Source organism: Salvia hispanica, chromosome 2, assembly GCF_029641045.1.
Source record: "Salvia hispanica isolate PSC_SH4W2 chromosome 2, Shi_PSC_v1, whole genome shotgun sequence".
Lineage (NCBI taxonomy): Eukaryota > Viridiplantae > Streptophyta > Magnoliopsida > Lamiales > Lamiaceae > Salvia > Salvia hispanica.
The window spans coordinates 30,680,973-30,798,859 of NC_142693.1; the positions used below are offsets into that span (position 1 = coordinate 30,680,973).

Here is a 117,887-nt window from a genome sequence, read left to right on the forward strand (position 1 = left end):
CAACTGTTCATGCATGGAATAGTAGAGCTGTGGATTTACATGCTTTATTTATGGGTGTCACTCTCCGTCTCTCGTATGTACAGTAGTTTATGTGTTTTATTTGTAGCTAGCCGATATTATAAAATACGTCGACGAAATTATATTCGCTTCTAGCCGTCGCAATGATGTAGTAGAATAAGTCTATTCTCTTACTTTATTCTATCTTTATCTCTCTTACTTTATTTTTCACTTCAAGTATTAAACATCTAGTATTTCTTAATCTCTGTGCCCAAAAGAAACATCTATATTAACACGAAATGGAATGAGTAAATAAAAACTGGCCCCGGAACATGTATCCAACCAAAATATAAGAATGCATATTTATAGCTTAATTTCTCATAATAAAATAAATATGAATTTATAATAAAAAAGTTTTTCTCATAATTACCTAAAAAATTAGTTACCATTTCTTTTTTTAATGGGAAAATTCAAAAAGAAAAACGTTTTATTTTGAATAAGACAGAAGGTCTCTCTTGTCCATTAGGTAGACTTTGAGTTGGAAGTCAAGCTAAGAGAAACAAATAGTATGCAATAAAAGATAGGGAATTTCCAGCAAAACTGGTCCACACAACTGTACACATTTCTGATTAGTAATTATTTTGGAACGTAATTTCCAATTTCCCATGAAAGTTTAGGCCAACTGTTCATGCATGGAATAGTAGAGTTGTGGATTTACATGCTTTATTTATGGGTGTCACTCTCTGTCTCTCGTATGTACAGTAGTTTATGTGTTTTATTTGTAGCTAGCCGATATTATAAAATACGTCGACGAAATTATATTCGCTTCTAGCCGTCGCAATGATGTAGTAGAATAAGTCTATTCTCTTACTTTATTCTATCTTTATCTCTCTTACTTTATTTTTCACTTCACGTATTAAACATCTAGTATTTCTTAATCTCTGTGCCCAAAAGAAATATCTATATTAACACGAAATGGAATGAGTAAATAAAAACTGGCCCCGGATCATGTATCCAACCAAAATATAAGAATGCATATTTATAGCTTAATTTCTCATAGTAAAATAAATATGAATTTATAATAAAAAAGTTTTTCTCATAATTACCTAAAAAATTAGTTACCATTTCTTTTTTTAATGGGAAAATTTCAAAAAGAAAAACGTTTTATTTTGAACGAGACAGAAGGTCTCTCCTGTCCATTAGGTAGACTTTGAGTTGGAAGTCAAGCTAAGAGAAACAAATAGAATGCAATAAAAGATAGGGAATTTCCAGCAAAACTGGTCCACACAACTGTACACATTTTTGATTAGTAATTGTTTTGGAACGTAATTTCCAATTTCCCATGAAAGCTTAGGCCAACTGTTCATGCATGGAATAGTAGAGTTGTGGATTTACATGCTTTATTTATGGGTGTCACTCTCTGTCTCTCGTATGTACAGTAGTTTATGTGTTTTATTTGTAGCTAGCCGATATTATAAAATACGTCGACGAAATTATATTCGCTTCTAGCCGTCGCAATGATGTAGTAGAATAAGTCTATTCTCTTACTTTATTCTATCTTTATCTCTCTTACTTTATTTTTCACTTCACGTATTAAACATCTAGTATTTCTTAATCTCTGTGTCCAAAAGAAACATCTATATTAACACGAAATGGAATGAGTAAATAAAAACTGGCCCCAGAACATGTATCCAACCAAAATATAAGAATGCATATTTATAGCTTAATTTCTCATAATAAAATAAATATGAATTTATAATAAAAAAGTTTTTCTCATAATTACCTAAAAAATTAGTTACCATTTCTTTTTTTAATGGGAAAATTCAAAAAGAAAAACGTTTTATTTTGAATGAGACAGAAGGTCTCTCCTGTCCATTAGGTAGACTTTGAGTTGGAAGTCAAGCTAAGAGAAACAAATAGTATGCAATAGAAGATAGGGAATTTCCAGCAAAACTGGTCCACACAACTGTACACATTTCTGATTAGTAATTGTTTTGGAACGTAATTTCCAATTTCCCATGAAAGCTTAGGCCAACTGTTCATGCATGGAATAGTAGAGTTGTGGATTTACATGCTTTATTTATGGGTGTCACTCTCTGTCTCTCGTATGTACAGTAGTTTATGTGTTTTATTTGTAGCTAGCCGATATTATAAAATACGTCGACGAAATTATATTTGCTTCTAGCCGTCGCAATGATGTAGTAGAATAAGTCTATTCTCTTACTTTATTCTATCTTTATCTCTTTTACTTTATTTTTCACTTCACGTATTAAACATCTAGTATTTCTTAATCTCTGTGTCCAAAAGAAACATCTATATTAACACGAAATGGAATGAGTAACTAAAAACTGGCCCCGGATCATGTATCCAACCAAAATATAAGAATGCATATTTATAGCTTAATTTCTCATAATAAAATAAATATGAATTTATAATAAAAAAGTTTTTCTCATAATTACGTATAAAATTAGTTACCATTTCTTTTTTTAATGGGGAAATTCAAAATGAAAAACGTTTTATTTTGAATGAGACAGAAGGTCTTTCCTGTCCATTAGGTAGACTTTGAGTTGGAAGTCAAGCTAAGAGAAACAAATAGTATGCAATAAAAGATAGGGAATTTCCAGCAAAACTGGTCCACACAACTGTACACATTTCTGATTAGTAATTGTTTTGGAACGTAATTTCCAATTTCCCATGAAAGCTTAGGCCAACTGTTCATGCATGGAATAGTAGAGTTGTGGATTTACATGCTTTATTTATGGGTGTCACTCTCTGTCTCTCGTATGTACAGTAGTTTATGTGTTTTATTTGTAGCTAGCCGATATTATAAAATAAGTCGACGAAATTATATTCGCTTCTAGCCGTCGCAATGATGTAGTAGAATAAGTCTATTCTCTTACTTTATTCTATCTTTATCTCTCTTACTTTATTTTTCACTTCACGTATTAAACATTTAGTATTTCTTAATCTCTGTGTCCAAAAGAAACATCTATATTAACACGAAATGGAATGAGTAACTAAAAACTGGCCCCGGATCATGTATCCAACCAAAATATAAGAATGCATATTTATAGCTTAATTTCTTATAATAAAATAAATATGAATTTATAATAAAAAAGTTTTTCTCATAATTACCTAAAAAATTAGTTACCATTTCTTTTTTTAATAGGAAAATTCAAAAAGAAAAACGTTTTATTTTGAATGAGACAGAAGGTCTCTCCTGTCCATTAGGTAGACTTTGAGTTGGAAGTCAAGCTAAGAGAAACAAATAGTATGCAATAAAAGATAGGGAATTTCCAGTAAAACTGGTCCACACAACTGTACACATTTCTGATTAGTAATTGTTTTGGAACGTAATTTCCAATTTCCCATGTAAGCTTAGGCCAACTGTTCATGCATGGAATAGTAGAGTTGTGGATTTACATGCTTTATTTATGGGTGTCACTCTCTGTCTCTCGTATGTACAGTAGTTTATGTGTTTTATTTTCTAGCTTGCCGATATTATAAAATACGTCGACGAAATTATATTCGCTTCTAGCCGTCGCAATGATGTAGTAGAATAAGTCTATTCTCTTACTTTATTCTATCTTTATCTCTCTTACTTTATTTTTCACTTCACGTATTAAACATCTAGTATTTCTTAATCTCTGTGCCCAAAAGAAACATCTATATTAACACGAAATGGAATGAGTAAATAAAAACTGGCCCTGGAACATGTATCCAACCAAAATATAAGAATGCATATTTATAGCTTAATTTCTCAAAATAAAATAAATATGAATTTATAATAAAAAAGTTTTTCTCATAATTACCTATAAAATTAGTTACCATTTCTTTTTTTAATGAGAAAATTTAAAAAGAAAAACGTTTTATTTTGAATGAGACAGAAGGTCTCTCCTGCCCATTAGGTAGACTTTGAGTTGGAAGTCAAGCTAAGAGAAACAAATAGTATGCAATAAAAGATAGGGAATTTCCAGCAAAACTGGTCCACACAACTGTACACATTTCTGATTAGTAATTGTTTTGGAACGTAATTTCCAATTTCCCATGAAAGCTTAGGCCACAACTGTTCATGCATGGAATAGTGGAGTTGTGATTTACATGCTTTATTTATGAGCGCAACTCTCTGTCTCTCGTATGTATAGTAGTTCATGTGTTTTATTTGTAGGTAGCTGATGATATAAAATACGTCGACGGAATTATATTGGCTAGTGGTGAGAAAAAAAAAATCAAAAAACCGATTATACGAACCGAACCAAATCGAAATTTTGAAATTCGGTTCGTTTTTTTCGATTTTTCGGTTCGGTTCGGATTTAAGAATACAAAAATTTTGGTTTTTCGGTTCGGTTTGGTATGGGCGAAGAAAAAAACCGAAAAGCCGAATTATATTTTAAATAATATTATATATATTTATTATAATTTAATATATCATATCATATATATAATATATATTCTTTTAATATATTTTATATAATATGGAGTATTATAAACTACCTCCGTCCACCAAAATTTGTCCCATTTTTCCATTTCCGTCTGTCCCCCAAAATTTGTCTCATTTCACTTTTACCATTTTTGGTAGTGGACCCCATATTCCACTATCTCATTCCTACTGACATTTTATTATAAAACTAATATATAAAATTAGGACCCACAATCCACTAACTTTTTCAACTCACTTTCCATTACATTTCTTAAAACCCGTGCCGGGTCAAAGTGGGATAAATTTTGGTGGACGGAGGTAGTATATTCTAAAAATTATATATATATATATATATATATATATATATATATACATAGGTTTGTGTTAAAATGACAACCCCTCTTAAAATGACAACGTGACAACGCTTATACAGCAATATTATAAACGCTACATAGCAATATCCAACACGTTAGACAGCAATTTATAGATTGCTGTCTAACGTGTTGGATATTGCTGTTCAAGAAAAATTGCTGTTTAAAGACTACAAAATTGCTGCCCGTCTTTTTTGGGTTTTTTTTTTTTCCACGTGGCAGCTTATTATTCGTCCACGTGTACAAATGATTGGCTAGAAATGGTGGTATGGTGTTATTTTAAGGGGTGGTGGCACCCTAACATACCCCTATATATATATATATATATATATATATATAGAGTAGTGATATAGGGCAAGTGTCCATTAAGTACATAACTAGAGAACAAATCACAGCCACAAGATCAAGAAAATCAAGGGCTAGTTTTAACACATGTGATTTTTGAATTTGAAGGAGAAATCAGTTCACTCTATCACAAATTTACTTCACTATACAAGGCGGGGGTATAATGGACATTTCACAAATAAAATTAGGGTTAACAATTGAAATGATTTCACATTACAGAATTCAATCTGTCCCGCCATCACTCCTCTTCCCGTCTTCTCCTTCTTCACCTATTCTCAAAATTTCATCGCCGTCTTCCTGTTGCTGCAATCGTCGTCGCCTCCATCGATCGTCGTCGTCTTCCCGTCGCTGCTACACCGGTCTTGCCGATTTTGCTCCAGCTTTCGGAGTCGATCCCGCTCTGCTGCTGTACTCACCAACAGGTCAGTTTTCGTCGTCGTATTACTGCCCGGACAGCCCCCAGCTCTTTTTGATTTGGTAAGTTCTCAAAATTTTGGTTTTGATTCGCAGTTGACGTTTTGTTGAATTAGGCTATTATTCAGCAAACATTGTTGAGAATCTGGACATAAATAGTTCACTTTGTAGCATGTTTAGTTCACTAAGGACTCGTTTCTAGTTCACATTGTAGCATGTTTTGTCATTTCAGTGAAGTATATTGATCATATAGTGAAGTGAAGTGAGCATATAGTGAAGTATAATTTGCTTTCATATAGTGTATTGTTTTGTCATTTTACTGAAGTATATTTAGCATATAATGAAGTAAATTGAGCATATAGTGAAGTATAATCTGCTTGCATATAGTGTACTATGTTGTCATTTTAGTGAAGTATGATGAACATCTTGTGAAGTAAATTAAGCATATAGAGAAGTATATTATGCATATATTGAAGTATTCGATGCTTAGAGTGAAGTGTTTGTGATCCATGCTTATTGTGCACTATATTTTCATCTCAGTGAAGTATAATGTGCTTAGAGTGAAGTATTTCATGGTTAGAGTGAAGTGTTTGTGATGCATGCTTATAGTGATCTATTTTTTTTATCTAAGTGAAGTAAAACGTGTTTAAAGTGAAGTATTCCATGGTTAGAGTGAGGTGTTTGTAATGCATGCTTATAGTGTTCTGTAGTTTCATATTAGTGAAGTAAAACGAGCTTAAAGTGAAGTATTCCATGGTTAGAGTAAGTATTTGTGATCCATGCTTATAGTGCACTATTTTTTTCATCTCAATGAAGTAAATTTTGCTTAGAGTGAAGTATTTCATGGTTACAGTGAAGTGTATGTGATGCATGCTTATAGTGATCTATTTTTTCATTTCAGTGAAGTAAAACGTGCTTAGAGTGAAGTATTTCATGGTTAGAGTGATGTGTTTGTGATGCATGCTTATAGTGCTCCGATTTTTCGGTCTGCGTCAATCGAACTGTATCCTCTGATTCTTAAGTTGAATTATTTACCGGCAAATCGGATGAGGAATCGTTGAATCTAGGGTTTCTGATCGGAACATGATTAAAGTGAAATATTCTAGTGTTAGAGTGAAGTGTTTGTCATCCACGCTTATAGTGCTTTGTTTTTCCATTTCACTGAAGTAAAACATGCTTGGAGTGAAGTGTTCTAGTGTTAGAGTGAAGTGTTTGTCATTCATGCTTATAGTGCTTTGTTTTTCCATTTCAGTGAAGTAAAACATACTTACAGTGAAGCATTTCTAGTGTTAGAGTGAAGTGTTTGTGATCCATGCTTATATTGCTCAGTTTTTTTTATTTCAGTGAAGTAACATGTGTTTAGAGTGAAATATTCCATTGTTAAAGTGAAGTGTTTGTGATCCATGCTTATAATGCTCTATTTTATCATTTCAGTGAAGTAAAACGTGCTTAGAGTGAAGTATTACATGCTTAAAGTGAAGTGTTTGTGTTCATGCTTATATTGCTCTATTTTTTCATTTTCATTTCAGGCAAGTAAAATGTGCTTATAGTGAAGTATTCCATGGTAAGAGTGAAGTGTTTGTAATCCATACTTATATTGCACTATTTTATTATTTCAATGAAGTAAAATGTGCTTCCAGTTAAGTATATTCTTCTTACAGTGAAGTATATTACATTTACATCGAATCGTATAATGCTTACAGTGAATCATATTATACTTACAGTGAAGTATATTTTGTTTATAGTGTGAGTGTTCTGTTTTGCCATTTGAATGAAGTATATTATGATTACAATGAATGAAGTATATTGTGTTTATAGTGAAGTATATATTGTTTATAGTGAATTGTTTTGGCTGTATATTTAATTTTATTATTAATCTTTTTTTTTTAATTTGTATAAATGATAGGACAATTTGTTAATCTTTCGAAAGCCGCTAAAAAAAGATGAAGAGAAAGATCTAGAGCAACAAAGCAGAGGCTAAGTTGATGATTGAAACCTTGGCATTTGAAGGCGAAGATGATACCACACTGATATAGTTCATAACATGTTTCATTTAGTCCACTATAAACCCTATTCGGTTCATTTAAATTCAATAGTCAGTTCATAACTAACATTGATATTCTGTTTAAATTTTTTATCTCTTTAGTACATAGCTATGTAGTTTCAGTTGATTTTAACTTGTAGCTATTTTGTTATAAATGAAATACTTGTTATTTATCTTACATAAAATATAGTTCACGAATGAACTAATATAAAAGTGAACTAATTCGTACTTATAGTGAGCTAAAATATGTTCCAAGTGAACTAATTTGCACTTATAGTGAACCCCAAAAATAAGTTTGCAATGAAATAAGTATGTAGAACGAAAAAAAAACATATGACATGTTTACTTCACTGTATGGTATGCTTCACAATATGATTCCTTGTAAGCATTATATACATCACTATAAGCATAGTACACTATAATTGTATGTAAAGGTAATATACTTCACTATAAACAAATACTAGTTCACTATATGCACAATATACATCACTATATTCTTAATATACTTCACTGAATTAAAAAAAGAGTACACTATAAGGCATGCATAATATATTTCATTGTAAAAATATACTAGTTCATTGTATTCACAATATACATCACTATATGCTCAATATACATCACTGAAAGCATATACTAGTGAAGTACAATTTACTCCACTGTAAGCATACACTAGTTCACTATATGCACAATATACTTCACTGTAAGCATATACTAGTTCACTTGCACAATATACATCACAATATTCGCTTCACTATAAGAAATATTCACTTCATCATAAGAAATGTTTATTTCACTATAACAAATATTCACTTCAAATAATGTCAGTTTAAGCCATATACTTATGCACCATTGTACTTCACTATAAGTCTTATTTATTTCACTATAAGAAATATTCACTTCATAATGTCTCAGTATACGAGCTAACTGTTATACTTCACTATAAGAAATATTCACTTCGTAATGTCTTAGTTACTATATATGCCATACACTTAGGAACCGTTATACTTCACTGTAAGTCAAATTTACTTCACTATAAGAAATATTCACTTCATACGAAGATGAATCAGATTCGAGCTAGGCTTCGTCTAGAATTGGTATCGAGTCCATTTGATCGATTGAAGACATGTGGCCTGTGTGAAATAGCAAATTTGCGGATCGTGAAATCTACAATTGACGATAGAGAAATCAGTTCTTGCGATGAAGAATCTGCAATTGATGATGGAGATTGTTGAACATGAGCGCGAGCTATGTAGATTGTATAATTGGCTAGGGAGATCACAACAAATCAACGTGAGTGATGAAGATAGGAAAAATCTCAGCATTAGCGATAAAAATCTATAGAATCTGCGTGAGTATAGCAAATTTGCAGATTCTGAAATCGAAAATTGACGATGGAGTAAATCAGTTCTTGCGATGAAGATTGTTGAGCATGAGTATGTGCAATGGAGATTACAACAAATTAGTCACGGAGCAGGAGGCGACGAGGGCATAGGTGTAGAGATATTGCCGGTGCCCGCGAGAGGCAGACCGAAGGAGGGGGCCACATATAGGGAGGCAGCCGTGAGAGGTAGGCATGCCGGAGGAGGGTGTCACTGGAGAGGAGGTGCAAGTGTGCTCCGCCACCTCCGTCGTGAGAGGAGAGAGTGTGTGTGTTTGTGTGTGTAAGCGTGAATGGTGTGTATGTGAAAATATGAGAACAAAGTTGATTTCCTAAAATACCTCTATGCAATTTTTATTAACTAAAAATATTTACTTATTTTAGTCATTGGATTAAGATAACATGTGACTGAGATTTATTCTCTAGTTATACACTTAAAAATAGTTAGACCTTGATCACTCCTCTATATATATATATATATATATATATATATATATATTTATATCCTATTAGTATATATAAAATTAAATAAATTATATATCTAATATATACACCCTATTTTTTCTGGTTTCTCTGTTTTTTTAAAAATTTTTGATTTCTTCGGTTTTGTTCGGTTTGCGATTTTTCTGTTTCAATTTTTCGGATTTTCGGGTTCGGTTTGACTTTTGAACTAAATTCGATTTTTCGAGTTTGGTTCGGTTTTGGCTAAAACCGAACCGAAACCAGAATGCTCACCACAAATATTCGCTTCTAGCCACCGCAATGATGTAGTAGAATAAGTCTATTCTCTTACTTTATTCTATTTTTATCTCTCTTACTTTATTTTTCACTTCACGTATTAAACATCTACTATTTCTTAATCTTTGTGCCCAATATAAACATCTATATTAACACGAAATGGAAGGAGTAAATAAAAACGGGCTTTGCAAGATGTATCGAACCAAAATATAAGAATGCATATTTAGAGCTTAATATCTCATAATAAAATTAATATGAATTTATAATAAACAAGTTTTTGTCATAATTACCTATAAAATTAATTACCATTTCTTTTTAATGGGACAATTTAAAAAGGAAAACATTTTATTTTTAATGAGACAGACGGTCTCTCTTGTCTATTATGTGGACTCTGATTTAGAAGTTAAGATAAGAAAAGTATGCAAAACAAGATAATGAATTTCCATGAAACCTTGGTCCACACAACTGTACATATTCTTGATTAGTAGTATAATTGTTTTGGAACGTAATATCCAATTTCCCATGAAAGCTTAGGCCACAACTGTTGGTGCATGGAATAAGACAGCTGTGATTTACATGCTTTATTTATGGGTGCCACTCTCTATCTCTCGTATGTACAATAGTTCATGTGTTTTATTTGTAGGTAGCCGATGTTATAATATACGTCTGACAGAATTATATTCGCTGCTAGCCGTCGCTATGATGTAGGAGAATAAGTCTATTCTATTGTATTACTTTATTCTATTTTTATCTCTCTTACTTTATTTTTCACTTCACTTATTAAACATCTACTATTTCTTAATCTATGTGCCCAAAAGAAACATCTATATTAACACGAAATGGAAGGAGTAAATGAAACGGGCCTTGCACCATGTATCGAACCAAAATATAAGAATGCATATTTATAGCTTAATTTCTCATAATAAAATAAATATGGATTTATAATAAACACGTTTTTGTCATAATTAGAGTCAAGGTAATTATAAGATCTTTTTTAGGTTTTTTTTTCGAGACGATCGAGTCGAACCAAACATTGGTCCTTAGATTATATATATAGGGATTCTGAGTATTGAAGCTCTCATTCAATAATACCAGAGGGAATAAAGTAGAGAGAAATGTGTTTCCAATTTTAGTAATGAATCATTAAGGGTGAGAAAACAAATCGAAAACTGAATATTCGAACCGAAACAAATCAAAATTTTAAAATTCGGTTCGGTTTTTGCTGGTTTTCGGTTCGGTTTGGTTTTAAAAATACAAAACTTTTGTTTTTCGGTTCGGTTCGATTTGGGCGAAAAAGAACCCGAAAAAATCGAATTATATTTTAAATATAATATTATATATATCTAATCTATTAATTTAATATATCATGTCATATCATATATATTATATATATTCTTTTAATATATTTTTTATAATACTCCCTCCATCCCAACACAAGTGATTAACTTCCATTTTGGATGGTCTCACCACAGTTTCTTCTTTTAACAAAAAGCAACTACTTTAATCCTTCTCTATTAATTTATTTTCACCTTCTTACTTTATTATATCTTTATCTCTCTTACTTTTTCCTCTCTAATACTTTATTCATTTTCTTAAATCTCGTGCCCAAAAGAAATCCATCACTTGTGGTGGGGCAGAGGGAGTATGTATTATATATATTCTATTAATTTTATATTACTCTCTCCGTCCACGAAAAATAGAGTACATTTAAAAAAGGAAAGTTTTCAACAACTTCTGATACGCTCGGATTTTGCATGGTCTTAAGGCTATTATTTGGTCCGTTATTTATGTCAAAGTTGCATTACATGTCCATTATTTGCATATTTTATCTATTTTGGTATTTTGACATGTTTTGTAGTAAATGTATATATTAGAGCCTAAATAGGAGGTCAAAAAGCGAAAGTTGGAAATCTGGAGTTTCAGGTAGCGTTCGGCGACCGCCGGCGCTAAGCGGTGACAAAGACACGCCCGGATACCGCCGGGAAGCTCGTGGCGACCGCCACGAGGAGTCAGAAGTTTCTGATCAACGCGCGGCGACCGCCGGCCAAGGTGCGGCGGCCCACCACATAAACGTGGCGCACAACAGCTGTGTTCAGACTCAATTTTCTGGTGATTCTGAAGTTCGATCAGATCTTTTTACACACCATTCTCTTCGTCTTGTAAATATCTTCAAGATGGTATCAAGATCACCTCAATCAGAGTTCTGTGGAGAGAGTTATGGTCGTTCTACCAAAGTCGCGCAAAGCTGTCATATGCAGTCTAGGCGGAAATTCAAAGAAGGGAAGAAGACATTCCCTTGTGAAGCCAAATCTTTTCCTTCTACTATGGGGAATGAAATTTCCATATTTCCTATTGCTTGGAGGAGACTTTTTACCAAATTTAAATCCTTCTCAACCCTATATATACCCCATAACCTCATTCATAGAATTCACCCTTCCATAGCCCCCAAAAAGGGGAGCTCTCAAAGCTCCTCCTCCAATCCTAATTCTTCATCATCTTTATGTCAATTACTTCCATAGCATAAATTTGAGAGTTCTTCTTTGTTAGTAACTTTTATTGGTTTATACTATTCTTTTTTTTATTTAATATCCGTTTTGTTTTTAATATAACTTGCTTCATAACTGTGAGAGAGTTCTAGCGAGTTAGGTCCACTTAGTAGACACTACAGTTAGCTTCCTTTAAAACGATACTGTTAATTGAGAGTGAGGACTTTTCAAGGGTCTTAGGAGCTTTTTGGAGTTACGTGTTAGGATTGACAACCCTAATGTTAGTAATCAACGTTTGTATCGCATGAGCATAAGCTAGGTGACTCGTCCTTTCAAAGTATAAACTGCGCTAGGGTATTGTAGTTGGAATTTGTATAACCATAACTGTGAACGCACATCCATGGAATTCTCTTATCTCTCATATTTTATCTTTGTGATTTTATTGCATTTAGTTGTTTGATTGATTTCATTTGCTTTTACTTTCAAAAATTGAAAGGTCGGGATTTTGCACGCGTGTCGTAGGCACGTGTTCCTTCCTATTCAACAAGATTTATAAGTTCCCACTTTCCAAAATACTATTAATTAGCATATGGTAAGTTAGGGTGTCGAACCCACGAGGAACGGTAGCATCCGTTATGTATTTCCACACTTATAAGGGTTTGGCGATGCCGCCACGCTTTAAACTGAGGGTGGGAACTAAACTATGAAAGATAAATAACACTTAAACTAAGATTGGGAACTAAACATGTAGATAAATTCAATAAGAAGGAAGCAATTAAACAAGAATGCAGACTGGGCAATCTGATAAACTGGGCAACTTAGCAGAGAAATAAACACTTGGCGAAAATAAGAACATTTCGGAAATGAAATGAAAACAGCAACTTGCATAAACATTCCTAAGTTCAGAAGCAAAAGGAACTAAGTTGAAAGAGCTAAGGAAAAATAAAACTAAAAGGAACTCCTAAAGGAAAGCTAGAAGACTAGGAAAGTGACATGTTCAAAAGGTGAACTTTAAGGCCGTAACTAATGTGACTTAAAGCTTAAATGAAAAGCATGTGGAGTGCAGATATTATCTAATCTAAATGGCTGCCAAAAGTGAAAAGAAAGCATGTACTTGTTGTCTCCCTAAACCCTATTACCCAAGGTGTAAAACCAATGGATAAAAGCCTACAACTAATGGTCCTTTCACTTAACTTCTAAAAGCTGATATCTCTCCTAAATCTACACTAAGGCCACGAAAATTAAGTGAGAGGAATGACTACTTGGCTGCTACATAATTAAAAATGCAAGACAAACACAAGATCAACAACAAGATCAACAAGTAAACTACCTAAACATGCATTGAAAACACCAAACTAAAAGCTGAAACTTAAAACACTTAAACATGTTGAAAGAAGCTTAAAAAAAACAACAATGGAGGATGAATAACAAGACAAGAAATTAAACTACAAACATTACACTTAAAACATGCTAAACTAATTACTCTAGGTGATTTAAACTCTAAACAAGAACACAAGAACTAAGAGTAAATTCTTTAATACTAGAGAAATTAATACACCAAAGCTCTTAAAGATCAACCTCCAACAACCATTAACTAGAGAGTTAAGATGTTGGAAATAAGTTTCAACACAAGTGCTACAAAGAAACTAAAGCATTAAAGAAACTAAAATCTACTACAAGCTTCAACCCATGGTGAATTAAGATCTTGGCAGCCTTAAGTGAAAATCTCTCTTCTTAAGGAAGAGAGAAAAGTTTCCTAGAGAGAGAAAGCTAAAACTAAACTAAAGAGTGATAAAGTTACTAGTTGTTTGGGGAAAAGCATAGTTAAATATTTTGTTACATTTTTCAAATAAAAGTTATTTCCCCTTTCTCATGCCCTAGGGACGGATGTGGAAACGTGTAGCAACAAGGAAGCAGTCTTGTAATTGTGCTCAAGTGGCTCCATGCAGTTTTCCCCTCGGGTCCAGCTTGGCCAAGCTGACAGCTTGGACAGTTTGCCATTTTTCTGATTTTCTTCAAATTCTTGCACTTTTGCCTCCTTTTTGCATCACTCCACTACAAATGCCTTTCTACAATTCCTCCGAACCATATGCTCAATTCCCTGCCAAAATAACATCTTCTCATGCAAATATTCAACTTATAAGTGCTAAAAGTGATCAAATCCGAGTGATGAAAACTAGCCTATCAAACCTCCTCACACTTGGATCATACTTGTCCCAAGTATGTGGTTGGACTTTTCACTCAATTGCTAGTTTAAGTCACTCCCCTCTACTTTCTAAACACACACACTAAATTAAACAAACACAAAACACCAAGACGTTTACAAGACAAACACACACATCGACTCAAGATACACACGAAAGACATACCAAGCAAGTTGTACGAAAAGCGTAATGATACCCCCAAGAACCAAACTCAAAACAGATTTTTAAAACATAATTTTTTAAAACATAATTTTCTTCATCGAACAATGTGGTTCCAACCGTCGGTCTCATCAAGATAGCTAAGCACATACCACAAACAAAAGATTCTCCCTGACCCTCTCAAAATATAAGGACAATTCTCTCATTAATAATAATGAAAATGCAATCAAGGAGATATCACTTTATCACATGTAGCTCAAGAGGGTCTTTTACGGGATGTAATGGGGCTTGGGACCATTTAATATTATCCCGTGTTCGATATCCCGATACTGACCTTTAGCTATACTATATATACTCTGTATACTTGCAGGTTTATTTAGTGCTAAAAAATAGTGCATCAACTTCTCTCTTGCTTTTTTCCCTTCTCTCTTACTAATAATACGGACCCCACATTCCACTGGCATTACTTCTCACTCACTTTTTTCTTTCTTTCTTACTTTACCAATTCCATATTAAACTCGTGTCATTCACAATGTGTCCTATTTTTCATGGACGGATGGAGTATTACATATTTATATTCTATTAGAGCATCCACAACTTAAAAACTCGATGCACTTACGGTCCACTCACGGTTCACCACTTCATCCCCGGCAAAGGCGCCAAAAACTTGATGCACTATTTATTAGCACTAAAAATACTTGCAAGTATACAAGGTAGATCTAGTATAGCTAAAGGTCAGTACCAGGATATCGAACGCGGGGAATAAAATTGCAACTGTCTATTATGTACTAAGCGTCATATATAATTTAGAGACACATGATTTTTGGGTTGATTAATTAAACTAGACAGAAATAAACAAACAAATAAAGAAAATATAAAAACAAATAATATACAAAACAGGCTAAGGAATGTAGAGTTTTAGGAACCACAATCAAAAGTTAATATCCAAAGGACTTCCTTGAATTACGGTTTCTAGAGTTACTAAGCTATCGCATATGTAAAATTATATCTTCTCCCGAAGCATACAATTTGTAGATTGCTACCTTGAACCGAAGTGTCCTTCCTAAAACTAAGACAACAACTCCTAAAAGCTCTTAAGATAAATTTGCTTCATTCAAAGGCTTAAATCTCCCGATTATATTGGCAAAGACGTCAATTTCTCCTCTTTCAAATTAAACTACTCATCTCCCGAGTAATGTAGTAAAATCCACATGCATCTATAAAATGACCAATCAAACAAATGTATAAGCACAAGAGAAATCAAAATAACTACAAGAGCTAACAAGGAAAAACAATTGAATAAATAACTCAAAATCATAGCATGTTTACCAAAAATTCTACAAAAGATGTTTTAACTCATAGACAAGTAAAAACAACAAAAAGTACTAGATATGAAGAAAAACAAAACAAAACCCAAGGTTGAATTATGCAATCTTCAGTCTTCTCTTGCCTGGTCTGCAGAGCTCTGCTCCTGGAATGTGGAAGAATAATATGTGAATTATGGGATGGAAGAAGTATAGAGATGGAGAGGATTGGAAGCTCAGAGAGATGGAAGAAGGTGTAGAGATGGAGAAGGATTGGAGGCTTTGAGATGGAAGAAGGTGTAGAGATGGAGAAGGATTGGAGGCTGCGAGATGAGTATTATGAATTAGGTTATGAGGTATATATAGGCTAGAAAAAGGTTTATAATTTGTCAAAAGTACCCTCCAAGTAAAGGAAAAGATAATAAATTCGAAATCCTCAATTAATAGGAGAGATTTGACAACAATTTCTTTCCTTCCTTAGTTTCCGCCTAATTTCTGCCTAATTAACTGCACTGCGCAACGTTCGTAAAACAGCCATAACGTTCTCCACAGAACTCCGATTTAGATGTTCAAGATACCCACGCGAAGACACCTCGAAGACGAAGAGAATGGTATGTATTAAGAACTGATTGGACTTCAAAATCGTTGGCAGATGGGCTCGAACAGAGGCTGCTGAACCTTGAAACTTTTGCACATTTTTTCTATCTTTTTTATCATTTATCAACTAACAAGTCAAAATACCAAAATATATAATATATGCAATTTAAGAACATAATTTGCAAGATTGACATTTAAAACAAGCCAAATCTAGGCCTTAAAAACATGCAAATCCCGTGTTTATCAATGGGGGGGACGATGCATCGTCCGTCGCATTGTTCGCCACTGTGGCATCGCGGACGATGGCTTCCCCATCGTCCGCAGACGATGCGCGTCCTCCGCCCCTTCGTCTGTCACATCGTCCGCCACAATGGGCGACGCGGACGATGCGACGGACGATAGAACGCGTTTTTATTTTATTTTTTTCAATTTTTTTTTCTATTTAAACACCCCAATTCCCATATCATTTCCCATCTTCCAATTTTCCGCCTCCCAATATTTATCTCTCATCCCTCTCATCCCTCACTTTCCAATTTTCTCAATTAAAAAATGAATCCCGACGGCGACGAATGGAGTACATCGGAAGGCATTACTCGGGCCTTGACTCGGGTCTTGTTCGATTGCGTTAATGATGCCGCGGCAGAATGCTTAGCAGAAATGGAGAATGAGCGTGCAGCGACAGAGTAGGAAGCGGCGGCAGCGCAGATCCCTCGGCCGATTCGATGTCGGACGTTTTTCCCCCGCGATCATGACGTAGCTCACCTACGTCTGTTCGCAGACTATTTTGCCGAGCAACCACGGTGGGGCCTGACGGTTTTTCAACGCCGTTTTAGAGTGTGGTGAGATCTTTTTCTCTGCATTGTCCAGACGTTGGAGGGACGTGATGAATACTTCCAGTATTGGGAAGATGGCATCGGCAGACCCGGACTTGCGCCATTGCAGAAGTGCACGGTTGCGATCCGACAGTTGGCCTACGGCACCGCAGCAGATATGTTCGACGAGTACCTTCATGTTGGAGAGACAACTGGCCGCGATTGTCTGAAGAATTTTTGTAGGGGAGTTGTGGAGTCTTTTGGCAATACATATTTGCGAAGGTCAACTGCTGAGGATTGCCAGAGCCTGATGAGGATGCACGAGACGGTGCACGGCTTCCCTGGAATGCTAGAGAGCATCGATTGTATGCACTGGGAGTGGAAGAATTTCCCGACGGCGTGGAGAGGCCAATTTACTAGTGACTACAAGGGCAGCCACCCGACGATGATCCTCGAAGCCGTCGCTGACTATCAACTCTAGATCTGGCATGCATACTTCGGTGTAGCCGGGTCGAACAACGATATCAACGTCCTCAACTCGTCCAACCTCTTCGAAAATCAATGCAGGGGTCGCGGCCCGACCATCGAGTTCACTGCCAACAGACGCCAATATCATATGGGGTACTACTTGGCCGATGGCATATACTCACGGTGGCCTATTTTTGTGAAGACGGTCAGCTGCCCAATTGGTGACATGAGAGTGTTATTTGCGGCAAAGCAGGAGGCTGCGCGGAAGGATGTGGAGCGGGCTTTTGGTGTGCTCCAATCGCGGTGGGCAATAGTGAAATGTCCGGCGCGTTTGTGGTTCAAGAAAGTCATCGCTGATGTCATGTATGCATGCATCATCTTGCATAACATGATAGTCGAACAAGAAGTTGGACATGTCACCAATTGGGTCGATGATGAAGGTGGATCTAGCTCCAACACGGCGACCCCGCCTGTCGCTCGAAGATTACCGATGGGCTTCAGTGAGGGTCTAGAGGGACAGACCTCAATGCGCAGCCAACAAGACCATGCTCAGCTCATGAACGACATAATGGAAGAAGTTTGGAAGCATAACCGCCATTGTGAATTTGTAGTTTTTTATTTCGTAGTGTAATTTGAATTTTTAATGAAATGAAGTTGTTTTTTCCAACTTTGTAGTGTTTAAATATTCAAAAAATAAATAAAATGCTTAGGGCGGGCTATAGTCCCACCCATTATTAGTGGAAGGGGCGGAGGTGATGCACTATTGATTAGCACTGAAAATACCAGCAAGTTTACTGGGTAGATTTAGTATAGCTAAAGGCCAGTATCGGGATATCGAACACATGGAACAAGATTGCAACTGACTATCATATACTAAGGGTCATATACTGTCTAGAGACACATAGTTTTTGGTTTTGTTTTATTAAACTAGACAAAAATATGAACAAATAAAAGAACGTATAAAAACAAAATAATACAAAGCAGGCTAAGGAATGTAGAATTTCAAAATCCAACTTCTACGACCTAGTGATGATTAATCTCACAAAACCTTTACCTTTATATGTCTCTAGGATTATTAGGAAAGTCGCGATTCTAAGATAAGCCCTCTCTCAAGTGCACCTATCTAGTAGATTAGACTCTAACTATCAAAGTCTCTTTCCAATAGACTAGATTCTAACTCCTTAAGCTCCTAAGACTCATGCCCTCACAAACGGTTCCCTCTCTCGAGTGTAGATAAACCTATGTGTTGTACTCGTTCCTTTTACCATGTTAAACTAGCTATCTCTCGATTAATCTAGTTAAACACACATTGTTCTAAAGTTGGCCACACAAAAGAACAATAAAAGCATAAGAACAAGCAAAACAATCACAAGAGCAAGGAAAATGTTCAATTCAATAAATCAAAACATGTTCATAATAGTCTTCATCAAAAAAATCCACAAATGATGTTTAACTACTCTAGACAAGTAGTAAAAACAATAATAAAAGTACAAGACATGAAAGATGGATGAATGAATTATTTGTGGAAGATGGAAAGGAAGAATGTGTAGAGGGGGGAAGGATTGGAGGCTCTGAGATAGAGAATATGAATTAGGTTAAGAGGTATTTATAGGGTGGAAAAAGGTTTATCTTTGATAATTTTCATGTCCTACAATAAATGCGAGAGATTGGGCTTTACAATATAATAATTTCTTTTCTTCCGTGAATTTTCGCCTAAAATCCCGTCAGCTTTGACTGCACTGCGCAACGTTCGTAGAATAGACATAACTTTCTCCATAGAACTCCAATTAAGACGTGTGAGATATCCACGCAAAGCTCTTTCGAACATAAAGAGAATGGTATAAATTAAGAACTGATTGGACTTCAAAATCATTGACAGAATGGGCTCGAACAGAGGTTGCAGCACCTTAACCTTTTTGCACCTTTTTTCTATCATTTATCATCAAACACATCAAAAATACCAAATATATAACATATGCAATTTAAGAACATAATTTGCATGATTGACATTTAAAACGAGTCAAATCCAATTCTTAAAAACATGCAAAATCCGTGTTTGTCAGAAGGATAAAATGCTGATGTGGCGGGGCTTAGGGCGTTGCATCCTCCACCCCATTGTGGATGCCCTTATTAGTACATACTCCCTCCGTTCTTTCATACTTGAGGCGAAACTTTTCGGGCATGGAGTTTAAGAATTGAATGTTGAATGTGTTAAATAAATAGATAAGAAAAATTAAGAAAGAGAAAAATGTAGAGAGAATAAAGTAAAAAGTGAATAAAGTAGAGAGAATAAAGTAAGAAAGAGAAAAAAGTTACTACCTCCGTCCACCAAAATTTGTCCTATTTTTCCATTTTCGTCCGTCCCCCAAAATTTGTCTCATTTCACTTTTACCATTTTTGGTAGTGGACCCCATATTCTATTAATTCATTCATACTCATATTTTATTATAAAACTAATATATAAAAGTAAGACCCACAATCCACCAATTTTTTTAACTCACTTTCCATTACATTTCTTAAAACCCGTGCCGGGTCAAAGTGGGACAAATTTTGGTGGACGGAGGTAGTACTATATATGGAAATGACTCAACTATGAGGGAGGAAAATGACTCAACTATGAGGGAATGGAGGGAGTATAAAATAAAATATTACATATATATTAATATAGACACAATATGTTTTTTTCGGTTTTTTGGTTTTTTTGAGGATTTCGGGTTTTTTAGGTTTTGTTCAATTTTTGAAGTTCTGTTTGGTTTGGGTTTTGAACTAAATTCGATTTTTCGGATTTAGTTCGGTGTGGGAAAAAAATCAAATTGAAACCCAAATGCTCACCTCTATAAATCATCTTGGTTGAGATAAATTAAATAGAAAAATGAGTCATCTTATTCACTAGGATGGAAGAAATATAAAAAATGATACATATATTCTAGGGATGTTTAAACGGTTATCCGGTTCTTGGTTAACCGGAATCGGAACCGGAAAAAGCGATTTCGATTCCGGTACGGGTTCCAACTTTTTAAATAAAATCGGTTCCGGTTCCGAATCAGAACCGGCCAGTTAATTCAGGAATCGGAACCGAAAAAGCGGTTCCGGTTCCAACTTTTTAAATAACCGGAACCGGCCGGTTCCTAACGAGGAACCAGATAAAATTCAATTTTATTTTTTTATAATTTAATATACTAATAAATCTATTTTAATTGAATTAATTTTGAATTAAAGCAAAATAATTTGAAACATTGAGTGATGTTTAGATTTAAACAGTGTTAGATTTGCGAGCTCTGTTCTCTGAAGTATTTAAAATGTTCAAACCGTGATACTTTGAATCTACAATTATTTCCCCAATCCATTTTTTATGAGCTAACCATAATGAGTAGGACATCATAAGTTTGTTTTTAATTTCCAAGAGAATTTTTACAAATACAATATCATTTCATATGATAGAAATTTAACTTTAGAACAAATTTATATTAAAATTCATTTAACATATGATTTTAACTTGTTTGTGCATAATTTATTAACTGTTTCGTTACAAACCAAAAAGTCACAACAAGATCAATTAGTATTGGAAATTCCATTGAATATTTGTTTAGCCAAAAAAAGAGGAAATAGAATTCAATTTTAAAACTCATTTTTCAAAAAATTGCTAAAGTTTAGAACTCCTATTTTTGCATTAAAATATTGCTAACATAACTAGTCCGACTATTACGCTTGGCATCACTCTTATCCATATATGAATATTATTGTATTATTGGTTTGTATTTTTTGTGTATTTATTTGAATTTTTAGGTATTATTTGTTATATTTCTAGATGTTGGATTATTATTTTTTAGTACTACTATTTAAAATTATAAATAAAGTCGGATTAAAATTACACATCAGTTCCAATTCGAAACCGGAATCGACTGGTTCTTAACGGTCAGTCCCAAACCGGAACCGATCGATTCCGGTTCTAGGATTTATGAAAAATTTTAACCAGTTAACCGATTAATCGGTCTGATTAGAACCGAAACCGGCAGAATAAGCAAGCCTAATATATTCCACTAACTTTTTACAATTAATTTCTTTATATTTCGGTTGAGTCAAAATGAGGCAGCACTTGCCATCTTTTCCAAAATTCCTACTCCATGATAAAACTTTTAAGTCCGAAAAAGATATAATAAATCATTTTAATTTTTTTATTATAAGATATCAAACTTTATTTGCATTCATTACTATGACAAAATGTCCATCCTCACAATCTTGTTTCTCATCCTCGTTTCTACAGTGGCAGAAGCCCAAACAAAACTGTCCAACATCAGCTTAGGCTCTTCCCTCACACCCACCTCAAACTCCTACTGGTCATCACCCTCCGGCTTCTATGCCTTCGGATTCTTCCCACAACACGTCAACATCTACGCCATCGGCATATTTCTTCCCGACAAAACCGTTGTCTGGACAGCGAACAGGGACACCAATCCAACCGTCCCCGACGACGCAGTTTCCCTTCTACTATCCCCTGACGGCAGGCTAATCCTGCGCCGGAGGCAAGGCCAAGACGTAGACGTCATCAACCCCTCCATAGCCATCGCGTCGGCCTCAATGCTCGACAACGGAAACTTTGTTCTCTATGCTTCCAATTCCACAGTCATCTGGCAGAGCTTTGACCACCCGACTAACACGCTCCTCCCCGGCCAACGCCTCCAGCCAGGGAAAGAGCTCTTCTCCAGCGCCTCAGAGACCGACTACGGGAGAGGGATTTTCAGGCTGAAGATGCAGACCGATGGAAACCTTGTGCAGTATCCTTTCAACACGGAGGACGCTTACTATGCATCAGGCACAAACGGAGCAGGTAGTAACGTGTCTCTCAACCTCGACAGCGATGGCCGCCTTTATCAGCTCAGCGGTAGCTTGCCTCTAAAGAATATATCCAATGGTGGATTCCCTATAGAAGGATACATCAATTTCATGAGGCTTGATGTTGGAGGAATTTTCCGCATCTACTCTCTGTCTCTCGGTAATTTCGCCATGACCAGGAGATGGTCCTCCGACGACGACGAGTGTGTTCCCAAAGGTCTATGTGGAGTCAACGCCTACTGCACTATGAATGATACAAGTGCGCCGACGTGTCAGTGTCTTCCCGGTTTCGTCTCTGTTCAGTCCGGCAACAACACAGCCGGCTGTTCAAGAAACTTCTCGTTCAAGGGCTGTTCCAAAACTGACAATAGATTAAATTCCAAAATGTCAAGAGTCGAACACATCGAATGGGACGAAACCTGGTATGAGAGTACATTGATGAGTGTAGAACAAGAGTGCAGCAAAGCTTGCCTCGATGACTGCAACTGCGAAGCTGCCTTCTATGATGGCAACCGATGCAGAAAACAGAGGTTTCCGATAAGATACGGCAGATGGTCTTGGAGAATCTCAAACGTGGCTTTCGTTCGCGTCAGAACAATAACAGCACCTGAGTTGGGAAGCATTTCCAACCGTAAAATCATCATCAAGAAAGAGCGGCATATAGACATCCTCATCATCAGCATTGTGCTCATGTCTATTGGCATCTTAGCCATGTCAATTTCTATGATCTTTGTTCACAGGAAACGAAAGGACTACATGAAGATCAGTAAGGAAGATGGAGCTAACTTTGTTGAGGGCATTTCGCTGCAAGTGTTCACATTCGAGCATCTATTGGAAGCAACAAACAAATTCAAGGAAGAATTGGGGAGAGGAGCATCTGGCACGGTTTTCAAAGGTGTTCTGCAGAATGGCCGGAAAATGGTGGCGGTGAAGAGGTTGGAGAAGGAATTTTCACAAGGAGAGATAGAGTTCCATACAGAGCTGAATGCGATCGGGAAGATGTATCACCGGAACCTGGTCCGGCTCCTTGGCTACTGCTTCGATGGAGTCAACAAACTGCTGGTGTTTGAGTACATGAGCAACGGATCCCTAGCTGATATACTTTTCAATCAAGAGAAACAGCCAAGCTGGGAGGAACGGATGGAGATCGCCCGTGATATATCAAGGGGGCTACTGTATATGCACCAAGAGTGTGAGACGCAGATCATTCATTGCGATATAAAGCCTCAGAACATACTCATGGATGAGAAATGGCGCGCAAAGATATCAGATTTTGGGGCGGCAAAGCTCCTTAAGCAAGATCAGACTAATACATATACAGGGATAAGAGGCACTAAGGGCTATGTTGCGCCTGAGTGGTACCAGAAGCAGGCGATCACGGTTAAAGCGGATGTGTATAGCTTCGGAGTGATGCTGTTGGAGATCATATGTTGTAGGAAGTGTGTTGATTCGGGCAAGAGTGAGGATGAGGCCATTCTTGAGGAATGGGTTTACGACTGTTATTCATCGAGGAAGATTGGGAGTCTGGTGAGGGATGAAATAGTGGAGGAGTGGAAAGTGGAGAGGATGGTGAAGATAGGGATATGGTGCGTGCAATATGATCCTTCACTGCGTCCAACTATGAAGAAAGTTCTGCTAATGATGGAAGGCACTGTCGAGATTCCCATACCTCCAAGACCTACTTCTTTCTTTAGTTCCATCTAGTTTATCTCGAGTGTGATCTCATGCATCTTTTTCCTTTATGTTTCGAACAATGTCTAGTATCTTTCTAGTCTTAATCGAGTGTGATCTCATGTATTTTCTTCCTTTTTGTTTCGAACAATGTTTCGTATATTACTAGTCTTAATCGAGTGTGATCTCATGTAGTACTCCCTCCGTCCCAAGGAAGATGACCCCTTCCTTGGGCGGCACGGGATTTTATGCAGTTAATTTTTGTGTTAAGAGGAGAGAATAAAGTAAGAGAGAGAATAAAGTAGAGATAAAATGTGTTTCCATTTTAAGTAATGAGTCATCTTGATTGGGACAAACCAAAAAGGAAAGTGGGTCATCTTCAATGGGACGGAGGGAGTACTATTTTTTTCCTTTTCGTTTCGAATAATGTCTTGTGATAAATAAATTACTTTCCATAAATAATTAAAAACGGCGTAAAACATGATTTTCACTTTTCAGTGAATAATAAAATTCATTTTTTTATAATAGTATCAAAATTGCGGATTACCGAGGGTATCCCTTGTGTCCTACTACTGTAGAAAGTAGCGTAAAGCATGATTTTATCCTTAATTAGTCATTGTAGTACTTGAGACGGTTTTAAATCTTTGTTCTCTGGGCTTAGTTGATTAAAACCATAAGCTGTTTAAACTGAAGTATTGGCCTGACTTCTATTAATATTTATTGGATTGTGTTTTATTTTCCTTTTGACGATGTTCACAGAAAAACTTCAATCAAACTATCCAACATAACTGATTTCAGCGTTGATTGTCCTGCAAATTTAGATGGGATCTTTTGTCACTCTCAATCTGTAAAGACAAATTTCTTGAAGATATTATGAAATTTGGAGAATCAAAAATGCAAAAAAATCTATGGAAGAAGATGAAGAAATTGCCATGTATGGGATAAAATTGGACATGAGGGGATGAAAGGGGGAAATATCTTTAATGACTATATTTTGGAAGAGTTGGCTACAAATTACAATACATTGCGATATTATAAGCTAGAAAAAACAGCTAAACTAACTCCTAAACAATTAAATTTTGATTCTCAATTTTAACAGACACCCACCCTCATTGTACTCACAACACATTACCTTTCACTTACAATACATGACTCAATCAATTTATTAAAACTTGTTTCAAACCCAACAAGGTCATTAGTTCATGAATAGAGAGAGCACACTCATAGTATAGCCAGATGGAACTTAAGAAAAAGAAGTAAGACTAGGAGGTTCAGGAATGCCGACAATACCCTCCAACATTAGCAGAACATTCTTCATTGTTGGACGTAGCGACGGCTCAGACTGCACACACCATATCCCTATCTTTGCCATCCTCTCCACTTCACTCTCATCCACCGTTTCATCCCCCACTAGACTCCCAATCTTCCAGGTTGCATAACAGTCGTAAACCCATTCCTCAAGAATTGCCTCATCCTCATTCTTGCTCGAATCAACACACTTCCTACAACATATGATCTCCAACAGCATCACTCCGAAGCTATAAACATCTGCTTTCACCGTGATCGGATGCTTTTGGAACCACTCTGGTGCAACATAGCCCTTAGTGCCTCTTATCCCATTAATTGTATTAGTCTGATCTTGTTTCAGTAGCTTTGCCAGCCCAAAATCAGATATCTTTGCATGCCAGTTATCGTCCATTAGTATGTTCTGAGGTTTTATATCGCAGTGAATGATCTGCGTCTCGCACTCTTGGTGCAGATACAGTATCCCTCTCGAGCGATATCCATCCGTTCCTCCCAGTTTGGTCGTTTATCTTGATTGAAAAGTATGTTCGCAAGGGATCCGTTCCTCATATACTCAAACACCAATAGTTTGTTGTCTCCATCGAAGCAGTAACCTAAGAGCCGGACTAGGTTCCGGTGATACATCTTTCCAATCGTCTTCAGCTCTGTCTGGAACTCTATCTCTCCTTGTGTGAATTCCTTCTCCAGCCTCTTCACCGCCACCATTTTCAGGCCATTCTCCATAATCCCTTTGAAAACCGTGCCAGATGCTCCTCTCCCCACCTCTTCCTTGAAACCGTTTGTTGCTTCGGACAGATGCTCGAATGTGAACACTTGCAGCGGAATGCCCTCAACAAAGCTAGCTCCATCTTCCTTACGGATCATCATGTAGTCCTTCAGTCTCTGGCGAACAAAGATCACAGAAATTGACAACGCCAAGACGCCTATGGACATGAGAACAATTCCGATGATGAGGATGTCCATACGCCGCTCATTCTTGATGATTCTTTTACGGTCCGAATCGCTTCCAATGTCGGGTACCGTGTTTGTAACGACCCACCCTCCTAGGGTATAATAAATTCGGCGGTCGCTACCTAGACAACATAAATACAACGAGAGCAAGGCTAGAGTTTCATTTAAAGCGATTTGACCTAGGCATTTAATGCGCTATTGAGGCAATAAGACAACAGTTAAATCAAGAAAAATCAATGAAGAGTAGATAATCATAAATGACGAGTCAAGGGTTTAACAAGAAAGTCAAAGGAGAAAAAAATATCATAAACTACGATCCAAAAAAAAAAAACAAGGGTTTGACATAAGCTCAACAAAATCCACGACATGTCTCAATCGTCTAAGCCAAGGGGAAAATAAGTTCAAAATGACTAAGTGATAATAATGGATTTCGAAATTTAGCGGAAGCATCCAAGAGAAAGTGAAGACATGTATGAAGACACGACTACACTCGAGGTTCAAAATATCCACCTTATTAATTAAGTTTGCTCAACACCTGCCAACGCTCGTCGCCATTCAACCTGCACATAAGGAAAACACATGCAGGGCTGAATATTTTGAAATACCCAGTGAACTCGTTGCCAAAACATTTTATTTAATAAGTTATTCCACCCTTACCATAGTGAACTCGAGTTTTAAGCAGTTATAAAAGTATATCACGAGTATCACAAAAATAATTTCCATGACTGGCCAGTCAAACATTTTCCCGCTTTTTCTCATCAATATTCACAATCACAATCACAATCTTTCCATAGTGCGACGAAAGTGTGGCCACACTTTTCGCCCACGAGACCGGCCGACTAGCAAGGACGGCTCCCGATCCCACCGTGTACACAGCCTGGTAGGGTTTGCGGCCCGTACTCAGACCCAAATTCGTTTATACATATCCATAACCACTGTAGCCTAATGGAGCGTACTCACAAACTAGGCATCAGACACACAATATCATCAAAAACAATCACAGGCGTGGCATAATGTTTCAAACCACCCTTTTTGCAAGAAATAAGAGAGTTTAAGAATAAAGCCCACCTCGACTGCTTAGATTTCAAGTATGTTTTTTCCCTTTGTTATCCTGCTTCGCAACCGAGGTTTCACCTTTTTACCACACATGTACATACCATGTATTAGTCCTAACATAAATTCCTAAATCATACATGCTTCACGTTTCCCTTTTCCCATCGATTTATCTTAATATCACCAATCAAAATCAAGCCATATTCATCACATAAATTCATTCGCATCTTAACTCTAGATCTATCATCAACATATGTCACACAAGAGTATTTTGCCAACATACACACAACACATACACACGCAACACGCACATGCAACACGCACACACACACACGCAACGCACACATATATTCCATATCCCCTTTATCCCACTTTCACTCGATCAAGATGCATGAGGGTTCAAGAATACCAATTAATCGGTTAGATGAAGAAGAATTAATATAAGAATACCTTTTTGGAGAAAAACGAACGGTAGAAACAAAGTAGAGACTTGTTTCTTCAAAAATCTTGAGGCTCAAACTCTAATTCTTCTCAAAGGATGAAGGATTATTGGAGAAAAGTAGAAGAAAATTGAGAGTGAGGGAAAAAGAGGGAGGGGGCGTGTATAATGGGTGGGGGGCGAAAATTTTGAGGGTTAGGGTTAGGTTTTGCTCTTATTTATAGGGTTCAATAAGATCTTTAGGTAATTAAATAGAATATTTGGAAAGATTTTTATTCTCCACAATTAAATAAAACAAATATTGTGGAGTAGAGAAGAAGAAAAAGATCTAGGGCTCAAACATGGAGATTTTCGAAATATATGGCTTTTAATTAGCCAAGATTTTGTTTTGGTATATTTTACGGAGTAGAATAAAATAGCACGGAGCAAAATAAAGATAAAAATCTCCCATTGGAGAAAGGAATTAGGCGTGTAATAGGCCTTTTAAATAAGGAATGGATTTTTACTATTAACTAAAATAAGATATGGCAAGATCTCCTTGAGGTATGATAAGATTTGCTAGAATATTTAATTTGAGGTATGGAAGGAAATCAATAAGGGATCAATTAAAAATAAAATAATTCTTTCCTTCCCAAATATAGGTGATTTTCGAAAATCACCTAGAACAAGTGGGGGCCGATTTTTCTCATTAAAATAGGGAATAATTGGGTCTTGGATTTAATTTGGATAAATATCCCAAGAATTAAATTAAATCCGGAAAAATAGGATTTTCTCCAATAAAATGAGGGGTTTTGGAAAATTCAAGAAAATAAGGTTATGGAAAAATATCCTAATAATCTCACTCACCCATAAACACATAATTCATCACATAATTCCTTAAATTCCAATATTCGCATGCCACGTCATATAATCAACAAGTTTGACTTTTCAAACTTCCAACGCAACCCTAAACTTGACTTGGTCATAATTTCGTTCCTCAATTAGTTCTCGTCTCCTAAGTCATAAATTAGGGAATTAAATTTTTGGCTCTAAAATTAGGGTTCGAAAAAGTGGGGTGTTACAGAGTTTGTACCGAAGCGAATGAGAGCCGCCACGTTTGAGTCTTCTAGAGACCTTCTTCCATATCTTAACGGAAGCCTCTGCTTTTTGCATTGACCGTCTTTATAGAAGGCTGCTTCACAGTTGCAGTCATCGAGGCATGCTTTGCTGCATTCTTCTTCACTCATCTTCATTTGCAAGATCTCATACGAGCTATCCTCCCACACGGTGTTTTCGACTGTTCTCATATCGTACTTCAGTCTATTATCTGTTTTGGAACAGCCCTGCGCCGAGAAGTTTCTTGAACAGCCAGTCTGAACAAAGACGAAACCAGGAAGACACTGACATTCCGCACATACCTTTCGGACCACACTCGTCCTCCGTGGAGGACCATCTCCTGGTCAAGTTGAGGTCAGCAAGGGAGAGAGAGTAGATGCGGAAGATTCCTCCAACGTCGAGCCTCATGAAATTGATGGATCCCTGCGTAGGGAGTCCACCATTGGATATATTCAGCAGAGTCACTCTATCGTTGTGCAGCAGATAGAGTCGGCCGTCGCTGTCGAGGTTGAGAGAGACGTTACCATCCGTGTTTGTTTCTGATGCATAGTAACCGTAAGGCGTTGCGTCCGGCGTGTTGACAGGATACTGCACGAGGTTTCCATCATGTTGCATCTTCAGCCTGAAACTCCCTCTCCCGTAGTCTGTCTCCGAGGCGCTGGAGACGATCTCTTCCCTCTCGAGGAGGCGCTGGCCGGGGAGGAGGGTGTCTGTCAGGTTGTCGAAGCTCTGCCAGATGATTCTGGACTCGGAATCATAGAGAACAAAGTTGCCATTGTCGAGCATTGATGCCGATGCGATGGTTGTGGAGGGGCTGATGACCTCAACATCTGGGCCTTGCCTCCGGCGCAATATTAGCCTGCCGTCGGTAGATAGTAGTAGGGAGATGACATCGTGATACGGAACGTCGCAGCCTGACACAAATCAGCAACTGGACAATGATGATCTTAAGGAGACAAACGGCATGGACACTCATCGGCTACAGAAAGAGTCACGTAAGGGGCGTCCAAAGAGGAAGACTCGGCCTCCCAATCGCCTCGTCGATTGTGTGCCGAAGTGAGTAGTGTAGGAGTTATGATATACTAGTTTAATATTTCTATTATTTCAGTATTTAGTATGTTGTAAGTGTCGGGCGTATTTATAAGCCCCATCTCGGGTTTTCTTTGTGGTTCTTTCCCGGGAGGTAGGAGGTCGAACCACCCTAGGGTCCTAGACTATAAAAAAAGGGGAACTTGTCAACATTTGCACAGATTTTGAATGATAAGTTTATTTCCCAAATTTACGTCTCTTTACTAAAGCTTTCCAAAACTTCTATCAACTGCCCGATGAGAATCTCTCTCGCGTACAGTTACCACCCACCGCCGAGCTCTCTGCCGCCGGTCATCCCTTCCGAACAACTGGTGCTTTCATCCCGGAACTCATGGGACAACCTGGTTCGCAGTGGTGTATGCCTCCTGATCTCCCTGCATCCGATCCTTTGGTCGGCACGTCGCGTCGTCAATCTGGTGTTGGACGAATGGAGAGTTTAGGTCCTCAACGCACGCAAGATATTTCTGATGATATTGACTCGCCTGAAACTCGTACTGCTCCGACTCTAGATCCGTTAATTTTCAAACTTGATAGGTTGTTGGCTGGTTTTTCGAAGTTAGAATCAAGGATTGAAGTCACGGAACAACGTTGCTCGTTGTTGGATAAGTCGCACAGACCGGAACCTGATCCACCGTACGATTTTTCTGGTTATGATGATGGCGATTTGGATCAGCATCCTCGTCACGGTTCTCGTGGACAAAAAATTTTATCTACTACCGGTCAGCATCGCCCTCTTCGAATGGGGTATCCTCCCCGTTTTCCCGATTATCCGTTACCACGTTCGTCGAATGATCCAGGATATTCCGGCGTTTCTCGTGGCCGGAATGACAGGTTTGCACGACCACAAAACGGTTTTCAAAATCAGTTAACTGAGGGATCATATGAGCAGTTTCGCGGAAGATCATGTTGGGAACCACCTGGTAACCGCCAAAATCACTCGAGATTGGGAGAAACTGCCCCATCACGTCATCAATCATACTGGGAACCGCCCATGACCAGGCAAAACTTAAGTGGAAATCAATCTGATTTTTCACCAAGACTAAAGATGGATCCTCCACATTTTAATGGATCTGATGCTTCCAACTGGATTTCTCGCGTTCAATATTATTTTGATCATATTATGATGCCGGAGGAGCACCGACTCCATTATACGGTCATGCTTTTTGACCCGCCCGTTGACGATTGGATATTAAATTATCGGGCAAATACGCAGTTTGTCACTTGGCCAGATTTCCTCAAAGATGTTCGCCACAGGTTTGATCCGCAATGCTATGAGAATTATATTGGTCTTATTTCCAAATTATGTCAGACCGGTTCGGTCTCAGATTATCAATTGGCCTTCGAGAAAATGATGAACAGAATATCGGGTGTACCAGAATCCACTTTGTTGCCGATTTATATTACAGGGTTAAAACAACCTATTCAACGCCAGGTGAAACTACATCGACCAGCGACACTAGCAGCGGCTTTTGCTCTTTCACAAGAGTTTTCGGCTTCTCATGCCGAGACTTTCCAGCCGGCATGTGGTTCTCATAAGCGTAATTGGTCTTCTCGAGAATCTCGGCCTCCTTTTCAACCACAGTCAACACATCCTGAACCAGCATCCACAAATCAGGTAGGAAATCCTCCGTCGCTCCGTCCGCGTGATTTTTCTAAATTGCCTGTGGTACGAGTGTCTAACGCGGAGAAGGCCGAGCGCTCTAAGCGTGGTCAGTATTGGTATTGCAATGATAAGTGGGCACCGGGTCATGTCTGCATACAAACCTTCTTGGCATACATGGGTTTAGATGAAGATGAAGAGACAAATTGATGACGACATAGTCACGGCGGATTTATCTCACCTCCAATCTCGTGATGGTAGGAAGCTGGCGAAATCATTGAGCATCATTGGCACGATTGCTGCATTCGAAGTCAATGTATTGATCGATACTGGGGCTTCTCATGACGTCTTACACCCTCGCGTGGCAGAGAAACTAAAATTACCGTTATCTCCTATAAAACCATTCCGAGTTTATGTGGGAAGCGGCGAATATATATTGTGCACTCATGTTTCTAAGCACACAACTTTAGTCATGCAAAATACACCTTTTGTGTTGGATTTACATATTCTTGCAGCTTAGTGTCCCGATGTAATTTTGGAAATGGAATGGCTAGAATCATTGGGCAAGGTTACTCACGATTATCCCGAACGGACCATGGAGTTCTACAAGTATGGCAGTCCCGTTCTCCTCAAAGGGATCACACCTACGCCGCGTCAGGTGTCGGTATGCATGCTGTCTGTTATGTTATCACAGACGTCTGACCATGAATTGTATGAATTGGTCTCAGTGGACCAATCTGATCCAGCAGCTTCAGCAGCACAATCTTCCACTTTGCCACCGGACTTGCCAGACATAATTGCAGCTCCCCTCAAGCAACATATGCAGGTCTTTGAAGTGCCTACCGGGATGCCACCGCGCCGGCCGTTTGATCACAAAATACATTTACTTCCTCATTCTCGGCCAGTGAATGTTCGTCCGTACCGGTATCCCTATTTTCAAAAAAATGAAATTGAGCGTCAAGTTCGTGAAATGCTTGATCAAGGCATCATCCAGCGCAGTCAGAGCCCATTCTCTTCTCCGGTGATTCTCATTCGCAAGAAAGATGGCTCATTTCGGTTTTGTATTGACTATCGAGCTCTTAATACCGCAACGGTCCCTGATCATTTTCCAATCCCAACAACCGATGAACTTTTTGATGAGTTGGGATCAGCAAAGTACTTCACAAAATTAGATTTGCGCTCTGGGTACCACCAAATTCGGATGCACGAGGATGATGTGTTCAAAATTGCATTCCGGACTCACGATGGTCATTTCGAGTTCTTGGTCATGCCTTTTGGCTTGACAAATGCTCCATCAACCTTTCAAGCTACTATGAACACTATCTTTCAACCACTACTTCGAAAAGCCATCATTGTTTTTTTTGACGACATTCTAGTTTATAGTGCAACCTTGGAGCTTCATGCTATACATCTCACTGAGGTACTCTCCATATTGCAAGATAATCAGTTTTTTGTTAAGCTTTCGAAGTGTTCATTTTGTAGCTCCTCTGTGGAATATTTGGGCCATAACATCAACAATGGGCACCTTCAAGCTGATTCTGGCAAAATAGAAGCCATGACTGCGTGGCCGATTCCTACTACGATCAAGCAACTTCGGGGGTTTCTTAGGTCTCATAGGCTATTATAGACGTTTTGTGGCAAACTATGCCATGATCGCTGCGCCTCTCACGGACTTATTAAAGAAAGATTCTTTCAATTGGTCTTCTGCAGCTGATCGCAGTTTTGGCGAGCTCAAACAAGCCATGACTACAGCCCCTGTTCTTCGCCTCCCGGACTTCACTCGACCTTTTTGTGTGGAGACGGATGCTTGTGATGTCGGTGTGGGTGCTGTTCTTCTCCAAGATAATCACCCTTTGGATTTTTTCAGTAAGAAGCTTGGGCCTAGACGCCTTGCCGCTTCCACCTATCACAAGGAATTGTATGCGATCGTTGAGGCCGTCCAAAAGTGGAGACAATATTTATTGGGTAGGGAGTTCATCATTCGTACAGATCAGAAAAGTTTGAAGGAATTATTGCAACAAGTGGTTCAAACTCCGGATCAGCATATGTACATACGTAAGTTGATGGGCTATAAATTCGTTATTGAATACAAGAAGGGAAGCAATAACAAGGTGGCTGATGCTTTATCGCGACGGGAGGAATCGTCCGACAGTTCAGTACCGACTGATGCGAACCTACTGTCGGCTATAGCTCATCCTACTCCTACTGTCCTTTCAGATTTAAAGATTGACACAGCCGCTTCGCCGGAGCTCCAGGTTCTGGTCGGCTAGATTACAGCCGGTAGTGCAGATCAAGCTTTCACCTTTGACGGCGAGCTTGTTTATTTCAAGCGCCGAATTTATGTACCGGCTCAATCTTCAGCCAAGGCAGTTTTACTTCATGAATATCATAGTTGTCCATCTGCGGGTCATCCAGGAGTTGACCGCACTTTTCGTCGGTTATCAGCTAATTTCTATTGGCCAAAAATGCGTTCAGAAGTAAAAAAGTTTGTTGCGGCATGCTTGATTTGTCAAACAACGAAATATTCTACACAAAAGCCGTCCGGTCTCCTTCAACCTTTGCCTATTCCATCACAGGTTTGGGAAGATGTGTCTATGGATTTTGTCACCGAGCTACCTTCGTCTCGGGGCTACACAACCATTATGGTAGTTGTGGATCGGCTTTCAAAATATGCTCATTTTGCTCCACTTCCGACCAGATTCGATGCTCTTCGGGTAGCTCATTTATTTGTGAATACGGTGGTCAAGCATCATGGGTTTCCTAAAACTCTGGTCTCGGATAGGGATTTCTTAATGCCGTGTGGGAAGATTTGATGCGATTAAGTGGCACTACACTTCATTTTTCTACGGCATATCAACCTCAGTCAGATGGTCAAACCGAGGTTCGAAATCGGGGTTTAGAGCAATACCTTCGTGCATTCACGGCGGACCGCCCATCTAAGTGGTCTAACTTTCTTCCATGGGCCGAGTTGGCTATAAATTGTTTCCATCACGAGGCATTGGGGGTGTCGCCATTTCAGGCTCTATATGGCCGAGAACCTCCTTCTTTGGTGGCTGCAGAACCTTCTCCAAGGACGCCACCAGCTGTGGCTGCTTTAATCCGCCAACGGGGGGTATTGTTGGTCGAGCTACGCAAAAATCTGTTGAAAGCTCAGCAACGTATGCGCGACAATGCGAATCGTCATCGTCGTCATGTGGAATTCAGTGTTGGTGATCGAGTGCTTTTAAAGTTGCAGCAATACCGACAGTACTCTGTAGCAAAGCCTCAATCTGCGAAGCTATCGCGCCGATTTTATGGGCCATTTGAAATTCTCGACCGAATTGGTCCGGTGGCTTATCGTCTGAAATTGCCGGAGGGAAGTAGAATTCACAACGTGTTTCACGTCAGCTTGCTTCGGCCGTTTGTAGAATCTGATCAGTCCATGCCTGTACAGCCTCTGCCAGATGACATCTGCCAAGCTAAACTTTTGGTCCGTCCTGTAGCCTTGTTGGAGAAACGTATCATGATGCGTGATAATGTGCCGTTGGAGCACGCCTTATTGGAGTGGCCGGATGCTTCTGTCACATGGGAGCCACTGTCTCTGATTGAGCAGCGCTTTCCAGAATTACTCCTTGAGGCCAAGGAGGCTTTCAACGACGGGGGAGTTGATACGGGAACGTCGCAGCCTGACACAAATCAGCAACTGGACAATGATGATCTTAAGGAGACAAACGACATGGACACTCATTGCCTACAGAAAGAGTCACGTAAGGGGCGTCCAAAGAGGAAGACTCGGCCTCCCAATCGCCTCGTCGATTGTGTGCCAAAGTGAGTAGTGTAGGAGTTATGATGTACTAGTTTAATATTTCTATTATTTCAGTATTTAGTATGTTGTAAGTGTCGGGCGTATTTATAAGCCCCATCTCGGGTTTTCTTTGTGGTTCTTTCTCGGAAGGTAGGAGGTCGAACCACCCTAGGGTCCTAGACTATAAAAAAAGGGGAACTTGTCAAAATTTGCACAGATTTTGAATGATAAGTTTATTTCCCAAATTTACGTCTCTTTACTAAAGCTTTCCAAAACTTCTATCAACTGCCCGACGAGAATCTCTCTCGCGTACAGTTACCACCCACCGCCGAGCTCTCTGCCGCCGGTCATCCCTTCCGATACGTTTCAACGTATCACATCATCAGGGACGGTCGGATTGGTGTCCCTATTTTCTGTCCAGACGACGGTTATGTCGGGAAGAAGGATGCCGACAGCGTAGCCATTGACATGATGGGGGAAGAATCCAAAAGCAAAGACGCCGGAGGGGGAAAGCCAGGAGGAGTTGGAGGAGTGAGTGATGGAAGAGCCTAAGGTGATGTTGGATGATCTTGTTTGGGCTTCTGCTGCTGTAGAAACGAGGAGGAGAAACAAGATTGTGAGGGTGGACATTGCTGTTTTTCTGAGTATTGGTTTGAGGCTACTACTGACCATCTTATTTTAACCATTACTTTCATTTATGTATGAATAGTTATCATTGATTTTACTCTGAGAGTTGATTACTCAATGTCAATGCTTTATTTATGGGCTCCACTCTCCCTCTGGTATATATATGCCGTAGATCACGCGTTTTATTTGTAGGATAGAAACATCCACTCTTGTGTCGTGTCTACTACGTTGACTTAATTCTAATATGACAGAATACGAGCTGTAAATTTCCATGAAAGCTTGGTCCATAACTGTACTTATTCATGATAGTAGATGTCCACAACCGTATGAAATTGCATGGTAATTTAATTTTGGACATATCAAGATCTGAGTCAACTCCTCCAATACTGTCACCATCAAACGCAAGAGTATCTACGAGGACTAGCCAATAGCCTAGCATTAGGACTAACCAGAAACACATTCTGTCATGTCACTAGAACTTCCCACAGTCTGCCACGTCATTTGGACTTCCTACAGCCAAGTAATACGCTAGCATTAGGATTAGCCGACGTCCTAGCCAAGCAAATAAATTGACAAATACTATTAATTTATTTTAATTGTTGGTGTTTATCAAATATTAAAAAAATAAAGTGCAATAAGTTGTAAATATAAGTATAAATAAAAAATAATTAAAAAAATCGGTGTTCGCGCAATAACGGACTAGCGATCGGCTAACGGTTTAAGTCCGCGGATGAGAGCTCGTCCTACTTCGGGACGTCCGTCGCGTTAACCTAACGCAATAGTGGACGTCCCCACGCCCTAACTGCTAGTCCGTGCTCTAGTTCGCTATTGCGGATGCTCTAACGATCGATTGTGTAAAATACAGTGACACTATTAAATTCACCTCTGGCCGTCGAAATAATGGTGCAGAATACGATTCCCTCTCTCTATTGGGCTTAACCGCTTAAACAAACACTCCTTCCTGCTATTACGTGTATTGTTCAGTGGCAGAAACAGGAAATTTAGGAAATTTTGTTGGCGGGGCTCTATACTATATTACCGGTAACTTTGTCTTTATAAAATACTAGTCTTTTTTTACTATTTTGATTCGTCCATGAAAAATTGTTCAATTTTATTTTTAGAGAATTTTTTTTATCACACATTGTATGATTAATAGTGTGAGTCTTAGTATCTACTAATGTTAATTTTTTTTTCCTTCCTTTTCTTAGTATTCATGATATTCATAAAATCACTATTTTCAAGGGACAAGAAAAGTGTATACATATATAGTTGTGATGAATTGATAACTAAATTAAAACAAATACGTATTATGCTCTGTCAACTGATATTTATAAATTAGCAAACTAATAAGTTATCGAGAATTAATCATGATCCATAATATATAATACTATATCATATGAAAAAATTACAAAAAAAAAAAAAAAAAAAACAATTGTAGACATACATAAACATTTTACTAATCCAATACTTTTAAATTATTGAATTTGCATAGATTAAATGGAAAGAAAATTAAAATCATACTTTTTGTAAATGATGGTTTTTTCCGTGAAACGCTATAATTATATTTTCTATTGGTTGCTCATTTTTATTTTTTATGTATAATTGATTTTGTGGCTTTTATTGTAGGAGAAACCAAAATGATAAAATATAACTTTTATTATGGAATTGCGTGAATAAGTTTACACGGCACTTTTTTTTGTTAAGTTACACGGCCCTTTTTAAAGCAGTACTTTATCTAATAGGCATATAAGTGAACAGTCATGGCCGGAACTAAGTATACATTGGGAGGGATTTTAGCCCCTATTATAAAATTTTAATTTATTCATATTTTATAAAAGCTCCTATTAATAAACTAAATTATCTAAAATTTATTTTAAGTAAAATTTTGAAATTTAGCCTCAACTTAGTCCGTGTCCGTCACTGGAACATGATCTCATTTTCAATCTGTCAACATTTTCACACGTTGCACGTTTTACAAGACGCTTTAGTAATAAAAGTAATTAATATTTATATTAAAAACGTCTTATTCTTCCGCAACCACACGATATCGATTGTTGTTACATTTTCACCTCTATAATTATCGATTCTTCAATTTCGTTCAACACCTCCTTCCTTTTCAACATCTGATCATTTAGTCGTCCAGAGTCTTTGTCCTTCCGGCAAGGAGCTTAGACATCAATGTATGAGGTGCTGAGTTCGAGCCCTCTTGACATCAGTTGTGACAAACACGGATTTGGCATGTTTTAAGGGCTAGATTTGACTTGTTTTAAATATCAATCATGCAAATTATTTTCTTAAATTGCATATGTTATACATTTGGTATTTTTAATGTGTTTGTTGATAAATGATAGAAAAAGATAGAAAAAGGTGCAAAAAGACCAAGGTGCAGCAGCCTCTGTTTGAGCCCATTCTGCCAGCTAGTTTGAAGTCCAATCAGTGTTTAATTTATATCATTCTCTTCGTCTTCGAAAGAGCTTCGCGTGGACATCTCGCACGTCTCAATCGGAGTTCTGTGGAGAAAGTTATGACTATTCTACGAACATTGCGCAGTGCAGTCAAAGCTGGCGGAAATTCAAGGAAGGAATAAATTATTGCTCAAATCTCTCCTATTAATTGAAGAATTCGAAAATAATATCTTTTATATTTAATGGAGGATAATTTTTACCATTCCTAAAACCTTTTTCTAGCCTATAAATACCCAAACCTAATTCCCAATCTCTATCTCAGAACCTCCAATCCTTTCCCCTCTACACATTCTTCCATTCCATATTCCACACATCAATTCATCCATCTTCCATTGGAGCGGAGCTCTGCAGATTCAGGCAAGAGAGACTGAAGATTGAAGATTCAACCTTGGGTTTTATCTATTTTTTTTATGTCTAGTACTTTTATTGATTTTTACTACTTGTCTATGAGTAGTTAAATATCTTTTGTATGGTTTTTGGTGAAGACTATTATGAACATGTTTTGATTTATTGAATTGAACTTTTTCCTAGCTCTTGTGATTGTTTTGCTTGTTCTTGTGCTTTTATTGTTCTTTTGTCTGGCCAACTTTAGAACTATGTCCGTTTAACTAGATTAATCGAGAGATAGCTAGTTTTACGTGGTAAAAGGAACGGGTACAACACATAGGTTTATCTGCACTCGAGAGAGGGGACCCTTTGTGAGGGCTTGAGTCTTAGGAACTTAAGGAGTTAGAATTTAATCTATAGAAGGAGACTTTGATAGTTAGAGTCTAATCTACTGGATAGGTACACTTGAGAGGGGGCTTATCTGATAATCGCGACTTTCCTAATAATCCTGGAGACACATAAAGGTAAAGGTTCTATGAGATTAATCATTACTAGGTTCTATTAGTTGGATCCTAAAACTCTACATTCTTTAGCCTGTTTTGTATTATTTTATTTTATTTTATTTATTTATATTTATGTCTAGTTTATAAAACCAAAAGCAAAAAATAATGTGTGTCTCTAGATAGTATATGGCGCTTAGTATATGATAGACAGTTGCAATCTTATTCCCTGTGTTCGATATCCCGGTACTGACCTTTAGCTATACTAGATCTACTCTGTAAACTTGTTGCATACTTGTGTCTTGTTTATGTTCAATTGTTTTCCAAAAATCAAAAAATTGGTTCGTGGTACTTGAGCTGAGCTGCACAATTTGTCTTCGTGGATACGATACTCATACTTGTTATTGCTACACTAGCCCCGTATTCTAGATTTTATTGCTTTAATTTTTATTTTTATTTTCTTAGAGCTCTCAGATTTGTGTTGTCTTTTTCAGGTTGTATGCACACACGCTCTAAGGGATTACCTTTAGAGCCTATTGATCTTGAGATCGAAGCATCCAACAGAAGGAGAAACGCTTTGAAGAGGCTAAACCAGCGGATCCAAGTTTCTTCTTCGGTCCAGAGACGGTCACCTTCACCAGTTCAAGAACCACCGTCACCTTCTCTATCACCAGTTCACTCTCCTGTCCAGTTTGAGCCACATCCTCCTTTTCTGATGGACGGAGGAAACGGGGGGAACAACAGGAATAACAATCCACCACCTCCTCTAACGAATGCTCAACTTCAAGAGCAACTCGCAGCATTGCAGAGGCGGTTAGATCAAGGGCAGAATGGGATACCAGTGCAGAATATGTTTGCCTATAATGGGGTGTCCAATCCAGCAATCGTCAGCAACAACGTGGATGCTAACAACTTTGAGCTCAGGAGGGGGCTCCTTTAGATGGTAGAGAACAATGTTTTTAGATGCCGATCCACGGAGGATCCTAACAAACACATCACCAAGTTCATCCAGATCTGCAACACGACAAAAATCAATGGAGTGCCGGATGAGCAGATCAGATTGAGGGCATTTCCTTTCTCTCTAGAGGATGATGCCCGGGATTGGCTGGACAGTTTGGAGCCCAACTCCATCCGTACGTGGGATGCATTGGTGGCCAAATTCTTAGCAAATACTACCCTCCGAGTGAAGCTTTGAATAGGCAATCAACGATTCTAGCATTTGAGATGACCCCTCAAGAGAGTATCCGAGGAGCTTGGGAAAGGTTCAAGAGCCTTTTGAAGCGGTGTCCTAATCATGGTTTGAATTCAACCCATCAAGTCCTCGCATTCTACAAGGGGTGCTTGCCTGATGCAAAGAGCGAGCTAAACTGGAGCGCAAGAGGATCACTGATAAAGATTGGTGAGGCGGCAGCAATGGAGGTAATCGAGAGGGTTGCCTCGAATGATGGAACTTGGACTAACGAGAGGAGCAAGGTGCACAGAATAGCTTCTGCCATAGAAGTCAGTCCCGATAGCAGCTTGGCTAATCAATTGGAGCTCATCCATGGGAGTGGGATCATCGGTGCAAGATAACCTAGAAGGTGTAGAAGATGTCAACTACATATACCAAGGGGGCAACAGATACTATAACAACTCCCGCCCCAATCAAGGGGGTGGAGGTTTCAACCATTTTGGGAGTAAACCACACCCCAATCTCTCCTATGAGAACACCAACAATGTCTTGCAGCCACCTCTGGGGTTTACTGTGTCACAAGGAATGATCAATGAGCCGCAGAAGAGGAGTTCAGAGGACATACTGAATGCCTTCATGACCCAATCTCAGAAGAATATGGAGCATTCAAACAAGAGGCTCGAGAAGGTAGAGAATGATGTGCACAGCATGGCGACACATATGAAGAACTTAGAGGTACAGATGAGTCAAATTGCTTAGTCTGTGAGCGGCCAGCATAAGCCAGGGCAATTCCTAGGGCAGCCAACGATAAATCCCAAGGATTGCAAGGCGATTCATTTGAGAAGTGGGACGAGTTATGAGGGTCCTTCCATGCCAGAGACTCCATCAAAACCTGCAGCCGAGCCAGAGAAGGAAGTAGTGACCGAAGTAGAAGAGGAGGAACTCGAGACATCATCTTCTGCAGTTCACCCTGAGGTGAACACACTAGTCAAGCCAGCAGAGGTTAGAGTGCCATTCCCCCAATTGCTGCAAAGGAAGAAGAAGAATGATCAGTTCGCTAAATTTTGGGAGATCTTCAAGAAGGTGCAGATTAACATCCCGCTAATTGAGGCACTGCAGCAGATGCCCGGATATGTCAAGTTTCTTAAGGAAGCTGTCAACTTGACGGAAAACTGTAGTGCGATCCTGCAAATGAAGCTCCCAGCCAAGATGGAGGATCCGGGAAGTTTTACTATTGAGTGCACCATTGGAGACTACTTTGTGGAGAATGCCTTATGCGACCTTGGGGCGAGCATTAACCTCATGCCTTTGTCTTTCTATAACAAGATGAAGATTGGCCAGATGAAGCCCACATCTATCACGTTGCAGATGGCTGACAGATCGGTGTCCCGTCCAGTGGGTGTAGTGGAGGACATATTGGTGAAGGTGAATGAGTTCGTCTTCCCAGCTGACTTCGTGATATTGGATATGGAGGAAGATAAGAAGGTGCCTCTCATTTTAGGAAGACCTTTCCTAGCCACAGGGAAGGCTCTGATCGATGTTGACAATGGAGAGCTTACTTTTCGCTTCAATGGCGAGAGCGTGACTTTCTCCATCTATGAAGCCTTGAAGAGGCACGATGTGGAACCAGGAGGAAGCCTGCAGCATTGCAATGTAGTGACTATAGTGGATGATTGTGTCAGAAAGATGGCCTACACCAACGCACCAGAAGATCAACTCGAGGGGTGTATCGTTAACTCTATTCATTCTTCTCATCTTATTGATATTATGGAGGCTAATCATGAGCTTATTGAGTTTGTAGGTGCTCTGGATTCGGGGAAGGAGATCCCGAGATCATACCGTCAACAGTTCATACCTCTTAGGAATGAAGAAGAAGACGGCAAGGATGAGGAAAAGAGCAAGAAAGTGGAGCTGAAGCCTCTTCCATCACATTTGCAGTATTCATTCCTAGGAGAAGATGACACCCTACCGGTAATTGTATCATCATCTCTCTCTGCTTCTGAATTAGATAAATTGTTGAGAGTTCTCAGGAAATTTAAGGGAGCAATAGGGTGGTCAATCTCGGACTTGAAGGGAATAAGTCCATCACTGTGTATGCATAGGATCCATTTAGAAAATGACCATAAGCCTAAGGCTCAAAACCAAAGGCGACTTAATCCTATTATGCAAAATGTGGTAAGGAAGGAGGTGATAAAATTGTTAGATGCCGGCATCATATATGCCATTTCTGATAGTGAGTGGGTGAGCCCCACCCAAGTGGTAGCAAAGAAAGGGGGTACTACTGTAGTGAAGGGGGAGAATGATGAGTTGATAGCCACTAGGACGGTCACTGGGTGGAGAGTATGTATTGACTACCGTGCCTTAAATGCCGCAACTAGAAAGGACCATTTCCCACTCCCTTTTATTGACCAAATGTTAGATAGGTTGGCTGGACATGAGTTCTACTGTTTCTTAGATGGGTACTCGGGGTATAACCAAATCCACATAGCACCCGAAGACCAATATAAGTCAGCCTTTATCTGTCCTTATGGAGTCTATGCCTATAGGAGAATGTCTTTTGGTTTGTGTAATGCTCCCGCCACTTTTCAAAGATGCATGATGTCCATATTTCATGACTTGATCGAAAATATTATGGAAGTGTTTATGGATGACTTTTCTGTATTTGGTGATTCTTTTGATAACTGCCTTGACAATTTATCTCAAGTGTTTCAGCGATGTGAGGAGACTAACCTCGTGCTCAATTGGGAGAAGTGTCATTTCATGGTCAGGGATGGCATTGTGCTTGGGCACAAAATTTCTGCAGGTGGCTTGGAGGTCGATAGAGCAAAAATCGTTGCAATTGAGCAGCTGCCTCCACCCACAAATGAGAAGGCAGTAAGAAGCTTCTTGGGGCATGCCGGCTTCTATAGGAGATTTGTCAGGGAATTCTCGAGAATTGATAAACCTCTTTGCAATTTGTTAGCTAAGGATGTGAAATTTAACTTTTCCCCTGATTGTTTGCAGGCTTTTGAGAAGCTGAAGGAGGCATTGGTGAGCGCTCCTATCCTTATCTCTCCAGATTGGTCGCAGCCCTTCGAAATCATGTGTGATGCAAGTGACATAGCAGTGGGCTCAGCATTGGGACAGAAGAGAAACAAGATTTTCCGGGTGATTTACCATGCGAGCCGGACCTTGGATCCAGCTCAAGCCAATTACACCACCACCGAGAAGGAGATGCTAGCAGTGGTCTACTCCTTTGATAAGTTCCGCCCCTATCTCATCGGGGCCAAAACCATCGTGTTCACCGATCATGCTGCAATCCGGCACCTCTTTGCAAAGCAGGACGCGAAGCCAAGGCTTATTAGGTGGATCTTGCTCCTACAGGAGTTTGACTTGGAGATCCGAGACCGAAGAGGGTGTGAAAATGTGGTGGCAGACCACTTGTCAAGAATGGAGCATATGAATGAAGAGGAGAAGTTGAAGTTAGCCATCAACGAAGAGTTTCCGGACGAGCACCTATTCTTTGTGGCTAAGGGGAAAGTGGCATGGTATGCCAACATTGTGAACTACCTCGTTGCTAAGGTGGTTCCCGAAGGACTTGAAGATTACCAAAAGAAGAAATTTTTCCATGACGCAAAGTTCTACTTTTGGGATGACCCATGCTTGTTTAGGAGGTGTGCCGATATGGTGATTAGAAGATGTGTCCCACAAGAGGAGTGGGAGTCCGTCATTATGCATTGCCACGCCGCACCTAGCGGTGGGCATTTTGGAGCCAACCGGACTGCCATGAAGATGCTACAAAGTGGCCTATTTTGGCCAAGCATCACCAAAGATTGTCAAGAGTTCGTGAAGAAGTGTGATGAATGCCAAAGAATGGGGGGCATTTCTAAGAAGAAGGAGATGCCGATGACGATGACGACGATTGTGGAAGTTGAGCTCTTTGATGTGTGGGGTATCGACTTCATGGGGCCCTTCCCTCCATCTAATGGGTTCTAATACATCCTCTTAGCCGTGGACTATGTATCACGGTGGGTGGAGGCCATTCCTACCTCAACCAATGATTCGAAGGTGGTGACGAGTTTGTTCAAAAGAACATTTTTACGCGATTTGGCGCACCACGAGCTATTATTAGTGATGGAGGTTCCCACTTTCGCAATAGGTGGCTAGAGGCGGTGTTAGAAAGATATGGAGTAAAGCATCGGGTGACAACTCCGTATCACCCTCAAGCCAATGGCCAAACTGAGTTGGCCAACAGAGAGATCAAACAAGTTCTTCAAAAGAGTGTCAAGGCGAACCGGAAGGATTGGGCACTCAAGCTTGATGATGCTTTATGGGCGTATAGGACGGCCTATAAGACTCCCATCGGAATGTCACCTTACCAATTGGTGTTTGGGAAGTCGTGCCACCTCCCGGTTGAAATGGAGCATGCATCGTATTGGGCGGTGAGGCAGTTGAACATGGACTTCACCAAAGCCGGCAAGGAGAGGATGCTTCACCTCAATCTACTTGAGGAGTTTAGGAATGAAGCATATGCTAATTCATCCATCTACAAGGCAAGGATGAAAGCTCACCACGACAAGATGATTGAGAGGCGTGAGTTCTACCCGGGAGACGCCGTTCTACTCTTCAACCACAAGTTGAGGCTCTTCCCGGGCAAGCTGAAATCTAAGTGGTCCGGCCCCTTCACTATTAAAGAAGTCATGAGTAATGGAACGATGGAGCTCTTTGGACCCGATGGCACCACCTTCAAGGCCAATAGTCAAAACTTGAAGAAATTCTATACTAGGGAGCAACAAGACGAGGTCTTTGTTGTTGGCTTGATTGAGTAGGTGGAGAGTGAAGAGCGTCGAGCATACGACGGTAAAAAGTTGCGCTATAGGGGAGGCAACCCCTAGTAGGTACATTTATTGCTTTTGTGTGTTTTAGCTTTTCTTCTTGGTGTGTTTGAGTGTTTACATGGATAGTGTTTGCTTTCCTTCCCTACTTTTGTTTGAGCTGAGTTTTTGGTATTTTTAATGTTTGTTTTCCGAGTTCTGTTGCAGGGTGTAAAAAAAAAAAAAAAAAAAAATCGCAGAAAGCAAAACGCCCGGGTGGAAGCATGAAAACGCCCGGCCGTGCGTTTCGAGCACAAAAAACGCCCGGGTTGTGTCCAAAACGCCCGGGCAATTCGCCCGGTCGGGCGTTTCTCCCGCCTACATATTGGGCGACGCAGGTCAGTGTTCAGACCCTAATTTCAAGTTTTCTCTCTCGTTTTTCCGGCCAAAAACCCCCACTTCTCTCCATTCTCTCCCACAATCTTCACTCTAGCACACACCCCATCCATTCTACCCTCCTAATTCAAGATCTAAACCAAGCAATTGGTGGTTTTTACTCAAGAACAAGGAACAAAAGTAAAAATTTCATTTTTTTTACTTCCTAAGCTACAAAGGTACGAATTTCCTTCTTTTCCTCTTGTTTTATTGTGATGGGTATTGTTGGTTGTTGCTTGGGCTAGCTTAATTTTTGAATTTGTGAGGAATTTAGTGCTAAATTGCTAGTTCAAAGAGGATTTGGTGTGAATGGCTGCTTTGAGCTTGAAATTGATTGATTTATCTCATGGGCTTGTGCTATTATGTCTTGAATTCTAGCATGCTTTCTGTTGTGATAATTTTTGGGTGGTGATTTTCTAGTGTGAATGTCATCTTGGTGTGAATGGTTTTGTCTTGAGCATGAATTTGGGTATTCCACATGGATTGAAGTGATAAAGGGATTGAGTCTATCTCCCAATTATGATTACTTATGGAATTGTTGAGTATGATGTAGAACGGGGAGTATTATTGCTTTAAGCTGATATCGTAGAACAGTTGATAATACTAATTTGGAGTGTAATATTTTGTATAGTTTTATTTTATTTTATTTCTTTCTTCTGTTTTGCAAGGAGAGCACGAATCACAACAATGGATTACTCTTCGCTCCGGTGCAAGATACATTCATCTGCTACAACACTTGATATGCTCCGTAGAGCGTGGGTACAAAAGGCACCCCAAAGGAAGTCCCGAGAATGGGGGCTAACTTATGACGTCAAGCTAAAGACGTTAACCAAGCGCTTGTTGGGAGGCAATCCAACGTTGGTATTATTTTTTTTCACCTTTTCTTTTGTTGCTTTAGTTTATTTTGTTTTCTTAGTTTACTCACATCCCTATCGACTTTACAAACTTATTATTAACGTGAGTTTAGTTGTTTTTGCTTATTTTTGTTAGTTTTAGATTAGTTTGTTTTTGTTAGTTTTTTTTTAGTTAACCCGAGGTGAATCTTGTCATGAGCATAACATAGAAAACTTAGAAATACTCATGTTTAAGGACATCAGACCGAGTTGCCTATGATGAAAAGTTTGTTTATGTATTGGTTGAGTTGACTTGATGCATTGATTTGAAGGTTCAGTGAAAATGTGCACAATTAATGAATTGCTTGTTTACCTTGAATCATGCTTATACTTTGTGAGACTTTGAGCTATAATTTTCTTCTTGTGTGATTTATCTGCTTTCATGTATTTGTTTATAGAACTTGCTCCTAGTCTGCCTAAGTCTACATAGTGTTTAAATGATAAAAGAGGACGTTAGGCCATCCTTCTTAGCTAATTTCTATATCCAAACTATTGACCTTACTCAAAACATTTTTTCCTAGCTAGCCACTTTGAGCCTTTAATGCCTTTTTCTTTGGAAGCTAAATAAAGGGAAAATATACATACACTCTTGGTGAATTTTAGTTTATATTTTGTGAAAAGAGTTGGAGAGATAAGGTAGAGAGAAAAGTAGTGTGCTTACTTGTGAAAAAGTGCATAGACATTTGTGGTTTGAATGAGATATTCAGTTGTGCATAAAAAAAAAAGGATGTAAAAGAAAAATGAAAAGAAAAGAAAAAAAATCAAAGGAATTTGGGAAGTGAGAAGAAATTTAGACAAAGTCTAGAATTTACTGAGATTCGAATTGTTGGTGGGATGCTAAGTTTGATGTAGTAGAAATTGATCACTTTTGCTATGTTTGGGTTTAGTCACTTTTTAGCCATATTTCCTCACCTTACCAAAGAGCCTACATTATAACCTAAAATAAAGACCTTTCGGATTTTTGATTTTAATCACATAAAGTAGAGGAGGGATTAGACTTCGATCAAGCCTATGGTAAACATTGCATGTTGCATGATCTGAGAGCATACACTTTTTCCAATAAACACTTTGAGAGTGAGTGATAAACACACTTCTAAACACTTGTGAGCGCATGTATTTCAAGGTGATCAACGAGCTAGTAATGAAAATGCACTAATAAGCTATGCTTGATTCGATTTGTATTCTTTGTCAAACTCTTTATTTTTATTGTAATTTTTGAGGCAACTATGAAGTCTAGTTCTTAACATTCGTGTTTCTTAATTTGTTTTTCTCTTGTTTTGTTTGAGGACAAACAAATAATTAAGTTCGGGGGAGTTGACAAACACGGATTTTGCATGTTTTTAAGGGCTAGATTTGACTCGTTTTAAATGTCAATCATGCAAATTATATTCTTAAATTGCATATGTTATACATTTGGTATTTTTAATGTGTTTGTTGATAAATGATAGAAAAAGATAGAAAAAGGTGCAAAAAGACCAAGGTGCAGCAGCCTCTGTTTGAGCCCATTCTGCCAGCGAGTTTGAAGTCCAATCAGTGCTTAATTTATATCATTCTCTTCTTCTTCTAAAGAGCTTCACGTGGACATCTCGCACGTCTCAATCGGAGTTCTGTGGAGAAAGTTATGACTATTCTACGAACATTGCGCAGTGCGGTCAAAGCTGACGGAAATTAGGCGGAAATTCAAGGAAGGAATAAATTATTGCTCAAATCTCTCCTATTAATTGAAGAATTCGAAAATAATATCTTTTATATTTCTTGGAGGATAATTTTTACCATTCCTAAACCCTTTTCTAGCCTATAAATACCCAAACCTAATTCACAATCTCTATCTCAGAACCTCCAATCCTTTCCCCTCTACACATTCTTCCATTCCATATTCCACACATCAATTCATCCATCTTCCATTGGAGCGGAGCTCTGCAGATCCAGGCAAGAGAGACTGAAGATTGAAGATTCAACCTTGGGTTTTATCTATTTTTTTCATGTCTAGAACTTTTATTGATTTTTACTACTTGTCTATGAGTAGTTAAATATCTTTTGTATGGTTTTTGGTGAAGACTATTATGAACATGTTTTGATTTATTGAATTGAACTTTTTCCTAGCTCTTGTGATTGTTTTGCTTGTTCTTGTGCTTTTATTGTTCTTTTGTCTGGCCAACTTTAGAACTATGTCCGTTTAACTAGATTAATCGAGAGATAGCTAGTTTTACGTGGTAAAAGGAACGGGGACAACACATAGGTTTATCTGCACTCGAGAGAGGGGACCCTTTGTGAGGGCTTGAATCTTAGGAACTTAAGGAGTTAGAATCTAATCTATAGAAGGAGACGTTGATAGTTAGAGTCTAATCTACTGGATAGGTACACTTGAGAGGGGGCTTATCTGATAATCGCGACTTTCCTAATAATCCTGGAGACACATAAAGGTAAAGGTTCTATGAGATTAATCATTACTAGGTTCTATTAGTTGGATCCTAAAACTCTACATTCTTTAGCCTGTTTTGTATTATTTTATTTTATTTTATTTATTTATATTTATGTCTAGTTTATAAAACCAAAAGCCAAAAATAATGTGTGTCTCTAGATAGTATATGGCGCTTAGTATATGATAGACAGTTGCAATCTTATTCCCTGTGTTCGATATCCCGATACTGACCTTTAGCTATACTAGATCTACTCTGTAAGCTTGCAGGTATTTTTAGTGCTAATAAATAGTGCATCAAGTTGTAATTTCCTCCTTTCTTAGGAGTTTATTTGTAATCATTTAGTCATCTAAAATAATATCTTAGTGAGAGTAAAAGATGGTTTTAGAATTTTAAAAAAATTTCAAAGTAGAAAATCAAGAAAACCATTCTGTCATTACATATCTTATTTAATTTTACTATATATATTACTAAATAAGTTTCACATATCTTATTTAATTTATTAATCTTATTAAAAAATTAATTATTCTTCTGTTCCATAAAATTAGTCCACTTCCATTTTAGCAAGTTTTTGTCATTTATGAGGTTGATCTCATTCTTCATTAATAATACTCTAATAACTTTATTTTTCTTGTATTTTATCAATTTTGTATAAAAATTTATTTCGTCACTAAATTCCATATTTTTATGACAATGAGGGAGTATATAAAAATGAGACATTTTTTACTAACTTTTTAAACAACAACTACTACATTTCTTAAATTTAACTTATATATTCGCTTTGTGTATGAAACAAAAAATGAATCATATTATTAAATCTAACTTATTTAATCCTAATAACTTAAAGTAAATATGATTAAAAATGTAAAAGTGGAATAGAAGACCTTATTTGTCGCTCCGGTTGCGATGGCCGGAGATTGGTTTAATTACGTCGATGTATTGTACACCATTTTCGATTTGTAGAATTTCTTGAATCTCGGACGACTCTTTACAAAACCCCACCCCCACCACCCCTAGCGGCGCGTCATGAGCAGCCGCGCCTCTCCCAATGCCCTTTGCGGCGCCCCTCCAGTGGTCCAACGCCCGGCGATGGAGTGGATGAACCCATGCACTACGACACGTCCGAGTTAGACAAGGAGAAGGGATTAAAGGCAAGAGGCAGACCAAAGACGAGAGGGACAAGGAAAGACCGACCTACCAATTATCGGGACTATGTCAGCCATTAGAGATAGATTTCTTTTGATTTCTTTTTTATTTGTTTCCTTAATATTGATTGATTTGTTTCCTTATTTTTTGTCGTTCCTTTTCCCATTAGGATTGAGTCCCCATAGTCAAGTAATTGAGAATTAAAGAAATAAAAACAATATTTCTCATCTTAAAGCTCTCGGTTACTTTTGTTTCGTTATTTTTTGCTACAACGTGTGCTCTCAGTTCTCGTTAGGATCATTATTCCCGGCACCACCCCTCCCCACGTCCTGCCCTTACCCCCTCCCCATTGCACATGCTCTAGAGAAACACCCACAAGAAGTCAAGTAGTAGTAAAGAAGCCATTACCATTTATTCACATAGTGCGGAGTCTGTTGAAATTGGCATGCACCACTAGAATCTCAGTCCACTCTTGAAAATTAAAGCGTTACGTCCACTTCCATATAATGCATGTGCCTTTTTTTTCAAATTCCACCCCCACAAAGAAAACTCCATACTCATGTCTGTAATCAAGTGTCCGAATATAAAAAAGATCTAATAAATTCACCCATACTTGAATCTTATACCAAACCTTATTATCATTCATTACTAGACTAACAGCAATGTCCTTTTGAAATAAGTAGATAAGTATTGAAGCGTGACATTATTTATTTGATTATTTAGTTGGTCGAGCAAGGGGTTACAAAAGTTATGTTCATATTTTATTGTGTGTAGACCACACTTTGCACAAGATGGGCAAAGGGTGAGGCTAGAGTTTGAGCGACGAAGGGGGAGGCTGGAGTTTCAGAGACAAATGGTTCAAAGCTTTACATCTCCTCCAACGAATTAGCATTGATTGTCCTCCAAAATTTAAAGGGATCTTTCTCACTCTACTCAATATGTAAAGACAAATTTCCTGAAGACATCATCATTGTACTCGCAACACACTCAAACAATTTATTAAAACACATGTCATAACGAACAAGGTCATTGACCCTGATCACGAACGGAGAGAGCACAAACATAGAAAAGCTAGATTGAACATAAGAAAAAGAAGAAGGATCAGGAGGTATGGAAATCTCGAGAATACCCTCCAACATTAGCAGAACGTTCTTCATTGTTGGACGTAGCGACGGCTCAAACTGCACACACCATATCCCTATCTTTGCCATCCTCTCCACTTTACTCTCATCCACCATTTCATCCCCACGAGACTCCCAATCTTCCCCGTTGCATAACAGTCGTAAACCCATTCCTCAAGAATCGCCTCATCCTCACTCCTGCTCATATCAACACACTTCCTACAACATATGATCTCCAGCAGCATCACTCCAAAGCTATACACATCGGCTTTCACTGTGATCGCCTGCTTTTGGAACCACTCTGGTGCAACATAGCCCTTAGTGCCTCTTATCCCAGTAATTGTATTTGTCTGATCTTCTTTAAGGAGCTTTGCCAGCCCAAAATCCGATATCTTTGCACGCCAGTTATCGTCCATGAGTATGTTTTGAGGCTTTATATCGCAGTGAATGATCTGTGTCTCGCACTCCTAATGCAAATACAATATCCCTCTAGATATATCTTGAGCGATCTCCATCCGTTCCTCCCATTTCAGCTGTTTCTCTTTATTGAAGAGTATGTTAGCGAGGGAACCGTTGCTCATGAACTCGAACACAAGCAGTTTTTGGTCTCCATTGAGGCAGTAACCTAGGAGCCGGACTAGGTTCCGGTGATACATCTTTCCAATAGTCTTCAGCTCTGTCTGAAACTCTATCTCTCCTTGTGTGAACTCCTTCTCCAACCTCTTCACCGCCACCATTTTGTTGCCATTCTGCATAACCCCTTTGAACACCGTGCCGGATGCTCCTCTCCCCAACTCTTCCTTGAAGTTGTTTGTTGCTTCGATAGATGCTCGAATGTGAACACTTGCAGCGAAATTCCCTCGACAAGGTTAGCTCCATCTTCCTTACCGATCTTCATGTAGTCCTTCCTTCTTTGGCGAACAAAGATCACAGAAATTGACAACGACACGACACCTATGGACATGAGAACAATACCTATGATGAGGACGTCTACACGCTGCTCTTTCTTGGCGATGGTTTTAGTATCAGAATCGCCTCCCTTTTCGGGTACCACGGTTGTACTGAAGCGAATGAGAGCCATGTTTGAGTTTTCTAGAGACCTTCTCCCGAATCTTAACGGCAGCTTCTGCTTCCGGCAGTTGTCATCATTGAAGATGGCTGCGTCACAGTAGCAGTCATCGAGGCATGCTTTGCTGCACTCTTCTTCACTTGTCACCTTATCCAAAATCTCATATGTGCTATCCTCCCATGCTGTGTTTTCGACTCTTCTCATATTGTACTTCATTCTATCGTCAGTTTTGGGACAGCCTGAGAAGTTTCTTGAACAGCCAGCTGTGTAGTCGCTGGTCTGAGCGAAGAAGAAACCGGGAAGACACTGACATACCGGTGCATTACCCATCAGAATACAGAAGGCGTTGAGTCCGCAGAAACCTTTGGGAGCACACTCGTCGTCTGTGGAGGACCATCTCCTGGTCAAGTTGAGATTACCGAGAGACAGAGAGTAGATGCGGAAGATTCCTCCAACGTCGATCCTCAAGAAATTGACGTATCCATCCGTAGGGAGTCGACCATTGGTTATATTACGCAGAGGCAAGCTGCCGTTGAGCTGATAAAGGCGGCCGTCGCTGTCGAAGTTAAGCGAAACGTTAACTGCTCCCTTTGGCTTTTGAACATAGTAAGAATAAACCCCTGTGTCCGGCGTGTTGACAGGATACTGCACGAGGTATCCATCATTCTGCATTTTCAACCTGAAATTCCCTCTTCTGTAGTCGGTTTCCGAGGCGCTGGAGAAGATCGCTTGCCCATGAGAGATGCGCTGACCAGGGAGTAAGAACAAAGTTGCCGTTGTCGAGCATTGACGCTGACGCGATGGCTGCGTAGGGGCTGATGACGTCTACGTCTTGGCCTTGTCTCCGACGGAGGACTAGCCGGCCCTCGGGGGTTAGTAGAAGGGAGACTACGTCGTCAGGGACGGTTGGATCGGTGTCCCTGTTCGCTGTCCAGAAGACGGTTTTATCGGGAAGAAAGATGCCGACAGCGTAGCTGTTGATGTTTTGGGGGAAGAAACCGAAGGAGTAGACGCCGGAGGGGGAGGGCCATGTGGAGTTGGGTGTTAGGGAAGAGCCTAAGGTTATGTTGGAAGGCCTTGTTTGGGCTTCTGCTGCTCTAGAAAGAAGGAGGAGAAACAAGATTGTGAGGATGGACATTTCTGTAAGTTTTGAGTATTGCATTACTTACCTCTTTAAAAGGGATATGCATTGACTTGACTCATTAGAGTGGTATTTATTTGAACCACACGAATAGTTTATAATTGATTTTCAGTTAGGGTTGATTATTCCTTGACTAGGTCATCGAAAACCGCAGGATCATCTTATCACTAAATTACATTATTCACAATCATTGCACTATCTCATCACGTCAATTGCGTTATTCATGGTGCCTTTCTTTTTTTCTTTTTTGTAGATTTATTTTTTATTTCATAGTATAATTTTTCAACTATGTAGGAGTATATTTTTATATGTCCTATTATTTGATATGTGAATATTGAATAAGTAAGAATATTTCTTCTTTGAGAAATTAAAAAAATGCACACGTATTTAGTTGAGTCATGATATTAATTAAGTAGACGTTGATTTCGAAATCTAGTGATGTGATTTTCATGCATGAATAGCTTCTAGATGCATGTGGTCATTGAGCCTACACGAGCCGTAATTAATCTCATACTAGTACACCTTAACATTAAGCTGAATCTTGCATAAATACATACCTACCAAGCTTTAAGAACTGATTTGCTTATTGGATGGTAGCAGGAGTATTGTTTTTAGATACATTAAGGTGGTGTTCGGTTTTCAAAATAAAATAATACCAAGATACAATCTAGGATTAAGTTGTGAGACTATTTTAGTGACATGGGGTTAGCTATGACTAATTATCCTATAATTATCCATCTAGGATTGAGTTATGAGGTTAAATCTCATGAACCAAACATACTACAAACCGAACACCTCCTAAGTAGAGAGCCAGAGCTTTAAAAAAACGATTACATAATTGCCAGCTGCTCACGGCCTCACGCAAGCCATCATATCCTCATATCCTGTAGTAGTGAGTTAAGCACAACTCTAGACGGAATTGAAATTGAATTGAAACTAGAATTCTATAGAATTGAATTATAATCAGTTTCAAATCTTTTATTCGGCAAATATAATGTAATTGATATTGAATTAAATTTGAGGAAATTATATATATCGTGTGTGTGAGTGCAATGTATATGTGTGAAGTGTGTGTCATGTGTGAAGGTGTCAGTTTTATAACTATTTGTAATTCTAATTCTATACTTTTGATATAGAATTTAAATTGGAATTTGGCTGGAATCGAAATTATAATTCAATTCCTAAATCAAATATTTTGCATACCAAACATTGAATTTGGAATTGAGGGCTCAAATTCCAATTCCAATTCCGCACTCCCACATCCATGACAACATCGAACGGAGGGGTAATGTTTGAGCCCCAACTTGCCATAAAATTTGCGGTTCGATACACTTCTCAGTACACATGTTTAACATTGACTTGTCAATTCTAGCCATAAGTTAACCAAGTGAACCATTTGACATCTAAGTAAAGTTGAAACAAGTTCGATTCCTAGCATACAAACCAAATTAAATAATGAACATCATATCCTATCGTCAAACTCAGCGGAGTCATGATAAGGGTATTTCCCTTATCGAGTGTTCAGATCGGCGATCAAAGATAGGTTTTCTATCACGGACGTTGGGCCAGTCAAGGATAATGACAAACGCAAATAGATTACTTGTGGAAAGAAAGACTATGAGGACAATAATAAAATAGATTTGCATTTCTTGATTGAGTGATTATATGGAATACTCCACACATATTTATAATAAGGTGAAACAATAATAGCCTACCAAAATAAAGTAAATCAAATCTAATACTCCATTTTTCCCATTAAAAATGAAACGTTTCTTAAAATGGAACTATATTATCTCATAAAATAACATTACATAAAATCTCGTGTCGAAAATAAAAAATTTCATATTTAATGGGACAAAGAGAATAATATCTAGGAAAATACGGGATAGATACGATAAATAAAAAATAGACTAAATAATAGAGATACGCGGCATAGGCTCGTATCATGTCACCTATGTTTTAGAAAGTGAGAACATATAAATAACTTGATACAAAGATTTGTGTTTTATTTCCCTTTCGATGATGTGCGCAAAAAACCTTCTGTCAAACTATCAAGCATAATTGATTTCAGAGTTGATTGTCCTTCAATTTTTATAGGGATCTTTGTCGCTCTGCCCATTCTGTAAAGACAAATTTCCGCAAGACATCCTCATTGCACTCACAACACAATCAAAAAATTAAAACACATTCCACTGGCGCGCCAAGATATCGGATTTTGGGATGGCGAAGCTCCTGAAGCAAGATCAAACTAAAACGCATACTAGGATAAGAGGCACAAAAGGATATGTTGCGCCTGAGTGGTACCAGAAGCAAGCGATCACAGTGAAAGCGGATGTGTATAGCTTTGGAGTGATGCTGCAGGAGATCATATGTTGTAGGAAGTGTGTTGATTCGGGCATGAATGAGGATGAGGCAATTCTTGAGGAATGGGTTTACGACTGTTATGCAACAAGGAAGATTGGGAGTTTGGTCGGGGATGAGATGGTGGAGGAGAGGAAAGTAGAGAGGATGGTGAAAATAGGGATATGGTGTATGCAATATGATCTATCGCTGCGTCCAACTATGAATAAAGTTCTGCTAATGTTGGAGGGCACTATGGAGATTCCCATACCTCCTAGACCCACTTCTTTCTTAAGTTCCTAGTTTCAAAAGAGAGTGATCTTATGTTTTTTTCCTTTTGTTTTGAATAACGTCTTGTAACTTGCTTGTCATAACGCAAATCGCATCATTTCTCTTAAGTCTAACTATTCATTCACAAGTATAGATGTATAGTTGTGGAATTTTCTTTTAGACCAAGACTTCAATATGATAGTTACACCAAAAATTGAAAAGAAAAAAAAAACATTCGTGGAAATTAGACTGTCGCCAAAAAACATTCTTATTGGTTCTTTCCCGAATGTCTAGGTAAGTCGAACCTTATAGGGTCCTTAGATATAAAAAAGGGATTATTTTGTTAATGCTTATGATTAATGAAATAATTTTTCCCTAAACTTCTCTTTGCACGACTTCAATCACTTTCCTAGACGGTTAAGGAGTTTGTCCAACGCCGCTAAGAATTTTCTTTTCTCTTCGCCGGAAATAGTTGAGGAGATTGTCCTTAACAACTGGCAATGATATGCCCTCAACAAAGTTGTCTCCGTTTTCCTTACCAACCTTGTTGTAATCCTATAGACATGAGACACTTACCAATCTTGGCGAACAAAGATCACAGAAATTGACAACGCCAAGACACCTACAGACATGAGAACAATGCTGGTGATGTGGATGTTAACACGCCGCTCTTTCTTGATGATGATTTTAAGTACAGAGTTTCTGCCGAATCTTATGGGAAGCCTCTGTTTTCTGCATTCGTTGCCATTGACGCATGATTTATTGTGAAATTTGGAGAATCAAAAATGCAAAAGTAATCTGTGGAAGAAGATGAAGAAACTGCCATGGACTTGAGAAAACCAGACCAGAGGGGTGAAAAAATATCTTTATTGACTATATTTTGGAAGAGTCGTCTACAAATTACAATACATTGCCATATCCTCATTGTACTCACAACACATTCAAACAATTTATTAAAACCTGTATCAAATCGTACAAGATAATTAATTCATGAACGGGGAGAGCACACTCATAGTAAAGCAAGATGGAACTTAAGAAAAAGAAGACGGACTAGGAGGTTCGGGAATCTCGACAATACCCTCCAACATTAGCAGAACGTTCTTCATTGTTGGACGTAGCGACGGCTCAGACTGCACACACCATATCCCTATCTTTGCCATCCTCTCCACTTCACTCTCATCCACCGTTTCATCCCCAACCAGACTCCCAATCTTCCCTATTGCATAACAGTCGTAGACCCATTCCTCAAGAATGGCCTCGTTCTCACTCCTGCTCCAATCAACACACTTCCTACAACACATGATCTCTAGCAGAACCACTCCGAAGCTATAAACATCTGCTTTCACGGTGATCGCCCGCTTTTGAAACCACTCTGGTGCAACGTAGCCCTTAGTGCCTCTTATCCCGGTATACGTATTAGTCTGATCTTTTTTTAGGTGCTTCGCCAGCCCAAAGTCTGATATCTTAGCACACCAGTTCCCATCCATGAGTATGTTCTGAGGCTTTATGTCGCAGTGTATGATCTGTGTCTCGCACTCTTGGTGCAGATACAATATCCCTCTAGATATATCACGAGCGATCTCCATCCGTTCCTCCCATTTTGGTTGTTTCTCTTTATTGAAAAGTATGTCAGCGAGGGATCCGTTTCTCATGTACTCGAACACCAGCAGTTTGTTGTCTCCATCGAGGCAGTAACCCAAGAGCCGGACTAGGTTCCGATGATACATCTTTCCAATAGTCTTCAGTTCTGTCTGAAACTCTATCTCTCCTTGTGCGAATTCCTTCTCCAACCTCTTCACCGCCACAGTTTTCTGGCCATTCTGCATAACACCTTTGAAAACCGTGCCGGATGCTCCTCTTCCGAGCTCTTCCTTGAAGCTGTTTGTTGCTTCGGACAGATGCTTGAATGTGAACACTTGCAGTGAAATTCCCTCGACAAAGTTAGCTCCATCTTCCTTACCGATCTTCATGTAGTCCTTCCGCCTCTGGCGAATAAAGATCACAGAAATTGGCAACGACAAGACGCCTATGGACATGAGAACAATTCCAACGATGAGGATGTCTATACACCTCTCATTCTTGATGATTCTTTTACGGTCAGAATCGCCTCCATTGTCGGGTACCATGTTTGTACCGAAGCGAATGAGAGCCATGGTTGAGTCTTGTAGAGACCTTCTCCCGAATCTTAACGGAAGCTTCTGCTTTTGGCATATGTTATCAACGAAGAAGGCTGCTTCGCAGTTGCAGTCATCGAGGCATGCTTTGCTGCATTCTTCTTCACTCATCCTCATTTGCAAGATCTCAGACGAGCTATCCTCCCATACGGTGTTTTCGACCGTTCTCATATCGTAATTCAGTCTGTTGTCTGTTTTGGAACAGCCCTGCGCCGTGAAGTTTCTTGAACAACCTGCTCTGTGGTTTCCATACTGAGAGAAGAAGAAACCCGGAAGACACTGACAATCCGGTTTATTATCCAACAGAATGCAGAAGGAGTTGATTCCGCAGATACCTTTGGGAGTACACTCGTCGTCCGTGGAGGACCATCTGTTTCGATCACCGAGGGAGAGAGAGTAGATGCGGAAGATTCCTCCGACATCGAGCCTCATGAGATTGATGAATCCCTGTGTAGGGAATCCACCACTGGTTATATTCAGCAGAGTCACTCTATCGTTGAGCAGCAGATAGAGTCGACCGTAGCTGTCGAGGTTGAGAGAGACGTTACCATCTGTGTTTGTCTTTGATCCATAGTAAGCGTAAGTTTGTGCGTCCGGCGTGTTGACAGGGTACTGCACGAGGTTTCCATCGGTCTGCATCTTCAGCCTGAAATTCCCTCTCCCGTAGTCGGTCTCCGAGGCGCTGGAAAAGATCTCTTCCCTTTCCAGGAGGCGCTGGCCGGGGAGGAGGGTATTGGTTGGGTTGTCGAAGCTCCGCCATATTATTCCTGAATTTGAATCGTAGAGAACAAAGTTGCCGTTGTCGAGCATTGAGGCCGAAGCGATGGCTGTGGAGGGGCTGATGACGTCTACATCTTGGCCTTTTCTCCGGCGGAGGACTAGCCGGCCCTCGGGAGATAGTAGGAGGGAGACGACGTCGTTGGGGATGGTCGGATCGCTGTCGCTATTCGCTGTCCAGACGACGGTTTTGTCGGGAAGAAAGATGCCGACGGCATAGCTGTTGTCGTGTTGGGGGAAGAATCCGAAGGCGAAGACGCCGGAGGGGGAAGGCCAGGAGGAGTTGGGAGTGATGGAAGAGCCTAAGGTGATGTTGGAGGGTTTTGTTTGAGCTTCTGCTGCTGTAGAAATCACAAGGAGAAACAAGATTGTGAGGATGGGCATTGCTGAATTTCTGAACAATGGTTTGAGGCTGCTCTTACCATCTTCTTTTAACCAATATTATACTCCCTCCGTTCCATAGTAATGGAGGTGTTTCTTTTCGGCACGGAGATTAAGAAAAATTATGTTAGGTGAGTTAAGTAAGGGGAAAGTAAAGTGGAAAATGAAAAAAGTAGAGGGATGAAGAGAGAATAAAGCAAGAGAGAATAAAGAGTAGAAAAATGTGTTGACTGTTACAAAAAAAGGAAAATGACTCTATTACTATGGAATGTATCAAAATGGCAAAATGACCCTATAACTGAACGGAGGGAGTATTTATTTATGAATATTGAATACTACCTCAATATTTATCCCATTTTTCCATTTGCGTTCATCCTTCAAAATTTGTCCTATTTCACTTTTACCATTTTTGATAGTGGACTCATATTCCACTAGCTCATTCTTCCTCACATTTTATTATAAAACTAATATATAAAAGTAAGACCCATAATTAACTAACTTTTTTAACTTACTTTTCATTACCTTTCTTAAATTTGTGCCGGGTCAAAGTAGGCTAAATTTTAGGAGACGCAGGTATTAGTTATTATAGATTTTACTGAGTGTTGATAACTCAATGCCTTGCTTTATCTATGGGCTCCACTTTCTCTCTGGTAAACAGCAATATGCCGTAGATCACGCGTTTGTTCTAGGATAGAAAAGTTCACTGTATCAAGTCTATTACGTAGACTTTGGTTCAAATATGACAAGTGAGTCCACAACTGTACTTTTTCTTGATAGATGTTTCTTACCGTTTTAGTAATTTTACTTTTGAACATATCAACAATGTAGCGAGTCGACCTTCGCAATGGTGTAGAATACGTCTCCCACTCTCTCTCTCTATCGGGCTTAAACAAACCACTGACCACTCTCTCTACCTGCGATTATTTCATGTACTCATGTCAGTCATTGCTGTAATAAATGAATATCACATTCTACAATTCATTTCAATTACTCCATACTCCCTCAGTCCAAAAAAAAATATGTACGTTTAGGACGGCACGTGAATTAAGAAAACTTAGTAATGTAAGAGAGAAGAGGATAATGATACAGTAAAGTAAGAGAAATGAAGAGAATAGTAGTAAAGTAAATGGATAGTGGGACCTATATTGTTAAATTGATATAGCTTTCTAAAAATTGAATGCACATATTTTTATGAGACGAACGAAAATAGAAAGTGCACATATTTTTATGGGACGAAGAGAGCATATTTATATAAAATTAAGAATGTCAATTGTGCTCCTAAACATATGAACAAAATACGAATTTGTCAAAAAACATTCACTTTTAGAAAAATGGGTCGATAGAAAATGAAAATGTTACCGAAGTAATTTTTTTGACAATTCAGTCAAAAAACTAACGGTCAACGTTAATTGAACAGTGGCATGACCATTTGTTTTTTTATGGAACCGTAAAAAGATGACCACTCTGACAAAGATTTCATTTGTTATGGATCTGTTTTACAAAAAGTGAATGTTTTTTACCAAATTCGTATTTTGATCATTTGTTATGGAACTGTTTCACAAAAAGTGAATGTTTTTTTACCAAATTCGTATTTTGATCATATGTTTAGAACTAAAATTGAACTTTACTCTAAAATTATACTCCCTCTATCCCTAAAAGTTTGTCTCATTTTTCATTTTTCGTCCATGCAACAAAATTTGTCTCATTTCACTTTTTACCAATTTTGGTAGTAGACCTCTTATTCCACTAACCCATTCATACTCACATTTTATTATAAAACTAATATGTAAAAATAGGCCCCACATTCCACTAACTTTTTCAACTCACTTTTCATTATGTTTCTTAAAACCCATGTTGGGACAATATTTGAGGGACGGAAGGAGTACTCTTTAATTTATTCTATTAAAATAGTCCTCTTTTTTTGTATTTTGATCTTCCACAAAATTAGTCGACTTCAATTTTGGCATATTTCTATGAGACGGATGGCATATTTCTAGGAGATCGGACAGGGTAATTGATTTCTGCGTTGATTGTACTCCAAATTTTAAAAGGATCTTTGTTCCTCTGCTCAGTCTGTAAAGACAAATTACTTAAATGAAATCCTCATCGCACTGCAACACATTCAAAAAATTTATTAAAACTCATTCCACTCGCAACACATTATTCAACAATTTATTAAAACACATTCCACTCACAATATATACTTCTCAATATGTCCCAAAAAAATTGAGTCATTTTTTCTTCCACTCATTTTAAAAAAATTATACTAATAAATAGTTAAAGTAGATTTATAGTAAAATAAAAGCGAGAATAATATAAAGAAGTTTTCTCTAAATGATTCTAACTTTTATTTTACCATATATACACTTTAACTATTTGGGTAGTGATAAAATGCAAACTCATATATTGTACAAACTCAAAACTATGATCTGAACCGTTAAAAAATATCAACATATGATAAAATAGTAGCAATAGAAAATGTCAACACAATATCAACACAGAATCAACCGTTGTCACTGTGTTAGACATTTTCTGTTGCTATTATTTTGTCTATCTGTTGACATTTTTTAATGGTCCAGATCATAGTTTTGAGTTTGTAGAATATATGAGTTTGCATTTGATCACATTCCTTAACTATTTAGACTCTTCCCTGCATTATTCTCACTTTTATTTTATCATATATCCATTTTAACTATTTATTACGATTTTTATCAAAATGAGTGCAAAAAAAAAGTGGCACAACTTAGTTGAGACGGAGGAGTGTATTTAAACTTGTGTCATAACATGGTCATTAATATACTCAAACAATTTATTCAAAAATTATTAAAATGCATTCCACTCACAAAACATTAACAATTGATTAAAACTCATTCCACTCGCAATACTCTCTAACAATTTATTAAAACTTGAGTCATAACCAACTAGGTCATTAGTTCACAAACGGAGACAGCATACACATTGCAAAGCTAGATGGAACTTAAGAAAAAGAAGGATTAGGAGGTACGGAAATCTCGACAATACCCTCCAACATTAGCAGAATGTTCTTCATTGTTGGACGCAACGACGGCTCATCCTGCACACACCATATCCCTATCATCACCATCCTCTCCACTTTACTCTCATCCACCTTTTCATCCCCCACCAGACTCCCAATCTTCCCAGTTTTATAACAGTTGTAAACCCATTCCTCAAGAATCGCCTCATCCTCACTCCGGCTATGATCAACACACTTCCTACAACATATGATCTCCAACAGCATCACTCCGAAGCTATACACATCTACTTTCACCGTGATCGCCTGCTTCTGGAACCACTCTGGTGCAACATAGCCCTTAGTGCCTCTTATCCCAGTAATTGTATTTGTCTGATCTTGTTTTAGGAGCTTTGCCAGCCCAAAATCCGATATCTTTGCACGCCAGTTATCGTCCATGAGTATGTTCTGAGGCTTTATATCGCAGTGAATGATCTGCGTCTCGCACTCCTGGTGCAGATACAATATCCCTCTAGATATATCACGTGCGATCTCCATCCGTTCCTCCCATCTCAGCTGTTTCTCTTCATTGAAAAGTATGTCAGCAAGGGAACCGTTGCTCATGAACTCGAACACAAGCTGTTTGTGGTCTCCATCGAGGCAGTAACCTAGGAGCCGGACTAGGTTCCTGTGATACATCTTCCCAATCGTCTTCAGCTCTGTCTGGAACTCTATCTCTCCTTGTGCGAATTCCTTCTCCAACCTTTTCACCGCCACCATTTTCTTGCCATTCTGCATAACCCCTTTGAAAACCGTGCCAGATGCTCCTCTCCCCAACTCTTCCTTGAAGCCATTTGTTACTTCACATAGATGCTCGAATGTGAACACTTGCAGTGAAATGCCCTCTACGAAGTTAGCTCCATCTTCATTACCGATCTTCTTGTAGTCCTTCCGCCTCTGGCAAACAAAGATCAGAGAAATTGACAATGCCAAGACGCCTATGGACATGAGAACAATTCCGATGATGAGGATGTTTATAGGATGCCCTTTCTTGATGATTCTTTTACGGTCGGAATCGCCTCCAATGTCGGGTACCGTGTTTGTACTGTAGCGAATGAGAGCCATGTTTGAGTCTTGTAGAGACCTTCTCCCGAATCTTAACGGAAGCTTCTGCTTTTGGCATATGTTATCAACGAAGAAGGCTGCTTCACAGTTGCAGTCATCGAGGCATGCTTTGCTGCACTCTTCTTCACTCATCATCATTTGCAAGATATCATACGTGCTATCCTCCCATACGGTGTTTTCGACTGTTCTCATATCGTACTTCAGTCTATTGCCTGTTTTGGAACAGCCCTGCGCCGAGAAGTTTCTCGAACAGCCAGCTCTGTCGTTTCCGGACTGAGCGAAGAAGAAACCGGGAAGACACTGACAATCCGGCTTATTATCCAACAGAATGCAGAAGGCGTTGATTCCGCAGATACCTTTTGGAGCACACTCGTTGTCTGTAGAAGACCATCTCCTGGTCAAGTTGAGATCACCGAGAGACAAAGAGTAGATGCGGAATATTCCTCCAACATCGAGCCTCATGAAATTGATGGATCTGCGTAGGGAGTCCACCATTGGATATATTCAGCAGAGTCACTCTATCGTTGTGCAGCAGATAGAGTCGGCCGTCGCTGTCGAGGTTGAGAGAGACGTTACCATCTGTGTTTGTACTTGATCCATAGTAAGCGTAAGCTGGTGCGTCCGGCGTGTTGACAGGATACTGCACGAGGTTTCCATCATGTTGCATCTTCAGCCTGAAATTCCCTCTGCCGTAGTCTGTCTCCGAGGCGCTGGAGAAGAGCTCTTCCTTGGGCAGGAGGCGCTGGCCGGGGAGGAGGGTGTCTGTCGGGTGGTCGAAGCTCTGCCAGATGATTCTTGAATTTGAATCATAGAGAACAAAGTTGCCGTTGTCATGCATTGCTACTAACGCGATGGTTGCGTTGAGGCTAATGACATCTACGTCTTGGCCTTGTCTCCGGCGCAGGACTAGCCGGCCCTTGGGCGTTAGTAGCAAGGAGACGACGTCGTCAGGGACGGTTGGATTGGTGTCCATATTCGCTGTCCAGACGCCGGTTTTGTTGGGAAGAAAGATGCCGACAGCGTAGCTATTGACGTGTTGGGGGAAGAATCCGAAGGCGAAGATGCCGGAGGGGGAAGGCCATGTGGAGTTGGAGGTGAGTGTGAGGGAAGAGCCTAAGGTGATGTTGGATGGTCTTCTTTGAGCTTGTGCTGATGTAGAAATGAGAAGGAGAAACAAGATTGTGAAGATGGACATTGCTGTTTTTCTGAGTATTGGTTTGAGGCTGCTAGTGCTACTTAACATCTTATCTTAAACAATACTTTCATTTATGTATGAATAGTTATTATTATTGATTTTACATAGAGTTGATTACTCAATGCTTTATTTAAGGGCTCCACTCTCCCTCTGGTAAATAGATGCCGTGCATCACGCGTTTTGTTTGAAGGATAGAAAAATTCACTCTTGTGTCATGTCTATTACGTAGACTTTGAATCGAATATGACAGAATAAGAGCTGTAAATTTCCATGGCCCACAACTGTACTTATTCTTGATAGTAGATGTTTCTTACCGTATGAAATTGCATAGTAATTTAGTTTTTGGACATATATATCAAGACTGGGTCATCTCCTCCAATACCATCACCATCTAATGTAGCGATCGACTGTGTAAAATAAAGTGACACTATTAAATTCGCCTCTGGCCGTCGCAATAATGGTATAGAATACGATTCCCTCTCTCTAATGGTGTAGAATACGATTCCCTATTATGTGTATTGTTCAATAGCGGACCGGAAAATTTTGTTGGCAGGGCTCTATACAATATTACCAGTGACTTTGTCCCTAAAAATACCTAGTCTATTTTTTACTATTTTGATTTGTCCACGAAAAACTGTTCAATTTTATTTTTAGATATTTATTTTACCAAACATTGTATGATTGATGGTCTGGGTTCATTATCTAATAATGTTAACTTATTTTTTTCTTCTTTTTCTTAAAGTGTATATACTCCATCCGTCCATGATAAATGTCTCATATTTAACCAACACGGGTTTTAAGAAATCATTTGACTTTACGAAGTAAAGTGGGTAGAAAAGTTAATAGAATTTGAGGTCTACTTTTATATATTGGTTTTATAATCAAATGTGAATGGAATGAGTTAGTAAAATGTAGGGTCCACTTACCAAATATAATAGTAAAGTAAAATGAGACATTTATTGGTGGACGGACAAAAATGAATGGAAAATTTTATGACGGACGGAGAGAGTATATAATTATGATCAATTAATAACTAAACTAAAACCAGAATTTAAGAAATTATCGGTTTGTTGATTAATTGATATTGATTGCTTTTAATATTATAAATTACAACTGATATTGATGAATCAACGAAATATTATTACCAAGAAAACAGATACATATTGTTTTGTCAATTGATATTTACTATAAATTGCTTTTAATGTAAAGTGAGTTAAAAAAGTTTGTGGGATGTGAGTCCTATTTTTATTAGTTTTATAATAAAATGTGAGTAGGAATGAATTAGTGGAATATGGGGTCCACTACCAAAAATGGTAAAAGGTGAAGTCTGTCAAACTCTCAAGGACGGACCGAAATAGTAAACTGTGTCAAACTTTCAGGGGTAGAGGTAGCATAAATTAGCAAACTACTTAATATAAGCATCACCTTCCAGTTAAGGATTTGTTTAAATTTTTAAGATTATTGACATTTTATACAGTAGCTATTGACCTAGCTATAATAATATACTGTTGACATAGTGTACGATTGTTTGAATGACTGCTGACATAATTATATTGACATAGTGTATGCTTGTTTGACGAAATGTATGTTTGTTTGAATGACTGTTAGGATGGTTGTACAAAACATATGTATGGTTGTAGTAGTATGTCAATAGCTATTGACATAGTGTATGCTTGTTTGAATGGCTGTTAGGATGGCTGTAGAAAACATATGTATGGTTGTAGTAGTATATCAATAGCTATTGACATATTGTGTGTTTGTTTGAATAGTTGTTGACATAGTCATATTTATTTGAACAGAGTATGCTTGCCATAAACTTTATAAGATAATCAACAGGTATGTCAGCATTATAAACTTTAACTATTGACATAATAGTAATAAGATAATTGTTCTTGCCATATATGGGATATACCTGTTAATGACAGAGTATACTTAATGCTTAAACTTTTGTTAATTGTGCTTGGTATATCTATTGACGTAAGTGCTTGGTATATCTATTGACGTAATTTTAGTAATATACATGCACTTGCTGTCAACAGAGTATACTTGTTATTGTCATGATATTGTGTATAATTGATATAGATTTATTATGTTTGATTTTAAACCAATAACAGAAAAATATCAAAGCGAAAAAGGAGTACCCTAGTATCTCAGAAAGAGTTAATGATTATTGAGAAAAAACAAAAGAAAAGTGTAGAAGATGAAAAACAGATTGAGATTGCTAAAAATTTATCTCAGAGGCTTCTAGTGAAAAGGTAGCCGTTGTTTTTTGTTGATGCAATAAGCAAACTGAATTAGGAACAGAATAATGTTGTGAAGGAGTTGGATTACATTCCTAGTAGATTAGCATTCTCATTATTAAAAAGTTTTGATGAAAAAAAGTGCAAGATAAAGCTTTATAATGGGAAAAAAAATTCATATCACTGAAGAGGATCTGTTCACTTATGTTAGCAGATCTTCAAGGAGGTTCAAGAGAATGTTCTTGGTCCTATTAGAATCAACATTGATTGAGCAATCAACATGTGGAATGATAAAATCTAAGATTGGAAAGATAATTGATGATCTGGATAACGTGAGAAATATCAACTGTTGTTCATATACAATGTTTGTGCTCAAGTTTGCAATGGAAATTGGTCGAAGACAGAGAAGAACGCCTTTGCAGGACCACTTCCCTTCCTTATGGATTGTTTTACATTTTGCATTACATATTATTAACCGTTAACATGATTACATTGGGATGTATGTGTAGTTGATATAGCTTGTACTATAGTTGTAATAAGTTGTATTAGTTATTTAAGTGGCTTGTGTATTGAGTTGACACTACACACTAGTAATTGACATGCATTTTTTTAACATATGCAGCTCTGCTACTTAGACAGAGTTACACAAGACAAGCGTTCTGTTCCTCGGACATTTCCATTAATGAAAGGATGGAAAAGTGGGTATCTTTAGGCTAGAGAAGATAGAGAGACCAGTGTAGAAGTTTTTGGTTTTGGACGTATAAAGAAGAGATACATTCGTAATGAGGAGCAACAACAAGGGAATGAAAAACAAAGTCTTGATGTAGATGACAGATGACAGTGGAGTTGGGTCTTCTTCTCAGAACCTACTCCCATCAGATATGGTGATAAATGTATTGCTACACGATGATTGCATCAATTTACAATAATCAGAGGTTGCCGATGTTATAACTGACTCATGATTGGATAGAAGCAAACATGGACAAATTGCTTGAGCTAAACAACAAGTACAAGGAGTTGTTTAGTTGTAGAAACAAGAAATGAACAAAAAGTGATTTTAATGTTTGATGTTAACTTATTTTTTGGATGGGTTTTAAAACTGTTATTGTGGATTATGACTTTTGAACTTATCAGTTATATCAAATGTTAATCAGTTCAACAAATTATATTGAAATGTCAACAACCTATAACCAAATGTCAACAGCTTGTATAAAGTGTCAACAACTCGGAAAACAAATATTACAATTAAAAAAGAAAATCATACGATAGATGTCAATAGAAAGCAAAATCAAATATCACCAACTAATAAGAAAATGTCAATAACTTGTAGTATATGTTAACAACGAAAAAACAACTCTGATTGTTGTTGACATGACTTGTACGTGTAGTTGACATGACTTATAATTGTTGTTGACATGTTTTCTATGAGTAGTTGACATGGCTTGTACCGTAGTTGACATGACTTGTATGTGTCGTTGACACATTGTGCACCATAGTTGACATAATTATATTAGTTGATGGCACGGCTACTATATATAGTTGACATGATTTTTAATTGTAATTAACCTTAAAAACATGAATTGTAGGCAGGATTGGGGCAGTCAGGACGACTCATCGGCGAGGAGCACGGAAGGAAGCCTGACTCCAACTTGTATTGAAATGTCAACAACTTATAACCAAATGTCAACAGCTTGTATAAAGTGTGTACAACTCAGAAAACAAATCTTATAATTAAAAGAAAATCATACGATAGATGTCAATAGAGAGCAAAATCAAATATCAACAACTAATAAGAAGATGTCAATAACTTGTAGTATATGTTAACAACTATAAAACAACTCTGATTGTTGTTGACATGGCTTGTACGTGTAGTTGGCATGACTTATAATTGTTGTTGACATGTTTTCTGTGTGTAGTTGACATGGCTTGTACGCATAGTTGACATAGTATACAACATAGTTGACATGACTTGTACGTGTAGACATTATGTATGTCAACTACGACGTCAACAACGTTATTGATGCCAATTATTATGTCAACAACAACATTTTACAAATAATTAATGTCAACAACATATATTTTCATTTCAACGACCTATATTATTCATGTCAACAACAACATTTTACATATAATTCATGTCAACAACAATGTTTTACATATAATTTATGTCAACAACCTTTTTCATAAAATTTATGTCAACGACCTATATAATTCATGTCAACAACAAACGTTATTATGTCAACGAGCTATATAATTCATGTCAACAACAAACGTTATTATGTCAACGAGCTATATAATTCATGTCAAGAATAAACATTTTCATGATTTTGCCGGCGATAAGTCAGGTTACTTGACGGCGGGGACGGCGGCGGAGCATAGAGAGAGGTCAAAATCTGAGCATATAATCTGCAAATATACAACAATTCTAACTAATTAAATAATTGCAACAACACTAATATAATAAATTAAAAATTGATTTTATCTGAATTGAGGATTCGTGATTTAATCTGAATTGAGGATTTCATCTAACTAATTAAATAATTGCAACAACACTGTCATCTACCGCGCCTCGGAGGCGGCAGAGGTAGATGGGGTCGATGTCGTCGCTCCTGATCGAGCTTATCAGATTCTGATCCTCTCTCCACACTTTCGAATTTGTACTCCGCCGCCAAACTCGTCGGAAATTCGGTTGCTGCACAGTCTGTACGACGTTCAGATTCTACCTAGAGTTTCAATTTTCATCTTCTTCTCGATTTTCTGTATTTTCTGATCTCCAATTCTCTCTCTGATGGAGGAATACAATCATGAGATGAACGGAGCTCGAATTCGAGGTGCAATTTTGTGTAAGGAGATTCCTTAGTGTATGGAAGGAACACCTCAGAGATGGAGAATGAGAGATCGAGAAGCAGAGAGCAAAAGATGGGAGTTGCTGAATTTAATTACCATAAAATTACCATTATACCCTTTTGTAATAAACTAATCTAAAAATATTTTTTATGTGGCAAAATCTGGACCACTCATTTAATAAAAATGAGTGGCTGATATTGCATCTCATTTCTCAATTACCCTAAAAAATCTCAATTGATCATGGATATTGGAAGGTCAGGTTTTCTTTCTCGGGTTTTCGTATGTAATTGGGAGTGTATCCAACTGATCAGGCAGAGATTCCCGACCCAGCTGAGTCGTTGGTACGACAACCGGAACCTGGCTTCAACAAGTTTTCTCAACCCACTTCTACTAATTAGTATAATGGAGGTAAGGGTCGAATCCCACGAGGATGGTTAGCTACCACGCTTGGGTAAGATTTTACCTAGTATAATTTAAGTGTTGGAACTTCACAAGGTACTTCAAAAGGCAACACCGATGAGTGTTTGCAACAAAAATAACGACGAAAACAAGTAAAGATTAAACTAGAAAGCAAATAACGATTGTTTGGCCACTCCGGGCGATGATACTGCTATACTACTACGATAACTGGCTGGAACGGTGGATCGATGGCTTCTCCGGCAGACTCTTAGACGTCAAGTGACCATGGCTGTGGCGAGGAACGAGAGATTGGATAATGCTGAAGGACTGATCTTCTAGAGAGAATTCTAACTAAGTGTGTTTTTTGAACTCTAAGGGCGAACTCCTTCTCTCTCTCCAAGTGGCTTCTTTTATAGGGAGGCTTGCCCTTGCTTTTAGGGTAGACTTCCTTCAAGTTTTGACTTTTATGCCCTTGTTAATGATCATCCCAGCTATCCTTCTTCTCCATCTCGAGCCTTTTCTCTGGCATGGATCCTGGTCAGTATTGCACCCTTCTAGCGCCCTTTTCACTTGCGTCACCTGAATCGTCTCCTACTGACTTGGATCCTTTAATCCTGTACACTTGAGCAACTGTTTTGCAGATAATACATGCAATTTCACGGCTTAGAATACGACTTATCAAACTGCTCACACTTACCACATGCTTGTCCTCAAGCGTGAAGACAAACAAAAAGAAATAAGTCGAATTCGAGCCTGGTTACTCCCCCTGACCGACTCTACCTAACTAGACTCAAGACTCTGACGCAAAGGAAAAGAAAACAAACAACGACACAAACATATAAAACATATAGTTAACTTAAACACATAGAACAGGCTATATTTTCAACCACCCTTTCCCTCGAGATCAGGTGCAATCCGGCCTTAGGCAACCTTGAACTTCCGCCGCCCCTCCTTTTCTCCCCAGTCAGTATATCTGCTTGTCAGGATCACCCAATCCTAGGCCAAACACTGGGTTCACTCAGTCACTCATTCCTCACAGGGGATGTTAGGACTGTCTTCTCTCAATGCTAAACCACAGATGTTTCGGACTCATATCTCACATGCAGCTCCTGAAGGTCTTTAAGGCTTGTAATGGGGCCAGTGGTTTGTGATGTTTGGGGTAGTTGTCCCTAAGTCTCTAGGGTTCAAAAACTAACTACTTATTTGATGAGGGAGAACTGTGTGCATTCGGGCTTCTGGCTAGGGCAATTTCTGACATTGGCTTCCAACTGGTCAGTAGCTTCTTTGTGGCTTCGCCACCCTTATTCTTTCTTCCTCCTTTCTCTTTTTGTGGTCAAGTATCTGCGACCATTTTCTTCAATTTTCTTTTCTGTGGTTTTGCCACCCTTATTCCTTCTTCTATTTTTTGGATCTAGAAATTTTCAGATCGATTTTCTCCTTCTTTCTTTGCTTTTCTTTTCTTCAGCTGGTTCCTTTTGTATGTCCTCCTGGGCAGTTGCTTCCTTGCCTTATGCCTTGCACGTACACAGTTCCAGTGGCTGATGGGTTATTTCGGGGTATAAGTCAGGCTAGAAAATGGGGTTCTAAGGGTAGGTTTTTTTTTTTTTTTTTTAACGTGGGGGGTTTCCTACTGCCTTCAGGGTTTGCTACACGCGGTCACCTTGCCCTAGACATCATGTGATAGCCTCTCTTCTTTTTTCAGTATTTAGTGGAAAGTAGTTCCACTTTGGGGTTTCAAACTCACCTTTAAAGAGGGCTTTCGTGTCTGACCTAAGGGATGAGATTTTTCTTCATACTTGCATCATCTATACTGACTAGGGGTTACTGGAGGGGGTGGTTTCTGCTTTCCGGCATGCCTTATCTCCCTCAATTCCCCTCACCGTCAGTTCGAGGCAGTTGAGTTTTAAGCCCATTCATGAAACATAACACATAATTCCTAGGCCTAAACAAACCTAAAGAAAAACTAACATGCACTGACTCAAATAACACATATATACATGTCATACTGGCCATTTGCCCCCCCCCCCCTCTCACTTCACAAGTGTCTGCCCCAGATACGGGCTGTGAAGTGAAAATTAGGAATGACTAGTATGACAGACACATATTTACAATAAACACATATTATATCTAAAAACTTCTCACACTTAGACTATGCAATAGGCTAAGTGGGAGAGTTTTAGATATATACTTAGATTTATAAACAAAGCAGCATAATTTACAAACATGTCATATAAATATATAAACTCCTCACACTTAGACTACACAGTAGGCTAAGTGTGAGTTAACATGCGTATGACAAAACACAAAGAAAAACATAATAAAACACATGCACCAAAGTAGCAAACCCTTTACTTCTCACACTTAGACTATTAAATAGGCTAAGTGTTATGAATGGGGTTTGCTCACAATTAAAACACATACTTCTACCTATTTAATAAAAGTAAGAAAACATAAACAAAAGAAAAACTTAAAAATTAAAAAGAAAACTAACTGGTCAGTTGGGGGTGGTTCGATCATATGTTCCTCCTGCTCCTTCTTGGTGTGGGTCCGTTGGTTCTTCTTCAGTAGGTCCGGGTTGGTTGTCATCGTCCTCCTCTTGTTCATCACCTTCTTCTTCCTCAGGTCCGGTGGGTTCTTCTTCCTTTCCTCCATGTCCGCTTGTTCCAGCTCCAATGCTTGCCTTCCTTCTTGCCAATTCCATTAGGATTCTCTCCATTAGGGTTGTTAGCTTCACCATCTCTGCCCGTGATTGTCTATTCTCCTCAGCCAGCTCAGTTACTGCCCTCTCCAGATTTTCTTGCCTCATCCTTTGCGCTTGGTCGATCTGCCCAGGTTGCCCCTCCTGGCTTTGTTGTGCCCTTCCCCCAGGGACTTCTCCCATTGGGTAGAACTGGGGTACTCCTTCTCTGTAGTATACCAAGTTGGTGCGGACGAAGAAGGGTATATCAAACAGGCCAGGAGCGTCGACCATGTACATCGGAGATAGGTCTTCTGCCTCTGTTATGATGATGTTGTTGCGCACGAAGGTTCCTAGTATGTGGCAGAGGGATAAGTTTCTGGCTGGGTAGGTGGCTATCAGGTGGCATTGGTAGGCTGTCCAAAATCCCAAATGCAGTTTTCTGCCACGATTAGCGCACCATACCAAGTATAATTCGGTCATGGACGTTCTGGCAGCTGAATTGCTCTGCCCCAGCAGGTTATAGCCTAAATAGCGTTGCACCAATCTCAGCATGGAACTGTTGAAGTGGGTGGATCTGGATTTAGTGGAGGCGAACTGGCCAGCATCGGGGTGGGTTAGCTCCTCCCAGGCTTCCTGGGGCTCAAATTCTATGTGTCTCCTCGGTACCCCCCTCTCACGGCTTCTCCAGTCTGGTCCTATAGCCTCCTCCAGGCTACACATACCCAGTCGCACAGACCACTCTATCAGACTCATGGACAGTTCTCCACCGAATATCCTAAAGGAAATTGACACCTCGTCTAGGTCCGTAGTGACTTGGAACCTAAACGTGGTGAAGAACTCCTTTGCTAATCTCACAGATATCTCTGGGTCCCTATTCTCTAACAGCCATTCAAAACCCAATGCTTCTATACTGGCCAGGAAGGAATCACGAACAGATAACTCATCCAAAGAGGGTATGTGGAGTACCTTTCCGCATTTGACCTGCTTGCTACTGTCTTCTTTGTCGTCAAATGCGTCTTGAAGCTTTTAGGTGTTGTAGTGCTTCATGTCCTCCATAAGCTCATCAGTGAGCTCTACCCTCCATCGTCGGTACACGATCCTCTCGACTGGAGGGTGGATTAGTTCCTGGTGGTTGTCGGGGAGCTGCTGCTCATGGTATTCTTCCCCTTCTAGAGAGATATCACTCTCCGAGTCAGACTCCTCGCTGGAAGTGTAGTCGCTGTCGCTTGATCTCCCTCTCTCTTCCGGCTCTCTGATCACTATGCTGGCATTGGTAGTGCGCTGTTTCTTCATGACTTGTTTCTTCTTGATAGGGGCTTTCCCCTTTCTCTTCCTTTCTTGTATGTACTTGGTTTCTTCGATTTCCATTGCCTCTGCTTCTTCGTCGGCTTGTGTTGAAACGTCCTCCTGGGTGGTAGGCTCAGTCACCACGCGGGTACTAGTATCACTTCTTGCTGCCTCCTCCCGACCTACTGACTTTGATGCGAGGTCCAGACCCTCAGCCACCTTGTCAGTATTCTCCTTCTGGTCAGTCGGCGTTGATGATACTGTCCCTGTTTCCATTTGGGTGTCCTCCTGGCTAGCTTTCGAGGGCTTCTCCCTAGGTTTTGTAGGAGTAGTCTTCTCGTCTTCACTCGAAACCTCCACTGCATCTGCTGCTGTGTTTGCTCCTGCCTTGTTGGACTTCCACTTTCCTAAGCATCTCTGTGACACTCTTTGGGGTTTCTGCCTTGGGGTCGTTTTTCAACACTAGCCTCCTCTTTACTAGCTTGGGTTTAGTTACCACTGAGGCTTCCTCTTGATGTGTGTCCGGCTCTTGCCTCTCTTCCTCAAGTTGTTCAGCTTTTTCCGGTTGTTCTTCTGTCCTCTCCTCCACTGATTGGTGGACTACGCCTTCCGACTTTTCCGCTTCCGTTGTTGCTTCCCCCCTCCCTACTGCCTGGGATGCGAGGTACAGTACCTCAGCCACCCCTTCAAGGTTTACCACGATCCTATCTCCCTTGCACAAAACCGCTTGGAATTCATCATCTGTCATTAACCCTTGCTTTCTGGCCATTTCGTTCAGATCTATCTCCTCCCTCTCTGCTTTATCGATTTTGGCCTCAGTGGCCATTATCTCCTTTGCTTCACCTTTCTCGCTCTCGCTTGGTCTCCCTCCACTCTCCTTTTCCTCTGTTTCTCCCCAGTTGGGATCTTGATATTTTGAAAGAGGGCTGACATCGAGCGGCTCTGTTTGTTGGTGTATGGGAGAAGGGTGGGAGGGTTCTGATTGTGCAGTTACTGTTGGGGAAGTCTTTTTGGATATAGGAATTGAGGTTTTTGGGGTGGTGGTGGGTGGGTTTTCTGTGGTTGCAGTTGGGGTAGGGTTTGATGTCGCCGGCTTCCTCCGGTCAGGCTAAATCCGGCCAGTGTCGCTGTCCAATATTTGTTCGGGTCTTATTGCCTTAGATACGCTGCCAGTGCGTCTAATGGAACCATTGCCGGAATTTGTGTCGTCGGCGGTGGCTGTGATCGTTGTGGGCTTGGCGGCTGCGACTCGGCTGTTGCTTCAACTTTTGGCGGGTCTTCGACGGTTGTAGCTGCTGGGTTACCGGTTCTTCTTCCTTTTGCCATGGCTTGAATCGGTGGTGGTTCTTTTTCTGGTGGTGGTTCACGGTGGTTTCCGTAGTGGGTGGTAGTTTTCGGAGTGGTTGTGGGTGAGAGAATGCAGGTAAGGGTTTGTAAAGTGAAGGGGAGTAGGCGGTGGTGTGTTTTATAGAGGGGTGGGTAGTTGACGGTTTTGACCGGTGGTAGGCGGTTGCTAGGTTGCAACCGCGAGCTCTCGCAGCTGATTGGACGTTGCCTGTCACGTCCCTGCTCCACGCGCCCTCCCAGTCTCTGCACTCGCCTGCAAAGCTGCAACATCCCAAAATTCAAACTTCACTCATCCCCCCTCTTCCAATTAGCTAGAAATAGAAATAAAGCAAATAAATAGCTCTTTAATATAATTCAGAGTTTCACCCAAGTGGTATCCTCGTGGTCAGTACGAACTCCAAATTAATATTTAAGATCCGAAAAATCTTTTTGTTGTTTTTCCTTCTCAACTTAAATCAAATTACTAAATATTTACACTATTTACATTATTACTAAGGGTATTTGAAGTTTTACCTGGTCAGTAAGTACAAATCATATGATGTTGACCAGGTGGAACTCCAAACCCCTTTTCTACTGGTCATTTAGACGCTATTAAAGTGTAGTGGAATTTCTTCCATTACACACATCTCTTCATTTTCCCTATATATTTTTAATCTATGTCCATTAACGACAAAAGGTTCAAAGTTAGGGATACTCCCTGAAATCTCGACCGCTCCATTAGCACGTAGTGCAGTGATAATGTAAGGTCCAACCCACTTGGACTTGAGCTTCCCAGGCATTAGCTTCAATCTTGACTGGAAGAGTAGTACTTTCTGACCAACTTGGAGATCCTTGGTTCTCAGATTTTTGTCGTGCCACATCTTTGTTTTCTCCTTGTACCACATGGCTGAGTCGAACGACTCCAATCTGAGCTCTTCCAGCTCTTGTAGTTGTAGCTTCCTTTCCTCTTCGCAGGCCTTAGTGTTCAATTCCCACTGGCAAGTGACACATCTTCCCAAAGACGATGCGATAGGGGGACATCTCGATAGGAGTTTTGTAGGCTGTGCGATATGCCCACAGAGCATCCTCCAACCTTGTGCTCCAATCTTTTCTGGAGGGGTTGACTGTCTACTCTAAAATGCTCTTTATTTCCCTGTTTGAGATCTCTGCTTGCCCGTTGGCTTGAGGGTGGTAAGGACTGGATAGGCGGTGATGAACTCCATACTTCTTCATCAATGCTTCGGCTGTTCGGTTGCAGAAGTGAGTGCCTTGATCGGAGATGATTGCCCTTGGTATCCCAAATCGGCTGAATATATGACTCTTGAGGAATTTGGTGACTTCTTTAGATTCACAAGTGCCTGTGGCTTTGGCTTCTATCCACTTTGATACGTAGTCAACTGCCACCAGGATGTAGGAGTTCCCATAAGATGAGGGAGAAGGACCCATGAAGTCCATACCCCAGATATCGAACACCTCACAAACTATTACTGGAACTTGCGGCATTTCATCCCTCGCGGAGATCCCACCGGTCAGTTGGCAACGGTCACAGCCTTTGCAGAACTCGTATGCATCTCTATTCAGGGTTGGCCAGTAGAATCCGCTATCTAGCACCTTTCTGGCAGTCTTCCTTGGCCCGAAATGTCCCCCACATGCCAAGGAGTGGCAGTGTGTTAGTACATCCCGTTGCTCCCAGTCAGGAACACATCTCCTAATGACCTGGTCTGTTCCCGCCTTCCACAAGTTTGGGTCCTCCCAGAAATAGTACTTTGCTTCGCTCTTGATCTTCATCCTCTGAGCCTTTGTCACGTTTGGCACCATTGGTAGCTCCCCCGTCACTAGGTAGTTTGCCAAGTCCGCATACCAGGGTTCCTGTCCTACTTTCTGCTTGCCCTTGGTTGTTATGTCCTGACCAGTAAGTCTCATCACTTTTTCCCAATCGATCTTCCTTGCGGAGAAAATCACTTCACATAAATGCTCCTCCGGGAATCGATCTCTCACATCCTCACTGTTCCCTTCTTGTATTATTCTGCTTAAGTGGTCCGCTACTTTGTTTTCAACTCCCTTTTTGTCTTCTACCTCCCAGTCGAATTCTTGTAAAAGCAGCACCCATCTGATCAGTCGGGGCTTTGACTCCTTCTTCGCAATGAGATACTTAATCGCCGCATGATCAGTATAGACGATGACTCTGGATCCCAGTAGGTACTACCTGAACTTTTCGAATGAATAGACAACCGCCAACATCTCCTTCTCGGTGGTGTCATAATTCCGTTAGGCTTGATTCAAGGTCTTAGATGCATAGAATATCACGTACCTTTTTCCATCGATCTTCTGACCCAGTACGGCTCCCACTGCGTAGTCACTAGCATCGCACATCACCTCGAAGGGGTGATCCCAGTTAGGAGCCTGAATAATCGGTGCAGAAATCAATTTTTCCTTAAGGAGGTTGAAAGCAACCCTGCAATGCTCGTCAAAAACGAAATCCACCTCGTTCTGGAGAAGTCTGGTAAGGGGTTGGGCAATCTTGGCGAAATTCTTGATAAATCTCCGATAAAATCCAGCATGGCCAAGAAAACCTCTTATTCCTTTCTGATCAGTAGGGAAGGGTAGTTTGGATATGACATCCACTTTAGCTTGATCCACCTGGATCCCCTTTTCTGACACCACGTGTCCTAAGACAATTCCTTTTGTAACCATAAAGTGGCATTTCTCAAAGTTTAAAACCAGACTCTTTGCTTGGGACCTTTCTAGTACCACATCCAAATGTTGCAAGCACGAGTCGAAAGAGTCTCCATAGACAGTGAAATCATCCATGAAGATTTCTATACAATCTTCAATCAAATCCGAGAATATGCTCATCATGCACCGTTGGAAGGTACCGGGGGCGTTGCATAGGCCAAATGGCATACGCCTATACGCATAGGTTCCAAATGGACAGGTGAACGTGGTCTTATCCTGGTCCTCCGGGTTCACGTAAATTTGAAAGTAGCCACTGTACCCATCCAAAAAGCAGAAGTACTTCCTCCCAGCCAGTCGCTCCAGCATTTGATCGATGAATGTCAGGGGAAAATGGTCCTTCCTGGTTGCAGTGTTCAGCTTTCGGTAATCTATACACATTCGCCACCCAGTAACTAGTCTGGTGGGCACTAGCTCATTCCTCTCATTCTTGAGCACCTGGATCCCTGATTTCTTGGGGACCATATGGATTGGGCTGACCCATTCACTATCTGGTACCGAGTATATAATGCCCAGTGAGAGTAACTTCAAGATCTCCTTCGGTATCTCTTCTCGCATGTTTGGGTTCACCTTTCGTTGAGAATCTCTATGTGCCTTGGCTCCATCCTCCAGTCTAATGTGGTGCATGCAGATGTCCGGGCTTATACCCACCAGGCCCGTAAGGCTCCATCCAATAGCCTTCTTGTTTTTGCTCAGCACAGTTAGTAGTCTTGCCTCTTGCTCTTCAGTCAGCCCGCTATTGATGATTACAGGGAATGAGTTTTCCTCCCCTAGGTAGGCATACTTAAGGTTCGCTGGCAACTTTTTCAACTCCACTTGCGGGGGTAGTGTGTCTGTAGGTAGAGGGTTCTTCTTTGAATCCTCCTCTTGCTCTTGTTCAGCATCTGATTTTTCCTCCATACTGGCCGGTACCACGGCCCCTACGGATCCTGCTAGTTCTGACTTCTGACAAAATTCCGTAATTGCTTTTCCGATCTCTTCGTCAGTCAACCCTCGGCTACTGATCAGATCACACCATGCAGCTGCTTCCACATCAGCCTGGGCATACACATCCAAAGCTTGGAGCTTTTCCTGCAATAATTCGGTCTCAAGAAATTCTTAGACTAAGGGGTCAATTACATCAACATAACATAGATTCTCAGAATCTATTGGTTTTTTCATGGCTTCATTGATGTCAAAGACAAATTTCTCACCATTAAAGTCAATGCAGATTGTCCCCTCGGCCATATCCACAATTGTCTTAGCCGTTCTTAAAAATGGTCTTCCTAACAATATCCACAACACTGTCGTCTGCCGCGCCTCGGAGGCGGCATAGGTAGATGGGGTCGATGTCGTCGCTCCTGATCGAGCTTATCAGATTCTGATCCTCTCTCCACACTTTCGAATTTTTACTCCGCTGCCAAACTCGTCGGAAATTCGGTTGCTGCACAGTCAGTACGACGTTCAGATTCTACCTAGAGTTTCAATTTTCATCTTCTTCTCAATTTTCTGTATTTTCTGATCTCCAATTCTCTCTCTGATGGAGGAATACAATCATGAGATGAACGGAGCTCGAATTCGAGGTGCAATTTTGTGTAAGGAGATTCCTTAGTGTATGGAAGGAACACCTCAGAGATGGAGAATGAGAGATCGAGAAGCAGAGAGCAAAAGATGGGAGTTGCTGAATTTAATTACCATAAAATTACCATTATACCCTTTTGTAATAAACTAATCTAAAAATAATTATGTGGCAAAATCTGGACCACTCATTTAATTAAAATGAGTGGCTGATATTGCATCTCATTTCTCAATTACCCTAAAAAATCTCAATTGATCATGGATATTGGAAGGTCAGGTTTTCTTTCTCGGGTTTTCGTATGTAATTGGGAGTGTATCCAACTGATCAGGCAGAGATTCCCGACCCAGCTGAGTCGTTGGTACGACAACCGGAACCTGGCTTCAACAAGTTTCCTCAACCCACTTCTACTAATTAGTATAATGGAGGTAAGGGTCGAATCCCACGAGGATGGACACGTTTTGATAACTGCGGTGACTTTCCTGGGTGTTTTGGTTAGCTACCACGCTTGGGTAAGATTTTACCTAGGCGAGAAATAAAGGTGGTACTCTACTGACTAGTAGGCGTGAAAATAACAGGCATGTGGTGGTGTTCGTGAAAATAGGGGACAAGGTGTCTCAGAGGCATATGGAAAGCAGACAGTTACTAAAAGAGGAAAATTAGACAACAAGGTATATCTGGTGGCTGGTGGCTCTCTGACAGGTCTGGATAGTACAATTGAAAAGTAGGGAACAAAAGCAAAAAGTAACTTAAAAGTAAAAGTGGTCCAAACTAAAGTTGATTTTGACGTTTTCTTCTTCACCAAGTATTGACAAAAATCATATGAACACAAACACCATAACTAAACTCAGATTCATAACCTCAAACTCAAGATCCATTGATTTAAAAATGCTCTACTTAAGATAAACGGCGAAACTGCAATTTTACTTCTACTGACTTACATGCAAGGCGGCGATTATAATGCAACGCGAAGACTTCAAGCACGAAGATTAGACTAAACATAACTACAACTTCAGATCGACAACTCCATGTTAGAAAACACTTAGAAATTAAAAGCAACAACTAGATCTAATTTTCCTAGGCAGAATGAAGCAAACTCGAACCAAAGCGACATACGAAATAGAAACTTCATAACTTAAGTGTTGGAACTTCACAAGGTACTTCAAAAGGAAACAACGATGAGTGTTTGCAACAAAAACAACGACGAAAACAAGTAAATATTAAACTAGAAAGCAAATAACGATTGTTTGGCCACTCCGGGCGATGATACTGCTATACTACTACGATAACTGGCTGGAACGGTGGATCGATGGCTTCTCCGGCAGACTCTTAGACGTCAAGTGACCATGGCTGTGGCGAGGAACGAGAGATTAGATAATGCTGAAGGACTGATCTTCTAGAGAGAATTCTAACTAAGTGTATTTTTTGAACTCTAAGGGCGAACTCCTTTTCTCTCTCCAAGTGGCTTCTTTTATAGGGAGGCTTGCCCTTGCTTTTAGGGTAGACTTCCTTCAAGTTTTGACTTTTATGCCCTTGTTAATGATCATCCCAGCTATCCTTCTTCTCCATCTCGAGCCTTTTCTCTGGCATGGATCCTGGTCAGTATTGCACCCTTCTAGCGCCCCTTTCACTTGCGTCACCTGAATCGTCTCCTGCACACTTGAGCAACTGTTTTGCAGATAATACATGCAATTTCACGACATACTGACCAGTAACCAAGGCTTAGAATACGACTTATCAGATATATATAGGGTCTTGTTAGGTTAAGATTTTTTGGCCTAATTGAGAATTGAGATGCAACCACAGCCACTCATTCGCGCGATGTCAACAGCATGTAGTTTATGTCAACAGGGGGTATTTTTGTCATTTCAGTTCTAAAATGTTTAAACTATATTCTAAATACTCTGTAAAACTCTCGAACGGTTTCTCAAAGTTCTCTCCCAAGTTCCGGTCGCGATTCATCGCGATTCTAAATACAATTTTGCATCTTCTCTCCTCTTCGTCGCGATACATCTCCTAATCTTAGATTTCGGTCAGTTTTCTACATCAATTAATTTCGAAAAATGAGGATCGAAGAAATAGTTGAAGCTGAAGCGGCGATTGCATCCAGAAAAAGGCATTCCAAATCGGCGGTCGTTGAAGCGACTTCTTCAGGTTAAGAAATTGATTCAAATTTTAAGTATATTACTTCGATTTTAGTGTATTACAATACATCTGGATTCGTTTACTTATGAAATCAATTTCTGCTGATTTTTTTTGTTGATTAGCGATGGTAGAATCGGAAGAGATGGAAAGGAACAATGCTTCTGGAAAAAACGGAAGAGGACAAGCATCACCTTCTAGATAAGGATTTGTTTAAATTTTTAAGATTATTGACATTTTAAATTTAGCGCTATTGACATAGCTATAATAATATACTATTGACATAGTGTACGATTGTTTGAATGATTGTTGACATAATTATATTGACATAGTGTATGCTTGTTTGACAAAGTGTATGCTTGTTTGATTGGCTGTTAGGATGGTTGTAGAAAACATATGTATGACTGTAGTAGTATGTCAATAGCTATTGACATAGTGTATGCTTGTTTGAATAGGTGTTGACATAATTATATTGACATAGTGTATGCTTGTTTGACATAGTGTATGCTTATTTGAATGGCTGTTAGGATGGCTGTAGAAAACATATGTATGGTTGTAGTAGTATATCAATAGCTATTGACATATTGTGTGTTTGTTTGAATAGTTATTGACATAGTCATATTTATGTGAGCAGGGTATGCTTGCCATAAACTTTATAAGATAATCAATAGGGTATGTCAGTATTATAAACTTTAACTATTAACATAAAGATAATTGTTCTCGCTATACATGGGATATACCTGTTCACGACAGAGTATACTTAATGTCTGAACTTCTGTTAATTGTGCTTGGTATATCTATTGACGTAATTTTAGTAATATACATGCACTTGCTGTCAACAAAGTATACTTGTTATTGTCATGATATTGTGTATAATTGATATAGATTTATTATATTTGATTTTAAACCAATAACAGAAAAATATCAAAGCAAAAAATGAGTACTTCACTATCTCAGAAAGAGTTAATGATTATTGAAAAAAAACAAAAGAAAAGTGTAAAGGATGAAAAACTGATTGAGATTGCTGAAAATTTATCTCAAAGGCTTCTAGTGAAAAGGAAGCCGTTGTTTTTTGTTAATACAATAAGCAAACTAAATTAGGAACACATTAATGCCGTGAAGGAGTTGGGTTTTGAGAGTGTCCTACATTTCAACATTTATTTCATTCCTAGTAGGTTAGCATTATCATTATTAAAAAGTTTTGATGAAAAAAAGTGCAAGATAAAGCTTTATAATGAGAAAAAAAATTCATATCACTGAAGAGGATGTGGAGCTTGTATACAGATTTCCAAGAGGTGACATTACTTACTCCAGAGATAAGTGGAAAACGTAATGCACCTTTCATGAGGGAGATAGCAGAACAATGTAATACGAAACCAAGAAACGTGAACCATAAAGCTGTTGAACAACTTATGTTAGCAGATCTTCAAGGAGGAACACAGTTCAAGAGAATGTTCTTGGTCCTATTAGAATCAGCATTGATTGAGCAATCAACATGTGGAATGATAAATTCTAAGATTGGAGAGATAATTGATGATCTGGATAACGTGAGAAATATCAATTGTTAATCATATGCAAGGTTTGTGCTCAAGTTTGCAATGGGAAATTGGTCGAAGACAGAGAAGAACACCTTTGCAGGACCACTTCCCTTCCTTATGGTATGCTTTACATTTTGCATTACAGATTATTAACCGTTAACGTGATTACATTGAGTTGTATGTGTAGTTGATATAGCTTGTACTATAGTTGACATAAGTTGTATTAGTTATTTAAGTGGCTTGTGTATTGAGTTGACACTACACACTAGTAATTGACATGCATTTTTTAACATATGCAGCTCTGCTACTTAGACAGAGTTACACAAGACAAGCGTTCTGTTCCTCGGACATTTCCATTAATGAAAGGATGGAAAAGTGAGCATCTTTAGGCTAGAGAAGATAGAGAGACCAGTGCAGAAGTTTTTGGTTTAGGACGTATAAAGAAGAGATACATTCATAATGAGGAGCAGCAGCAAGGGAATGAAGAACAAAGTCTTGATGTAGATGACAGTGGAGTTGGGTCTTCTTCTCAGAACCTACTCCCATCAGATATGGTGACAAATGTATTGCTACACGATGATTGCATCAATTTACAATAACCAGAGGTTGTCGATGTTACAACTGGCTCATGATTGGATAGAAGCAAACATGGACAAATTGCTTGAGCTAAACAACAAGTACAAGGAGTTGTTTAGTCGTAGAAATAAGAAGTGAACAAAAAGTGATTTTAATGATTGATGTTAACTTATATTTTGGATGAGTTTTAAAACTATTATTATGGATTCTGACTTTTGAACTTATCAGTTATATCAAATGTTAATCAGTTCAACAAATTATATTGAAATGTCAACAACCTATAACCAAATGTCAACAACTTGTATAAAGTGTCAACAACTCGGAAAACAAATATTATAATTAAAAAGAAAATCATACGATAGATGTGAATAGAGAGCAAAATCAAATATCACCAACTAATAAGAAAATGTCAATAACTTGTAGTATATTTTAACAACTAAAAAATAACTCTGATTGTTGTTGACATGGTTTGTACGTGTAGTTGACATGACTTTTAATTGTTGTTCACATGTTTTCTATGAGTAGTTGACATGGCTTGTACGTGTAGTTGACATAGTATGTAACATAGTTGACATGACTTGTATGTGTAGTTGACACGATATGTACCATGGTTGACATGACTTGTATGTGCCGTTGACACGATGTGCCGTTGACATGATTTTTAATTGTAATTAACCTTAAAAACATGAATTGTATTTGTAATTACCCCTCCAGGCAGGATTGGGGCAGTCTGGACGACCGCATCGACGAGGAGCACCCAACTTGTATTACACCACAACAACTGAGTTCTGAACACCACCGCATTACACAACATAAATTTTCAACGAATTAGGAAATCAATCAGCGTAGCAAAACTCAATGCGGTGTCATAATCTACTTGCGGTTGACATTTCGAAAATGTTGTGGATTATGTCAACTATACACATATAATGTCAACTATAAGTTGTTAAAATTTGATGCAAGCCATTGACGATAATACCCCTAGTTGACATAAACTACACGTTGTTGACATCGCGCGAAAATTGTGAATGAGTGGCTGCATCAAATGCCAACAACTTATAGTTGACATTATATGTGTATAGTTGACATGATTATGTCAACTAGGGGGTATTATCGTCATTTCATTTCTAAAATGGCGGAATATCAAATGTCAACAACTCGTATTAAAATGCCAACAACTAAAAAATAACACTTATAATTCACATATCAATAGCTAGAATATCAAATGTCAACAACTCGTATTAAAATGTCAACAACTAAAAAATAACACTTATAATTCATATATCAATAGCCAGAATATCAAATGTCAACAACTTAGCAAAATGTCAACAGCTTTCACCGACGACGACTTCCATTCATGCAATCAACGATTTATTGGTCAACAACTTATAGAAAAATGTCAACAACTTATATATCAAATGTTAACAGCTTGTCAACAACTTCTATATAGTGTCAACAACTCAAAAACAATTCTTGCAGTTAAAAACTAACAACTATTTTTTATCTTAATTTTTTTATTTGACACAAGTTCCGGCATCATGATCATACAACACATGTCAATAGCCTGCATATTAAATGTCAACAACTTACAGAAAAATGTCAACAGCTTATCAACAATAAATTTAAAACTTTCCAACAATCTCACATTTCCGAATCAAAAGCAAAATCGTTCAATTTCACAGCCACGAAGCTTGAATCAGAGACATATGAAGCAGCAACTACTCTTGGCGCTCAAATTCGTCACTCTAAGCGGCGCGTACATGTTCACGCGCTCCTGAACTCCGGTGCACAAGCTTTCACCTCAAGTGAAGAAAATTTTTGACCTTTCATCATGTAAGCACTCGGTTCCATATGATATCCTTCTTAATGAGCTGGTCAAGCATCTTCACACCTCTATCATATTGACCAGCCTAGCAACAATTTTCAATCAGAACACAGTAATGCCCTGCTTCTGCTGGAATACTCAGCTTAATCATCGCCTTCAACACATCAATACATCAAGCAAAATTTCATTTTTCATTTATTTAAGGGAGGAAATTTGGAATTAATACCTGCCACAATAATGTTCTACAAATTCAGACAGAAAAACTATTTGCTAGAAGAAGCTACAAAGCATCAGCTCCTTTACCCCTAAACCTATCCAAGAAAAACAATTTCAATTAAATCCATACTAAAACATCAGTTCTTGAACACACACACTCACACAATCACACTAAAATTTTCAATTCAATCCATACTTGAGATTATATGTGTAGTTGACATCAAATGTCAACAGCATGTCAATAGCTAAATGTCAATAGATCTACATTTACTCCATCCTAATAATCAACATTCTTGAGATTGCAAATAGATTACAAAATAATCAACATTTTTTTTTTCAAATAATGCAATTTTCTTCAAATAAAAACAAATGATTCACAGAAACAATTCTGAATTCAATTCTAACATATGATTACACTAAAATTTCTCCACAATTTTGGATTAATGCAACAAAATCATAGCACAATAAAAAGTCAACAAATCGATCTAATCAGAAACACCACATGCAAAATTCTCCCCTATATCTTCCGGAATAGCTTGCTTACTTGAGTTTAATCCAATTGACGCCGGCGCTTGCCCCCTCCTTCACGAAACTCTCACTGAACTTCTTTGACAGCTTCGGAGTTCAGAACAATGACCAACCTCAGAACAATATAATATTAGAATTCTAACAGGCTTTTCATCAAACAAGTAATGAGCAACAAATTACAAATTGCATTCTATCATCACAACAACTGAGTTCTGAACACCACCGCATTACACAACATAAATTTTCAACAAATTAGGAAATCAATCAGCATAGCAAAACTCAATCTAGAAAAAGAGCAAACTATCATAATTCATCAAATACGAATGTGTAATTCAATAATTCCTCAAAAAAACAACCAAAATCGCCACCAAAAATTGCATTTAATACTCAGATTATAAAAGAAAAAGATTAGTTATTCGTTACCTCGCAAAATTTGTACAATAACTACAGATGGATTGAGCTGAAATGCCTTAGATTCATGAAAATATTACTGATAAAAATAGGGGGAATAAAAGAAAAGAAAAAGCAGCGGGAAAAGCAGATGGTTTCCACAATGAGTGGAAATTGATCGTTGTTGACGCTTGCTGCTGCGCCGGAATTGCCAGAACGATTTTGCAATTGGTTTCTCCTCTTCCTCTTCGTTGGCGGAGAGGAACTGACGAGCCGCTTCTTCTTCAAATTTTGTTGTTTTTGTTAAAATTACTATTCTGCCCTTTCATATTAAATTAATCTTAAAATATTTATTGTGTGGCAAAATCTGGACCACTCATTTAATAAAAATGAGTGGTTGATATTGCATCTCATTTCTCAATTAGCCTAAATAATCTCAATTGAATATATAGAGTTCTATTAACCACAAATCCACCCTTAAAGACCGAACTAGAGACCAAATTAGGGCCACTCATTTTTCTTAATCTTATGGTTATGATTAATTTACAATTAATTTAATATTTTATTAAATAAAAACGTTTTTATTTTTAGATTTTTTTAATTTTTTTATTTTTAATTTTTTAAAAAAAAAAACTAATTCTTTTTATTTAATTTTTAAAAAATTTTTTTTTTAAATTTTTTTTTAAATTTTTTTTAAAATTTTTAAACTTTTTTTTTATTCGATAAAAACTTGCTGGAGTAAATAATGAACTATATTCACCACATAATGAACTAAATGAATGTATGTTATGAACTTATTAATTCGTTCAGTCGTGTTATTACTTCATTCCGTTAGTTTATTACTTCGTTTATTCATGTTATTACTTCATTCTATTAGTTTATTACTTCATTCCGTTACTTTATTACTTCATTCAGTCATGCTATTACATCATTCCATTAGTTTATTACTTCATAATGTGTTATGACATAATTATCTTTCAGTTGGGTTTAGGGTTATTACTTCATTATGTTAGTTTATTACTTCATTCAGTCATGTTATTACTTCATTCCGTTAGTTTATTACTTCATTCAGTCATGTTATTGTTATGAGCTTATTACTTCATTCAGTCGGGCTATTACTTAATTCCGTTAGTTTATTACTTCATTTATTCATGCTATTACTTCATTCTGTTAGTTTATTACTTCATTCTGTTAGTTTATTACTTCATTCAGTCATGTTATTACTTCATTCCATTAGTTTATTACTTCATAATGTGTTATGACATAATTATCTTTCAGTTGGGTTTAGGGTTATTACTTCATTCCGTTAGTTTATCACTTCATTCAATCATGTTATTTCATCATTCTATTAGTTTAGTACTTCATTTCGTTAGTTTATTATTTCATTCAGTCATGCTATTACTTCATTCCGTTAGTTTATTACTTCGTTCAGTTATGTTATTACTTCATTTCATTAGTTTACTACTTCATCTCATTAGTTTATTACTTCATTTTATTATTTTATTACTTCAAAATGTGTTATGACATAATTATCTTTCAGTTGAAGTAAATTCAGTATATAATGAATGCGAAAAATTACTTCATAACATACATTCATTTAGTTCATTATGTAGTAAATATAGTTCATTATTTACTCCAGCAAGTTTTTATCGATTAAAAAAAAAATTAATTTTTTTTTTAAAATAAAAAAAAAAAATTTAAAAAATTAAAAAAAAAAATTTAAAACGTTTTTATTTAATAAAATATTAAATTAATTCTAAATTAATCATAGTCATAAGATAAAGAAAAATAAGTGGCCCAAATTTGGTCTCTAGTTCGGTCTTTAAGAAGGGTTCAACATTGATCGCAACTATATATATATATATATAATACTCCAATACTTTTAAATTATTGAATTTACATAGATTACATGGAAAGAAAATTAAAACTATACTTTTGTAAATGATGGTTTTTGCCGTGAAAAGCCCTATAATTAGATTTTCTATTGGTCATTTTAAATTTTGTGTATAGTTAATTTTGTGACTTTTATTATGGGATAGATAAATGTAATTTTTATTGTGAGACTAAGAGAATTAGTTTACACGGCATTTTTTTGTAAATTTACACGGCAATGTTCTTTATAAAGTTACACGGCATTTTTTTAAAGCAGCACTGTACATATAATATAAGTGAACAGTCATGGGCGGAACTACGTATTCATGGGGAGGGATTTAAGTTTATCCCCTAATGAATTCTTTCTTTAAACTTTTTTTGTTATAAAATAATAAAATTTATTCATTATTTTATAAAAGCCCTTATTAATAAACTAAATCACCTAAAAATTTATTTTAAGTAAAATTTTAAAAATTTATACTCAACTTACGTTCATTTCTACGTTCGTCACTGGAACATGACCTCATTTTAAATATGTCAACATTTTCACACATTGCACATTTTACGAGATGCTTTAGTAATAAGAGTTATTAATATTTGTTTTATAAACGTTTTATTCTTCTTCAACCACATGGTATCGATTGTTGCTACATTTTCACCTCTGTAATTATCGATTCTTTAATTTCGTTCATTACCTCCTTCCTTTTCAACATCTGATCATTTAGTCATCTAAAATAATAGGAATATCGTGGTGAGGGTTGAAGATGATTTTAGAATTTCCAAAAAATTTTAAAAAGTAGAAAAATCAAGAAAATGGAACTCTTGGGAAGGGCACCTCTTACTGCGTCCACCACTGGTTGTGTCTGTCATTAGAAATCTTATTTAATTTTATTATATTACTAAATAGATTTCGTATTTTACTAATTCATTTCATTTATATATTATTAAAAAAAATTAATACGTCTTCCGTTCCATAAAATTAGTCAGCTTCCATTTTAGCAAGTTTTTGTCATTTTTGAGGTTATCTCATTTTTCATTAGCAATACTCTAATAACTTTATATTTCTCATACTTGACCAATTTCGTATCAAAATTTTTGTTGTCACAAATTCCATATTTTTATACACTAAATCACAAACAAATGAATCATAGGAGTATTATTAAACCTAACTTATTTAAATTAAATATGATTAAAAATGTAAAAGTGGAATAGAAGACCTCATTCGTCGCTCCCGCTGCGATGGCCTTCGATGTGTACACCATTTTCGACTTGTAGAACTTCTTCAATCTCGGTCGACTCTTTAAAAAAGGCATTTGTTTCACTTCCAAATCAAACTATAATTAATAGACGAGAGTCTACAAATATAGTCCATGGACAATAGAATTTGTGTATGTGCGGCCCTCATTGAATTTTATTAGCATTGATATTTGAGGTCTTTTAACTACTTTCGTGATATTTTTGCCATTTTTCAAACTTTTAGTCCATTTACTATATCTACTAACATGCCAATTTAAGGACAAATAATTTAATGAGTATTTTGATGTGATTTTTAGATTGGGTCCCAAACCACAACTTTTACAAGGTACAACCTCTCCCCACGCCTTTCCCCAGATATTATTCAACTCCCCGGATCATAGCTTTTAATTTACACTATTTATTATTTTAATTTTAAAATTAAAATACAGGAAAATATATAGTTCAAAAGTACTTCATAGATAATAAAATAAAATAACAATCCTAAAAATTAGAAAATTAAAATTTCTAAATATTGAAAATCATAAATCTATACTATTTAAAAGTGGCAGTTTGTTAAAATTACTAGAACAATCTTTTTGGAGGGAAAATGGAAAGTGACGTGTAATAAATGATGTCTCATTTATTTATTTACTTTATTTACATAAATAATTTGCAGAGAGAGTTCTTGAAAGTTGTGTTGCTGCAATGAAGCTTTCATTTTTTATCTATACTAATAGAAAAATGGAAAAAAAAATGCAGTGGACAAATTAATGGTCCAATCAAATGAGACTTCCCAAACAAGTTTTGAAATAATGATAAATAGAAGTAGAATTGGTTGAGAATTCATTTATTCATTCATGTGAACTAACGTGAACTAATTTTCTGATTGCAGTGCTAATCTCCTGGGGATATTCTGCCCGAAACCGGCGACCTCTCCGGCGACAAACAAAGGGCAACGCCGGCATGAAAGAACAGAGGGTGACGGCGGCCACCTAATGCAGTGGCTGTCGGGGCCGGGACGGCAACAACTGGGTTGGGGCGTGAAACCGAGAGAGATATGACAGAATGGCGGAAGAACCGGCGATGAAGGGCGGTGGAGCGGCGGGGCGGGCGGAAAGTGCGGCGACGAGTCGGGGCGGAAGGAGAGGCGGGTAGTAGCAGCTCCGATTGGGAAGATAAAGAGAGATAGGGAGAGGGAGAGGGAGAGGGAGAGGGAAATGGGGGCGCCGCCTCCTGTGTGTGAAGAAGTATTAGGGTTTGATAATTTATGTAGTAGTAGTAGTAAAATATTTGAGCTTTGTTTCAGGCTTTTTTATGTATTTTCTATAATAAATGAAAACAGCAGTATAACAGTTTTATACTAATTGATACTTTTTTTAACTAAATGGGGATTTAATTTGGATGTTGGGGTGATTAATTTATTTTATATCTGTCAAAATTTAAATAAATTAATTAATTTCCATGGCCAAAAATAATTATTATTAAAATATACTACGGAACAATAATTTGTATTGAACAATAAAATATACTACTATGTACTGAATAATACTCCCTCCGTCTCCCAAACTTTTTGTAATTTATTACTACTACGTTTTTGTAAGACTTTAAGTAAAAAAAAAAACCTAATTGATTATAAATAAATAAAGAATAATATATTAAAATTGAAAATAACTAAAATACCAAACTTAAAATTTCAAAGTTATCGGCTTATAGTTATAGTGAGATTTGAATATTCACTTGATGTATTTATGGAGTTAGTTCCCAATTAATTGTCGAAATTAATTATAGTAAATTCTACTATATTACTAATTATATTCTGTTAGAAAAGTTACAACACTAATTATATACAAATACCAAACCTAAAATTTCAAAAGTAATATGTTTTTAATTATTATAAATTTTGATATTTATTTCGATGTAGTATATATGTAGTTAATTTGCAATTATTCGAGAACTAATTTATAGTATGACACTAATTATATTTAATTATTATAACATGTTAATCTTTACTGAAAAAGTTAGTTTGTTAAAAAATTATTATAATAAATACTTATAATTTATACTTTTAGGTATATTTGATTATGCTTTCATTAATCTTTTTAATATGATCATAAATTTTATTATTTTATTAATAATATTTTTACTTTTATATTTTAATTATAATAAAAATCAAAATAAATTCATGTAAACAAACCAAACTAATGAACAATTTTTATTCCTTTCGAGTTATGCCAAAGTAGTTGAGTCATTATAATAAATATACTTACTACAATTTCGACTTTAAAGGTTTTTATTTTATTTATTTTATTGATTGGTACATTAAATTTATTGTGGTGTAATTAAATGATTGTAATGAATATTTGTACATCTAGATATTTACGAGATATAATATATTGTTTATATATTTTCTAGAATAAATGATGGACTTTGAATATTTTAATTAATGAATGAAAAGGGGTAAAAGAAAGTAACGCGGACAATTTTTTATCCGACACGAATCTGCGCGAAGTTAATCGATACAGACACGTACGTATAGGGTTTGGGACCTTTATAGGGTCGACTCAATAAGAACTCGAAGATTTCGGGTCGAGTTAGGGTCAGATTTCTTATGTCCCGTGCATAACATTGGTAATACATGGTTCATTTATTTTTATTTTATTTCTCCTCTTAGTTATTTTTGTCCATCTCTTTTTATATATATACTCCACTTAGTTCATAAATTAAAACATATAGAAATCGTATGCCGAATATGAAATGTTTCATTTGGATGGGGTTGGCAGGAGTATATTTTTCTTTTTGTTATTGTTTATGATATTATTAATTGTTTATAATGCTAAATACTTAATGTAATTAACACATTTTTAATCATAAATCTCATTATATTTTTATTATTCTTTTTCTTTAGTTATTTAGTTTATAAATTTTCTTTATTATTTGAAAATCATTTGTCCCGTGCATAGCACGGGAGTTGACGCTAGTACTAATAAAATCTACGGAGAGAAGAAGTGAAGGAATGAGAAGAAGTGGAGATGTATTTATAGAATTTTTTGAATAGATTAAAAAAATTGAAAAACCCCACCCACCCCTAGACATAGTGCTGGCACTAGAATCTTCAGTCCACTCATGAAAATTAAAGCGTTACGTCCACTTCCATATAATGCATGTGCCTTCTTTTTCTTCCAAATTCCACCCACACAAAGTAATAGTAAACACTATACTGTAAATCTATAATCAAGTGTCTGAATAAAAAAAGATCTGATTATAAATTCACCCATACTTGAATCTTTTACACTATAAGTTAACCAAACCTTATTATCATTTATTACTAGACTAACAGCAATGTCCATCCTCACAATCTTGTTTCTCCTCCTCATTTCTACTTCAGCAAAAGCTCAAAGAAGATCCTCCAACATCACCTTAGGCTCTTCCATCACACCCTCCTCCAACTCCTCCTGGCCTTCCCCCTCCGGCGTCTACGCCTTCGGATTCTTCCCCCAACAGGTCAACAGCTACGCTGTCGGCATCTTTCTTCCCGACAAAACTGTTGTCTGGACAGCCAATAGGAACAGCGGTCCAACCGCCCCTGACGACGTCGTCTCACTTCTACTATCCCCTGACGGCCGGCTAATCCTGCGCCGGAGGCAAGGCCAAGAGGAAGACGTCATCAGCCTATCTGCAACCATCACATCAGCGTCAATGCTCGACAACGGCAACTTTGTTCTCTATAGTTCCAATTCCGTAATCATCTGGCAGAGCTTTGATCACCTGACCAACACCCTCCTACCCGGCCAGCGCCTCCAGCCAGGGAAAGAGCTCTTCTCCAGCGCCTCAGAGACCGACTATGGGAGAGGGATTTTCAGGATGAAGATGCAGACCGATGGAAACCTCGTGCAGTATCCTATCAACACGCCCGACACAGCACCTAACCCTTACTATGCAACAGGCACAAACGGAGCAGGTAGTAACGTCTCTCTCAACCTCGACAACGACGGCAGACTCTATCTGTTCAACGGTAGCTTGCCTCTGATGAATATCACCAATGGTGGACTCCCTACGCAGGGATCCATCAATCTCATGAGGCTCGACGTCGGAGGAATCTTCCGCATCTACTCTTTCTCTCTCGATAATCTCACCATGACCAGGAGATGGTCCTCCACCGACGACGAGTGTGTTCCCAAAGGTTTCTGCGGTGTCAACTCCTTCTGCATTCTCATGGATAGTGCGCCGCAATGTCAGTGTCTTCCCGGTTTTGTCTCTGTTCAGTCCGGAAACTACACAGCTGGCTGTTCAAGAACCTTCTCGGCGTATGGCTGTCCCAAAACGGACGATATGAGAACAGTTGAAAACACCGAATGGGAGGATAACTCGTATGACATTTTGGACAAGTTGACAAGTAAAGAAGAGTGCAGCAAAGCATGCCTGGATGACTGCAACTGCGAAGCAGCCTTCTTCAAAGATAACCGATGCCGAAAGCAGAAGCTTCCGTTAAGATTCGGCATAAGGTCTCTGGGAAACTCAAACATGGCTCTCATTCGCTTCAATACAAACACGGTACCACCCGACATTGGAGGTAAAAAGAATCATCAAGAAAGAGCGGCGTACAGACATCCTCATCATTGGCATTGTGCTTATGTGTATAAGCGTCTTGGTATTATCGATTTCTGTGATTTTTATTCACAAGAAACGAAAGGACTACAACAAGATCAATAAAGACGAGGGAGCTACCTTTGTGGAGGGAATTTCACTGCAAGTGTTCACATTTGAGCATCTGGTTGAAGCAACAAACGGCTTCAAGGAAGAACTCGGGAGAGGAGCATCCGGCACGGTGTTCAAAGGGGTTCTACAAAATGGCCAGAAAACGGTGGTGGTGAAGAGGTTGGAGAAGGAAGTTGCACAAGGAGAGATAGAGTTCCAAACAGAGCTGAAGATGATTGGGAAGATGTATCACCGGAACCTAGTCCGGCTCCTAGGTTACTGCTTCGATAGAGTCAACAAACTGTTGGTGCTCGATTACATGAGCAACGGATCCCTTGCAGACATACTTTTCCATAAAGGGAAAAAGCCTAGCTGGGAGGAACGGATGACGATTGCTCGAGATATATCAAGGGGGATACTGTATTTGCACCAAGAGTGCGAGACGCAGATCATTCACTGCAATATAAAGCCTCAAAACATTCTCATGGACGATAACTGGCGCGCCAAGATATCGGATTTTGGGATGGCGAAGCTCCTGAAGCAAGATCAGACTAAAACGTATACTAGGATAAGAGGCACAAAAGGATATGTTGCACCTGAGTGGTACCAGAAGCAAGCGATCACAGTGAAAGCGGATGTGTATAGCTTTGGAGTGATGCTGCTGGAGATCATATGTTGTAGGAAGTGTGTTGATTCGGGCATGAATGAGGATGAGGCAATTCTTGAAGAATGGGTTTACGACTGTTATGCAACGGGGAAGATTGGGAGTTTGGTCGGGGATGAGATGGTGGAGGAGAGGAAAGTAGAGAGGATGGTGAAGATAGGGATATGGTGTGTGCAATATGATCCATCGCTGCGTCCAACTATGAAGAAAGTTCTGCTAATGTTGGAGGGCACTATGGAGATTCCCATACCTCCTAGACCCACTTCTTTCTTGAGTTCCTAGTTTTAAAAGAGAGTGATCTTATGTTTTTTTCCTTTTGTTTTGAATAACGTCTTGTAACTTGCTTGTCATAATGCAAATCGCATCATTTCTCTTAAGTCTAACTATTCATTCACAAGTATAGATGTATAGTTGTGGAATTTTCTTTTATACCAAGACTTCAATATGATAGTTACACCAAAAATTGAAAAGAAAAAAAAAACATTCGTGGAAATTAGACTGTCACCTTTGTAGAATTTTGGTCCACTCTTGGAAAAAAAGGCATTATGTAACTTTAATAAAAACCAGAGTGCATACTTAAATAAGTAAGTTTGCCATTCTCCAAATTTCGGTTGAACGAAATATATGCTTCTCACTGCCAAGAAGATATATATGTATAAATAGGACAAGAGAAATATTTCGCAACTCTAATTTTCTTTTTTTATCAGAGAAGAACAGAAATTAAATCTATTGAGATTAATTCAAGTAAAAAAAATATTTTTACTTTAAGTAAAATACTATTTTAAACGTTATACTCTTTACCCATAACAATATCTAAATATCTAATACAAATAGTAATTCCTGTCCCATAATAAACGTTATACTCTACCCATTCGAGTCTGTGGAAATTAACAGCACTAGAATGTTAGTCCACTCTTGGAAATCAAAGCGTTACGTTCACTTCCAATAAATGTATGTGCCATTTTTCCAAATTGCGGTCCTACAAAGAAAACGCTGACTCTTTCCCTACAATAAGATCCATGAAATCAAAGAAAAAGAACATCTGATGAATTTTAAAATCATTCAATTTAAAATATCAAATAAACAGATCCCAGTGTCCCTTATTTAAACTTTTAATCATAAGAATAACTAATACTCAGTCTGTTCATCAATAAATGTCATATTTTGCCATTTTTGTTAGCAATGTCCATCTTCACAATGTTGTTTCTCCTTCTGATATCTTCAGCAGCAAAAGCTCAAATAGGATCATCCAACATCACATTAGGCTCTTCCCTCACACCCACCTCCAACTCCTACTGGACTTCCCCCTCCGGAGTCTACGCCTTCGGATTCTTCCCTCATCGCGTCAACAGCTACAACATCGGCATCTTTCTTCCCAACAAAACCGCCGTCTGAACTGCTAATAGGGACGGCGATCCAACCGTCCCTAACGACTTCATCTCCCTGCTACTATCTACAGACGGCAGGCTAATCCTGCGCCGGAGGCAAGGCCAAGACGTAGACGTCATCTGTAACAGCCCGGCATTTCTAGGGTATAATAAATACGGCGACTGTTAGCTAGGCGAACTTAAGGCAACAAGAAATGTAGACTAGGGTTTCATTTAAAGAGATTTGACCAACTATTTAATGAAGATCAAGGCAACAAGTCAACGGCTTTAAATACGAAAACAAGATTTAAAGCTAACATAGGCTAAGCTCAAAAGTCAAAGGTTTATTGTTGCTCCAACAAAACGCAATAATTCACCATATTCTAATTCGAAGAAATAAGTTCAACCAACCAAAGATAAATAGTTTCAAAATATTCAGCGGAAGCATTCCAAGAGAAAGCGAAGCCATGTATGAGGACACGACTACACTCAAAATCCCAACCATCCATATTATTCGATTCAACTGTCTCAACACCACCAACTGCCCATCGCCGCTCAACCTGCACATAGGGAAAACACATGCAGGGCTGAGTATTTTAAACATACTCTGTGGACTCATGCCAAAACATTTTTATAGTTATGTCACCCTTACCATAGTGAACTCAAGGTTTTTGCATTTATTTAAAGAGTAGCATCGAGTATCACAAAAATATATCATGGACTGGCCAGTCAAATAGTACCTCCCATTTTCTCATCTATCAACAATTCATATGGTGCGACGAAGTGTGGCCACACTTTCGCCCACGAGACCGGCTGACTAGCAAGGACGGCTCCCGATCTCCCGTGTACACTAGCCTGATAGGGTTTGCGACCCTACTCAGACCCGAATTCGTTTATATAGCCCTATAGCCTAATGGAGCGCACTCACAATCTAGGCATCAGGCACACACAATATCAAAAAATAATCATAGGCATGGCATAACAGTTTAATCCACCCTTATCGCTCCACTGTCACGATTTGCAACATAAGAGAGAGTTTAAGAATAATGCCCACCTCGATTTCCTTCGATTTCAAAATATGCACTTCTTCTTGTTATCACACCGGGAACGCGAACTATCACCTTTAGTTCATATATTTCAAATAAGTCTCAATCATGGATCAAAATCATGCATGATGTCACGTTTCCCTTTTCCCATCGATTATTTTCAATGTCACCAATCAAAATCAAAGTACGATTATCATATCATTTTTATTCACACAACAATTCCAGATTTATCATCAAATCGTGTCACGCATGAGTGTTTCCCACACACAACACATGTGTGCACGCATACCGAGGCGTGCACACACACACACACACGGTCACACACCCACACATGCATCCAAATTCATCGATTAATTTTGCCTTAACTCGTTCTAAATGCATGTGGACTCAAGAACACCGATTGATCGGTAGAAAAAGAAAAAATCAAAAATAAAAATACCTTTTCAATAGAACAATCGGTAGAAAACAAGTAAGATCTTGATTCTTCAACAAATTCTCGAATTGAAGCTTCAATCCTTCTCCAAAAGATGAAGAATTAATGGAGAAAGTAAAAGAAAAATTTGAGAGAGAGTGGGGATAGAGAGATCGGCGAGATAGAGGGAGAGGGGGACGGTTTTTTTTTGTGCTGCTAGGGTTTGGTTCTCACTCTTATTTATAGAGTGCAAGATAAAATCCAATAATTAAATAATCAAGATTTGGAGAAGATTTGGTGGGTGATTGGCGTTAAAAATGGTTAAGAGAATAGGGGATTTCGAGTTTTTGGCTATTTAATTAGCCTATGCTTTAATTTGAATATTTCACGGAGTAGAATAAAATATCACGGAGCAAGAAAATAATAAATATTATCCCCAATTAAATATGGAATAGGCGTGTAGTTTGACTTCTTCAAAAGGGATTTAACAAAAATCCTAATTAAATTAGGATATGGTAAGATCTTCTTAGATTTGGCAAGATATGCTAGAATATTTGAATTTATTTAAGGAAGAGAATAAACAAGGGATCAAATAATATAATAATAAAATCCCTTCTCCTATAAAACATAGGATTTTCGAAAATCCCCCTAGAGACAAATATAGGGGCCGAAAATTTCATCAATTAAAAAGGAATAATCGGACTTTGGATTTAATTTGGATAATTATTCCAAGCAATAATTAAATCCAAGAAAAATAGGATTTCTTTCCAATAAATAGGAGGGTCGAAAATTCCACATACTTAAATAATGCTCCTATTAAATTCTCACTCATCCTTTAGGAAAATAATTCACCACAATTATTATTTCTCCCCACATTAAAATATCCATATATTCGAATTTCACCTCCACTTCACATTTTCCAACGACTTTGACCATTCCACGGCCACGTCATATTTTCCAAAATATTGACTATTCAATAGCCACGTCACATATTCAACAAGTTTGACTATTCAACTCAAACTCAACTCCATATCGCAATTAGGTCACAAAGAACACTGCAATAATTTCACTCATCATTTAATCCACATATCATAGCATTAAAAGCATTTAATGCAAAATTTTCACGTCTCTAAAATTAGGGTTCGAAAAAGCGGGGCGTTACATCATCAGCCCCTCCGTAGCCATCGCATCAGCGTTAATGCTCGACAGCGGCAACTTTGTATTGTACGATTCTGATTCAAGAATAATCTAGCAGAGCTTCGACAACCCGACCAACACCCTCCTACCCGGCCAGCGCCTCCAGCCAGGGAAAGAGCTCTTCTCCAGCGCCTCAGAGACCGACTATGGGAAAGGGATTTTCAGGCTGGAGATGCAGACCGATGGAAACCTCGTGCAGTATCCTATCAACACGCTGGACACGGGGACTTTCGCTTACTATGCATCAGGCACAAACGGAGCAGGTAGTAACGTCTCTCTCAACCTCGACATCGATAGCCGACTTTATCTGCTCAACCGTAGCTTGCTTCTGAAGAATATATCCAATGGTGGATTCCCTACGCAAGGATACATCAATCTCATGAGGCTCGACGTCGGAGGAATCTTCTGCATCTACTCTCTCTCACTCGATAATCTCACCATTACTAGGAGATGGTTCTCCACGGACGACGAGTGTGTTCCAAAAGGTTTTTGCGGAGTCAACGCCTTCTGTATTCTGATGGATAATGCGCCAGAATGTCAGTGCTTTCCCGGTTTCGTCTCTGTTCAGTCCGGCAACAACACAGCCGGCTGTTCAAGAAACTTCTCGGCGCATGGCTGTCCCAAAACGGACGATATGGGAACAGTCGAAAACACCAAATAGGAGGATAACTCGTATGAGATTTTGAATATAACGAGTAAACAAGAGTGCAGCAAAGCATGCCTCGATGACTGCAACTGTGAAGCAGCTTTCTTCAAAGATAACATATGCCGAAAGCAAAAGCTTCCATTAAGATTCGGAAAAAGGTCTCTCGGAAACTCAAACATGGCTCTCATTCGCTTCAATACAAACACGGTGGTACCCGACATTGGAGGTAAAATAATCAACAAGAAAGAGCGGTGTATAGACATCCTCATCATCGGTATTGTTCTTATGTCTATAGGCGTCTTAGCATTGTCAATTTCTGGGATCTTGTTTCACAAGATACGAAAAGACTACAACAAGAACAGTAAGGACGACAGAGCTAACTTTGTGGAGGGAATTTAGTTGCAAGCATTCACATTCGAGCATCTCTCCGAAGCAACAGACGGCTTCAAGGAAGAGCTCGGGAAAGGAGCTTCCGGCACTGTGTTCAAAGGGGTTCTGCAAAATGGCCAGAAAACGGTGGCGGTGAAGAGGTTGGAGAAGGAAATAGAACGAGGAGAGATAGAGTTCCAGACAGAGCTGAATACGATCGGGAAGATGTATCACCGGAACCTAGTCCGGCTCCTACGCTATTGCTTCGATGGAGACAACAAACTGCTGGTGTTTGAGTACATGAGCAACGGAACCCTTGCAGACATACTTTTTAATCAAGAGAAACGGCTTAGCTGGGAGGAACGGATGAAGATTTCTCGAGATATATCGAGGGGGATACTGTATCTACACCAAGAGTGTGAGACGCAGATCATTCATTGCGATATAAAACCTCAGAACATACTCATGGACAATAACTGGCGTGCCAAGATATCGGATTTTGGGGTGGCAAAGCTCCTAAAGCAAGATCAGACTAATACACATACAGGGATAAGAGGCACTAAGGGCTATGTTGCACCTGAGTGGTACCAAAAGCAGACGATCACGGTGAAAGCAGACATTTATAGCTTCGGAGTGATGCTGTTGGAGAGCATATGTTGTAGGAAGTTTGTTGATTGGAGCAGAAGTGAGGATGAGGCCATTCTCGAGGATTGGGTTTACGACTATTATTCATCGAGGATGATTGGAAATCTCGTGGGAGATGATATGGTGGAGGAATGGAGAGTGGAGAGGATGGTGAAGATAGGGATATGGTGTGTGCAGTATGATCCGTCGTTGCGTCCAACTATGAAGAGAGTTCTGCTAATGTTGGAGGGAACTGTGGAGATTCCAATACCTCCAAGACCTTCTTCCTTCTCAAGTTTCCCCTAGCTTGATTTACTATACAAGTGTGTAAGATTAGAGGTCACATTCAGTCTAGAAACTCAAAGATAGAGTGCTAAAGAGTAGAGAAAGAAGCAAGTAGAAACTAGTCGTTAGAGTTAGTTTGTTTGTTAGAAAGTAGCTGTTGAGGCTCTTGTTTCTTGTTTCTGTTAGTTAGTGGCAGTTACCACTTTAGTGTCATGTATTAATAGCTCAATTTCTTGTATCTTGTAGAGTCAGAAATTAATCAATTAAGAAACCCTCTCTCTCTTTTTCCTCTTCAAGATTAGTGTGTGTTTTCTGTGTGTGTGAGATTATTCAAACCGTGAGTGTGTGAGATAATCAGAGTGTTTAGATCTTGCTGTGCTAACAAGTGGCACCGTCCGGTGGGAAATTTGAAGCTGTGTCTTTCCAGAAGTGTTCAGCCGATTTTCAGAGATGGCAGCAAGATTTAGATGTAGAAAAAGTCACAGGTAAAAATATGATTATGGCATGTGGAAGATGAAGATGAAGGGTGTGTTGATTCAGCAGGGTTTGGCTACAGTTCTTACACCTGCGGAGAAAGGGAAGGCTCCCGTTCTTGATGAGAAATCTCAGGCCAAGATGGATGAAATGCAACTCAAAGCCCACAGTGCAGTGATCTTGTGCTTGGGAGACAAAGTGCTGAGAGAAGTTCAAGAATCCAAGACAGCTCTGGAGATTCTACAAAAATTGGATGAAGTCTATTTGGCTAAGTCTTTAGCAAATAGACTTTACTTGAAGAAAAGACTCTACCCCTACAGTTTTGCTGTGGATAGTTCCATCACAGAGCAGCTGGAGGAGTTTAACAAGATTGTTGATGATCTTGGCTCTGTGGATGTCAAGATTTCTATGAAGACAAGGCCATCCTGACACTCAATGCCCTGCCTAGCTCTTACGATCAACTGAGTGATGCCAATATCTATGGCAGAGATAAGCCAATCACTTATACAGAGGTGTATTCATCCCTCATGGCTAAGGAGCTCCAGAAAAGTACCAGCAAGGGCACTGATGTGCAAGCTACAGAGGCATTAAATATCAAGAATTTCAAGAAGCAAAAGTTCAAAAAAGAAATATGATGATCCTAAAGCCTCCATCTCTGATTCTCATATGAAACCAGATCTTGCCACTGGTGCAAGAAGCCTGGGCATCTCAAGAAAGACTGTTTTGCATGGAAGAGGAAGCAAGCCTCTGAAGGAAAGGGCAGAATACTTTTGATTGTGTGGAGCGTGTAGACCCTTGAAGATGCTAGACTGTATAGACTGTGTGCACAGAAAAGAATAACAAGTTTCCTAGGTCCAGCAAATCCACTAAATCACAGGGTCAAGGAACTCACTGGTCGTTGGGAAAAATCTCGGTCGTCGGACACACAGAATTCTTCTTCAAAAACCCTCAACCACTTATACTAAACTTAGCACAGGGAAGTAGGGATCGATCCCACAGAGATGGATGCGTAATGAACATGCTCAAGGATTTGGAAATTAGTTTTGGGTTGGCTGTTGCCACGCATTTTTTTGGGTTGAGGAAATTAGACTAAACTTGGAATTGAAATCTGCTACGCTAACAGCTAGATCTAGGCAAAACAGAAATCATGCATGTAAACTGAAATCGAAACAATCACTAGATCTAAGAAACTATTCTAAATTACCTAGACCTGAGGAATAAACTGACGGTGGGGACCATGATTGGAAAAGCAGAGTACGGACGAAAAGCTGGGAAACAACTAACTAATGTACTAACTAACAGCGACATCATCTTCTTCAAATCAAATTGCATCAAAACGCAGCAGAAACAGGCGTGAAGCGTAATCGGAAAACGAGTAGACTGGAATTAAATAATTTAGCGAAGAACAATTATGAACTAAACAGATCTACGGCTACTAGACGAAGTAAAACAGAAAGGAAATAGAAAACTCAAAAATCCATGCACAACTTGAAATCCCCTGTTCAGATCCAACCTCGAATGCTAAATCCACTCCGGATCCATGCATCCGACACAAACTCCGGCCAAAAACATTCCATAACTTCAGATTCAACAAACAACCTCCGATCAACAACCACAACACAGATCTACAGCCAAATTCCCCAGATCAAGAACCAAAGTGACAAAAACAGAGATTAACATGCAACTTGCCGAAATAAAACTTTGAATAACAGGATCAACGTAGATCAATACGAGATAACACCAATATAACAGAAACTAAAGGAATGCATAGATAATTAGTAACAGCAACAACCAAATCGACTTCCAAAAGTGAAGTTCGAACGAAATAAAGTGCAAAGAACCGAAAGTAAATAGATTGTATCTTCGCCCTTCACGCGGACGGTGTTACGACTGACTTTCTCTCGGAAGATGAGACCCTTAAAACCCTAAACTACCCCAGAACTTCCATTTCCCAAGTGTGTGTGTTGTGTGTGAGCTAAGAGAGAAAATTGTGTGTGTATTGTGTGTTGAATGCTCCTTTATTTATAGGCGTTGAAGTGGGGCCCAGCGAGGTATAGATAGTCTTTGTTGCCCTCAGCTATTGACTCCCTTCTTTTAGCCTCCTTTTCCTTCAATTCTTCTCACTTTTCCTTCATTCCTTCGCTAGTCCGTTTCCTCCAACTTCTCCTGGATCTAGCGATTCTGTCACACACCTGGCTTAAAAACTGTATTAGACCTAGTAAAATATAGTGCTTTTAACCATATAACCGATGCATGAAATTAGCCTTATCAAACTGCTCACACTTAAACCATACTTGTCCTCAAGTATAAAGACAATAAACAGAATAAGGCGAATTTCAAAGCAAGGTTATCCTCTGACCGACTCTTTAGACTCTAGACAGACTCCTAGACCTAGACATAACTGACGCAAAACACTTTAAGAAAAACACATAAACACATAAACACATATGCATGAGCTAGCTTCAACTTTTAGGCAACCGTCCCCACAAGATTAAGGTCAATCCAACAGGCTACACTCCTCCAAATAGGCCCATTCCCTACCTCTACCTAGCCAATCTGTCAGTTCGTCAAGATAGCCTCTAACTTACCTAATTGTTGGATTCACTCGATCGCTCATTCCTCACCAGGGATGTTAGGATCGATTCTCTCTTAATTTATTGCCACACCACTGAAGCGTTGGGTTATGAGAGTTTCCTCCTCTTTTCCTGGGTCAGGTTATTAATGTTCCTGCCCTTAGACACCTTCCCCCTAGACTTCGTCCAGCTTATACCTCCTTCTTTTTTCTATATTTTCATTTTATTTTTTTATTTTTTTTTCCTTTTTCTCTTTTTTTTCTTTGGACTTTGTCCAGCTTATTCCTCCATTTTCTCTTCTCTCCTCTGGACTTCGTCCAGCTTATAACTCCTTACCCTGGACTTCGTCCAGCTTATACCTTCATAACCCAATTCCCCTATTTTTCTCCTTCATGACTCTTCTCCCTAAGCATTTAGTGGCGGCCCCTTTACATGTGTTAGCTCGAAGTTGTTTAAGGCTTATAACTCGCTTTTATAGTGGGGCTTCACAACTAAGTAAGTAAAGGCATCCTCTATCGTTCTTACTTCATTCAGATTGACTTGGATTATTAAAGGAAAAGACTTCTAAGTTGAAATACCTCCTATTTTCAATTACTTTCACTAAGGAGATCATGTCGTATTATATTCACTGGCTCATGCGACACAAACAAAAACTAGACCTAAAGACTCCTATCATGCTGACGACTACATGCATTGACTCATCTCCCCCTCCCACTTCACTCAAGCTTGTCCCCAAGTCATCGTCGTGAAGGGGGGGAACAGAGAGATCAATGCAACACTCAACAACAGTGTATGAAATTTAAAACTTCTCACACGTAGACCGAACAATGGGCTAAGTGGGAGAAGACACAACAAAACAGAAAATATAAACTTCTCACACTTAGACCAAGCATTGGGCTAAGTGGGAGAAAACAGAAACAAAACAAAAAATATAAACTTCTCACACTTAGACCAAGCATTGGGCTAAGTGGGAGAAAACAGAAACAAATAGCATTTAACAAATAGACAACAAAAACAAAGACAGATAACTGAAAGCAAAAATTAAAAGTTACTTGGTCATGGGGGTGATTCACTTCTGGGGCTGGCTCCCTCGAGAGCCAGACTGGGGTGGGATTCCGGGTCGGGTCATCTACACTTTCTTTTTCGCCGGCTGCTCCGGCTCCACTTCTTCCTGTTCTGGTTGGTCAGATACTGGCTTCCTGATCATAGACTTTGATTTCGTAGGGATTGACACTTGCTTGGGGACGGGTGGGGAGACCATCTGCTTGAGCGGTTGCGGTGGTCGCTGGACGGAGGGACTGCTCTGGTCGGGTTGCTTGACCTCACTGCTGGACCAGGAGTTACCTTCGACTGGGTCAAGGGGAGTGTCTTCTGCAACCATTTCATCATCTTCATTACAAGGTCCACCGCCCCCGTCATGCGCTCGTTTTGTTTGGCGGACTTCACCGCCAAATCTGCAATATTGCCCCTCAGGGTCTTCACCTCTTCCAGGCTTTCGTTCGATTATTTTCTAATCCCCCCAAGTTCCTTCACCATTTCCTTCCTCATTACCTGCATCTCTTTCCTCACATCCTGAACATCCTTCCGCAGCTCTTCAACTTCTTCACTCGGCATGGCCTCCGCAACCTCCTCTGTCTTCGCCTTCACCTTTTCCCCTACCATGTAGAAGAATGTTTGTTTCCCGTGCGCTTGAAGCAACCCCTTATTGAAAAAGTATTCAACACTGAAAACCTTAGGGGGCTCGCACATTACGACTAAGGGTGCGGCTTTGGCTATCTTCATTTCTACATTCCGCTGGAGGTAGGCGCCTAGGAGGTGGCAGGTATACATATGGCGAGCAGGGTTGCTTGTCATTTGATGACATGCTTGAGCCAGCCAATAACCCAGATGTACCTTAACGCCCTTTGCCATGCACCAAGTGAAATAAATGTCGGTAGTTGTAAGAGCTGAATTAGCAGTTCCCATTAAGTTGTAGCTGATAAACGTCTGAGCAAAACGAAGGATTCTGTCCTCGATGTGAGAAGCCTTCGAGTAGCTTGACTTGAATGTCCCTGCCTTGGAGTGAGTGATTAGTTCCCATGCGGCTTGCACTTTAAAACCCGGCGTATTCTTCGGCACACCGATCATCCTCTCATTCCATATCCCTTCATCATCCTCTCAGTTCCCATGCTCATCTCGTGTTCTTCATTAAAAAGCCTGAAAGTTATGGAGTCCACGTCAAGATCAGTGGTGTTCTTCAATCGGAATGTGGAGAAGAATTCCCTTGCTAGGACCACCGGCAATCTCTCCTGGTTGTGCTTTAGCAACCACTCGAACCCTATTGAATAGATACATGCGCAGAAATCTTCATCGCATGCGATCATCCGAAGTTCCTTGGAGCTGTACTGCTTCCCAGACTTAGCCATTTTCTCTGCACTGCATCGTTCCTTGTACACTGTGGCCCGTTTCTGATCGTCGAACTGCTTCATCGACTCTAGCAGTTCCTTAGTCAGCCAAATCTCTGGTCGTCCCAGGACAAATTCCTCTTCAGGCTCCCCAAGTTCAGAGTCAGACTCATGGGTAGGCTTGTCTTGTTCCTCGGCAGAGGGATCTTCGGTCACTAGGGAAAGGGTCTCCTCAACCTCCTGGACGGAGGGAGCTTTCCTTGACCGTGTAGACGTGGTCGCCGCTGCCTTTCATTTTCTCGTTCTCTCCTTGACCAGGCGACGTTCCTCTGCCTCCTCAGTATCTGGAACTAAGTCATCAACTTCGTCGAGCAGACTCTTCCTGGTCATCCACCAGGTCCACGATCAAATTCAGCCCTTCCTCAACGGGCTCCGGTACTCCAGTAACATGTAGATCTGTTTCTTCCACAAATTTTTCCGGGGTTTCCCCCATATCATCCACCATCGGGGTTGCCCCCTCTTCCATGGGTTCAGGGGTCGGACCCCTGAAATCAGTTGGGGTTTCATCCCCAGTTTCTATAGGTTTCTATAGGGGTTTCCCCCTTAACTACCAACGTTTGAACAGGGGTTTCCCCCTCAGCAACTTCTACCACAACAGGGGTTTCCCCCTCAACAATACTTTCCACAACAGGGGGTTTCCCCCTCAGCATCTTTCTTACCCTCAGAATTAGGGTTTTCGTCACCTTGTTGTTCGGTTTCCACCTCTGTTCCACCGTTCGTCTGCCCACCATCCTCCGGCCGTTCGTGCACCGCCTTTTCATTATCCACCTCCCGTGAAGCGGTTTCTGCATGTTGAGATCCAGAGTCTCGAGGCCCTTCTTCTTGGAGAACTGCCGGTTGCGCCGCCGAATCCGCTGGAATTATCAGTGATGGTATGGCCGCCGCGGATGTCATTAGGCTAGCGGAGAACAGAGCGTACACTTCCTTCGCTTTCTCGACGCTCCCCAATTGCTGCGTTAACTCTGCTAACAGGACTGCGTCATACACCGTTTACTGCGAACTTTCAGTGGTTTGGGTTGAATCCATTACTGTAGATCTGAAATTAGAAAGAAACTTGGTCGAATTTGGTTAGGGTTTGTGTTCTAGAGAGAAAACGAAAGTAGAGAGAAGGGAGAGGAAATTCGGTTTTTCGTTGATTGAGATTATTGGAGAGAAGCGACGGTTGCCTTTTCTGATGAAAAGATGGTGCGGTTGCAGGTGTGATGTAAGCAACCTTACAACTCCCATAAATATCGGCTAAATTTTGAAATTCAAATTATCTCCATCCCTCCTTGACCTCTTCCTCCAGGCTCTCCTTGACTTCTTCCTCCAGGCTCTCCTTCCCTAGCAGACTTCCCTGACCATGACCATAAAAAATATGAAGGCGCCAGACTCCTAGGTCGAGGTTAGAATATAAGGCATCGGTTCCCTTCGGAGTTTGGTGCTTCGAAAATATTTTTGGGAGATTTAAATTGTATATACATTTTTTTTTATTTTCCTTTGTTTGAAAAGCAGTTAGACTATTTACACCTTCCCTCTTGAGTATTCCCGAGATTCCCTGGTTCAGTGTATATATCCAAAAATGTCAATCAATTTACCTGACCCAGGAATCCGTCGAGAATACCTTCTCGTCTGTCTAGGTGATAGTAGAGAGTGCACGTAGTGGCATTTCCTCCACTACACACAACTCAGAATTATCCCTATAGACTTTCACTCTATGACCATTAACAAGAAAAGGGACCGAGTTAGAGGCACTTCCCTGGATTCCACTGATCCGTTTGCGCGGAGGCCGACGATGGTATATGGACCGAGCCACTTTGATTTCAGCTTCCCTGGCATTAGCTTGAGCCGGGATTGGAAAAGGAGCACCTTCTGTCCCACATAGAGTTCCTTGACCCGGAGATTTTTGTCATGCCATAACTTCGTCCTTTCCTTGTACCACATGGCAGACTCATACGACTCCAGCCTCAGCTCTTCCAGTTCTTGTAACTGTAATTTCCTTTCTTCTTCACAAGCCGAAGGCTTCATGTTCAACTCTTTTACTGCCCAGTACGCCTTGTGCTCGATACCCACAGGTAAGTGGCACATCTTGCCAAACACAAGCCTGTAAGGCGACATTCCAATAGGCGTCTTAAAAGCAGTTATGTAGGCCCACAATGCGTCACCGAGCCTCTTGCTCCAGTCCTTCCTTGACGGATTAACTGTCTTTTCCAATATCGCCTTGATCTCGCGATTAGAAATCTCCGCTTGGCTATTAGACTGAGGGCGGTACGGGGTAGATACTCTATGGTGAACATCATATTTCTTCATCAGAGCCTCGATGGTGCAATTACAGAAATGTGTTCCTTGATCTGAGACGATGGCTCTAAGAACTCCATATCTGTTGAAAATATTGGCCTTCAGAAATTTTGCTACCTCCTTTGATTCACATGTTGTTGTGTCCTTAGCTTCTATCCATTTAGACACATAGTCTACTGCAACCAATATATAAGTGTTCCCACACGATGATGGAAATGGTCCCATGAAGTCCATCCCCCATACATCAAAAATTTCGCACACAATCACCGGAACCTGAGGCATCTCGTCCCTCCTTGAAATTCCCCCTGTATGTTGGCATCTCTCGTAACACTGGCAAAACTCAAAGGCATCTTTATTGAGTGTCGGCCAGTAAAAACCACTGTCCAATACTTTCCTTGTTGTCTTCCTTGGTCCAAAGTGTGGCAATGAATTAGCACATCACTTTATTCCCATTCGGGAATGCAGCGCCTAATCACTTGATCTGAACACATCTTCCACAGGTAAGGATCGTCCCAAAAGTAATATTTGGCTTCGCTTTTAATTTTCACCTTCTGGGCCCGGGAAACTTCGTCTGAACTTGGCACCTCTCCCGTGACCAAGTAGTTGGCTAAGTCAGCAAACCATGGTTCTGCGTTAAGTGTGCGCTTTCCTTTATCGGATTCTCCTAGACCGGTTAAGGCTAAAACTGCTTCCCAGCTAATTGGCCTAGGAAATTTCCCTAGAAAATACAAATGTTCTTCAGGGAAAGCATCAGGTATGGCCTCTTCTGTTTCCCCTTGATATATTCTGCTCAAGTGATCGGCTACTCTATTCTCCGTTCCTCTTTTGTATCTCACTTCCCAGTCGAACTCCTGCAAGAGCAACACCCAACGGATTAACCTCGGCTTAGACTCTTTCTTAGCCAGTAAGTATTTTATTGCTGCGTGATCTGTGAAGACTATAACCCTCGATCCAAGAAGGTAGGGTCGGAATTTTTCAAATGAGTATACGACAGCCAACATTTCCTTTTCCGTGGTGTCATAATTCTTCTGAGCCTGATTCAGAGTCTTAGAAGCATAGAAGATCACATAACTTTTTCCGTCAATCTTCTGTCCCAGGACAGCTCCCACAGCGAAATCACTCGCGTTGCACATTATCTCGAAAGGGTGATTCCAGTCTGGCGCCCTGATAATTGGTGCTGACACGAGTCTGTCTTTGAGCAACTGAAATGCCTTCTTGTGCCCTTTGTCAAAGACGAATTCCACCTCGTTGTGCAACAAATGAGTGAGCGGTTGCGCGATCTTCGCGAAATCCTTGATAAACCTCCTATAAAAACCTGCGTGACCTAGGAAGCCTCTAACCTCTTTTTGGTTCGTGGGGTATGGTAACTTTGATATCACATCTACCTTTGCTTTGTCTACCTGTATTCATCTCTCAGAAACCACGTGACCCAGGACAATGCCTTCCGTCACCATGAAGTGGCATTTTTCGAAATTCAACACTAAATGCTTCTCTTGGCATCTTTTTAATACTAGATCAAGGTTGGCCAAACAAGTATCGAATGAGTTCCCGTATACGATAAAATCATCCATAAATATCTCAATGCATACTTCCAGCAGATCCGAAAAATGTTCACCATACACCGCTGGAACGTTCCTGGTGCATTACACAATCCGAACGACATTCTTCGGTATGCATATGTACCAAAGGGGCACGTGGATGTGGTTTTCCCTTGGTCCTCTGGGTTAACGTAGATCTGGAAATAGCCACTGTATCCATCAAGGAAACAAAAATACTGTTTGCCAACCAATCTTTCTAACATCTGATCAATGAAAGGTAGAGGGAATTGATCCTTCTTTGTGGCCTCATTCAGCTTCCTGTAGTCGATGCACATCCTCCACCCCGTTACCAGCCTAGTGGGCACCAATTCGTTCTTATCATTCTTGACAACCTGTATTCCAGACTTTTTGGGCACCATATGGACAGAACTGACCCACTCGCTGTCCGGAATGGAGAACATGATCCCTAGAGCAAGCAATTTTAATACCTCCTTTAGAACTTCCTCTCGCATGTTCGGATTCAGTTTCCGTTGTGCATCTCGATGAGCCTTTGCACCTTCTTCTAGACGGATGTGGTGCATACAAAGATCAGGGTTGATTCCTACTAAATCTGAGAGAGTCCACCCTATTGCTTTTTTGTTTCGTTTGATGACTTCCAACAATTCCTTCTCCTGCTCCTTGGTCAGGTTAATGTTGACTATTACTGTGAATGTCTCATTCTCCTCCAAGTAAGCATACTTGAGGCCTGGTGGAAGTGTCTTTAGTTCCTTCTTTGTTTCATTCGTCACCTGGGGCAAGGGATTTTTTTCCGCAATATCCGGTAATGCCTCCTTCCCAGACCCCGGAGAATTCTCCAGACTAGCCACGTGAGCCGATCCCCTAGATCTAGCTGACTCAGGATTCCTGCAAAACTCCATGATGGCCTCCGTGAGTTCCTCATCTGTTAACTCCGTTGTGTTCATTGCTGCACACCACCCTACAACTTCTCTGTCAATTAAATGGCTCAACTCCGAGTTGTCAATTTGTTCCTGTATCAATTCTGTTTCAAGATATTCTTGGACCAGGGGGTTAATAACATCAATAGCATACAAATTCTCAACATCTAATGGCCTTTTCATCCCCTCATCTATGCTAAATGTATATTTTTCCCCATTATAATCTAAACAAATTGTTCCATCGAAGACATCGATAATGGTCTTAGCAGTACGCAAAAATGGTCTCCCTAAAAGCACGCCACTAGACTCAGCAAACTCATTATCATTCATTTTGATCACATAGAAATCAGCATGATATAGAAAATTATGCACTTTAACGATGACATTTTCCAACACACCTTCAGGACATATGCAAGTTCCATCTGCTAACTTGATTACCACTTTGGTAGCGACCATCCTTACTCCTGTCAATTTCTTGTAAATCGAAAGCGGTAAAACATTGATAGATGCCCTTAGATCACACATAGCATGCTCAACCTTGATGTCCCCTAGAGAAATGGGTAATGTGAACATACCTGGGTCTGTGCATTTCGAGGGCATCCTTCTCTTTTGTATCACAGTAGACACATTCTCCCCGATCACAATCTTTCCGTCTGGTTTGGTCTTCCCTGCAATGAATTCCTTGATGAACTTGCTAAAGACAGACATTTTCAGGGCATGCAAGAATGGCAAGTTGATTTCCAGCTTGCTAAAAATTTCCATGAGATCCTCTGTGTCATCCTTCTTTTTCTTCGCTTCCCCTCGGTATGGAAAGGGTTTTGCTCGCTTTACTGCATTTGTGGAACTCCCAGCCTGGGTTTCACCAACTTCCCTGCTTCCTTCTTTGCTCACTACCTCAGGTTCTGGATCTAGGAAGAATGGGTCACTTGGTCGAGGCAGAGATCCCCCTAAATCTCTCTTCTGGAGGTCATCCTGAACAAGGACTTCTCTGGGTCTAGGGCTATCCCCTTGGAACACTTGACCTCCCTTCCCTTTATTCGCCTGTATGGGTACCTCCTCGTCGAGGTGGCACATAAGAGCTCCCTGGGTTGTTCTGAGTCCTATTTCCCCAATTAGTATGGTCTTGATTCATGTATCCCAGTTGCAATTGCCCCTCTTGACTTTTCCCTGACCAGTTGGACTGCCTCTCCGGAGGGTGTGCATAATTCGTGATCTGCAGTGGAGGTGACTGACTTTGATCGTTGTCAGTCCATCTAAAATTGGGGTGAGTCCTCCATGGAATATCCCTTTGTCTTCCTTGGTTCCAACTTCCATCCGGATTCCAGCTCCCCATCGAATTTGCTTGAGCTTGGCATTCCCCTTCACAGGGCTGACTGTAATAAGGCTGAAGTTGCCTTTCTTCTGGACCAGGGGGTTTCTCATTTTCTGCTGGAGCATGAGGGTTGTATTTCTCAATTGCATTCAGCAGTACTTTCTCCAATTTATCTATCATGTCTTCCACCTTCTTGTCATCTTGTTCCGTCACTGCATTGGCTGACCCCCTCCTCAATATGCTTCGCGGGTTATCATAGGCCTTCTTCGCCTCAATCAGCCTTCCCAAAGTCTCTCTGGCTTCACTTGCTTTATTCTTGGTAAAATTTCCCCCACTCGAGGAATTCATCAAGTCCTTTGACTCAGGGTTTGCTCCTTCGTAAAACAGATAGTAAGTCTCCGCTTCAATCATCCTGTGGTTCGGACGAGCATCCAACAGTCCCTTGAACCGGGACCAATAAGAACTCAGAGACTCATCATATTCCTACTTGCACTCCTGAATCTCCTTCTTCAAGGCATTCATCTTGTTGGAAGGGAAAAAATAATCCAAGAACTCCAGCTTGAAATCTTTCCATATATTAATCGAGTCTGGTGGAAGCCTCAGCAGCCAAGTATTAGCATCCCCCTTGAGGGCAAATGGGACTGCACGCAAACGGTAGTCCTCAGTCGCCTCGTTGGGGTGCTTTTGAATGCTACACAGCTTACTAAACTCGTTCAAGAATTCGTAAGGACATTCGTTCCTTCGTCCAGAGAATGTGGGCAAAACTCTGAGATGTGCGGTGAGTGACCCTATCTCCGGATCGTTCCTTCGTAAGGACATTCGTAAGGTCTTGATATCAATAGACCTCCGACGCGGGTTTGAGTCTATAGCATGGGCGGGTTCACCGTCGAGATGTACGGTGAGTGACCCTATCTCCGGATCGGGATCTACTAAATGAGCCATATTTGGGTCTTCCTCCTCCTCAGTCTCGGAACGCTCTGTTTCTATTGACGACTTCGGGTCTTCTTCTCCTGACGAATTCCACTCCTTTTCACTTTCTGATTTGAACGGAAATGGGTCCACCGTCCTTAAACCTGATCTGGTGGTGATAGTGGACGTAGACTCTTTGACTTGCCACTTACATCATCAGCCCCTCCGTAGCCATCGCATCAGCGTTAATGCTCGACAGAGCCAACTTTGTATTGTAAGATTCTGATTCAAGAATAATCTGGCAGAGCTTCGACAACCCGACCAACACCCTCCTACCTGGCCAGCGCCTCCAGCCAGGGAAAGAGCTCTTCTCCAGCACCTCAGAGACCGACTTTGGAAAAGGGATTTTCAGGCTGAAGATGAAGACCGATGGAAACCTCGTGCAGTATCCTATCAACACGCTGGACACGGGGACTTTCGCTTACTATGCATCAGGCACAAATGGAGCAGGTAGTAACGTCTCTCTCAACCTCGACAGCGATGGCCGACTTTATCTGCTCAACGGTAGCTTGCTTCTGAAGAATTTATCCAATGGTGGATTCCCTACGCAAGGATACATCAATCTCATGAGGCTCGACGTCGGAGGAATCTTCCGCATCTACTCTCTCTCACTCGATAATCTCACCATTACCGGGAGATGGTCCTCCACGGACGACGAGTGTGTTCCAAAAGGTTTTTGCGGAGTCAACGCCTTCTGTATTCTGATGGATAATGCGCCAGAATGTCAGTGTCTTCCCGGTTTCGTCTTTGTTCAGTCCGGCAACAACACAGCCGGCTGTTCAAGAAACTTCTCGGCGCATGGCTGTCCCAAAACGGACGATATAAGAACAGTCGAAAACACCGAATGGGAGGATAACTCGTATGAGATTTTGAATATAACGAGTAAAGAAGAGTGCAGCAAAGCATGCCTAGATGACTGCAACTGCGAAGCAGCTTTCTTCAAAGATAACATATGCCGAAAGCAAAAGCTTCCATTAAGATTCGGCAAAAGGTCTCTGGGAAACTCAAACATGGCTCTCATTCGCTTCAATACAAACACGGTGGTACCCGACATTGGAGGTAAAAGAATCAACAAGAAAGAGCGGTGTATAGACATCCTCATCATCGGTATTGTTCTTATGTCTAAAGGCGTCTTAGCATTGTCAATTTCTGGGATCTTGTTTCACAAGAAGCGGAAAGACTACAACAAGGACAATAAGGACGACGGAGCTAAATTTGTGGAGGGAATTTCGTTGCAAGCATTCACATTCGAGCATCTCTCCGAAGCAACAGACGGCTTCAAGGAAGAGCTCAGGAAAGGAGCTTCCGGCACAGTGTTCAAAGGGGTTCTGCAAAATGGCCAGAAAATGGTGGCGGTGAAGAGGTTGGAGAAGGAAATAGAACAAGGAGAGATAGAGTTCCAGACAGAGCTGAATACGATCGGGAAGATGTATCACCGAAACCTAGTCCGGCTCCTACGCTATTGCTTCGATGTATCACCGAAACCTAGTCCGGCTCCAAGAGTGTGAGACGCAGATCATTCATTGCGATATAAAACCTCAGAACATACTCATTGTCAATAACTGGCGTGCCAAGATATCGGATTTTGGGGTGGCGAAGCTCATAAAGCAAGATCAAACTAATACACATACAGGGATAAGAGGCACTAAGGGCTATGTTGCACCTGAGTGGTACCAAAAGCAGATGATCACGGTGAAAGCAGACGTTTATAGCTTCGGAGTGATGCTGTTGGAGAGCATATGTTGTAGGAAGTGTGTTGATTGGAGCAAAAGTGAGGATGAGGCCATTCTCGAGGATTGGGTTTACGACTGTTATTCATCGAGGATGATTGGAAATCTCGTGGGAGATGAAATGGTGGAGGAAAGGAAAGTGGAGAGGATGGTGAAGATAGGGATATGGTGTGTACAGTATGATCCGTCGCTGCGTCCAACTATGAAGAGAGTTCTGCTAATGTTGGAGGGAACTGTGGAGATTCCAATACCTCCAAGACCTTCTTCCTTCTCAAGTTCCCCCTAGCTTGATTTACTATACAAGTGTGTAATATTAGAGTTCACATTCAGTCTAGAAACTCAAAGATAGAGTGCTAAAGAGTAGAGAAAGAAGCAAGTAGAAACTAGCCGTTAGAGTTAGTTTGTTTGTTAGAAAGTAGCTGTTGAGGCTCTTGTTTCTTGTTTCTGTTAATTAGTGGCAGTTACCACTTTAGTGTCATGTATTAATAGCTCAATTTCTTGTATCTTGTAGAGTCAGAAATTAATCAATTAAGAGAATCCCTTTCTCCAAGAAACCCTCTCTCTCTTTTTCCTCTTCAAGATTAGTGTGTGTTTTCTGCGTGTGTGAGATTATTCAAACCGTGAGTGTGTGAGATAATCAGAGTGTTTAGATCTTGTTGTGCTAACAAGTGGCACCGTCCGGTGGGAAATTTGAAGCTGTGTCTTTCCAGAAGTGTTCAGCCGATTTTCAGAGATGGCAGCAATATTTAGATGTAGAAAAAGTCACAGGTAAAAATATGATTATGGCATGTGGAAGATGAAGATGAAGGGTGTGTTGATTCAGCAAGGTTTGGCTACAGTTCTTACACCTTCGGAGAAAGGGAAGGCTCCCGTTCTTGATGAGAAATCTCAGGCCAAGATGGATGAAATGCAACTCAAAGCCCACAGTGCAGTGATCTTGTGCTTGGGAGACAAAGTGCTGAGAGAAGTTCAAGAATCCAAGACAGCTCTGGAGATTCTACAAAAATTGGATGAAGTCTATTTGGCTAAGTCTTTAGCAAATAGACTTTACTTGAAGAAAAGACTCTACCCCTACAGTTTTGCTGCGGATAGTTCCATCACAGAGCAGCTGGAGGAGTTTAACAAGATTGTTGATGATCTTGGCTCTGTGGATGTCAAGATTTCTATGAAGACAAGGCCATCCTGACACTCAATGCCCTGCCTAGCTCTTACGATCAACTGAGTGATGCCAATATCTATGGCAGAGATAAGCCAATCACTTATACAGAGGTGTATTCATCCCTCATGGCTAAGGAGCTCCAGAAAAGTACCAGCAAGGGCACTGATGTGCAAGCTACAGAGGCATTAAATGTCAAGAATTTCAAGAAGCAAAAGTTTAAAAAAGAAATATGTTGATCCTAAAGCCTCCATCTCTGATTCTCAAAAGGAAACCAGATCTTGCCACAGGTGCAAGAAGCCTGGGCATCTCAAGAAAGACTGTTTTGCATGGAAGAGGAAGCAAGCCTCTGAAGGAAAGGGCAGAATACTTTTGATTGTGTGGAGAGTGTAGACCCTTGAAGACGCTAGACTGTATAGACTGTGTGCACAGAAAAGAATAACAAGTTTCCTAGGTCCAGCAAATCCACTAGATCACAGGGTCTAGGAACTCACTGGTCGTTGGGAAAAATCTCGGTCGTCGGACACACAGAATACTTCTTCAAAAACCCTCAACCACTTATACTAAACTTAGCACAGGGAAGTAGGGATCGATCCCACAGAGATGGATGCGTAATGAACATGCTCAAGGATTTGGAAATTATTTTTGGATTGGCTGCTGCAACGCATTTTTTTGGGTTGAGGAAATTAGACTAAACTTGGAATTGAAATCTGCTACGCTAAGTCCTAGATCTAGGCAGAACAGAAATCATGCATGTAAACTGAAATCGAAACAATCACTAGATCTAAGAAACTATTCTAAATTACCTAGACTTGGGGAATAAACTGACGGTGGGGACCATGACTGGAAAAGTAGAGTACGGACGAAAAGCTGGGAAACAACTAAC

General features: G+C 39.4%; 4 protein-coding genes and 7 pseudogenes across 4 annotated transcripts; 6 read left to right on the top strand and 5 right to left on the bottom strand.

The window, feature by feature from the left end:
* The first annotated feature begins 16,165 nt into the window (after nucleotides 1-16,165).
* On the top strand, nucleotides 16,166-18,368 carry LOC125190032 (uncharacterized; annotated as a pseudogene).
* A 3,526-nt stretch (nucleotides 18,369-21,894) lies between these two features.
* LOC148932133 (G-type lectin S-receptor-like serine/threonine-protein kinase LECRK3) lies at nucleotides 21,895-24,416 on the top strand. Its single transcript, XM_089064270.1, has one exon. The coding sequence runs from the start codon at nucleotides 21,959-21,961 to the stop codon at nucleotides 24,272-24,274; it is 2,316 nt and encodes a 771-aa protein (XP_088920396.1). The 5' UTR covers nucleotides 21,895-21,958; the 3' UTR covers nucleotides 24,275-24,416.
* A 1,068-nt stretch (nucleotides 24,417-25,484) lies between these two features.
* Nucleotides 25,485-29,275, bottom strand: LOC148932134 (G-type lectin S-receptor-like serine/threonine-protein kinase RLK1; annotated as a pseudogene).
* A 10,700-nt stretch (nucleotides 29,276-39,975) lies between these two features.
* Nucleotides 39,976-45,455, top strand: LOC148932135 (uncharacterized; annotated as a pseudogene).
* Nucleotides 45,456-51,263: 5,808 nt separating this feature from the next.
* LOC148932136 (G-type lectin S-receptor-like serine/threonine-protein kinase LECRK3) lies at nucleotides 51,264-53,662 on the bottom strand (annotated as a pseudogene).
* A 3,466-nt stretch (nucleotides 53,663-57,128) lies between these two features.
* On the bottom strand, nucleotides 57,129-59,637 carry LOC148932137 (G-type lectin S-receptor-like serine/threonine-protein kinase LECRK3). Its single transcript, XM_089064397.1, has one exon. It carries the CDS (start codon nucleotides 59,608-59,610, stop codon nucleotides 57,307-57,309), a length of 2,304 nt encoding a protein of 767 aa, XP_088920523.1. The 5' UTR covers nucleotides 59,611-59,637; the 3' UTR covers nucleotides 57,129-57,306.
* A 2,778-nt stretch (nucleotides 59,638-62,415) lies between these two features.
* LOC148932138 (G-type lectin S-receptor-like serine/threonine-protein kinase LECRK3) lies at nucleotides 62,416-65,001 on the bottom strand (annotated as a pseudogene).
* Nucleotides 65,002-69,441: 4,440 nt separating this feature from the next.
* Nucleotides 69,442-74,120, bottom strand: LOC148932139 (uncharacterized; annotated as a pseudogene).
* A 19,374-nt stretch (nucleotides 74,121-93,494) lies between these two features.
* LOC148932140 (G-type lectin S-receptor-like serine/threonine-protein kinase LECRK3) lies at nucleotides 93,495-95,986 on the top strand (annotated as a pseudogene).
* Nucleotides 95,987-100,492: 4,506 nt separating this feature from the next.
* Nucleotides 100,493-101,614, top strand: LOC148932141 (G-type lectin S-receptor-like serine/threonine-protein kinase LECRK2). The gene is made up of 2 exons (XM_089065005.1): nucleotides 100,493-100,676; nucleotides 100,749-101,614. The coding sequence occupies exons 1-2, from the start codon at nucleotides 100,493-100,495 to the stop codon at nucleotides 101,612-101,614; spliced, it is 1,050 nt and encodes a 349-aa protein (XP_088921131.1).
* Nucleotides 101,615-112,213: 10,599 nt separating this feature from the next.
* LOC148932142 (G-type lectin S-receptor-like serine/threonine-protein kinase LECRK3) lies at nucleotides 112,214-116,131 on the top strand. Its single transcript, XM_089065006.1, has 3 exons — nucleotides 112,214-112,279; nucleotides 114,361-115,587; nucleotides 115,658-116,131. Exons 1-3 carry the CDS (start codon nucleotides 112,214-112,216, stop codon nucleotides 116,129-116,131), a joined length of 1,767 nt encoding a protein of 588 aa, XP_088921132.1.
* The last annotated feature ends 1,756 nt before the right edge of the window (nucleotides 116,132-117,887 follow it).

Bases quoted from the DNA above. Each gene is read 5' to 3' on its own strand.
- LOC148932137 (XM_089064397.1), bottom strand. From the start codon at position 59,610: ATGCCCATCCTCACAATCTTGTTTCTCCTTGTGATTTCTACAGCAGCA.
- LOC148932133 (XM_089064270.1), top strand. From the start codon at position 21,959: ATGTCCATCCTCACAATCTTGTTTCTCATCCTCGTTTCTACAGTGGCA.
- LOC148932141 (XM_089065005.1), top strand. From the start codon at position 100,493: ATGGCTCTCATTCGCTTCAATACAAACACGGTGGTACCCGACATTGGA. The intron at 100,677-100,748 runs GTAAGGACGACA...ATCTCTCCGAAG, and splicing joins AAAAGACTACAACAAGAACA to CAACAGACGGCTTCAAGGAA.
- LOC148932142 (XM_089065006.1), top strand. From the start codon at position 112,214: ATGACATTTTCCAACACACCTTCAGGACATATGCAAGTTCCATCTGCT. The intron at 112,280-114,360 runs GTAGCGACCATC...ATAATCTGGCAG, and splicing joins CTAACTTGATTACCACTTTG to AGCTTCGACAACCCGACCAA. The intron at 115,588-115,657 runs GTATCACCGAAA...ATAAAACCTCAG, and splicing joins TCCTACGCTATTGCTTCGAT to AACATACTCATTGTCAATAA.